We start from the raw sequence: 144,179 nt of genomic DNA on the forward strand, positions 1-144,179 counted from the left end.
CATCTTCAGTGTTACCAGAATGTGGACAAAGGGGAGGCCATCTAGATAGCCATCTTCACTTTTGCTGTTCCTTACACTTTGGGGCTAAAAACACATGTGCTATGGACTGATCCATTGAAGTGAAATGAACCTCCAACCTGGTTGATTTAATGCCAACCAATAGCATTGCAGGACTCACTTACACATTAACTCCTTGTACTCCAGCCGCTGGTGGTCCCACCAGTGCTGCTCCATATCCAGGTGCACCTCCGTCTGAACCACCAGCCGGATCAGCTGGCATGAGGAGTATGTCCAACAAATTCTCCTCCTTTGCATTCTTGCTCTCCTTTTCTGCTTGTTCAGTGATCTGGAGAAATAGATAGAGAGAAGGTGGAGAATGTGGAGCCGTTGGAGCACAATTCCTAACTCTGTCCCTTAGGGTGCTGATTCATTATTCCAATTTGTCCTAATTATCCTTCAGACTCTGAATTTGATATTTGCCATTTTTTCGGATCCCCTAACGGGGGAACACCCCCTTTGCATACATTATGCCTGGCGCAGGCATGATGTAGAGCAAAGGGTTACAGGATGGTGCAATGAATGCATTGTACCACCCTGTAAATACGGCGCGGGGATTTTGGCCTCATTGGGCCACATTAACGTCAGAATAAATGACATTAATGTGGCACAAGGTGGCGCTAGGGGACTATAAATATGCCCCTTAGTTTGTTCCATCCTCATTCTGATTTTCTGACACTCCGCTCATGCTCAGGTACAGGGAAAAAAGTCTGCGCACCTTGTGCTCACGCCTTAACCTGAGGAGGGATGAATGAAAGGAAACAGAAACTGGGCCAGGCCTCCCTTCAATCATCATTTCTTCTAACTGATCTCACAGAGGGGAGAGAGGAAATATATAGTGAACTCAGATGCAAAGATCCCTTTGCATTTCATGAACTTTCAGTCTACGCTGAGAGGAGCTTGCAAAGGGGTTGTGTGGCTAGATCAGAGTGTCTCTTTCTTCACATATTTATTCTTCAAAGTCCTATGCTCAGGTCGTGGCACTCCTGCTTATTTTCCCCATTGTAGGAAAGTCCTCCTTTTTACCCTGCTCACCCCGAACTTTTTGACTGATACTGGTGGTTACTGACTCTGACTGTGCACTGGGTACTGCTAACCAGTCCAGGACCAGTGGTCTGGGTAAAATGGATTATGCAAATTAGGCTAATTATTATTGGCTGTATCAACCTACCTAGTTCCTAGTATCTGGTAGGGCATGTAGGTTTAGGGGCCCCAGCATAGAGAGTACACCCTTAGGCACACTCCTGTGTTGCCCACTGTCATTTTAAAGGCAGGCCTGCCTTGCTGGCTGCTTTTCAATTAAAGTTAACCCCAAATTTGACTTTAGAATTAAAAGTACTTCCAAAGTCTTAAACTACTTTATTTTTATGGATAAGCCACCCCTAAGGTATGCCCTAGGTGCCACTATAGCTGGGTGCAGAGTAACAATAAGCAGGGACTTTATAAAAAGATTTTTTACAAGTCCTGATGAGGAAGAAATACTTACATTTGTTTTTCCCCATTGTAGTGAATGAGCTCCATAGGCTAACAGAGAGAGACTTTATTTTTAAATAATAAAGTCTTACTTTCCATAGAAAGGAGCTAAATCTGGCAAATTTAGTATCAAATTAAAAGTTATAATACATCCAACAACTTGGCACTGTTGAATTTAATATAACCTGTACCTTGAAAGAATATAACATTTTAGAGTTCTTGCTAAAAGTTACCAACTTCAGCCCTCTAGTGCCCTTCTCTGATTGGTCAGTCTTTGCTAGTCTGAGCCAGGCTGCCTTGATAAGGTGTGAAGTGGCTTGGGCTGAAACAAAGTGAGCATCTGGTAGGAGGAGATCTTCCTCAGCAGATGATAGAACAGGATAGGGGAGAGCAGCCAAACTGGACTTCAAAGGAAGGAAGGCCATTTGTGAAAACCAACTGTACCACCCCCATTTCCTGCAAACCCAGACCGCCAGGTGCCCCCCGATTAGATCAAGAGCGACCTGGCCTGATTTGCAGGTTCATCCCGCTGAAAAGCTCCCCAGACTTCCAGGATATCACTGGGGGCTCGTGGAAAGGTAACCCAACAACGTTCATCGAAATCGGCTTGCTGTGGAGGTTCGTCGGATGTTGGGGAAGAAAAGCCCCAAAAAAGTTTCTAAGTCCGTAGGTTAAAAGTTGACCGAGGTGTAGTGTATCTGCGGAGGGCTCCAGCGAGGTCGGCTTTAACTTCAACTTGGTCCTGGATGAAGATTTCTATCCTGACAAATAGTCTAAGTCCAAACATAGCACTCTTCACCGAGGCCTCCTTTTGACTTAGTCAGAGGTGACCCCGGCGTTTACATGTCTGACAGAGAAGAGTTTGCCATAATTAGAGAGTACATTCTGTCTAGGAAGAATCTTTGCACCTTCAGCACAATTAATAGTGGCGTGGAAGCACTGAAGACACATATAAATCATAAGTGAGCTCTGTCTTTTTTTACCTCTTTGCATTCATTTATACTTTACACAAACAAGCTCCCAAAGCCAGTGTTTGCTTATATAAAGTTTAAAAAAAACAATAGCCCTGGCAGGTAGAATTTGTTTCCCTGCACCTGAAGGTCAATGAGATTCCCTTGCCTGAGTCCACCATTTCTCACATTCCAAACACCTGCAGGGATGATGAGAGACAATTACTCCAGCCTTTATACAGTGCGATGACCATTGCTGTGACCTTGCTCCACAGTGGCGGATAGGTCACCAGGTCAAGGGCTGCTGATAGTGGAGCCAGCAGATTCTCAGATATAAGAAACCCTGAGGTTACCACACATCTCAAAGAGAACTAGCAAAGCTGTGGATGGCATTCTCTAATTTCTTGGCAGTTGTCCACATCCGTCAACCTCTAAATGTGTCCTTTATTATCTCATACTTATTATCTTATTTATCTAAGGATACCTGTCACATACGTTGTTGCAAAATCAAAATATTGGCATGTAGATTTGGCTCAGAAAAAACATTTACAGTCTTTATTTATTACAATGATTGCAAAACAAAGCTTCACAACTTCACACATACCTTTTATTTACTAGGTGCAAGAAAAAAGCTGGAACAGCATGTTACTGTGTTGCAGTCAGATTAGGTTTGGGACCCTTCCCAGGTACTAAGGGTAGAGTGGTTCTTTCATCAAGAGTATTAGAGCTTCAGCTATAAATCCAAATAAACAGATGGCCATTAACAGTTGATAAGTGCTTATTGTTAAGGCATTCATAGATTTCATGTCTGCCTTCATGCAGATAAAGTTGAGGTATCTTCTGGGTTAATATGGAATTGGGGGTGTGCTGCTCAATTACATAGGTTCCAAAGTGCATAAAAAGGAGACATGTGTCCGTAGGAGTATCCATAAAGTACCTCTTAACTGTAAACATTTATTGGTGCATTGTAATGTCATTATTGGTGTTAGTCAGGACAGATTATTACTTCCCAGTCTCACTAAAATGGCATATTCAGTTCATTAGCAGGGGAGAATAAAGGCTGCAAGCTGATCTCCTTCTACGGAAATGAGGTGATCAGAATGTATATTAATGTAATGTCATACCTGCTGCAAGGGCTAAGAAACTTTGGGCCTGCAGTATTTTCTTCAGGAAAGGGAGACCATATTATCTTTTTAATTGTTGAAGAACTGAGGCATATCAAAGAAATACAAACAGCAGTTCTGTGACATCAGAGATGTTAGACCTGTCAGCCTTAGGGTGGTCTTCCCACAAACATTATGCCTGCCTCATTTATTTTCTCATTTTTGCTGGCCTTAGGACTCGGTGCACTTTACCACTGCTAACCAGTGTTAAAGTGCATGTGCTCATGCCTCCAAAGATGGCAACATTGGCTTATCCCCAATTGGCATATTTAATTTACTCATAAATCCCTAGTAATATGTGTGGGCTTGCAGCACTTATTGTGTCACACACTTATGTAGCCCTTTAAGCATGTCTCAGGCCTCCCATTGCAGCCTGTGTATAATGGTTTAAAACTTTATTTTGACCTGGCAAAATAAACCTTTTGCCAGGCCCAACCCTTCCTTATTAATACATATAATTCACCCCTAGGATAGGCCTTAAACAGGACAGGGTGCAATGTGTTTAGAAGGTAGGACATGTGGTTTTATGTTTTACATGCCCTGGTAGTGAAAAACTGTTATAATTGCTTTTTACTACCTAGGGACTTCAAAGGGAAACCTCTACAAGATCCCCCCATGTCAAAGGCAAAACTGGGAATAAGTATTGGACCTCAGACACCAAAGCTTCAGTACAATTCGAGACTTGTGGGTACTCTACCCGGATGAAGGACTGCTGTGCTGCTTAAAAGACTACCACTCTGCTGGACTGCTGCTTTGAAGGAAATGCTGCCCTGCTGTCCTCATGCAAGGGTGAGATGGACTGAACAAGCATCTGTTGAACCCAGGACTCCAAAGTGACTCCAAGGACTAGTTGCCTGGTCTCCTGACTGGAGCATCAGGGACAGAAGGCTTCACTAAGCTTGAACCCAGCATCTGGCCTCTGCCATCTGTGAGTCCTACCATGCCAAGTGGTGCCACCTCAATCCTGGACCCTTGGAAGTAGGCCTAAAGGTGTTCTGCCATCTGTGGATCCAGCAGAACCAAGGCATCTCCTCTGCTGAGCAGTGCTATCCCAGGCAGAACCGAGGCATCACTTTTGCTGCATGGGTTCTCTGGGCTCAAAGGACTCTGCATCAACCCTGCAGCCTGCATCAGAACTGCCATCTCTCAGAAGTCTTTCCATGGAGGCCCTCACATCACAAATCTTTTGTGGACAGCAGCCTTGACGAAGACACAGGTTCTCGCATCACAGCCTCACAACTCCTTGGAACCAATGCATCACCTTGATTGGGCGACGCATCCTTCATGCCGGACTATGGATCGCAAGCCCTCATTGATGAGATCATCGCAATGCACAGGGCCTAACACTGTAGCTTCTCAGCACCTCAAAACTGATGCACCTTCTTCGTTTGAAAATCTATTACTCAGTGCAAAACCTCACAACTCTTTGCCACCAGTACGTAAGGTATGTTCAGTGGGCCTATCTGGGTCCCTGTAGACAGCTCGCGCTCCATCACAGCCTGCCTGAACTTGTGACTTTGGCCCTTATTACAACCCTGGCAGTTGGTGTTAAAGTGCCAGTAATACCGCCAACAGGCTGGCGATAACTACCACCAAATGATGACCATTGTAGAAAGCTCTCTGATAGACAGCCAATGTACCACACCGACCACCAGGGTGGAAACAACAGCCACCACAGAGTTAGCCACCTCCAGCCAGGTGGAAGTCAATGTTCCACCCACCATATTAAGACACTGCAATCTACCACCTTTTCCGGGGCAGTACCAACAACATCAAAAGCCTAGCGGAAACTAAGCTAAGATGGGAAAGGACTCACCATTGGAGACACAGGGAGCAACCACACCGCCATGGAGCCCGAACTGCATATCTTCCCCATGCTCTTCTACGTGCTGCTCCACCACGAACACCAACGCCGGCGAAGACGACGATGGTGAATACAGATGCCTAGCGCACAAGGAAAGAAGAGAAGAAAAAGAGAATGATACACACAAGCACCCTCCACCCCAACACCATACACACAATCAGCTGCATCACTAAAACATTTTTACCCCGTAGCTCGGATGAATAATGCAAGGACAAAACAATTTTGAAAAAGTGAATGTAATGAGAGCAACACATCATGATAAATAAGTTAGGCACGATAACAGCCCAGTCACCAATGTTCATAGGCCACATGGCCACAGGCCAAGGTCCAAGGCCACCCATGTCACCTGCATCAACACGGAGAGAACACTGCAGGGGCATCAGTTGATAAATAGGCAGGCACCTTAGGGTGATGAGGGACGGGGAGCACCTCAGCCGGGAGATGGAACAAGACCACTGGTTCTGGTGGGGCAACATGCCCTGTGCCTGGTCCCGGGGAGTGCAAGGCCACAGTCTCTCAAGTGGGTGACTTGCCTACTTGTTCTGGAGGGGGCATCATGCCCTGTGCTTGGTCCCGGGGAGTGCAAGGCCACAGTCTCTAGAGTGGGTGACTTGCCCACTTCCTCTGGAGGGGGCAACATGCCTTGTGCTTGGTCCTGGGGAGTGCAAGGCCACAGTCTCTCAAGTGAGTGACTTGCTCTGGAGAGGGCAACATGCCCTGTGCTTGTTCCTGGGGAGTGCAAGCCCACAGCCTCTTGAGTGGGTGACTTACCCACTGGTTCTGGAGGGGCCTTGTGCCTGTGCTCTTGATCCTGGGGAGTCTTGACTATGTGGGTGTATTACCCACTGGTTCTGGAGGGGGCCACATGCCCTGTGCTCTTGATCCTGGGTAGTGCAAGGTCACAGTCTCTCAGGTGGGAGTCATATTCACTGGATTTGCAGGGGGCAGGCCGCACAGCAGCCCATGGAAACAGGATTACATACTGTCTGCCGGCGGTGACGGCTGCTCACCGGAGGTGCTGGTGCTGCTGGGTGGGGGAGGCTCCTGCCCATCCACCTACAAACGCGAACGGCTGCTCACTGGAGCTGGTTGTGCTGCTGGTGGGGGAGGCTCCTGCCCATCCCCAGAAACCTCGGATGGCTGCTCACTGGAGGTGGTGGTGCTGCTGTTGGGGGAGGCTCCGGCCCATCCCCTGCAACCTCGTATGGCTGCTCATTGGAGGGGCTAGTTCTGTAGGTGGTGGAGGATCCTGCCCATCCCCTGCAACCTTGGATGGCTGTACAAACATGGTAAGTGGTGGGGGCTCCGTCACAGTTCCTGCCCCAGGCCCCTTGCTTTTCCTGCCTGCAGGTGCAGTCTTCCTGGCAGCTGGGACAGGCTCTTTTCCCTTCTTAGCAGCTGCTGCAGGCTCATTTGTCTTCCTGGCAGCTGTGGCAGGCTCCTTTCCCTTCTTAGTAGATGGCGCAGGCTGCTTGCTCTTATTGGCAGCTGGGGCAGGCTCCTTGGTCTTTCTGGCAGCTGGGGCAGGCTCCTTTCCCTTGAGGGTGCCTGGTGCAGGCTCCTCCACCTTCAGGACATATGGCCTGGATCCTTTTCCACCACGAGTGGGTGTGGTGGCGACTGGGCCCGTGGACTGGGTGGCTGAGGTGCTTGGCTGGGTTCTTTCTACCCTGGCCTTATGTGCAGGTTGTGGGGGGAGGGGTAGGGAAGAGGTCAGTGGATAGGAACAGGTTTTTAGGGACATTGGGGCAGGAAGAGGGAGAAGGAATGGAAGTGGAGGAAGAGGGAGTGATTGTTGGAGGTGTCTGTCTGCTGACTTTGGGTGCAGGTGCATGGGCTGGAGGTGGATGGCAGTTGGGTGTCTTAGTGCTTGTGTTTGTGTACCTTGGGAAGGGGGGGACAGACACAGTGGGAGAGGACACAGGGGACGTGTGCATGGCTATTGTGGAGGGGTCTGCCAGTGAGGTGTGTGTTCTGCTTGGTGTGGTGATGATGCTGGTAGTGGATGATGATGTAGTGCATGCAGGTGTGAATGTAGACGGAACTGGGAGGGAGGTGGAGGAGGAGGAGGAGGGGGGACAGTGGAAATAGTGGATGTTGGTGTGTCTGCATCTGGATGGTGTTTTTGTGAGTGCCTGTGGGATGAAGTGTAGTGCTTGTGTTTGCCTGTACCACTCTTGTGTGCTGTACCACTCTTGTGTGCATGCTTGTCTGCCTGTGTGCTTGGGATGGGTTCTGGTTGAGGAGAATGGGACTGGGAAGAAGAAGTTGGAGGGGTGAGGGTGGAAACAGGGACAATGGCCATCAAAGAGGAGGCCAGAGCCTGGATCGATCTCTGTTGGGTCGCCAAGCCAGTGTGAATGCCATCCAGGAATGCATTAGTCTGTTGCATCTGGGCTGCCAGCCCCTGGATGGCATTCACAATGGTTGACTACCCTACAGAGATGGATCTCAGGAGGTCAATAGCCTCCTCACACAGGGCAGCAGGGCTCACTGGGGCAGGGCCTGAGGTGCCTGCGGCAAAGGAGATGCCCACCCTCCTGGGTGAGCAGGCACGGGCTACTCGATGAGGGGCTGCTGGGATGGCAGTGCAGGTACGGGGGTGGGAGATGCACCTGTAGCTGGAGTGGTCAAAGAGGTGTCAACACCACCAGGGAGCTTCCATCGGAGGAGGTGTCTGTGTCAGAACTGTCCCCTCCAGTCTCCTCTGTGGTGCTCCCCTCACCCTCCGTCCCACTGGTGGCCTCACCGTTGGTGGAATCTACCTCCTGGGTCCTGTGGGATGCAGCTCCCTCCGTCGCCGGTGCCTCTGCTCCTCTGCAAGATGATGCTAATGCTCATAAGGACAGGGTGACAAAACAGTAAGGGGGGAGAGACAAAGGATACACTTGGTCAGTGGATGTACCAACACCACAGTTGACGTACACACCACCCTCACACAAAGGGAACAGACCTATGCAATATGCCATAGCAGTACCAGAGAAACAGTTAGCAGCCAAGGGATGGGGAGGGGCACATACTGCCAAATGTAGCACACTTGGTACCCACACAGCCCTGACCAGTATTGGATGCCTACAAGCTAGGTTGCAAGATTTTCCCTTCTGAACCCTAGCCACCAGGGGACCTCTGCTGCAATGTCAAGCCTGGCCCGGGGGCACCCACTGACACACATCCCCTACCCGGATACCACCCTACCATATGGAAGTTGTAATGAAGGGCACTGTACTCACCCCCTTGTGGCTGCTGCAATGCCTCAAGCGCCCATCCAGATCAGGATAGGCCACTGCCAGTAAGCGGGCCATTAAGGGGGGTCAAGGTTCAACAGGCACCCCTTTATCATAGGGAGGCCATCCCCAGCTGGGCCTCCGCCTTCTTCCGTGCCCAGCTTCTCAGGTCCTCCCATCGTTTCCAACAGTGGGTGCCCCGCCTGCCGTAGACCCCCAGGGTCCGCACAACCTTGCCGATGGCACACCATGTACCCTTCTTTTGATGGGCGCTGACCTGCAGAGGCAAGACAAGCAGGAAAATGGAATTAGTCAAACAGTCATGCCTGTTACACTTATGGCCCACTATACCCCTTCACATCACCATTTACACACACACACATGGCCCAGCACACAATCAATACGCCGCCCGGAAGGACATCCACCCACCCCCCTTACACGAGGCCTTCACACACACCACTCCATGCATTCATGCCACATGCATCGTGCCCACAGTGTACTCACCTGTTGGTCTGGAGGCCCATAAAGCAGTCCATACTAGGGTAGGACCCCATCCACCAGTCTCTCCAACTCTGCCGAAGTGAAGGCTGGGGCCCTTTCCATAGTCACACGGGCCATGGTAGGTTCCAGACACAGGTCACAACAGCACATGCAGTGAAGGTCCTCTCCTGTTGAAGATCAGGTAGCAAGTGAGGGAAGATATAGAAAATGGCTGTCATGTCCACGGCCGTTCATACCATCACTGCCGGCATAGATCACCATTGGCAACTGTAACCCATAGGGCCCAATGTTAACCAATGAGGAGTTGCACGGCGGATCCCGACCACCTCCCGCAATGGCGCACAACGTCAGCGGCATTGCCTCACTTCCACCTGTCCCTCCACACAGGACAGGGGGACGCCATTTCGTGGGGGGGCAGGCCCTGGAAAATATCTGCATCACTGGTGAAATTAGGATATACTGGACAAATCACACTTACCCATTACAAGTTAACAACACTGAAAGTTCTGTTGTATCTCCATTGTTCAGTTTGTGACCGGCTCCTCACTCTTTTGCCCCATAGATTGCTACCACTGTGGATGAATAGGGGATGGAGATATACCCTCATGTACACACCCCTGGTGGACTTGGCAACACTGGAGGACAGGCACATTACCCTAACCTATAGATTTGACAGGGCCACAATCACAGAGCTGTGTGCCCAATTGGAGCCTGACCTGATATCTGCTATCCACCACCCCACTGGGATCCCCCTCTTGTGAAAGTTCTATCAGTGCTCCATTTTCTGGCAACTGGTTCTTTTCAAGTGACAGTGGGCTTGGCAGCAGGAATGTCACAGCCAATGTTTTCAATAGTGCTAAGAAGAGTGTTGTCTGCCCCGATTAAACACATGTGCAGCTACATTGTATTTCCCCAGGTTGAAGATTTGGCCACAGTGAAGGCCATGTTCTATGCAATGGGACATATCCCCTACATAATTGGGGCGATTGATGGAACACATATTGCATTTGTTCCCCCGTCATAATTAACAGGTGTTCAGAAATCGTAAGAGTTTCCACTCTATGAATGTACAGATGGTGTGCTTGGCGGACCAGTGCATCTCCCACGTCAATGCTAAGTATCCTGGGTCGGTGCATGATCCCTTTGTCCTGAGGAATAGCAGCATCCCAAATGTGATGTGCCTACTACAGAGGCACAGGGTGTGGCTAATAGGTGAGCCCTGGTTCCCACCCAGTATATGTTGGTGTATGGGTATGGTGTGGGCTATATGGGATAGTGTGAGGCTAAATGTTATCCCTCAAAATTTGCAGGTGACTCTGCTTACCCCAACCTATCATGGCTGCTGACCCCTGTGGGAATGCCAGGACAAGGGCAGAAGAACGTTACAATGAGGCACATGGGCCAACCAGAAGCATAACAGAAAGGACCTTCGGCCTCCGGAAGGCCAGGTTCCGCTGCCTCCAACTAACAGGTGGATCCCTGTGCTACTCACCCAAGAAGGTCTGCCAGATAGTCGTGGCATGCTGCATGTTGCATAACCTTGCCCTGAGGTGCCATGTGCCTTTTCTGCAGGAGGAAGACGCTGGAGTTGCCCTTTGGGCGGTGGTGTACCTTGTGGACAGTGAGAATGAGGAGGCACAGGATGAGGACAACAGAACATCAGTGATCAGACAATACTTCCAATGACACACATGTAAGACAGTGTTACTTCACATTTCAATGATATTTGTTTGAAGTTCTGTGGCACTGGAATGCTGCTATTTCCCACTTCTGTGCCCACTTATTGTACCCTCTGGCAGTTCATTTTGCAGATGTTGGTGACCTCACATATGCTCCTGGTGTGACCACTGCAGCCAGCTACAGGTTATTAATCTATGCTCATTATCTGTACAGTTGAATTGCAATGTTTGTACCTGTTTAAGTGAATACATACTTGAAAAACATACCATACTCCAAACTTCTTTTTTTACCAAGGGTGTTTATTGAAGTGCTAACATATTGATGGGCAAGTGCAATGGGATGGAGTGATGATGGCGGAAAGTCCAGGGTATTGGCCCAGTCTGTAACACAGGTGCATTGTCCAAGGGGATATAGGAAGGGGAGCAATGGCAGTTCAGGGTGGACAGGGTGAGAGAGTGGGGCACAAGGATTACAATCAGGAGAATCTCATTTCCTGGCGGGGTCTTGGCAAGTGTCTCTGGCTTCTGTCTGGATTGCTGGGAATGTTTGAGGGGTGGTTTTCCTTCTGCAGGGGGAGGGGTGCTGGTGGCCTGTGAGTCCTGTGGCAGGGCCTTCTGTCCACTAGCAGCAGCAGAGGTGGAAGGCTGTTCAGATGTCTTGCTAGTGGCTTGCTGTTGTGTGACTGCCTCCCTCATAATATTGGCCATGTCTGGCAGCACCCCTGCTATGGAGATCAGGATGTTGTTGATGGCCTGCAAGTCCTCCCTGATCCCCTGGTACTGTCCCTCCTGCAGTTGCCTGTTCTCCTGCACATTGTCCAGGATCTGGACCATCGTGTCCGGGGAATGTTGATATCCTCCCAGGATCTCTGCAAGTGCCTCATGGAGAGTCAGTTCCCTCGGCCTGTCCTCCCCCTGGCACACAGCAGTCCTCCCAGTGTCCCTGTTGGCCTGTGCCTCTGTCCCCTGAACTGTGTGCCCACTGCCACTGACCCCAGGTCCCTGATTGTCTTGGGGGCAAGGTGTGCCCTTGTGTCCCTGTAGAGGTGGATACACTGCTAATCGATGTGTCCTGGGGACAGAGGTACGGGTACTCTGGGTGGGTGCTGTGGTGGTGTTTCCTGATGGGGGAGGCTCTGTGGTGGTGTGTGACTGGCCCTGGATAACCGGCTGTCCAGTGGTCCCTGATGGGCCAGGTTGGTCATCCAGATCCTGAATACCAGAGTTGCTGTCATCATCACTGCGGCCTCTTCAGTTGGGGGACTGGATATTGTTGGCACCTCCTCTCCACTGACATTGGCTGGGGTACCTGTGGGGATGTAAATGTTGTGTAATGGTTTCTGTGTCTGACATATTGTGCATCCCTGGCTTGCCCTCTTTGGTTGTATTTGCCCTGGCAGCTTTCACTTGTGTATGTTGGTGTATGGTGTGATTGTTAGTGATGGGTGTCCATGCAGGGCTGTGAGTGTTGTCCATGCATTGCTAAAGTATTCAGGGCTTGGCATTGGGATGAGCAAGATGTGATGGTAGACTGTGTGGGATGAAAGGAAGTGATGAGAGTGAGGCCGGGAATATGTGATGGCATGCAGGTAGGGGGGTAGTAGTAGTAGAGAGTTGACTAACCAGAGTCCAGTCCTCCTCCGACTCTGGCCAGGCCCTCAGGATGCAGGATTGCCAAGACTTGATCCTTTAGTGGGGGAGGAGGTGGGGGTCCACCGCCAGTCCTCTGTACAGTGATCTGGTGCCTTGTTGCAATGGAACATACCTTCCCCCGTAGGTCGTTCCACCTCATCCTGATGTCATCCCTAGTTCTTGGGTGCTGTCCCGCAGCGATGACCCTATCCACGATTCTCAGCCATAGCTCCATCTCCCTAGCTATCGATATCTGCTGCACCTGTGCTCTAAATAGCTGTGGCTCTACCCTGATGATTTCCTCCACCATGACCCGTGGCTCGTCCTCTGTGAAGCGGGGGGTCTTTGTGGTGCCATGGGTGTTGTGTGAGGTGTGTAGGTGAGGGTGTGTTGGGTACTGTGTTGGAGTGTGTGATGTTGAGTGCATGAGTGGTGTATAGGTGTGAGTAGTGTGTGGCTCTGGTGGTGTCTGTAGTCTTGATGAACGGAACTGGGAGGGAGGTGGAGGAGGAGGAGGAGGGGGGACAGTGGAAATAGTGGATGTTGGTGTGTCTGCATCTGGATGGTGTTTTTGTGAGTGCCTGTGGGATGAAGTGTAGTGCTTGTGTTTGCCTGTACCACTCTTGTGTGCTGTACCACTCTTGTGTGCATGCTTGTCTGCCTGTGTGCTTGGGATGGGTTCTGGTTGAGGAGAATGGGACTGGGAAGAAGAAGTTGGAGGGGTGAGGGTGGAAACAGGGACAATGGCCATCAGAGAGGAGGCCAGAGCCTGGATCGATCTCTGTTGGGTCGCCAAGCCAGTGTGAATGCCATCCAGGAATGCATTAGTCTGTTGCATCTGGGCTGCCAGCCCCTGGATGGCATTCACAATGGTTGACTACCCTACAGAGATGGATCTCAGGAGGTCAATAGCCTCCTCACACAGGGCAGCAGGGCTCACTGGGGCAGGGCCTGAGGTGCCTGCGGCAAAGGAGATGCCCACCCTCCTAGGTGAGCAGGCACGGGCTACTCGATGAGGGGCTGCTGGGATGGCAGTGCAGGTACGGGGGTGGGAGATGCACCTGTAGCTGGAGTGGTCAAAGAGGTGTCAACACCACCAGGGAGCTTCCATCGGAGGAGGTGTCTGTGTCAGAACTGTCCCCTCCAGTCTCCTCTGTGGTGCTCCGCTCACCCTCCGTCCCACTGGTGGCCTCACCGTTGGTGGAATCTACCTCCTGGGTCCTGTGGGATGCAGCTCCCTCCGTCGCCGGTGCCTCTGCTCCTCTGCAAGATGATGCTAATGCTCATAAGGACAGGGTGACAAAACAGTAAGGGGGGAGAGACAAAGGATACACTTGGTCAGTGGATGTACCAACACCACAGTTGACGTACACACCACCCTCACACAAAGGGAACAGACCTATGCAATATGCCATAGCAGTACCAGAGAAACAGTTAGCAGCCAAGGGATGGGGAGGGGCACATACTGCCAAATGTAGCACACTTGGTACCCACACAGCCCTGACCAGTATTGGATGCCTACAAGCTAGGTTGCAAGATTTTCCCTTCTGAACCCTAGCCACCAGGGGACCTATGCTGCAATGTCAGGCCTGGCCCGGGGGCACCCACAGACACACATCCCCTACCCGGATACCACCCTACCATATGGAAGTTGTAATGAAGGGCACTGTACTCACCCCCTTGTGGCTGCTGCAATGCCTCAAGTGCCCATCCAGATCAGGATAGGCCACTGCCAGTAAGCGGGCCATTAAGGGGGGTCAAGGTTCAACAGGCACCCCTTTATCATAGGGAGGCCATCCCCAGCTGGGCCTCCGCCTTCTTCCGTGCCCAGCTTCTCAGGTCCTCCCATCGTTTCCAACAGTGGGTGCCCCGCCTGCCGTAGACCCCCAGGGTCCGCACAACCTTGCCGATGGCACACCATGTACCCTTCTTTTGATGGGCGCTGACCTGCAGAGGCAAGACAAGCAGGAAAATGGAATTAGTCAAACAGTCATGCCTGTTACACTTATGGCCCACTATACCCCTTCACATCACCATTTACACACACACATGGCCCAGCACACAATCAATACGCCGCCCGGAAGGACATCCACCCACCCCCCTTACACGAGGCCTTCACACACACCACTCCATGCATTCATGCCACATGCATCGTGCCCACAGTGTACTCACCTGTTGGTCTGGAGGCCCATAAAGCAGTCCATACTAGGGTAGGACCCCATCCACCAGTCTCTCCAACTCTGCCGAAGTGAAGGCTGGGGCCCTTTCCATAGTCACACGGGCCATGGTAGGTTCCAGACACAGGTCACAACAGCACATGCAGTGAAGGTCCTCTCCTGTTGAAGATCAGGTAGCAAGTGAGGGAAGATATAGAAAATGGCTGTCATGTCCACGGCCGTTCATACCATCACTGCCGGCATAGATCACCATTGGCAACTGTAACCCATAGGGCCCAATGTTAACCAATGAGGAGTTGCACGGCGGTTCCCGACCACCTCCCGCAATGGCGCCCAACGTCAGCGGCATTGCCTCACTTCCACCTGTCCCTCCACACAGGACAGGGGGACGCCATTTCGTGGGGGGGGCAGGCCCTGGAAAATATCTGCATCACTGGTGAAATTAGGATATACTGGACAAATCACACTTACCCATTACAAGTTAACAACACTGAAAGTTCTGTTGTATCTCCATTGTTCAGTTTGTGACCGGCTCCTCACTCTTTTGCCCCATAGATTGCTACCACTGTGGATGAATAGGGGATGGAGATATACCCTCATGTACATACCCCTGGTGGACTTGGCAACACTGGAGGACAGGCACATTACCCTAACCTATAGATTTGACAGGGCCACAATCACAGAGCTGTGTGCCCAATTGGAGCCTGACCTGATATCTGCTATCCACCACCCCACTGGGATCCCCCTCTTGTGAAAGTTCTATCAGTGCTCCATTTTCTGGCAACTGGTTCTTTTCAAGTGACAGTGGGCTTGGCAGCAGGAATGTCACAGCCAATGTTTTCAATAGTGCTAAGAAGAGTGTTGTCTGCCCCGATTAAACACATGTGCAGCTACATTGTATTTCCCCAGGTTGAAGATTTGGCCACAGTGAAGGCCATGTTCTATGCAATGGGACATATCCCCTACATAATTGGGGCGATTGATGGAACACATATTGCATTTGTTCCCCCGTCATAATTAACAGGTGTTCAGAAATCGTAAGAGTTTCCACTCTATGAATGTACAGATGGTGTGCTTGGCGGACCAGTGCATCTCCCACGTCAATGCTAAGTATCCTGGGTCGGTGCATGATCCCTTTGTCCTGAGGAATAGCAGCATCCCAAATGTGATGTGCCTACTACAGAGGCACAGGGTGTGGCTAATAGGTGAGCCCTGGTTCCCACCCAGTATATGTTGGTGTATGGGTATGGTGTGGGCTATATGGGATAGTGTGAGGCTAAATGTTATCCCTCAAAATTTGCAGGTGACTCTGCTTACCCCAACCTATCATGGCTGCTGACCCCTGTGGGAATGCCAGGACAAGGGCAGAAGAACGTTACAATGAGGCACATGGGCCAACCAGAAGCATAACAGAAAGGACCTTCGGCCTCCGGAAGGCCAGGTTCCGCTGCCTCCATCTAACAGGTGGATCCCTGTGCTACTCACCCAAGAAGGTCTGCCAGATAGTCGTGGCATGCTGCATGTTGCATAACCTTGCCCTGAGGTGCCATGTGCCTTTTCTGCAGGAGGAAGACGCTGGAGTTGCCCTTTGGGCGGTGGTGTACCTTGTGGACAGTGAGAATGAGGAGGCACAGGATGAGGACAACAGAACATCAGTGATCAGACAATACTTCCAATGACACACATGTAAGACAGTGTTACTTCACATTTCAATGATATTTGTTTGAAGTTCTGTGGCACTGGAATGCTGCTATTTCCCACTTCTGTGCCCACTTATTGTACCCTCTGGCAGTTCATTTTGCAGATGTTGGTGACCTCACATATGCTCCTGGTGTGACCACTGCAGCCAGCTACAGGTTATTAATCTATGCTCATTATCTGTACAGTTGAATTGCAATGTTTGTACCTGTTTAAGTGAATACATACTTGAAAAACATGCCATACTCCAAACTTCTTTTTTTACCAAGGGTGTTTATTGAAGTGCTAACATATTGATGGGCAAGTGCAATGGGATGGAGTGATGATGGCGGAAAGTCCAGGGTATTGGCCCAGTCTGTAACACAGGTGCATTGTCCAAGGGGATATAGGAAGGGGAGCAATGGCAGTTCAGGGTGGACAGGGTGAGAGAGTGGGGCACAAGGATTACAATCAGGAGAATCTCATTTCCTGGCGGGGTCTTGGCAAGTGTCTCTGGCTTCTGTCTGGATTGCTGGGAATGTTTGAGGGGTGGTTTTCCTTCTGCAGGGGGAGGGGTGCTGGTGGCCTGTGAGTCCTGTGGCAGGGCCTTCTGTCCACTAGCAGCAGCAGAGGTGGAAGGCTGTTCAGATGTCTTGCTAGTGGCTTGCTGTTGTGTGACTGCCTCCCTCATAATATTGGCCATGTCTGGCAGCACCCCTGCTACGGAGATCAGGATGTTGTTGATGGCCTGCAAGTCCTCCCTGATCCCCTGGTACTGTCCCTCCTGCAGTTGCCTGTTCTCCTGCACATTGTCCAGGATCTGGACCATCGTGTCCGGGGAATGTTGATATCCTCCCAGGATCTCTGCAAGTGCCTCATGGAGAGTCAGTTCCCTCGGCCTGTCCTCCCCCTGGCACACAGCAGTCCTCCCAGTGTCCCTGTTGGCCTGTGCCTCTGTCCCCTGAACTGTGTGCCCACTGCCACTGACCCCAGGTCCCTGATTGTCTTGGGGGCAAGGTGTGCCCTTGTGTCCCTGTAGAGGTGGATACACTGCTAATCGATGTGTCCTGGGGACAGAGGTACGGGTACTCTGGGTGGGTGCTGTGGTGGTGTTTCCTGATGGGGGAGGCTCTGTGGTGGTGTGTGACTGGCCCTGGATAACCGGCTGTCCAGTGGTCCCTGATGGGCCAGGTTGGTCATCCAGATCCTGAATACCAGAGTTGCTGTCATCATCACTGCGGCCTCTTCAGTTGGGGGACTGGATATTGTTGGCACCTCCTCTCCACTGACATTGGCTGGGGTACCTGTGGGGATGTAAATGTTGTGTAATGGTTTCTGTGTCTGACATATTGTGCATCCCTGGCTTGCCCTCTTTGGTTGTATTTGCCCTGGCAGCTTTCACTTGTGTATGTTGGTGTATGGTGTGATTGTTAGTGGTGGGTGTCCATGCAGGGCTGTGAGTGTTGTCCATGCATTGCTAAAGCATTCAGGGCTTGGCATTGGGATGAGCAAGATGTGATGGTAGACTGTGTGGGATGAAAGGAAGTGATGAGAGTGAGGCCGGGAATATGTGATGGCATGCAGGTAGGGGGGTAGTAGTAGTAGAGAGTTGACTAACCAGAGTCCAGTCCTCCTCCGACTCTGGCCAGGCCCTCAGGATGCAGGATTGCCAAGACTTGATCCTTTAGTGGGGGAGGAGGTGGGGGTCCACCGCCAGTCCTCTGTACAGTGATCTGGTGCCTTGTTGCAATGGAACATACCTTCCCCCGTAGGTCGTTCCACCTCATCCTGATGTCATCCCTAGTTCTTGGGTGCTGTCCCGCAGCGATGACCCTATCCACGATTCTCAGCCATAGCTCCATCTCCCTAGCTATCGATATCTGCTGCACCTGTGCTCTAAATAGCTGTGGCTCTACCCTGATGATTTCCTCCACCATGACCCGTGGCTCCTCCTCTGTGAAGCGGGGGGGTCTTTGTGGTGCCATGGGTGTTGTGTGAGGTGTGTAGGTGAGGGTGTGTTGGGTACTGTGTTGGAGTGTGTGATGTTGAGTGCATGAGTGGTGTATAGGTGTGAGTAGTGTGTGGCTCTGGTGGTGTCTGTAGTCTTGATGTCTCTTTGCTGGCAATGGTTTGGAATGGTAAAGGGTTGTGGGTAATGTGGGTGTGTGTTTTATAGTGGTGTTGGTGTGTGGGTGTCGTGTGTGTATGGGTGTCAGGTGTGTTGAATTGTCCAATGTGGTGTTGTTTTGTTTGTGTGTGTCCATTTTGAGCACGGTGGTGTGTACCACCAATGGTTTACCGCCGTTGAATGTCCGCTGTGGTGATTCGTTGCTCATAATGTGATGGGCGTGGTTCTGTTAGCGTAACGGTGTGGGTTTTGATACTGCCACTTTATCACTGACCTTTGGGTTGGCGGATTTGTGCATGTGGCTGAATACTGACGGATTGGTGTATGTGTGTCATAATATGGTGAACGGATATCCGCTGTCGCAAGTTGGTGGCAGCCAATATGGCAGTAAGCGGGATTTACCGCCAATGTCATAATGAGGACCCTTGTTTTGATCCAGCGTGACCAGATATCCTATTGACAGTTGGTGCTTTTTGGTAGTTTTATTTTACTTTTTCTAAACTGATGTTTGATCCTTTTATGATGTGTTTTCACTATGTGTCTGTTTGTAGTGCTTCACAAAAAATGTACACGTTGCCTTTGAATTAAGCCTGACTGCAAGCTACCCATGAGGATGACTAGAGGCTAATTTAGGATTGTGGTTCCTGCTCGAGTAGGGTTTCACCCCCTCAACCAGTAGCCTGATTACTTACTAGAGGGGTGATTCTTTTTTTAGGCATGTTGCATAGCTCTAAAAGCTGGTTAATATTTTGGATCTTATTTGTGGCCTTTGGGTCTTCGTCTTAGCTTAGAAGCTGAAGATATGGAGGCATGTAGTGTATTGAGGGAGGATTGTACACTATTTGGGAAAAGGTATGAGGATATTACTTATGGTACCACAATTTGTTTTACATTTGCTTGTGTGGTGGCACCAAAAAGAATGTGAAATTTTATTATGAGTGCTAAGGAAATATTTGACTTTTTTGTAAAGAAGAATCTTCAACAATTCACATGACAACGAGAAATACCTATTATTCTGTAGACATATGTAGACTAGGTTGTTCAGGAAAAGGCAGCGCAAACAATAAGCTACTGGGAACAGACACTTGTGGAACTTTATTATGAGTGCTATTTCGAAAGGCTGAAGTTTTTTATTAAAAATATTTTTTAAAAGTCACATGAGAGTATGAATCACCAATTAGTTTGTAGACATATGTATGCTGAGATGTTCAGGAAAAGGCAGCACGAAATAATGCTATTGGCAAAAGACACCTTTTAACTGTTAAGCTTAAAGGTCACAACAAGGTCAAGAAAGCTTGGCTATTTATCACCCACCATTAGTATCTAATTGAACTGCATCTGCTATGGAGCTCCGCAAACAATTGTCATATAAAGAACATACAACAAAAAACTGTTCTGTTTGTGGAATACACTAAGATAAACTATGGCATCATTATGAACCATAGTACAGTGCTTCCACGAACAAAGAAAGTTGCAAGAAATCTTTACAATTACCTAAATAAAGGCTTAAAATCAACACTGTTTAGATGCAATTGTTGAAAAAACACGAAAATAGCAACTAGATTGTTCGATCCGTTCTTACAAATGTGTTTTTCAGTACTGTGATATTTTAATCACAATACCCCTTAATGAATCCAATCATTATTGCTTAGAATTTTACAGGCGGAAAATGCAATATAGCATTTCATTTCATAATTGACGCCAGTGGGTCACTCAGCAACATTGGGTCCTGATGATCTCAGCTTAATTTTGCGGTGACCTTCACCTGCTATTCTGTTTTTAGACCCCAGGTTCGAAAGTGAGCATCTTGTTTGAGTTACCATGGCAGTAACCTTATGCTACCAATTTAAGTGGAGCATTTAAAGTCACTTGGTGAAAAGTAAAGGGCCAAGACAGAAGCAAAGTCTCAGACCTCAAGCCTTTCTGGTAGCTCAACGACCTTTTCGAAAAATGCCCTACGCAGCAGGATGCCTGTCAGATTAGAGGGCTGAAAGTGCTGATGCTCTCGTTTTTTAACTATCTCAATGAACGCACTCATTAGCCTGGGCTGGAGCAGGATGCAGATCGACTGTGATATGTGAAAAACCGCAGATTAACTGGTCATCGTTTTGAGATAAACACGGCCAGATGTGCAAAATTTGCAGTACTGAAGGAATCATCTTCATATCTTTTATTTTTGTTTCTCTTTTGCTTAAAGATCCTGACAAGAACAATTGCAACTGAAAGATGTATTAGTGAAATCCTCATCTGCTGAACCCCACTAACGATGCCTTTCTGTGTTCTTTATTAAACATTTGGCCATTGTATTTGCGAGCAAAGTTCATAAGGCAGTTCAAACAAGTCCAGAGTAAGGGCCACATTTATTAAAGTTTGGCTGTAAAATACTGATTGCATTTTGCATCCAGTATTTTAGCGACCAGTGAAGATATTCATTAACAGGTTGAGACTTAAAATTCGGAATCTTAATGGGTCGGAATCCGACCTCTCTCATGCATAGTAATGAGGTAGGTAGCAAATTGCTACTCACTATGATTGAAGACCATCACAGGGATGGTAACCTGCTGTCGTCAGCAGAGTACTAATGGCCTCCTTTTTGACTTTGGCAGTCTTTTGGGAAGATCGTTGCAGTGGCTGCCGCCAAAAGACTGCCCTATTGGCGGTCACCCGACCGCCGTATTAAGAGTCACACTGTGAAGACCGTCATAAAACAGCTGAAAATCCGACACTGCCAGGCCACAGGAGGGTGGGAAAGAGGCGGTTCCAACACCAACACCACCAGGCCGACACAAATCCACCCACCAGATTACGGGCCACAGATCAGCACAGTGGTTCTTCCATGGTGGTAAGCCATTGGCAGTGCGAACCGCCGCCGTTAAAATCCACAACTGTCAGAACACAACACCACATTGGACAATATGAAAACTCCACACCTGACACGCATCCACACACTTGTAACTAAAATGACATACACATACACAGTGAGCAGGCAATCAGAGAGAGAGAGCACCCTAACATCAGAGGCACACACACCACATGCATCATACACCACACACCAGCATAACTAACACACAACACACAATAAGAGCACACACAAATCACCACAAGCGCCCATCACTCACAACGCACCACCCACACTCCACCAATCACCCAACACTGCACCCTTACACACACAACACTTCTCCCTGTCAACACAACTACAATCATTTCCCCACAAAGGCACCCACGGTTCACATATGATGAGCTCAGGGTCATGGTGGATGAAATTGTCAGGGTAGAGTCATAACTGTTTGGAGCACAAGTCCAGCAAACGACGATTGCCAGGAAAATGGAGTTGTGGCAAAGAATAGTCTGCAGGGTCAACTCAGTAGGCAACCATCCACGCACAAGGGAGGCCATCAGGAAGAGGTGGAATGACCTACAGGGGAAGGTACGTTCCATGGCATCATGACACCAGATCGCCCTGCACAAGACTGGTGGTGGGCCCCCCCACAGTTCACATCTTGGGAGGAGAAGGTCTTGGACATTCTACATCACAAGGGCCTGACTGGAACACCTGTGGGACTGGACTCTGGTAAGTACCCACAACTTCCATGTCACACAATTGTTGTGTCCTGCATGCTTCCTCACCTCCCAAACACTCCCCAATTCACTGTAGGTCTCACTACACCTCCCACCTATTCACCTAATGCCCCTCACCTACATGCCACACCTCAACCCAGCCCAACTGCCCACACAAAACTTGGCAAAGGCACAGATAGCTTTGGCTAATACTATCACTACGACTCCCACAATGCCCATCTACGTTAAAACCTGGAATGTGCACATCACATCACATCTGTTGCATGTATGACTATTGCACAACATGCACAGACAGATCATTTAACCTTGCATACTCACATATTGTTCTCCCACTGGGACACCATGGTACAATGACCAGCCATTTTGTCTCACATCTAGCAAGCCTGGCTATTCACCAGGTAACAGTGCTGAACAGTCATGTGAAGTATCAGACAGTACCTGAACCCATCCACAGTGCTATATGTACCAAACCTAAATGACAGCCACCGACATGGAGTATGGAACACATGTTATAGACTACTATGCACCACCATTGGTATGCTGTGCAGCATCTGTCATTGTCATAGCTGGGATTTATGTTAAGCCACTGCATGCATCTGATAAAGAGATATTTAAACACACTTTCAAAATGTAACTCCGTGTCTCACTCCATCCACAGGTACCCCTGCCAGTGCCACCAGGGAGAGGATACCAGAGACTGCCAGCCTTCCTCAGGATGAAGGCCCCAGTGAGGACAACACACCTGGATGACTGGACACTGACAACTTACCAGGCCCATCTGGGACGCCAACCCTTTGTCCCCAAACATGTGTCCCAAGGACTGTTCAAACTATTGGGTGCCCCACAGTACAGGGACCTGAGTCAACCCCTCACACCCCAGAGAATGAGGGTCCTGCTAACACTGGGAGAGGGCACAGGCACCTGGGGGCAGGGGGCATGTGAGGGAAGCTGTGGACCAGAAGATGGGGCACCCAAGGGACTCCACTGACCAGGAAATCATCTCCCAAGTAGTTCTGGGAGCATACTAACAATTCCATGACAAAATGGGCCAGATTGTCACCATGTTGGGAGAAAATCAAAGGCTGCAGAGGGAATACCACCATGAGGACATGCAGCAGTGGCAGGCCCACAATGTCACCAAGACCTCCATTGCAGAGGTGCATCAACACCAACCTGCGTGCTTCCTCGACCCACCATCAGGCCCCTTCTGCTAGCAGCCTAACATCTGAGCCATCTAGATCAGCGGCAGCTAGTGGAATGGCAGCACTGCCAGGGGTACCACAGGCCTCAGACACCCCTTCCTCTGTAGCTGAACAATCCCCCACAAATGTGGACATCCGCCCAGACATCCGGCTGGAGCAGATGCCAAGACCAAACCCACTGCCAGGTAGTGAACCTCACCTGATTTGTCTCCCTTGTGTGCCACTGGGACACCCTGTTGACTGTTCAAAGACTTTACTCCATTTTCCAATAGCACATGGCCACTGGACCTGTGCAACCAACTGCAGTAGCAGCTACTCTGATGATTCCATCTACCATGACCTCACTCATCACCTTTTGGACAATTTGAGCAGCTTCATTTTGCCTTTAAAAATCCCTTGTTACATACCAAAACTACGTGAATAGCCCTGACGAAGTCATTGGGGTATCCCCCACATGAAACACGTGTTGGCTGTGGAATCAGGTTGGATCAACATTTCTGGTTATCTCTTCGAAAAAAAGAACCCATTGGAATGGATTTGGACATTGACAATTGATTGTGGGTTTGAACTGGAGTATTACCCATGGCACTAAAACTTTCATTTGATTGAACTGACTTTCTTGGATGGAGATATTGCCATTAAATCATAATTATTCATGGAATATAATAGTGACTGCCTCGCCTCTTAACTTTGCATATTGATACTTCACACACTGTGACTTGGCATCAAGATACACCACAGATTTGGCCTGTGAAGGACTGTACGTATTGCTTAGTAGTTGTATCCCCATTGTCTGTTCATCCATCTTCAATCAATGGGGGATGTGAAGGTAGCAACAGTAGTACAGTATGATTTGGGTGCCTGATTTGGTTAAATTGGACTCATAATGCATTTCCATGTGCTTGACTTGTGGGTATATTACCTACAACCCAATGGGACTGTTTTAAAGGTGGTAAATGCCTGGGAAGATCTTACCTTTGACAATATGCAATGTAAATGCCATGTGTGCCAATGCCCTACCAATTACATTGCAACTTAGCTTAGTTGCTGCCTACATCATGTCTCAATTGTTACTTGAGGGCACATTTGACAAAGTGGGACAATGACTGCTACCCTTAGCCTAGCTGATATGTGTAATTTGGACAGCATAAGGTTTTGTATGACTTATGAGATGGTGATGTAAACTTTTAGTTGTATCAACATTCCTGAAGCAGCCCTGTGTAGTAGTAGGTTATGCTGTCAGTCCAATGGCATTCATATAGGTCCATGTGTGCAGTATGCATACATGTCATTTCCGTCTGACGTGTGTTGTCAGGACTTAGGTACAAGTAATTAAATGTCAGGAGTGGTATGAGTGATGGTGGGTTGATCATGATGTGAAGTCGAACTACTGTAACTGCATGTTAGGTGGATTGATATGTGGCCTATGATGTTATATGTGGCTTCCTGACGTTCATTAGTTGTGACACTGCACTCAGTGATTGACTATGGATGTGTCATGTGTGCTATGTAGGTCATTGTAGATGCCCTTAGATATATGAATAGTTGTGGTGCATATGTTTTTGGTGTGTGCAGATCTTCCTCTGTGATGGGGTCAGACTAAACTCAAGTCTGTACCCCAGACTTGTATTCTATACCTCAAATGCCACCTGTATGGCAGTCCAACTTGAAGTGTATACATCAGTTATTTGATCAATATTGGCATTTCTGTACAGAGTGTTAGGTCAGCCATGTTATGTGACAGGCAGGTGTTGTGTGTTCTGTGAGTGGAGTAGTCTTCACTATCAAGGGACATTACAAATGGACATGGACTGATCAGGTGTAGTTACAGAACAGGCCTGATGTTTTTTGTTCAGTCACCTGCTCTTCCAATAGGTGACAGGAGTATTGAGAGGTATGGTCAGGATTCAGGTAGTCATTGGTACTTCAGACAGGGCATGATGTGCATGTAGACATGGCTTTGCTGGTGATCCTGTGGATTAGTCTAGTCATGCTAGCTTGTTTTGATTTTGATGTGGATGTGAGGGTTGGCATACAGGGGTGACTAGTAGTAACATTTTTGACATGATCTAGGATATGTGTAATGCCACCAGAGACAGCCTAGTCAGGAGATGTTTACCTACAGATGTACTCACTCTCTCTCCCTCCCTCTCTCTATTTGTTTGCATCGGCATCGGCAGGTGAAAGAGATGGGACACAGGCAAGTGGGGATGCTTCAGGCCACTGGAACCAGAGTGCTGCTACCAGAGAAAGTGAGAGACCCAGTGGCACAGAGGGCAAGGGTAGTGCCACAGGGGAGATCGGATCTTCAACATCATCTTTGGAATTCTCCTCCAGTGGACACACCCTGGCGGAACCTTCTGGGACCACCCCAGCACCATCTAAGTCCGGCATCCCTCTTACTACCACCGCCCTCCTTGTAGCTCCTCATGCAGTTGTCCGTGCCCACTCACCAAGAGGATAGGCGTTTCCTTTGTGACAGGCACCCCTGCCCCAGTCAGCCCTGCTGCCCTCAGTGAGTAGGCTATTGACCTCCTGAGGTCGATCCCTGTGGGTCAGTCGACCATTGTGAATGCCATGCAGGGACTGGCAACTCAAGTCCAACAGAGTAATGCCTTCCTGGAGGGCCTTCACGGTTTACTGGCTGGCATACAGAGATCCTTTCAGGCTCTGATCTCTACACTGACAGCAGCCAGTCACCCTTTGTTTTCCGTCCCCCCTCGACCTACCTCTTACCTATCCCATAACCCTCTTCCCCGTCCCAGCCAAAGCACAGAGACAGACAAGCATGCACCCACCGCAACATCCAAGGATATAGAAGACATACACAAGCACCACAAGACCCACGACCGGCATGCACACAAAAAACTCCCACCTGCAGACACACCAACATCCACTACCTGCACAGACTACCCCACCAGCCCCAACTTCACAGACACCATACTGGACACACCTGCAGTCACCACACAAACATTCACTGATACAGCTACCACTCCAATCCTACCAACAGTCAGCACAATAGCAGATCTGCAGACATCTACCCCAGTCTCCACATCTGCAGACACCACCGACACGCCCACATGCAGCACATCGTCCATATCTGCAGACTCAACCACAACAGGCAGTCACCCATCCACCATTGCATCTTCCAGCACCTCCTTCCCCCTCCCAAGACACATAAACAGCCACAGTCACCCAACCAACAGACACCCAGCACCCACAAGCATACCTTGCACAAACATGCACCCAAGACATCCACCAAGACACCTCCTACAACCATCCCCTCTACCTCCACTCCCAAACCCTTTTGCCATGACCATCCCCATGTGTCTAAAATAAAAAGCTGTTCCTGTCTGAGTTGTACCTCCAAATGGCCTCTGTCCCTCCCTAAGTCCAGCCCTTCCTCCTCCAAGTCCTCCCCTGCCCCTCATAGTACCCCTGCCCCTGCCAAGACGTTGACCCCTCCCAAGTGATCCCAGCCCTCCTCTAAACCTAACCGCAAGCCCCTCGCCCAAGCCCAAGCCCAAAGACCCCCCTCCAAAACCGAAGCCCAAAGACCCCCCTCCAAAACCGAAGCCCAAACCCCCCATTCCAAACTCTGAGGTACCTGCCTGCCCCCATGACGCCTCCACCCTTTGGAGGTCATATGGTAGTCAGGAGTCATGTAGGGGCACACAGATGTGTCATATGTGCATTGTGCACATTGTTGTTTGGAATGACCTATGATCTTTTATATTGTACGTAGTTATTTATTGATTTGCATATTTATTTTTCCAATATACTTGGGCCAACCAGTTGTTGGTTCCATCATCACATATTTGTCCTGCCTTTCTTTCCACCTGGCTATTTTGGTCTTGCCTGCTTTGGTTTGTGTGCGAGTGACTTTTGTGTGTGTGTTGGTTGTGCAGGCAGCTCTCTCCGGGCAGCATGTGTGGGTGTGACCCTGGCATTTGTCCAGTTGTTATGGCTGTGTATTGTGTGTTGGATTTGTTTGTGTATGGTAAATGGATGTATGTTGCTATTGTGTGCATTGTTTATGTTCACATGTGTTATTGGTAGTGTTGTGTGCCCTTTTGTGCTTGTACCGTGTGTGTGTGTGGTATATCGGAACCGTTGTGTGGTGTGTTTACGTGGTATGACGTATGCTCTCTTCTATGGCTTTGAGAATGTGTGTATTGGTTGTCAGGTGTTGTTACGTGTTGTTGTATGTATGTAGTGTCAGGTGAAGGTGTTTATTGTGGCTGCATGCCGATGCGTTTGAGATGTTGCGGTTGTGATGTAGTTGTGTGATTTTGTGGTGTTGTGTATTGTTGTGTTCGACTGTGCTGGTGCTGTGTGTCGACAGGTTGGCATGTGTTTTGTAAGTGTGTGTTGGCCGTTTTGTGTGTAGTATGTGTCTGCATGTGTGTATGTGACAGTTTGTGAATGTGCGTATCAGTGTGAGGTAACGTGTGTGTTGCCCTCGCCATCCGTCCCGGATGTGTATGTTGTGTGTGCGCGGGTACTTTTCCTTTTATCTACAGTGTCAGGTAGGTGTGTGTACTCACAGTTGTTGTCGTCGTTGCTGGTTCCGGAGTCGTTGGGTGAGCAGGAGCAGTGGGATGACATGCAGTTCAGGTTCTATGGTGGCTCCAGACAGGTATGTGTTCGAGAAGGTGAGTGTCTCCTTTGATAGAGTTAGATTCCACTAGGGATCTGTTGTGGTGCGACCGCAGCGGAAACCTTGGCGGTGTGCAGCCTTGTAACATATCAAGTGAGAACATGGTGTCTGCCTACCTTGAGGTGGCTACCTCCGTCTGTGGCGAGCTGACCGCACTGGCGGTGCAGGCAGTTGTTTGGCTGTATTCTGTAGTGAATCCTGCCATGTTCATAATTTGCCGATCTTCACCGTCGGCCTGCTGGTGGTATGACTGCCGCCACCAACATGGTGGTCCTGAGACCGCCAGACTCGTAATGACCCCCTACGTCTGTGATTGCTTATTAATAAAGTAAACATTTTTAAAATGCACTCCAGATGTGAATAACTGTGTTTAGAAAGAGAAGTTTGCCTTTTTGTTTGTTTCAGCAGAAGTAGTGGTCCCGTGGTCTTTTAAGTTTACAAAGGGTAAGAAGACCTTCGGGACCCCTTCCTGTTTGTGAATGGGTTACCACTATCTTTGTGTAGTAGGTCATCTATTAATGTTTTGTGACTTGCTATCAGCTGCAAAACAATAATATTTCCCATTCCAAACAGGTATTTGGAAGGGGCTCCCTAAAACACGCCACCTCCAAATACCGATTCAGTAAGTATTCGCAAAAACACATTGGGATTTGGTAACCTGTTACGATTTGCTATTTGTGATTGGTGCATATTAAAAGACATTTCTGTGGTCGTAAATGACTTGATTTTGCAAACAAGACTCTGTGACTTCCAAAACCATTAATACATCTCGCCATAATTTCTTAAAACAGGTTAGATCTTCACAGGTGAGTAGGACAAGTTCTTGTAATGTTGTTTAAGGCTGTTTATTTTCTTAAACCTTCTTTAAGGTAGCATGGGGCACAAGAGAAAAAGGATTTCCCGCTCATCAATTTAAATTTTAACAAGTAAAAGTTAACAATCTTAATTTAATGTACTTAACAGCTGCCACTTGTCTTATTTATATGAATGATTCCCTCACTATCTGGTTTCTGTAGTGTTTAGAATGAGATGTGATATGTTTTTGATTTAATGGTTTAATTGTGTTTAATAGGTCTTTTTCTGTGAATTTATATCTGCTAATTAGGTGAATGGCCAGCAGGTATATGTGAACTGTACATCATTACGTTACAATTTTCATGTGTTGATTAGAAAGACAAGCATGTGCTAATTGGCCTTTGATCCAAACCTAGAAGCTGTGGAAAGGCCAATGAAACACGAGTGTACCGTGAGCGACTCTGGATTTATTGGTGAAATTTGGGGTACGGTTTTTGTTTGAGCTTAACTATGAGTCTGCATAACAATAATTATCATTTCAAATACCAATAATTCAGAACTATTGAATTTTAGATGTTCAGTACACAAAATATAATTTTCTTTAAGTGAAATGTACAATTTTTGCTTTCTTCATAATCTGCAACACTAATACCTGCATTATTTAGGATCGAAGGAGAACCCAGCCAGTTGAAAGCTAGATGTCATTGCCTTATTGCTAGCTAATTAGGACCGAGCAAGTGAAGAAGGCATATTTTTGATCACTCGTACAGTGAAATATTAATATATATGGAACATTCCCTGGGGACTGAGCTCTTTAAATTCTCTTCAAATTGATCTCTTCAAATTTCCTCCACAGAAAAAATATTACCCCATCAGTAGACAGTTGATCAAAACCGTGCACCATAGTTGTAAAATATGTTGAAGGAATTTTCAGAAAATCAAGCCTAACGCTCATTGCATACAAACAACTGTAATTACATTTAGGAATGCTGGTTAAGATCGGGGTCCATATCTGATGGCTATCATTCCTACTTAATTATTTTTAATTTAGCAAATTATGGGCCAGATTTACAAGGCCCTATCGCCACCGGAGCGTCATTTTTTGCATTGCTCCGGTGGCGCTAACCACTGCAACATATTTATAAGGAGGTGTAATGCCACTTTTGGTGATGTTACGCCTCCTTGTAAATATGGGCCCATCCAATACACTTTTGTATGTCAGAGGGACATGCAATGGGTGCTGCAGTCGGTACACCTTCCTGCACATAAACAATCATTCAAAAATGACGCTTTGGTAGTTCTATGTGTCCTGCATTCAGCAGCACACATAGAAGTGCCAAATCATCTCTGAGATTGTTTATGTGCAGGAAGGGATACTTTCCTACATATAATCACTCCCCTCAATGCAGACACCCTTGCAATACCATGCAAGGATGTCTGCGTTGGTATTTGCATAGGCAGCTTAATTTAGTGCTGACGCAGGGGGATTGCAGGGCAGCCCTGCATTTACAAACTGGTGTAGTGCCGCACTGCTGATTTTGGCGCAGCACCACGCTGCACCAGTTTCTTGTAAATGTTACTCTACCTACCATACTCTATAGGTAATACACATTTCCACTCTTCTTTGTGCATTGAATTTTCATTGGTCAAAATTATGATTTTCGGTTGTCCTGAGCTTGAAATAATGATAAGGCTGCTGCCCCTAATTCTAACTGTCTACCAAGGATATAATATATGATTAGGTTGAGCAGGTACACCAATGCACAACGAACAACGAGGGTAGAAAATGGAAAAAGACGTCCTTTAGCTCCAACTCAGCTATCAGAATTCTGAACTCCTACCCACTTTCTTCAAACATACCACATGTCCAACATAGCAGGACCCGAATGAAGGCCAGATGCTAGTTTCATGTAAACAACAGTGGACATATTGAGGTAAAAGTGGTGGAATATACCAATGTTCTGGTCCACATTCTCATATTTCAGATTTCAACAATAGTAACTTGACCTATGGTGGAAAAAAGGCATTATTTAGTTACCACTAGCACCCTGAGGTCTTGCTGAGGAAAATGTCTGAAAAAGATCTTCAAATTCTTTCTTCCTTACCAGCCGACCAGACATTTGAAGTCTGCCTCCTATCACAGTTTATTGCTGCCACCCACTAAATAAATAAGGTTTCGTTAAATGTTATTACAGTTTCACTGCTATATCCTTTGCACACAATGCCATTGTCTCCTCTGCAATTGGCTGATTTCAGGAAATTTTGCAAAGCACCCAGGCTTGAGACAGCCTAAATATTTTCACATTTATTTCGCCTTCCTCCCCTTCTCTTCCTGAACACCCTTACGTTCCACTACCACATTATCAAACATGTAATAAATTAAAATTAAAATGATGGGCCTGGTCCACAAAGGTAAACTAACACTTTTGTGTAAGTTTACAACTTTTAGGTATTCACAAACTAAGGCCCAAATTTAAGAGGGCTTAGCGCCAACTATCGCAACATTAGCATCATTATTTTTTATGTTAATGAGGCGATAATGTGGCAAAAACGCCACACTATATTTACAAAATGGCGCAATGCGTGCAGTGCACCACTTTGTAAACCCTGGCGCCACATTATGCCTGCAGCAGGCATAATGTATGCAAGGGGGGTGTTCCCCCATTAGTGGGGTGGCAATAATGGCGCAGTGGAATCTATGAGATTCCTCTGCCCCATTTTTCTGCAGCATTTTTAACGCCTGCACAGAGCAGGCTTCAACGGATGCACACTATTAGTTATAATGGGCCATGTAATTTACAGGGTTAGCACCAACATTTTTGGAGCAAAGTACAACAATAGCATCAAACACTATGATGCTATTGCCCCTAACCTGCGCCATGGTGCGCCATATGTTAAATACGGCGCACACATGGTGGCGTTAGGGGGCGCAATGAGCCGCAAGAAAAGTGCCACTTTATTACATGAAGCACCACTTTTCTTATATCTGGGCCTGAGAACGTAGTTTCACGAGCTCCTGCTCCCTATACTTCTCCTATGAGTTCTCCTCACCAGGAAACTACGCTATCGGAGTGGTGAACTATGCACACATAGGGATAAGGAATACAGAGTTGTAAACCTTTGCATGTAATTTGTGAATACCGGAAAGTAGTAAACTTACGCAAAAGTGTAAGTTTACTTTTGTGAATCCAGCCAATGTGTATTCTTGTCACATACTAGCTTCCTGATTTGAAAAATTAAATTAGGGCACTGGAGACTAGTTCAGGATAATAATATTTATGGTTTCATAACTCAACCAGTGGTAATTGATAATCTCTCAATCTGCCACAATAAACCATTTAGGTGAGTGTGTAATCAAAAAAACGTTGCATATAATTTTTCATTTAAATGACTGGCAGCAAACACCAAAAATGTGTTATTCGGAATCACAACTTTTTTAGTGTTTAAAAAGTGCCCGTGACCATCCTGAGAACAAAACATTTTGTGCATGACTGTGACTCTTGATTTCGTTCATTTGACTGTTAAACCTTTGAGGTTCATCATGGTGGCCAGCACTCACTTCTGCACTAATGGGAGTTTTAGCTGTTGAAGAGAGCGTTCATTGTGAAAACTGGCATTCCTGCACCACTATTATCTACAAATATTTTCATGTATATTGCATCATGCCATGCTGTTCCTTTTTCACACCATCCACAATATGTTTCATGCACGCAAAACCATTAATCTAATACTCATTCCACAACTGGTTTCTGAGTTTTTCCTAATACTTTATTAAACATATCAGCTTCTTTCTTCATTAATTTCAACAATAGAATTTTGTATTACATATGCCTGAAAGATACCTTTTGCTTCTTAGGAAGCCACAGCTATCCCGTCCAAATAGGGTGCAAGCTCTCTTCTTTGGTAGCACCAACACATCAAAGGGAGGCTGAAAATAAGTAGACTAGTGTCAAAGCACTGACTATCAAGAGGCCACGTGTTGGCACCTGACAGCTTTATACATGTGTGCATTATGATAGCACAAAGGCATGATTAGGAGTTGCACAGTACTGGCTGCATGTAAACTCTGCATGCTGAATTAACATTATCATGCGTTAACACTACATTAGTACAGTGCAATTATGAGTAAAACCCTGTGGTCAAGATTTATTCATACATGCTCTCTGCAGGTGGTAAATGTATGCTGTGCCTCCTGTGTGGGTGAGTTCAGGGTTGGAGGTGTGGGTGGTAGGCAAAAGAATTGCAAGCTAAGTTCTGGCAGGGGCGAGCCTTGTAGTAATAGTCATACTGAAGGTCATAAAGACGGTCCAATTGTAGCGGTATGGTGGCTATGTCAGGCAGTATCATTCAGTTAATAGATTAATTGTGGTCCCTTTCCTTTCATATTTGTGATTCCTTGTCAAGTTGTTAGAGATGTAACCAATGTACATGTTCTTATAGGTAGCCACTCCATAATTCATTGAAGAAATGTATTTCGCAGTGCCCTGGAAATAAGGATTCATGGAACCAAATGATGCAAGAGAACAAAGGACCTCAATACGATTTGGCCATCTGTCGACCACCATGGCAGCGTTGGTGGACCAACTGATGTTGGGTTGGCGGTCGGACCGCCGTATTATGAGTCATGCAGGCCTATAGAGCAAAGGCCACAGTGGTCCCACCAGCACACCCAGGCTGCACAGACCGCCACAGTCATGAAACTGCACAAGCTGGCCAGCAGAGCCTGTTTTGTCACCAGTCACATTATGAGGTTGCACACCCCCAAAGTGATGGCAGTACAATCACCATGTCTCCTCAGGTGGAAACGGGGTCTATAAAGTAAGACAGACACTTGCAGGCAGCCTTATATATCCAATGCCGCCATAGAGCCCATCACACACGTCCTGCTGCTGCTGTTGATCATCGATGGACCACAAAATCTACGTCACTGTGGGCTCAACCAACCATAAGTACACACACCTATCTGTCTCATTACACCCTACAATTTTTTGTCGCCCCGTCAGCCACATCATATGGGGGTCACGCTACGAGCACCAAATACACCTGTCCTTGTGTCCTGCGTCGGAATCAGACACAAATGCGGACAAATGCAGTTACAAAATGCCCTCTTTGGGCAGGTCACTCACTTCACTACTCATAAACACACATCTGCACACCTCAGGGACAGTGAAGTGTACACAACATTGTTTCACACAACACCAACAACACACAGACATCACATCTACAAATACAACTCACACAATCATATTCTTCACATGCCATGGACTGTCATCACATTCAACACACATATGCATGGATGTGACATGAAACACAAACATCACTACCAGTAAACAGCCCTGCAATGGACACATGCTTCACCCACATTGCAACACAATAGAAGGACAATGGGATGCACAACAGCCAGAGAGACAAATAGCGATGGGGGCATCAGGAGCACTCGGGGAAGGAGCTGCACTGGAACACATATCACTTTACACATGCCCCAAAAACAACATTTGCACAGGAACTGGCCCTACATGTATCTCAGGGACAAACAATATTAGGCCCAAATGACATGCCTATCTGCACAATGTGGAATTGCAAGTCAACAAAGCAACCTGGAACTCCAAATGCATGGGACATACCTCTACATGAAGTAGCTGCAAGGTACACACTGCTAAATGGACATATGCATAATCAAATGCAAACAAAGGTAACAATTGAAAACACTTCATGTCTGGCCATACAAAACTCAAGCGGCCACACATTAGATGTATCCATAGACGATATCAGGAGGACATTTCTAACACCATACAGGCTCACATTGGACAACACAAGATGGAATACTTACCATACCAAACAGTACACAATGATGCCATGACACTACCATTGCATTTACACCCACTTTATATACAGTCAACATATATCCTTATTTTGGGGGGGCACCAGCATTGCCCACAGAGTCAGATACTGCAAACAACAGCAAATGGATCAGCATGCAGGCTGAAACACACACAACCATATGCACACAACATAAGCCACTCAGGATCAACATAAAGGTAGAAAAGGAATTGCAAGACAAAGGTATACCCCCAAAAAAACAACTGCTTGAATTTATTGACAGGAAACTGGGAAAAGTCCAAGGCCCTTGGCCAGTCGATATGTTGCTGTACAGGCACATCATGGTGCATCACTTGACTCCTAACTGGCAGGGAATCTCCACAGGCAGGGGCATCAAGTGGGCAGGGAGGCACCACAGGGATTATCTTTGGTGGGGTTGACTTTGGGAGGGGTGGGTTTGGGTTTGGGAGAGGTTGACTACTTCTTGGGAGGGGTGGGCTTCCTCTCAGGGGAGGGGTCTGGTGTTTGCATGGGGAGCAGATATGACATGTTAGGACTTGGAGGTGTAAGGGAGAGATTGGCAGGTGGGTCGGGCCTCTTGGGTTTGGGATGGGATGGAGAGAACAAGGGAAAGGACAAGGTCAAACAAAAAAGCTTTCTAAGACACATGACAACAGTCATCAGAAAGGGGTTGGAATTTGGAGGTGGGGGTGATTGTCTGCTGTGTTGGTGTTGCTATTGTGGGTGTGCGCATGTGGGATATATGATTGTGTTTGGGTAGTGTCTGTTGCATGGGTCAGTGTGTGTGTTTTTGTATCTTGGGGGCTGAGAGGTAGATGTGCTAAGGGATGGAGTGGTAGATGTGTGTGTGTGTCTGCTGGGGTGGTGTCTGCAGGTATGCTGGATGTGGTAGATGTCTGTGTGTCTGTTTGGGTTGTGTCTGTGGGTAAGCTGGGTGTGGTGGGAGTGTCACTGACTGTTGTGGTGGTGCAAGTGGGTATGCTTGATGTTGTGTATGTTACGGTGGGGGGTGTGGGTGTCTGGGGAAGTGGAGAGTGATGTTGTGTCTGTGGGTGCCCATTGTTTGCTTGTGTGCTGGTTTGTTTTGTAGTGCTTGTATCTGTGCTTGTGGCTGTGTGTGCTGCTCTTGTGTGTTGAGGTGGGTGTGTGCAGACCGGTCTGTGTGCATTGGGTAGGTAGGGGAATGGGAGATTTGGATTGGGAGAGGGAAGTGGAGGGAGGACTGAAGGTGGAAGGTGACTGGCTGCCATCAGTATGGAGTCCAGAGCCTGAAAAGATCTCTGCAGGCCCGACATTGCACCATGAATTCCTTCCAGGAATGCTGGAATTGGGTTGCCAACCCCTGGTTGGCATTTACAATGGCTGTCTGACCCACAGAGATACTTCTCAGGAGGTCAATAGCCTCCTTACTGAGGGCAGCATGGGTAACATGGGCTGGGGCGGAGGTGCCTGCGGCAAAGGAGACATCCACCCTCTTGGGTGAGCGACCACGGCCAACTAGGTGGGGAGAACAGGGAGGGAGGTGACAGAACAGAGGGTGGAGGTTGAAGATGGTACAGGGGATGTTTCGAAAGGTCCGCCACCACTAGGGAGTGTCCACTGGAGGAAGATTCCAATGATGTTGATAATGTTCCAAACACCCCCGTGGCACTCCCCTCGACCTCCAGGCCACTGGGTCCCTCTGTGTCTATGGTGTCTTGACTCGAGATCCCGTGGCCAGATGCATCACCACTCGGCAGTGCCCTGTCTCCTTCGCTTGCTGGTGCTGATGCTGCAAATACAAAGAACAATAGGGTCATCACATGTCCATGATCATACTTGTACAAAAGCTCTGATTAGCAAACATTTCTATGATGTCGAGTAGACCCCAGCAGCAAACTCCACCTAAGTGGCCCATATATGTGTCATACCATATTAATGCATGCCATCTGAACTGTCGATAGTTGCCCACAAGAAAGTCAGGATCTCAGACAACTACAATTGCACTGCTGAAGTTGTGTGATCACAGTAACCATTGATCTAGTAGGAGACCTCATCAACCTTAAAGCTTTGCCCCAGGGAGCATACCACAGTTACCTGTTGTCATACAATAGTAGACCAATGCCAACTGCATTTGCCACAGATCCCACACAAGGTCATGCACACATCTATTTATCACATAAATAATGACCCAACAATAAGAAATGATGCTCCAAAATCCTGCATATTGCTGACAAAAGTACAGTAGCCTGGAGAAAGAGACATGAAAATACTCATGTCACACTGGAAGCAGTTCCACAATGCACACTTCACCAAGTGACATTTGTCCCAATAGAGCCATGAAGGTAGTACTAATGTTGCTCAGATAGGCCACACATGTGGCATGGAAATTGACACTGTAGACATCATGTACAATAGTATGTCACGAAGAGATGTCCCCAAAATGCACAACACAATGAATATGCAAGCTCCAGTGCAATTACCACTAATGTCTGGCAGCCCTTACAATGACATACTTTGAGTGCATCACTGAACGCCATTAGTCCCTTGGATGTTGAATAGACCTTGAGATTTACAAGTACTTGTTGAAGCTCCTCAACATGTTGCCCAATTGGAAGCTACATCATTGTCTCCACTATGGTTACACAGACCCAGTTGTCTGTCTGTTGATGAATGCTTGTAACCAAACACATGTGATTTCAACATAACGGCAAGTCACTCTATGATGCATGCCAACCGTCAGGTTACAAATCTTAGCCATTACACATGTACAGTGCACTTTGCTACATGCTGCCACATCAATGGCAAAGAAATGCACATTGTTGCTCAAGACACTAGGCCTACTTGTCATGCCCCTCATTTCTACTGCAGTGGTAAAACCCAAACAACATGCTATGACGCATGAGGGGATGTGTCAGCCGATAAACAATGGTGACACACTCCTGTATGTGGCACAACATGAAATGCACCCTCATTGTAAATGACTTAGGCCCTCATTACAACCCTGGCGGTGTGTGATAAAGTGGTGGTAATACTGCCAACAGGCTGGCCTTAAATACCGCCAAATTATGACCATGGCAGAAAGAGCTCAGACAGACAGCCACTTTAACACACCAACCGCCAGGGCAGAATCAACAGGCACCACAGCCGTAGACGCCTATAGCCAGGCGGAAGTCAATGTTCCACCCACTGTATTAAGACCCTGCAATCTGCCACCTTTTCCAGGGCGGTACCAATGACATCAAAAGCTTGGCAGAAACACTGCACAGAAGGGAAACAACTCACCTGTGGAGACTCAGGGAAGAACCACGTCTCCATGGAGCCTGAACTGCATATATTCCCAATGCTGTTCTACGTCCTGCTCGGCCACGAACATCAACGATGGCGAAGACGACCACAGTGAGTACAGCCACCTAGCACACAGGGGAAGGGGGGAGGAAAAAGAGAGTGACACACACACGCAACACGCAACACCCCCATCCCCACTCCCAACAGCAGACACACAAGCAGATGCAGTAACATAACATATACACCCCGTACCCCTCTGGAAAATGCAAAGACAACACAAATAGATAAAAGTGTGTGTAATAAGATAAATAAAGTAGTAATATGTGCATCCAATCTAATCGTATATTTACAAATCAAGGGACACTGCCAGTCCTCAATGTTCGTGGGCCACAGGGCCACCTCACAAAGTCCACGGAGAGAACACTGCAGGGGCATCAGTTCGAAAATAGGCAGGCACCTCAGGGGGAAGGGGAATGGGGGGGCACCTCAGCCAGCAGATGGACAACACCACTGGTCCTGGAGGGGGCAACATGCCCTGTACTTGGTCCTGGGGAGTGCAAGGCCACAGTCCCTCAAGTGGTTGACTTGCCCACATGCTCTGGAGGGGGCAACACACCCTGTGCTTGGTCCTGGGGAGTGCAAGGCCACAGTCTCTCAAGTGGGTGACTTGCCCTCAAGCTCTGGAGGGAGCAACATGCCCTGTGCTCTTCATCCTGGGGAGGATGGGGTGAGTGGGTGGCTTCTCCACTGGTTCTGGAGGGGGAATCGTGCCCTGTGATCTTCATCCTGGGGAGGATGGGGTGAGCAGATGGCTTCTCCACTGGTTCTGGAGGGGGCATCGTGCCCTGTGATGCAGTTCTTGGGGAGTGCAAGGTCACAGTTTCTCAGGTGGGTGTCAATCCCATAGGATTTGCAGGGGCAGCCCGCACAACAGCCCATAGTTGCAGGACTACACACTGTCCACCGGCGGTGACGGCTGGTCAGTGGTGGTGATGTTGCCGCCGGTGGTGGGGGGAAGCTCCTGCCCATCGGACGGCTGCCCACTGCTGGTGGTCGTGCTGGTGCTGCTGCTGCTGGTGGTTGTGGGGGAAGTTCCTGTCCATCCCCTGCAGCCTCTGATGGCTCCACCACCATGGTTGGTGATGGGGGCTCCGACTGAGTCCCAGCACCAGGCCTCTTGTCCTTCCTGCCTGCGGGTGCAGGCCCCTTGCCCTTCCTGGCAGCAGCTGGGGATGGCTCCTTGCTCCTCTTGGCAGCAGCTAGAGATGGCCCCTTGCTCCTCTTGGCAGCAGCTGGAGATGGCTCCCTGCTCGACTTGACAGCAGCTGGGGGTGGCACCTTTACCTTCATGGTAGCAGCTGGGGGTGGCACCTTGACCTTCCTGGCAGCACTTGGGGCAGGTAGGCACTCTTTCTGTGTGGCTGCCTGGTGCCGGGATCCCTTCCCACCAAGAGTTGCTGTGGACACTACTGGGCCTGTGGACTGGGTGGCTGAGCTGCTTGCCTGGGTTTTAGCCACCCTGGCCAGACGTGAAGGACGGGGGAAGGGTAGGGAAGAGGTCAATGGTGTAGAGGAAAAGCTTTTTAGGGACATTGGGGTGGGAAGAGGGAGAAGGTCTGGGAGTGGAGGAAGAGGGAGTGGTTGTAGGAGGTGTCTGCTGTGTTTGGGTGCAGGTGCATGGGCTAGATGCAGTTGTGAGGTGACGGCTGTTGGGTGTCTGAGTGCTTGCGTTTGTGAATTTTGGGAGGAGGGGCACAGACACAGTGGGAGAGGACACAGAGGACGTGCACATGCCTGTTGGGGTGGTGACTGCCGGTGACTGCCTCCTGGAGAGTCGGTTCCCTGGTCCTGTCCTCCCAGTGTCCCTGTTGTCCTGTGCCTCTGTCCCCTGAACGGTGTGCCCACTGCCATTGACCCCAAGTCCCTGATTGTCTGGGTATGGGGGTGCCCTGGGGTCCCTGTAGTGGTGGACACACTGCTGATTGACGTGTCATGTGGACAGAGGTATGGGCACGCTGGGTGGGTACTGTGTTGGTGTTTCCTGAGGGGGGAGGCTCTGTGGTGGTGTGGGACTGGGCCTGGGTAATCGACTGTCTGGAGGTCCCTGATGGGCCAGGTTGGTCTTCCAGATCCAGGCGAGCAGAGTCGCTGTCATCTCCGTGGGTCTCTTCTGTGGGGGAGTGGATGTTGCTGGCACCTCTTCTCTGGTGACATTGGCTGGTATACATGTATATGCAGTGTTATTATTTCTTTGTGTTACATACTGTGCATGAGTGGGTTGCCCTGTACGGTTGTTATTGCCCTGGCAGCTTTTCCTTGTGTGAGTTCTTATGTGGTGGGCTAGGTGATTCTCTATTGTGCATGCTTTAGTGATTGGTGTCCATGAAGGGCTGTGAGTGGTGTCCATGCATTGGTGGTGCATGCTGGGCTTGGCATTGGGATGAGTGGGTTGTGATGGTGGGGTGTATGGGAGGTGGTGGAGTGATGGGAGTGAGGGTGGGGGTATGTGATGGCATTCAGGTAGGGGGTTGATAGTAATAGAGATTTGACTTACCAGAGTCCAGTCCAATTGCTACTCTTGCCAGGCCCTCAGGATACATGATTGCCAAGACTTGCTCCTCCCATGTTGTTAGTTGTGGGGGAGGAGGCGGGGGTCCACCGCCAGTCCTCTGTACTGCGAGCTGGTGTCTTGCTGCAATGTAATGCACCTTCCCCTCTAGGTCGTTCCACCTTTTCCTGATGTCATCCCTTGTTCCTGGGTCCTGTCGCACGGTGTTGACCCTATCCACGATCCTCCGCCATAGTTCCATCTTCCTAGCAATAGATATCTGCTGCACCTGTGATCCACATAGCTGTGGCTCAACCCGGGTGATTTCCTCCCCCATGACCCTTAGCTCCTCCTCAAAGAATCTGGGGTGTCATTGTGGTGCCATGGGTGTAGTGTGAGTGGTGGGGGTGAGGATGTGTAGGGTGATGTGTTGGGTTGTGTGATGTAAGGTGCGTGGGTGGTGTATAGGTGATGGTGGTATGTGGCTCTGTTGTGTGAGTGGTCTTGCTGTCTCTCTCTGGGGCAATGGTTTGTATTCGTAAAGGGTTGTGGGTAGTGTGAGTTTGTGTTTTATAGTGGTGTGGGTGTGTGGGTGTGGTGTGTGTGTGGGTGTCAGGTGTGTGTTATTTAAATTGACCAATGTGGTGATGTTTTGTTTGAGTGTGTGTATTTTGAGTACGGCGGTATGTACCGCCAATGGTCTACCTCCATTGAATGTCCGCTGTGGTGATTCATGGGTCATAATGTTGTGGGCGTTATTCTGTTGGCGTAACAGTGTGGGTTTTGATACTGCCAGTTTATCACTGACCTTTGGTGTGGTGGACTTGTGTGTGAGGCTGTATAGTGATGGATTGGTGTGTGTGTGTCATAATATGGTGAACAGATATCCACTGCGGCAGCGGTATGGTGGCGGAAGTCAGCATGGTAGTAATTGGGATTTACCGTCAATGTCAATATGAGGGCCTTAGGACACACATTGGCTGCCATGCACATATACCTGAGGGAAAATAGACATGATCCCATCAACAGAGGTAGACTATGCATGAAACAGCAGCTTACAAATGTTTTGCTAATGAGAAAGAGACACATGCTGACATGTAGGCACAAGGAATGTTGACAACAGTGATGAAACATAAATCATGTCAGTAGACATTCCCCACTTACCAAGGGAAAGTATGGATTGGTAGCTGCATCCAAAGTACATGTATGCTCTGTCACATGTATCATGGCCATCTTCGCATTACAGACTGTAGTGAGGCACCACCACTCAGCATACACTGAAGTAAAGTGGACTAATTTGACCAGACACTTGGCTGAGGACAGTGATCCATCACTTCCTTACCTTTGACCTGTAACACTGAGGAGTAGTGGTCTGTTGCATAGAATTTACATTCACTACAACAACAATGAGTACCTTCTTGATCACTGTACATGGCCATAAGTTGTCCCAGGAGAGCAAGTTGTTTGTAGATTGTACAAAGTTGTGTGCTAGGTCCTTGGCAAACAGGCAGGGCACATAGTATACAACACATCACATGTCTACACAAACTATCACTCATCTACTGTGTTACACATGCCTCACCTTTAATCATCAGGGGGAGCTGTCAGAATCTAACACATTCACTTGGCAATGTAACAGGCAGGAATATGCCCTGTACTCACCCCCTTGTGGCTGCTGTGCTGTTCTCAAGTGCCCTTCAAAGTCTGGGTAGGCCACTGCCAGAATGTGGGCCACTGGGGGGTGGTCATGGGGTCATGGTCTGATAGGTGCCCTGCCCACATTGGGAGAACATACCAAGCTGGACCTCTACGACCTTCCAGGCCTAGTATCTCAGATCCTCCCATCTATTCCTGCAATGGGAGCTCCACTGGCTGTGGGCCCCCAGGAGCTGCACCTTCTTGGCGCTCCATAGTTCTTTCTTTTGATGGGTGTTGACCTGCATGGATGCAAAAGGCAAATCTGGAAATTGTTATCACAAGTTTCTTCACGAATTGTTGAGTCACATCTATAACACCAAGCAAGGACTTCTCTATTTGTTAATAGCCCCCAAGTGTGAAACACACAAGCCAATAAGTACAGGGACTTGACTACAGGTATATGTAGTTGCTTCTGAACACTAAACCACTACCCTGCTCATGGCCTTCAATGACTAAGCAAGCTTACTGACATCTGGTAGCCCATAAACTAGCAATCTGTACTGTGATGTGAGCCTCTAATCAACACCTGTGTGGCTTCTAAAGGGTAAACTCCTCAGGCATGAAGAAACCAACATACTCACACTTTGTGAGGATGACTCACTGCAGGTAGTCCCTACAGGCAGTGCCAGAGTACAAAATTAAACATTACTCATGAGTAGCAATTAAGGGGTTGGCATGATGGGTAAAGAAAGCTCTTTGTCCATTTGCGGACCTATGACCTAACAAATGCATACTCATGCCACTTTGGGGGTGGGTTCTGTGGTATGTACCTGTACCACTGAACACTCCTTTGGACATATATGTCTATCCTACAGAGATGGCATCCAACAAACAAAGGCATGCATTCTACAGTTTCTGCTATGTGACCAAGCTAGTGAGTCACATATCATGGTCTTTCAGGAACCAACACACTGTCTGCAATGTGGGACTGTCAGTAATGCAATACGCCTGTACAGGACAAATATGACATGTGTGAAGGTGATAACAGAGCTGTGGGACTAAAGGAAGTGTCATGAGTCTGAGACAAACACTGACAATGATGCTAAAGGCACATATGGACTAGATTAATTATTTACTTCTGTAGCCATTCCTAATCTAGTCAAAGGAATAAGGCATTCAGGGCAGGTTTTTTCCCCACAGCATCATAATGGCCCCATGACAGGTTCTTCTGGGGTACAGGGAGTGGACACAGTGTCACAGTTGCATAGCCAGAGTGATTCTCCCACAGCCTAGACTAGGTACCATAGTGGGAGATACATTTGACAGGCCCTGGTATCTGCATGCCAAGCAGACAGATCCTACATGACACTCCAATCCCATCACTTCCATGCATGTCATCACATCATGTACCCAACAGCAATTTGGGATGTTGTGTGTGTGCAACCTGAAGGGCAGACTGAATCATGGCATATCTTCTGCACAGCAGTTTAGCAAGGCCAGATGTGGTTTGAAAGATCTGTGGCACTATACACATTGCTCACACTACTATCAAATTACTCATACAACATTCATACATAGCTCATGCTGTCATGCATGTTTGACATTTGAAACAGTCACAAGGAAATAGAGGTCAGTGGATGGCAGTAATGTATCTTTACTTAGTTATGTGCATCCAACACAAGGATTAGCTAGGATCCCAAAACCTCACACGACACAATGTGAGTGAACTTACCATATGGTACTGCCCATCATTTCCTGCACATTCTACATCCCATTGATGCCACACAGACTGCAACTAAAGGCACACAGGAAGTCTAACTGACCGACAGGGATACATTCTGGCCTGTGACGGAGACAGGTTGGTGAAGTACTGAAGAAATTGTGCACATGAGTGACTTGCCTGCTCCTCTGGTGAACAACAGCGCAGTTCATACAGGGGTGGAGCCTCAGACACCAGCCCTCCAGCTCCTCTGGTGAGAGTGTAGAGGCCCTATCACCTGCAGGATGTGGTATGGCCACTCCCAGAGGTGGCATACAGCATCTCAGGTTGTGCAGATGTTGCTGGCAGCAGTGTCAGAAGTCAAGTGAGTGAATCTGCAGAACGTTCCAGTCACGTCCACAACGTGCGCAGTCATCACCGCTGGTGGACACAGCCATTGGGCCATGACCGTCACTGGCCACAACGATAGCCTATGGCTGTTTCTGCCGTGGTTGCAACCGCATACCACCATGACGACTTCCACCAGTGGTTATGGGCAGTTACAAATGTCCAGTGGACTAGGTCAGTTATCCACCATTTTGGCGGCCTGAAATGCTGTATTGTGCTCTTGAAACAGTGTCACACCTTCAAAAAAGGTTTTCAACCTCACAAACATCCTTACCGTGTCTTGTCATGTAGACCCTACTACTCCAACACCATTTTAGTATGTTGCAGGGCACAGATAGCATTTAACAGTGGGACACAGTCCACCACTGCTGACGGATATTTTGGCGGTCGAGATTAGCAGACACATTTCAAGGGGAAAATGTGTTCCACATTTCTAAGTTTGGTCCATACCCATGTTGTTGACACATGTGTGGTAAACCATAGGGGTCACATGTGACCCTTGTGTAATTTTCAGCTGTGATGTGTACTTGGGGCCATGTCTGTCCAGTCAGTAATGCTTTGTTATATGACATCCTTGACATGCATCATGTATGTTGCTGTGGACACACTGACTAATGGTAGATTTAATTTCTTGCCATACATAGGTACCTATGCAGAGGGAGAATGTGACATGCTCCTGCCTACCCTCCACTGCCAGATCTTCAGACCATGGAGCAAAGGCACACCATCATGTACTAACACCTGAATAGGGAAACAATAGCGGACTTATGTTGTCAGTGGGAGCCAGATCTGATGGCAGCTATTAGTTATCCACCCAACATACCATCCATTGTACAGGTCATGTCAGTATTGCACCTTCTAGCCACAGGGTCCTTCGAATATACAGTGGCCCTATCTGCTAGGGTGTTCCAGCCTATGTTCAGTGTAGTGTTGAAGGATGTCCTCTCAGTAATGTTGAAACACCTTGACAGCTATATCCGGTTTCCCCAACGTGAGGTTTTAGCCCTTGTGAAGGCTGACTTTTATGTTTTTGCATACATCCCACATGTGGTGGGGGCCACTGATGGCACACATGTTGGCTTGGTCCCACCCAGGGCAATGAACAAGTGCATCACAACAGAAAGAACTTCCATTCCATCAATTTGCAAGTTGTCTGTTTGGTGGATCTCTACATTTCACACGTCTGTGCCAATTATCCGAGTTCAGTCTATGATTCCTTCATAATTCAAAACAGTACCATACCCCAGCTGATGTCCCATCTTTACCCGGAGAGGGCCTGGCTGGTTGATAAATCGCATCTGTCCTGATTGTACATGTGCAATTTCAGGTGCTACAATCATGAAGTCAGTGACTCATTGTTGCACATATGTCCCTTTCCTTTACAAGAGACTCCACATACCAAACCATCCTTGGTTATTGATACCAGTAAGGAACCTAACTACGCCAGGGGAAGTCTGCTTCAACGAGGCTCATGTAAGAACACAGCGGGTAGTTGAGTGGGCTTTGGGGGTCCTGAAGGCCAGATTTATGTGCCAGGGCCAGACTGGTGGAGCCCTCCTCTACTCACCGGAAAAGTATGTCAGATCACTGTGGAATGCTGCATGCTTCACAACATTGCCCTGCGGAGGAATATTCCACATATCCCAGAGGAGGGGGAACCTGCAATGCGACTAGGTAAGGATCCTGAAATGCCAAGTGAGGATGTCAGTGGTTAAGAGGAAGCAACGTAGTTGCGGAAAGATCTCATCAGCAGCTACTTCTCATTAGTATAAGTATGTCATGTGATGTAATGACTGTGACTGTACAATGAACTGTGGTTGTGAGAATGTGAGTAGTTTGGTGTATTAGCAACAACTAGGTAGCTGATACTCTGCAATATTCAGCCAAAAGCTCCTTGGAGAGCTGCCTTTGAAATATCTCCATCTTGATGATGCTGCTTGGTTTGTGTCAGTTTCCTTGAAATGTAATGACATTTCCAGATGCTTGCTATGTGATTTGTGTGATAGGTATATTTTCAAACCTATACTTCTTATTTTTTCTTAGTACAGGTACCTTCACCGTGACTTCCTCATGTGGCCATTTCAGAGTTGTGACATTGGCAGGTATCTGATGCTGTTCTGACATAGGAAGTGATCAAGGATTGTTCCAAGTAGTGTACGTCACAGATTCAGGGTGTGTGAGACCTGTGACAAAGCAGCTTGCACAGTGTTTTGGTGGAAGGTCAGAGGTGCAGATTGCATTTGTTTTGTGTGATGTGGTGGGCCGATAGCATCATGTGGGTATTTAATACGTAATCATAGATTGCAAACAAGTCATTCACCCTTCTCATTGGCTAAACACTCCTCTTGTATGACCTATGTGCAGCTGTAGATGTGTTTCATCATTGCAGGCCACAGTGCCTGTGCCACCACACTGACGTGTTTGTGTCATACCACTAGATGCATGGCTATTGGATTAGGATAGGCTTGGATCAGGGACAGTAGCACTGCCATCTGTCTGTATTTTGGATTATGTGATGTAGGATTACTTAGGTCTGGTGTGTGATAAGGCTCCAGCTACTGACATCAACCACTTTAATGTTTGCCTATTCTACAGCACAATGTCTGACAAATCCCTTTCATCTATGGTCTGTGGGTGGCTGCACCTTGGAATATGTACTTTGACTCGGTATGAGTCACACAATCTTATTTTAAAAAGTCCAGACATATGTACAGCCTATGTGCTGTACACTGGAACAAAATGTTTGGTGTGACAAGACGCTTGTACATATGTGTTTGTGTGTAATGGTTGTAATCCTGAACAGGATACTGTGTTTCTGTAACAAATCCATCTTTGCACAAATAAGTTCTGTCTTCATCATTTGGTTCACATGGTCTTACATCTCAACATAGGAAAATATGGAAATTAAGCAAGCAAGCAATGAGTTTGCGGTGGGTGACTTTATTACAATTCTGATGCCGAAAAAAAGATTTGGACAGAAAGGAAGAAAAAATTAAGTGAAGGTGTCTCTCATGGTGAATGAAATTATTGGAGACGATGGCACATCATTAGTAGTCCAACAGAGTGAATAGGTGGCACACAAAGGAGTTGCTTAAGGAAGAGGTCAGTTGCTGGCAGTGGTGGGTGTTCTGCCATCCACACCTCTTGGATTCTTTGCTGGATGTCCCCACTTGTGTGGGGGGAGGGTCTGCTGCTAGAGGCAGGGGTGTCTGAGCCGGGTCCTTCCACTGGCAGGGCCTCCCTTCCAGTGGCTGGCACTGTAACAGATGTGACTGGTGTTGATGAGCCAAAGAAAGGGGTAAAATAGTGTTGTACAGCCCTGCTCAAGGTGGTGTCAATGTCTCTCATCCCCTCTGTTAGGGAGGCCATGTTGTTATTGTGGGCCTCCCACTGCTCTTGCATGACCCTATGGATGTCCCTCTGTAGCTGCTTGATTTCCCAGAGTTTGGTCAAGACCTGACCCATCAGGGTCTGACTCCTAATAGACCCCCAAGATATGGCTGATTTATGTCCTGGCCTCACAAAGTTGGCCTACATCATCTCCCTGATGCACCCTACCCACACAGCCCTGTGGCCTTGCCACAGGGTTCCCTCTCCCACAGGGTCCTAGACCCTCACTGTCAGAAGTGTTGTGCTGCAGCTCAGGAGCTGGGACAGTGGGTCACAAGATGGCAGACACTGTGTTAGGTACACAGGTTGGGGGCGAATGATTGCCTATGATATAGAAGCAACTAGGCTGGAAGGTGTTGATGTGGGCACAGTGAGACACACTGTAGTGGTCTGACCAGGTTGCCCAGATGGGCCAGGACCGTCCCCCAAGTCCAGGAGTGTGTTCTTCACTGAGGGCTTCATCCGAGCAGGTAGGTGCAGGCTCTTCTTTGGCCTCTGTGTACATGGTGGGAGTTTAACCTGTTGATGTGAAAGGTACAATGTTACTGGTTATATTGTGACATCTACCTCCAAACTTTAGTGTTGCATTAAGCATAGATATTGACAAAGTTAATTTGCAGTTAGTCCTATTGTGGCAGGTACCTATGGTATTGGTTATATTGACCAGACATTTGTGAAGCATGCCAATTCCATTTAAATCAAGCAGGAGCTGAAATGTGCAGATCATTTTCTGTACATGTGACTGGAGTCATCATGTAGTTAGTGCATTGAGAATGTGTCTCCTGCCAATACCATTCTCATGATGCATCTTGAGGCCTCTGGGATCATAGTTTTACACACTGGGTAAGCTGTCCCTTTTATCAATAGTTTTATCTTTGGTTAGCAGGTCAGGATAGAGCTAGGTAGCCAGATACATCTCTGAGTTGAGCATGATCTGTATCTTTGTCACTCCCAGATGAGTGAACTTCAATCGAGAGTTAGCAAGCAAGGGTATTTGGACAAGAGACCACTGGTGTGATGTTTGGAGTTACTCAAACAGTGCCTCCTGGGAGTTTCAGTCATGTCACTCTCCATACCACACACACTTGACAAATTTTATCCTCCCAGGTGGGTATACTTCAATTGAGAGTTCACAAATAGATGGATTTGTTCAAGTGACCTCTGGTTTTGTGTTTGGAGTGGAAGACACAGGGCCTAATGGGCTTTGCATTCCAGTTACTCACTCTACTACCCACCACCAAACAAATGTTATCCTCCTAGGTGAGTGAAATTCAATTGAGAGTTAAGACATAGGGGTCTTTAGGTAATAGAACACTGGTCTGATGTTTGAAGTAATAGAAACAGTGCCACCTGTGAGTTGCACTCAGTTTATTTCATCTAGTTCACACACTTTTCCAATGTTCTCCCCCAAGTGAGTATATTTCATTTGTGAGTCGACCCACAGGGGCATATGCTGGTGTTTGGAGATACAGATACGTGGCTTGCTGGGAGTTGTAGTCAGGTCACGCTCTCTACTACACACCCTTTTCCAATGTTCTGCCCCCAGGTGAGTAGAGTGTGTTTGAGAGTTCACCTACTGATGTATTGTATCATGTGGATAATGTGCTTTATTTGCAGTTTCAGGACTATTGCCTGCTGGGAGTTGTAGTCATGTCAGTGCCTGTAGTACACATACTTGACAAATGTTATCTCCTCAGCTGTGTACCCCTAAATTGTTATTTGACAAACTGGTATATTTGGACAAGTGACCACTGGTCTGGTGTTTGGAATTATGAAAACAGTGCCTGCTGGGAGTTGGAGTCATGTCAGTCCCTGTACTACACACAAATGTCATCTCCCCAGGTGAGTACTTTTCGATTGAGAGTTCACAAGTAGATGGATTCGTGCAAGTGTACACTGGTTTTGTGTTTGGAGCGGGAGACATAGGGCTTATCGGGCTTTGCAGTCCAGTCACTCCCTGTGCTTCCCACCACCACAAAAATGTTAGCCTCCCAGGTGAGTAAACTTAAATTGAGAGCTAACAGACATAGGTATTTGGGCCTGGGAACACTGGGCTTGTGTTTGAAGTTAGAGAAACAGAGGGCCAAATTTAAGAAAAGTGGCACTGCATCCAATGCAGCACCACTTTTCTTCTGCCCCTGTGCGCCAAAATAGAGTAAATAATGTTGATGCTATTGTTCCTAATACCGCCATGGTGACCCATATCGAAAATGTGGCGCACACATGGTGGTGTTAGAGGGACGACTTATCAGACTCCAGTCCCCCATGTATTGCTGTCAAGCCCTCAGTTTGCTGAATGGCCAAGACCTTCTCCTCCCAGGGAAAGATATGTAATGGGGCGCTGGGAGGGCCACCCTCAATCTTCTTGGCCTGCAGCCTGTGCCTGGAGACCAGGGAATGGACCTTGCCCCTTAGATCATTCCACCTCTTCCTGATATCCTCCCTTGTGCGCAAGGTGGTGCCTACAGCATTGACTTTGTTGAGAATCCTGTCCCACATTTCCATTTTCCTACTGAAAGGAGTGTGCTGGACTTGTGCTTAAAATTATTGTGGCTCTATTCTTATGATTTCATCCACCATGACTCTTAACTCATCTTCAGAAAAACATGGATTTGTAGAACGTGACATGATGGAACAAAAAAAAACGGGTGACAGTGACTTACTATACAGGAGAAGTGCAATAGGGAGTGAATAGACAAAAGTGTGTGCAGGGTGTTGTATGGGATGGTGAAATAAGTGATGCCTAGTATCTGTGCTGTGTGGAAAAAAGTCACTCTGGCTTATGTGGGTTGCAGTGGAAATGCAAAGGATTGTGGTCTGTGAAGGAGTGTGTTTTATAGTGCCCTTTGCAGGTGTCTTCAGTGTGGCAATGTGTGTCAGCTGTGTTGTTTTCAAATTCATCCAAACTTCTGTTGTGTATTGGTTAGCTGACCGCGGACCACCGTGGTTCGAACTACCATTGACTGGCTGCCATGGGTGTCCGCCACAGCAATTGGGTGCTTGTAATACGGTCAGTGGTTGGTCATGGTGCTGTTGGCGCTGGTGGTCGGATCACCTTTTTCCAGGCTGCCGCACAGCTGGCAGCCTGCCCTGTTTGGTTGGCAGTCCTGCTTGTGTAACCCATAATAGGGAAGTCTGAAAGACTGCCAACATGGTGCTCTTTTTGGGAACGCCAACATGGCAGACTGGCAGGCTGACCTCCAAACTCCTAAAGAGGCCCAAAGAATCTGATTTAACTTTTAGTAGTAAGGATACTCTGTTACAACAGCAGTGGAGTATCCTTACCACTAAGCATGTGATCCGCCTTTTTATTTACTATATACAGGTGGCCCTTAGGATTAATCATGACAGACTACTCCTTCTCCTCCATGACTAATCCCCTCCAAAGCCTGTGTGGAGAATGGGCTATCGGAGGCTGACCTGTCATTCTGCCCACATAATTTAGATGGTCAGAAATACAGGTCAGTATTCAATGTCCGTCACAGCCAGGAAAAACCTGCCAGGAAGTTGCAGCGAAAACTGCAACATGCTCCCCTTGCCAACAGGATTTTCTTTATGAAAATAAAAAAAAAGAAAACTGGTGCACCAACCTGGAAAATGCATTGAAAGGAACCGCCATGATGGCAGTTCCTACCAAAGCTTTATAAATGATAATCATCTTGATGGTCATTTATAAAAATGGTGGGTGGAGTAGCCTCTGCCAGGTAGGCATAAAGTCCTCCAGCAGGCCAATGGAGATCACTCCGTCCGTCATCAAAATAGGGTCCAACATCATTTATCACATAGAATGCCACCCTTTTCTTCCTCTGTAAATGGTATCTCTTTCCCTAGGCGGTACTGTCATCATATTTAAGTGATCTTTGCTCTTACTGCATTTGGAACCTAATTATGGATCAGGGCCCCCACCACTAATACATGCTGGTGCTCTAACGAACTTGAAGTGAAACGTCTGTTAGTGTTCGCTGCCAGAACGATTTCTTTTCATATGTCACACAGGAGATTGGAGATTGTCTTACTCGGAAAATTCTGTCGTAAGCTTTGTGACCTGTTTAAATGTACAAGGGTAACAAAATGGAGGGTTTGTAAAATACATACCTTACAGAGTGAACAAAATAACGTTTCTCAGCAGGACTGTGGTAGCAGCTGGCAAAATTAGATCTGCATGGATGTCCCTGAAAAGATGCATGCCTGTCGCTTCTCATGTTAGGATAACTGCACAGCCTGAACTGCTTTATAGTTCGATGATGCTTACTAGACTGATCGTCATTTCATTTTAACTTTTCCTTTTCTTTACTCTGTGACAATCGCCTATTCTTTTGCTGTAATTTCTATGCACACTGCCGCAACGTTTTCTCTTACTTCTAACATTTGTGTCCTTTGGTCTTTCTTTGATGTCGTTGTTTCTTATCATTTCTATTTGTATATGTGACAATCTAAGAATCTTTCGTGGTTGAGCTGTGCCTTTCAAAGTTTTGAAACTTACAATATGCCACAAGAGGCCTGATTCGCAAACCTTTTTCTGTGACCAAGGTGACTTACTTCCATCTTTCTTGTGTATAACTTCATAAGAAATACTTACTTGCTTTATGAATTGTGGCCAATATGTTACTTGTGGCTTTCTGAAACATGTGGGCCCTGCTCAGAAATGGAATGCATTTACAATAGTATGAACTGTTCATGTGTTCTATCTTCACAACCTGAACCTGATACTAAAGTCTAAAAAGGGCTTCATGCCTATCTCCTTGAGAAACCCTTAAAAATTAAAATAGATGGTATGCAGTTGTGCTTAAACAATACTATGTATTTGTCTATTGGTATAGCTCTGGATTCAACATTGTGTGGTACTTGGAAGGTGTGACAAAACATGTAACCTTAAATTAAGCATCTGAACTTATTGGATCATTTAGAAACTGTCTGATGACATGCAGATCCACCATGGCTTCCGCCACACTTGCAGAGGACTGTGCCCCCTGCTGGGAGACCACGCTTGCTTGTTCTGAAGGAGCTGCCACTGCATTTGTTCCCTTCACAGCCCAGAAGAAGGTTTCTGGAGAGGATGCAGCGTTTAAAGTGCGCGTACAGCAAACATTTTCGTTTTAATAAAAAAAAAACACCAACAATGGAAATTTGTTTTCTCAGTGCAACAAATAAATAGTACTGATGTGAAGAAAGTGTGAAGGGAGATTTTCAAGCTATAGCTAGCTCACAAGGCCTAACAAAGACCAAACCGTTCGGGGGCTTCACGTGTTCCCCTCTGGAGGCAGTCTCACCTGGCAGTTTGGGATGAACTGTTGCCATGAGGACCAGGGTCAGTACTAATGTGCATAAGGTGGATCTTTGTCTAGAGTACCACATTGGGCAAAACAAGATGGGCTGCTATCCCGGTAGTTACATTTCCCCATCACCTTTTGTGTGATTGACATAACTCAGCTTCAACAAATGCACCATATAATGCAGCATTGACATTTTTTTTATAATGCCTCTATAGGCTTAATTCTGAAAAAGGCCTAAAGTGCAATGGGGCTTTCCCTGACATTTATTCAATTCTGCCCATTAGGATTGTGAGAAAACAAGGCTGATTGCAGAGGCCCCCTAACTTTTTGCCCCATTTTTCACTTTTTGCTGGTGTTTTCCTGACTCTGATGGTGCCCTGGGTACTGCTAACCAGTCCCAGGGCCTGTGCTGTGTAACATCAATAGGCAAATTAGGCTAATTATAATTGGCTAAGTCAACCTACCTATAAGTCCCTAGTATATGGTAGGGCATGTAGGTTTAGGGACCACAGCATAGGGTGCACTGCTGAAGTGCCCAGTGTCATTTTAAAGGCAGGCCTGCCTTGCTGGCTGCTTTTAAATTAAAGTTATATGCAAATTCGACTTTGGAAGTAAAAGTAGTTCCAAAGTCTTAAACTACCTTATTTTTACATATACGTCACCTCTAATGTGTGCCCTACGTGCCCCTAGGGCTGGGTGCCATGTGACTATAAGTAGGGGCTATACAAAAGTAGTTTTATAAGCCCTGGTGAGGTAATAACAGCTAAATTCGTTTTTCCCTCATTGTAGTGAATGGCCTTCATAGCCTAGAATGGGGAGACTTTATTTTAATTTTTCAAGTCCCCTTAAGTAATGGATACCAAGAGTTTGGTATCAAATTAATTGTTATAATAAATCTCACAGTTTCAGCCCTTATTGTTTTTGCTGCTATGCTCTGATTGGCCAGCCTCTGGTTGCCTGGCCAGGCTGCCTTGATGAGGTGTGACGTGGCCTGGCTTCACACAAAGAGACATGCCTGTGGGAGGGAATTTCCCCTCAGCAGATGGTGAGGCAGGAAGGGGGAGGGCTGCCAAACTGGTGTTCAAAGGCAGAGAAAGACATTTGGAGCATCCCAGCAACACCCCCACATCCTGCAACCCCAGACAACTAGGTGCCCCCTTGATTAGATTAGGAGAGGGCAGGAGAGGGGTGTGTTTATGATTTTTAGCCACACCAGTGGGTGTGCTCAGCCAGATGTAACCTCTAAAAATCAGATTCAGCCATGATGGATTTTTGAAGAATGTTGCCTCCTGGGATTGATTTTTGCCACACTTTCTCAGGAAGTGGTCATCACAGGGGGAAGGACCCTGCACCTGATTGGAGAATCAGGACCCCCCTGTTTTTCACCCGGGAAAACTGGCAGACCTGCACCCACACCTCAGTTCCCTACCACATCCCTACCAGGAAGAAATACAGAAGAACAAGGACTGCCCTGCTGGACCCCTGGCCTGCACCTGGGACCTGCACTCAGAAGGACTGCACCAGCTGCACACTTGGGCTTCACCACAAGAAGGACTTTGCCTGGCTTCAACTGGTTCAAGGAGGGACTCCCTGTTTGGTACAGGTGAAAAGTTGCTAACTGGAGTCCCCTGCACCAACTCCTGAAGAAATCAACCAGCTGACTACTGCCCAGTGGCCAAAAAGGAGTTGCGCCAGGTGCATTCTGGGAGTTGTAGTCCGCACTGTCAAGGATCATCTCAGAGCTTCTGGACCCTTGGGGTGAGCTGTGGACCCCCAAAAGAACCTTAAAAGAACATCTGGGAGAAGACCCAGAAGTTTGGAGTACTTTTGAAAAAAAGCTCCATAGAGGGACCGACCCGCCGCAGCAACTTTAGCCGGCTTGCCTCAACCGCGACCCGGCCTGATTTGCAGGATCGTCCCGCTGAAGAAAATCTCCAAAAAAGAGACTAAGTACGAAGGTAAAAAGTTGACCGGGACCTCTCAGCCAGCGTACCCAAGGAGGGCGCCAGGGACGTCGGATCAAGATCCAGGTTTACCCCGGTCAGAGGATTTTCACCTCGAAAAAACAACTAAGTCCGAAGGTAAAAATCTCCACCGAGGTCTCCCGCGACGCGTATCTGGAGAAGAGTTCCAGGAGGTCGGACTGGACTGGCAGGTTCGTCCCGCTGAAGAATATCTTCAGAAAAGAGACTAAGGGCCTCATTATGACCCTGGCGGTAGAGAACCGCCAGGGCCAACGGGGGCGGGAACACCGCCTACAGGCCGGTGGTGCTCCCTTGGGCATTCTGACCGCGGCGCTTTGGCCGCGGTCAGAAAGGGAAAACCGGCGGTCTCCCGCCGGTTTTCCACTGCCCCTAAGAATCCTCCAAGGCGGTGCAGCTCGCTGCGCCGCCGAGGGGATTCTGACAATCCTTACCGCCATCCTGTTCCTGGCGGCTCGCCCGCCAGGAACAGGATGGCGGTAAGGATTGTCGTGGGGCCCCTGGGGGCCCCTGCAGTGCCCATGCCAATGGCATGGGCACTGCAGGGGCCCCCGTAAGAGGGCCCCGCTAGTATTTCACTGTCTGCGTAGCAGACAGTGAAATACGCGACGGGTGCAGTAGCACCCGTCGCACCTTCCCACTCCGCCGGCTCGATTACGAGCCGGCATCCTCGTGGGAAGGGAGTTTTTCCCTGGGCTGGCGGGCGGTCTTTTGGAGACCGCCCGCCAGCCCAGGGAAAAACTCATAATACCCTCCGCGGTCTTCTGACCGCGGAGCGGTATTATGGAGGGCGGCATCCTGGCGGGCGGCCTCCGCCGCCCGCCAGGATCGTAATGAGGCCCTAAGTCCGAAGGTAAACTTTTGACCGAGGCCTCCCACGAGCTGTAGCCGAGCAGGGCTCCATCGCAGTCCGCCTTAAACGCTGACTTTTCCCCGGTCGAGGTGCGACCAGATGTCCAGATTGGCGCTTTTTGTTTCTAGGTGCTAGAAAACAATAATTCTTTAAAAATTCATACCTCCGGTTCCCCTTATCCGATTTTATTCGTTTTTGTGTCATTTTAAAGATAAAAATATAGGGGCATATTTATACTCCGTTTGCGCCGAATGTGCGTCGTTTTTTTCGACGCAAATTCGGCGCAAAACTAACGCCATATTTATACTTTGGCGTTAGACGCGTCTAGCGCCAAAGTATGGGCAAATAGCGTCATTTTTTTGCGTGAACGCCTTCCTTGCGTTAATGAGATGCAAGGAAGGCGTTCCCGTCTAAAAAAATGACGGCGACGCAAATGCGTCGTATTTATACTCCCGGGCAAAAATCACGCCCGGGAGTGGTCGGGTCAAAAAACCCCGCATTTGCGCCACTTTTTAACGCCTGGGTCAGGGTAGGCGATAAGCTGTCCCTTTTATCAATAGTTTTATCTTTGGTTAGCAGGTCAGGATAGAGCTAGGTAGCCAGATACATCTCTGAGTTGAGCATGATCTGTATCTTTGTCACTCCCAGATGAGTGAACTTCAATCGAGAGTTAGCAAGCAAGGGTATTTGGACAAGAGACCACTGGTGTGATGTTTGGAGTTACTCAAACAGTGCCTCCTGGGAGTTTCAGTCATGTCACTCTCCATACCACACACACTTGACAAATGTTATCCTCCCAGGTGGGTATACTTCAATTGAGAGTTCACAAATAGATGGATTTGTTCAAGTGACCTCTGGTTTTGTGTTTGGAGTGGAAGACACAGGGCCTAATGGGCTTTGCATTCCAGTTACTCACTCTACTACCCACCACCAAACAAATGTTATCCTCCTAGGTGAGTGAAATTCAATTGAGAGTTAAGACATAGGGGTCTTTAGGTAATAGAACACTGGTCTGATGTTTGAAGTAATAGAAACAGTGCCACCTGTGAGTTGCACTCAGTTTATTTCATCTAGTTCACACACTTTTCCAATGTTCTCCCCCAAGTGAGTATATTTCATTTGTGAGTCGACCCACAGGGGCATATGCTGGTGTTTGGAGATACAGATACGTGGCTTGCTGGGAGTTGTAGTCAGGTCACGCTCTCTACTACACACCCTTTTCCAATGTTCTGCCCCCAGGTGAGTAGAGTGTGTTTGAGAGTTCACCTACTGATGTATTGTATCATGTGGATAATGTGCTTTATTTGCAGTTTCAGGACTATTGCCTGCTGGGAGTTGTAGTCATGTCAGTGCCTGTAGTACACATACTTGACAAATGTTATCTCCTCAGCTGTGTACCCCTAAATTGTTATTTGACAAACTGGTATATTTGGACAAGTGACCACTGGTCTGGTGTTTGGAATTATGAAAACAGTGCCTGCTGGGAGTTGGAGTCATGTCAGTCCCTGTACTACACACAAATGTCATCTCCCCAGGTGAGTACTTTTCGATTGAGAGTTCACAAGTAGATGGATTCGTGCAAGTGTACACTGGTTTTGTGTTTGGAGCGGGAGACATAGGGCTTATCGGGCTTTGCAGTCCAGTCACTCCCTGTGCTTCCCACCACCACAAAAATGTTAGCCTCCCAGGTGAGTAAACTTAAATTGAGAGCTAACAGACATAGGTATTTGGGCCTGGGAACACTGGGCTTGTGTTTGAAGTTAGAGAAACAGAGGGCCAAATTTAAGAAAAGTGGCACTGCATCCAATGCAGCACCACTTTTCTTCTGCCCCTGTGCGCCAAAATAGAGTAAATAATGTTGATGCTATTGTTCCTAATACCGCCATGGTGACCCATATCGAAAATGTGGCGCACACATGGTGGTGTTAGAGGGACGACTTACCAGACTCCAGTCCCCCATGTATTGCTGTCAAGCCCTCAGTTTGCTGAATGGCCAAGACCTTCTCCTCCCAGGGAAAGATATGTAGTGGGGCGCTGGGAGGGCCACCCTCAATCTTCTTGGCCTGCAGCCTGTGCCTGGAGACCAGGGAATGGACCTTGCCCCTTAGATCATTCCACCTCTTCCTGATATCCTCCCTTGTGCGCAAGGTGGTGCCTACAGCATTGACTTTGTTGAGAATCCTGTCCCACATTTCCATTTTCCTACTGAAAGGAGTGTGCTGGACTTGTGCTTAAAATGATTGTGGCTCTATTCTTATGATCTCATCCACCATGACTCTTAACTCATCTTCAGAAAAACATGGATTTTTAGAACGTGACATGATGGAACAAAAAAAAACGGGTGACAATGACTTACTATACAGGAGAAGTGCAATAGGGAGTGAATAGACAAAAGTGTGTGCAGGGTGTTGTATGGGATGGTGAAATAAGTGATGCTTAGTATCTGTGCTGTGTGGAAAAAAGTCAGTCTGGCTTATGTGGGTTGCAGTGGAAATGCAAAGGATTGTGGTCTGTGAAGGAGTGTGTTTTATAGTGCCCTTTGCAGGTGTCTTCAGTGTGGCAATGTGTGTCAGCTGTGTTGTTTTCAAATTCATCCAAACTTCTGTTGTGTATTGGTTAGCTGACCGCGGACCACCGTGGTTCGAATTACCATTGACTGGCTGCCATGGGTGTCCGCCACAGCAATTGGGTGCTTGTAATACGGTCAGTGGTTGGTCATGGTGCTGTTGGCGCTGGTGGTCGGATCACCTTTTTCCAGGCTGCCGCACAGCTGGCAGCCTGCCCTGTTTGGTTGGCAGTCCTGCTTGTGTAACCCATAATAGGGCAGTCTGAAAGACTGCCAACATGGTGCTCTTTTTGGGAACGCCAACATGGCAGACTGGCAGGCTGACCTCCAAACTCCTAAAGAGGCCCAAAGAATCTGATTTAACTTTTAGTAGTAAGGATACTCTGTTACAACAGCAGTGGAGTATCCTTACCACTAAGCATGTGATCCGCCTTTTTATTTACTATATACAGGTGGCCCTTAGGATTAATCATGACAGACTACTCCTTCTCCTCCATGACTAATCCCCTCCAAAGCCTGTGTGGAGAATGGGCTATCGGAGGCTGACCTGTCATTCTGCCCACATAATTTAGATGGTCAGAAATACAGGTCAGTATTCAATGTCCGTCACAGCCAGGAAAAACCTGCCAGGAAGTTGCAGCGAAAACTGCAACATGCTCCCCTTGCCAACAGGATTTTCTTTATGAAAATAAAAAAAAAGAAAACTGGTGCACCAACCTGGAAAATGCATTGAAAGGAACCGCCATGATGGCAGTTCCTACCAAAGCTTTATAAATGATAATCATCTTGATGGTCATTTATAAAAATGGTGGGTGGAGTAGCCTCTGCCGGTAGGCATAAAGTCCTCCAGCAGGCCAATGGAGATCACTCCGTCCGTCATCAAAATAGGGTCCAACATCATTTATCACATAGAATGCCACCCTTTTCTTCCTCTGTAAATGGTATCTCTTTCCCTAGGCGGTACTGTCATCATATTTAAGTGATCTTTGCTCTTACTGCATTTGGAACCTAATTATGGATCAGGGCCCCCACCACTAATACATGCTGGTGCTCTAACGAACTTGAATTGAAACGTCTGTTAGTGTTCCCTGCCAGAACGATTTCTTTTCATATGTCACACAGGAGATTGGAGATTGTCTTACTCGGAAAATTCTGTCATAAGCTTTGTGACCTGTTTAAATGTACAAGGGTAACAATATGGAGGGTTTGTAAAATACATACCTTACAGAGTGAACAAAATAACGTTTCTCAGCAGGACTGTGGTAGCAGCTGGCAAAATTAGATCTGCATGGATGTCCCTGAAAAGATGCATGCCTGTCGCTTCTCATGTTAGGATAACTGCACAGCCTGAACTGCTTTATAGTTCGATGATGCTTACTAGACTGATCGTCATTTCATTTGAACTTTTCCTTTTCTTTACTCTGTGACAATCGCCTATTCTTTTGCTGTAATTTCTATGCACACTGCCGCAACGTTTTCTCTTACTTCTAACATTTGTGTCCTTTGGTCTTTCTTTGATGTCGTTGTTTCTTATCATTTCTATTTGTATATGTGACAATCTAAGAATCTTTTGTGGTTGAGCTGTGCCTTTCAAAGTTTTGAAACTTACAATATGCCACAAGAGGCCTGATTCGCAAACCTTTTTCTGTGACCAAGGTGACTTACTTCCATCTTTCTTGTGTATAACTTCATAAGAAATACTTACTTGCTTTATGAATTGTGGCCAATATGTTACTTGTGGCTTTCTGAAACATGTGGGCCCTGCTCAGAAATGGAATGCATTTACAATAGTATGAACTGTTCATGTGTTCTATCTTCACAACCTGAACCTGATACTAAAGTCTAAAAAGGGCTTCATGCCTATCTCCTTGAGAAACCCTTAAAAATTAAAATAGATGGTATGCAGTTGTGCTTAAACAATACTATGTATTTTTTTGTCTATTGGTATAGCTCTGGATTCAACATTGTGTGGTACTTGGAAGGTGTGACAAAACATGTAACCTTAAATTAAGCATCTGAACTTATTGGATCATTTAGAAACTGTCTGATGACATGCAGATCCACCATGGCTTCTGCCACACTTGCAGAGGACTGTGCCCCCTGCTGGGAGACCACGCTTGCTTGTTCTGAAGGAGCTGCCACTGCATTTGTTCCCTTCACAGCCCAGAAGAAGGTTTCTGGAGAGGATGCAGCGTTTAAAGTGCCCGTGCAGCAAACATTTTCGTTTTAATAAAAAAAAAACACCAACAATGGAAATTTGTTTTCTCAGTGCAACAAATAAATAGTACTGATGTGAAGAAAGTGTGAAGGGAGATTTTCAAGCTATAGCTAGCTCACAAGGCCTAACAAAGACCAAACCGTTCGGGGGCTTCACGTGTTCCCCTCTGGAGGCAGTCTCACCTGGCAGTTTGGGATGAACTGTTGCCATGAGGACCAGGGTCAGTACTAATGTGCATAAGGTGGATCTTTGTCTAGAGTACCACATTGGGCAAAACAAGATGGGCTGCTATCCCGGTAGTTACATTTCCCCATCACCTTTTGTGTGATTGACATAACTCAGCTTCAACAAATGCACCATATAATGCAGCATTGACATTTTTTTTATAATGCCTCTATAGGCTTAATTCTGAAAAAGGCCTAAAGTGCAATGGGGCTTTCCCTGACATTTATTCAATTCTGCCCATTAGGATTGTGAGAAAACAAGGCTGATTGCAGAGGCCCCCTAACTTTTTGCCCCATTTTTCACTTTTTGCTGGTGTTTTCCTGACTCTGATGGTGCCCTGGGTACTGCTAACCAGTCCCAGGGCCTGTGCTGTGTAACATCAATAGGCAAATTAGGCTAATTATAATTGGCTAAGTCAACCTACCTATAAGTCCCTAGTATATGGTAGGGCATGTAGGTTTAGGGACCACAGCATAGGGTGCACTGCTGAAGTGTCCAGTGTCATTTTAAAGGCAGGCCTGCCTTGCTGGCTGCTTTTAAATTAAAGTTATATGCAAATTCGACTTTGGAAGTAAAAGTAGTTCCAAAGTCTTAAACTACCTTATTTTTACATATACGTCACCTCTAACGTGTGCCCTACGTGCCCCTAGGGCTGGGTGCCATGTGACTATAAGTAGGGGCTATACAAAAGTAGTTTTATAAGCCCTGGTGAGGTAATAACAGCTAAATTCGTTTTTCCCTCATTGTAGTGAATGGCCTTCATAGCCTAGAATGGGGAGACTTTATTTTAATTTTTAAAGTCCCCTTAAGTAATGGATACCAAGAGTTTGGTATCAAATTAATTGTTATAATAAATCCCACAGTTTCAGCCCTTATTGTTTTTGCTGCTGTGCTCTGATTGGCCAGCCTCTGGTTGCCTGGCCAGGCTGCCTTGATGAGGTGTGACGTGGCCTGGCTTCACACAAAGAGACATGCCTGTGGGAGGGAATTTCCCCTCAGCAGATGGTGAGGCAGGAAGGGGGAGGGCTGCCAAACTGGTGTTCAAAGGCAGAGAAAGACATTTGGAGCATCCCAGCAACACCCCCACATCCTGCAACCCCAGACAACTAGGTGCCCCCTTGATTAGATTAGGAGAGGGCAGGAGAGGGGTGTGTTTATGATTTTTAGCCACACCAGTGGGTGTGCTCAGCCAGATGTAACCTCTAAAAATCAGATTCAGCCATGATGGACTTTTGAAGAATGTTGCCTCCTGGGATTGATTTTTGCCACACTTTCTCAGGAAGTGGTCATCACAGGGGGAAGGACCCTGCACCTGATTGGAGAATCAGGACCCCCCTGTTTTTCACCCGGGAAAACTGGCAGACCTGCACCCACACCTCAGTTCCCTACCACATCCCTACGAGGAAGAAATACAGAAGAACAAGGACTGCCCTGCTGGACCCCTGGCCTGCACCTGGGACCTGCACTCAGAAGGACTGCACCAGCTGCACACTTGGGCTTCACCACAAGAAGGACTTTGCCTGGCTTCAACTGGTTCAAGGAGGGACTCCCTGTTTGCTACAGGTGAAAAGTTGCTAACTGGAGTCCCCTGCACCAACTCCTGAAGAAATCAACCAGCTGACTACTGCCCAGTGGCCAAAAAGGAGTTGCGCCAGGTGCATTCTGGGAGTTGTAGTCCGCACTGTCAAGGATCATCTCAGAGCTTCTGGACCCTTGGGGTGAGCTGTGGACCCCCAAAAGAACCTTAAAAGAACATCTGGGAGAAGACCCAGAAGTTTGGAGTACTTTTGAAAAAAAGCTCCATAGAGGGACCGACCCGCCGCAGCAACTTTAGCCGGCTTGCCTCAACCGCGACCCGGCCTGATTTGCAGGATCGTCCCGCTGAAGAAAATCTCCAAAAAAGAGACTAAGTACGAATGTAAAAAGTTGACCGGGACCTCTCAGCCAGCGTACCCAAGGAGGGCGCCAGGGACGTCGGATCAAGATCCAGGTTTACCCCGGTCAGAGGATTTTCACCTCGAAAAAACAACTAAGTCCGAAGGTAAAAATCTCCACTGAGGGCTCCCGCGACGCGTATCTGGAGAAGGGTTCCAGGAGGTCGGACTGGACTGGCAGGTTCGTCCCGCTGAAGAATATCTTCAGAAAAGAGACTAAGGGCCTCATTATGACCCTGGCGGTAGAGAACCGCCAGGGCCAACGGGGGCGGGAGCACCGCCGACAGGCCGGCGGTGCTCCCTTGGGCATTCTGACCGCGGCGCTTTGGCCGCGGTCAGAAAGGGAAAACCGGCGGTCTCCTGCCGGTTTTCCACTGCCCCTAAGAATCCTCCAAGGCGGCGCAGCTCGCTGCGCCGCCGAGGGGATTCTGACAATCCTTACCGCCATCCTGTTCCTGGCGGCTCGCGGTAAGGATTGGCATGGGCACTGCAGGGGCCCCCGTAAGAGGGCCCCGCTAGTATTTCACTGTCTGCGTAGCAGACAGTGAAATACGCGACGGGTGCAGTAGCACCCGTCGCACCTTCCCACTCCGCCGGCTCGATTACGAGCCGGCATCCTCGTGGGAAGGGAGTCTTTTGGAGACCGCCCGCCAGCCCAGGGAAAAACTCATAATACCCTCCGCAGTCTTCTGACCGCGGAGTGGTATTATGGAGGGCGGCATCCTGGCGGGCGGCCTCCGCCGCCCGCCAGGGTCGTAATGAGGCCCTAAGTCCGAAGGTAAACTCTTGACCGAGGCCTCCCACGAGCTGTAGCCGAGCAGGGCTCCATCGCAGTCCGCCTTAAACGCTGACTTTTCCCCGGTCGAGGTGCGACCAGATGACCAGATTGGCGCTTTTTGTTTCTAGGTGCTAGAAAACAATAATTCTTTAAAAATTCATACCTCCGGTTCCCCTTATCCAATTTTATTCGTTTTTGTGTCATTTTAAAGATAAAAATATAGGGGCATATTTATACTCCGTTTGCGCCAAATGTGCGTCGTTTTTTTCGACGCAAATGCGGCGCAAAACTAACGCCATATTTATACTTTGGCGTTAGACGCGTCTAGCGCCAAAGTATGGGCAAATAGCGTAATTTTTTTGCGTGAACGCCTTCCTTGCGTTAATGAGATGCAAGGAAGGCGTTCCCGTCTAAAAAATGACGGCGACGCAAATGCGTCGTATTTATACTCCCGGGCAAAAATCACGCCCGGGAGTGGTCGGGTCAAAAAACCCCGCATTTGCGCCACTTTTTAACGCCTGGGTCAGGGTAGGCGATAAGCTGTCCCTTTTATCAATAGTTTTATCTTTGGTTAGCAGGTCAGGATAGAGCTAGGTAGCCAGATACATCTCTGAGTTGAGCATGATCTGTATCTTTGTCACTCCCAGATGAGTGAACTTCAATCGAGAGTTAGCAAGCAAGGGTATTTGGACAAGAGACCACTGGTGTGATGTTTGGAGTTACTCAAACAGTGCCTCCTGGGAGTTTCAGTCATGTCACTCTCCATACCACACACACTTGACAAATGTTATCCTCCCAGGTGGGTATACTTCAATTGAGAGTTCACAAATAGATGGATTTGTTCAAGTGACCTCTGGTTTTGTGTTTGGAGTGGAAGACACAGGGCCTAATGGGCTTTGCATTCCAGTTACTCACTCTACTACCCACCACCAAACAAATGTTATCCTCCTAGGTGAGTGAAATTCAATTGAGAGTTAAGACATAGGGGTCTTTAGGTAATAGAACACTGGTCTGATGTTTGAAGTAATAGAAACAGTGCCACCTGTGAGTTGCACTCAGTTTATTTCATCTAGTTCACACACTTTTCCAATGTTCTCCCCCAAGTGAGTATATTTCATTTGTGAGTCGACCCACAGGGGCATATGCTGGTGTTTGGAGATACAGATACGTGGCTTGCTGGGAGTTGCAGTCAGGTCACGCTCTCTACTACACACCCTTTTCCAATGTTCTGCCCCCAGGTGAGTAGAGTGTGTTTGAGAGTTCACCTACTGATGTATTGTATCATGTGGATAATGTGCTTTATTTGCAGTTTCAGGACTATTGCCTGCTGGGAGTTGTAGTCATGTCAGTGCCTGTAGTACACATACTTGACTAATGTTATCTCCTCAGCTGTGTACCCCTAAATTGTTATTTGACAAACTGGTATATTTGGACAAGTGACCACTGGTCTGGTGTTTGGAATTATGAAAACAGTGCCTGCTGGGAGTTGGAGTCATGTCAGTCCCTGTACTACACACAAATGTCATCTCCCCAGGTGAGTACTTTTCGATTGAGAGTTCACAAGTAGATGGATTCGTGCAAGTGTACACTGGTTTTGTGTTTGGAGCGGGAGACATAGGGCTTATCGGGCTTTGCAGTCCAGTCACTCCCTGTGCTTCCCACCACCACAAAAATGTTAGCCTCCCAGGTGAGTAAACTTAAATTGAGAGCTAACAGACATAGGTATTTGGGCCTGGGAACACTGGGCTTGTGTTTGAAGTTAGAGAAACAGAGGGCCAAATTTAAGAAAAGTGGCACTGCATCCAATGCAGCACCACTTTTCTTCTGCCCCTGTGCGCCAAAATAGAGTAAATAATGTTGATGCTATTGTTCCTAATACCGCCATGGTGACCCATATCGAAAATGTGGCGCACACATGGTGGTGTTAGAGGGACGACTTACCAGACTCCAGTCCCCCATGTATTGCTGTCAAGCCCTCAGTTTGCTGAATGGCCAAGACCTTCTCCTCCCAGGGAAAGATATGTAATGGGGCGCTGGGAGGGCCACCCTCAATCTTCTTGGCCTGCAGCCTGTGCCTGGAGACCAGGGAATGGACCTTGCCCCTTAGATCATTCCACCTCTTCCTGATATCCTCCCTTGTGCGCAAGGTGGTGCCTACAGCATTGACTTTGTTGAGAATCCTGTCCCACATTTCCATTTTCCTACTGAAAGGAGTGTGCTGGACTTTTGCTTAAAATTATTGTGGCTCTATTCTTATGATTTCATCCACCATGACTCTTAACTCATCTTCAGAAAAACATGGATTTTTAGAACGTGACATGATGGAACAAAAAAAAACGGGTGACAGTGACTTACTATACAGGAGAAGTGCAATAGGGAGTGAATAGACAAAAGTGTGTGCAGGGTGTTGTATGGGATGGTGAAATAAGTGATGCCTAGTATCTGTGCTGTGTGGAAAAAAGTCACTCTGGCTTATGTGGGTTGCAGTGGAAATGCAAAGGATTGTGGTCTGTGAAGGAGTGTGTTTTATAGTGCCCTTTGCAGGTGTCTTCAGTGTGGCAATGTGTGTCAGCTGTGTTGTTTTCAAATTCATCCAAACTTCTGTTGTGTATTGGTTAGCTGACCGCGGACCACCGTGGTTCGAACTACCATTGACTGGCTGCCATGGGTGTCCGCCACAGCAATTGGGTGCTTGTAATACGGTCAGTGGTTGGTCATGGTGCTGTTGGCGCTGGTGGTCGGATCACCTTTTTCCAGGCTGCCGCACAGCTGGCAGCCTGCCCTGTTTGGTTGGCAGTCCTGCTTGTGTAACCCATAATAGGGCAGTCTGAAAGACTGCCAACATGGTGCTCTTTTTGGGAACGCCAACATGGCAGACTGGCAGGCTGACCTCCAAACTCCTAAAGAGGCCCAAAGAATCTGATTTAACTTTTAGTAGTAAGGATACTCTGTTACAACAGCAGTGGAGTATCCTTACCACTAAGCATGTGATCCGCCTTTTTATTTACTATATACAGGTGGCCCTTAGGATTAATCATGACAGACTACTCCTTCTCCTCCATGACTAATCCCCTCCAAAGCCTGTGTGGAGAATGGGCTATCGGAGGCTGACCTGTCATTCTGCCCACATAATTTAGATGGTCAGAAATACAGGTCAGTATTCAATGTCCGTCACAGCCAGGAAAAACCTGCCAGGAAGTTGCAGCGAAAACTGCAACATGCTCCCCTTGCCAACAGGATTTTCTTTATGAAAATAAAAAAAAAGAAAACTGGTGCACCAACCTGGAAAATGCATTGAAAGGAACCGCCATGATGGCAGTTCCTACCAAAGCTTTATAAATGATAATCATCTTGATGGTCATTTATAAAAATGGTGGGTGGAGTAGCCTCTGCCAGGTAGGCATAAAGTCCTCCAGCAGGCCAATGGAGATCACTCCGTCCGTCATCAAAATAGGGTCCAACATCATTTATCACATAGAATGCCACCCTTTTCTTCCTCTGTAAATGGTATCTCTTTCCCTAGGCGGTACTGTCATCATATTTAAGTGATCTTTGCTCTTACTGCCTTTGGAACCTAATTATGGATCAGGGCCCCCACCACTAATACATGCTGGTGCTCTAACGAACTTGAAGTGAAACGTCTGTTAGTGTTCGCTGCCAGAACGATTTCTTTTCATATGTCACACAGGAGATTGGAGATTGTCTTACTCGGAAAATTCTGTCATAAGCTTTGTGACCTGTTTAAATGTACAAGGGTAACAAAATGGAGGGTTTGTAAAATACATACCTTACAGAGTGAACAAAATAACGTTTCTCAGCAGGACTGTGGTAGCAGCTGGCAAAATTAGATCTGCATGGATGTCCCTGAAAAGATGCATGCCTGTCGCTTCTCATGTTAGGATAACTGCACAGCCTGAACTGCTTTATAGTTCGATGATGCTTACTAGACTGATCGTCATTTCATTTTAACTTTTCCTTTTCTTTACTCTGTGACAATCGCCTATTCTTTTGCTGTAATTTCTATGCACACTGCCGCAACGTTTTCTCTTACTTCTAACATTTGTGTCCTTTGGTCTTTCTTTGATGTCGTTGTTTCTTATCATTTCTATTTGTATATGTGACAATCTAAGAATCTTTCGTGGTTGAGCTGTGCCTTTCAAAGTTTTGAAACTTACAATATGCCACAAGAGGCCTGATTCGCAAACCTTTTTCTGTGACCAAGGTGACTTACTTCCATCTTTCTTGTGTATAACTTCATAAGAAATACTTACTTGCTTTATGAATTGTGGCCAATATGTTACTTGTGGCTTTCTGAAACATGTGGGCCCTGCTCAGAAATGGAATGCATTTACAATAGTATGAACTGTTCATGTGTTCTATCTTCACAACCTGAACCTGATACTAAAGTCTAAAAAGGGCTTCATGCCTATCTCCTTGAGAAACCCTTAAAAATTAAAATAGATGGTATGCAGTTGTGCTTAAACAATACTATGTATTTTTTTGTCTATTGGTATAGCTCTGGATTCAACATTGTGTGGTACTTGGAAGGTGTGACAAAACATGTAACCTTAAATTAAGCATCTGAACTTATTGGATCATTTAGAAACTGTCTGATGACATGCAGATCCACCATGGCTTCCGCCACACTTGCAGAGGACTGTGCCCCCTGCTGGGAGACCACGCTTGCTTGTTCTGAAGGAGCTGCCACTGCATTTGTTCCCTTCACAGCCCAGAAGAAGGTTTCTGGAGAGGATGCAGCGTTTAAAGTGCCCGTGCAGCAAACATTTTCGTTTTAATAAAAAAAAAAACACCAACAATGGAAATTTGTTTTCTCAGTGCAACAAATAAATAGTACTGATGTGAAGAAAGTGTGAAGGGAGATTTTCAAGCTATAGCTAGCTCACAAGGCCTAACAAAGACCAAACCGTTCGGGGGCTTCACGTGTTCCCCTCTGGAGGCAGTCTCACCTGGCAGTTTGGGATGAACTGTTGCCATGAGGACCAGGGTCAGTACTAATGTGCATAAGGTGGATCTTTGTCTAGAGTACCACATTGGGCAAAACAAGATGGGCTGCTATCCCGGTAGTTACATTTCCCCATCACCTTTTGTGTGATTGACATAACTCAGCTTCAACAAATGCACCATATAATGCAGCATTGACATTTTTTTTATAATGCCTCTATAGGCTTAATTCTGAAAAAGGCCTAAAGTGCAATGGGGCTTTCCCTGACATTTATTCAATTCTGCCCATTAGGATTGTGAGAAAACAAGGCTGATTGCAGAGGCCCCCTAACTTTTTGCCCCATTTTTCACTTTTTGCTGGTGTTTTCCTGACTCTGATGGTGCCCTGGGTACTGCTAACCAGTCCCAGGGCCTGTGCTGTGTAACATCAATAGGCAAATTAGGCTAATTATAATTGGCTAAGTCAACCTACCTATAAGTCCCTAGTATATGGTAGGGCATGTAGGTTTAGGGACCACAGCATAGGGTGCACTGCTGAAGTGTCCAGTGTCATTTTAAAGGCAGGCCTGCCTTGCTGGCTGCTTTTAAATTAAAGTTATATGCAAATTCGACTTTGGAAGTAAAAGTAGTTCCAAAGTCTTAAACTACCTTATTTTTACATATACGTCACCTCTAACGTGTGCCCTACGTGCCCCTAGGGCTGGGTGCCATGTGACTATAAGTAGGGGCTATACAAAAGTAGTTTTATAAGCCCTGGTGAGGTAATAACAGCTAAATTCGTTTTTCCCTCATTGTAGTGAATGGCCTTCATAGCCTAGAATGGGGAGACTTTATTTTAATTTTTAAAGTCCCCTTAAGTAATGGATACCAAGAGTTTGGTATCAAATTAATTGTTATAATAAATCCCACAGTTTCAGCCCTTATTGTTTTTGCTGCTGTGCTCTGATTGGCCAGCCTCTGGTTGCCTGGCCAGGCTGCCTTGATGAGGTGTGACGTGGCCTGGCTTCACACAAAGAGACATGCCTGTGGGAGGGAATTTCCCCTCAGCAGATGGTGAGGCAGGAAGGGGGAGGGCTGCCAAACTGGTGTTCAAAGGCAGAGAAAGACATTTGGAGCATCCCAGCAACACCCCCACATCCTGCAACCCCAGACAACTAGGTGCCCCCTTGATTAGATTAGGAGAGGGCAGGAGAGGGGTGTGTTTATGATTTTTAGCCACACCAGTGGGTGTGCTCAGCCAGATGTAACCTCTAAAAATCAGATTCAGCCATGATGGATTTTTGAAGAATGTTGCCTCCTGGGATTGATTTTTGCCACACTTTCTCAGGAAGTGGTCATCACAGGGGGAAGGACCCTGCACCTGATTGGAGAATCAGGACCCCCCTGTTTTTCACCCGGAAAAACTGGCAGACCTGCACCCACACCTCAGTTCCCTACCACATCCCTACCAGGAAGAAATACAGAAGAACAAGGACTGCCCTGCTGGACCCCTGGCCTGCACCTGGGACCTGCACTCAGAAGGACTGCACCAGCTGCACACTTGGGCTTCACCACAAGAAGGACTTTGCCTGGCTTCAACTGGTTCAAGGAGGGACTCCCTGTTTGCTACAGGTGAAAAGTTGCTAACTGGAGTCCCCTGCACCAACTCCTGAAGAAATCAACCAGCTGACTACTGCCCAGTGGCCAAAAAGGAGTTGCGCCAGGTGCATTCTGGGAGTTGTAGTCCGCACTGTCAAGGATCATCTCAGAGCTTCTGGACCCTTGGGGTGAGCTGTGGACCCCCAAAAGAACCTTAAAAGAACATCTGGGAGAAGACCCAGAAGTTTGGAGTACTTTTGAAAAAAAGCTCCATAGAGGGACCGACCCGCCGCAGCAACTTTAGCCGGCTTGCCTCAACCGCGACCCGGCCTGATTTGCAGGCTGAAGAAAATCTCCAAAAAAGAGACTAAGTACGAAGGTAAAAAGTTGACCGGGACCTCTCAGCCAGCGTACCCAAGGAGGGCGCCAGGGACGTCGGATCAAGATCCAGGTTTACCCCGGTCAGAGGATTTTCACCTCGAAAAAACAACTAAGTCCGAAGGTAAAAATCTCCACCGAGGGCTCCCGCGACGCGTATCTGGAGAAGAGTTCCAGGAGGTCGGACTGGACTGGCAGGTTCGTCCCGCTGAAGAATATCTTCAGAAAAGAGACTAAGGGCCTCATTATGACCCTGGCGGTAGAGAACCGCCAGGGCCAACGGGGGCGGGAGCACCGCCGACAGGCCGGCGGTGCTCCCTTGGGCATTCTGACCGCGGCGCTTTGGCCGCGGTCAGAAAGGGAAAACCGGCGGTCTCCCGCCGGTTTTCCACTGCCCCTAAGAATCCTCCAAGGCGGCGCAGCTCGCTGCGCCGCCGAGGGGATTCTGACAATCCTTACCGCCATCCTGTTCCTGGCGGCTCGCCCGCCAGGAACAGGATGGTGGTAAGGATTGTCGCGGGGCCCCTGGGGGCCCCTGCAGTGCCCATGCCAATGGCATGGGCACTGCAGGGGCCCCCGTAAGAGGGCCCGGCTAGTATTTCACTGTCTGCATAGCAGACAGTGAAATACGCGACGGGTGCAGTAGCACCCGTCGCACCTTCCCACTCCGCCGGCTCGATTACGAGCCGGCATCCTCGTGGGAAGGGAGTTTTTCCCTGGGCTGGCGGGCGGTCTTTTGGAGACCGCCCGCCAGCCCAGGGAAAAACTCATAATACCCTCCGCGGTCTTCTGACCGCGGAGCGGTATTATGGAGGGCGGCATCCTGGCGGGCGGCCTCCGCCGCCCGCCAGGGTCGTAATGAGGCCCTAAGTCCGAAGGTAAACTTTTGACCGAGGCCTCCCACGAGCTGTAGCCGAGCAGGGCTCCATCGCAGTCCGCCTTAAACGCTGACTTTTCCCCGGTCGAGGTGCGACCAGATGACCAGATTGGCGCTTTTTGTTTCTAGGTGCTAGAAAACAATAATTCTTTAAAAATTCATACCTCCGGTTCCCCTTATCCGATTTTATTCGTTTTTGTGTCATTTTAAAGATAAAAATATAGGGGCATATTTATACTCCGTTTGCGCCGAATGTGCGTCGTTTTTTTCGACGCAAATTCGGCGCAAAACTAACGCCATATTTATACTTTGTCGTTAGACGCGTCTAGCGCCAAAGTATGGGCAAATAGCGTCATTTTTTTGCGTGAACGCCTTCCTTGCGTTAATGAGATGCAAGGAAGGCGTTCCCGTCTAAAAAAATGACGGCGACGCAAATGCGTCGTATTTATACTCCCGGGCAAAAATCACGCCCGGGAGTGGTCGGGTCAAAAAACCCCGCATTTGCGCCACTTTTTAACGCCTGGGTCAGGGTAGGCGATAAGGGGCCTGTGGGCTCAAAATGAGCCCACAGGTGCCCTCCCCTGCCCCCAGGGACCCCCCCTGCCACCCTTGCCCACCCCAGGAGGACACCCAAGGATGGAGGGACCCATCCCAGGGACATTCAGGTAAGTTCAGGTAAGTATACATATTTTTTTTTTTTTTTTGGGTGGCATAGGGGGGCCTTATTTGTGCCCCCCTACATGCCACTATGCCGAATGACCATGCCCAGGGGACATAAGTCCCCTGGGCATGGCCATTGGGCAAGGGGGCATGACTCCTGTCTTTACTAAGACAGGAGTCATGTAAATGGCGTCTGGGCGTCGTTAAAAATGGCGCAAATCGGGCGGAGGCGATTTTTTGCGTCAACCTGACTTGCACCATTTTTAAGACGCCCTAGCGCCACTTTTCCCAATGCCGGCGCTGCCTGGTGTACGTGGTTTTTTTCCACGCACACCAGGCAGCGCCGGTCTGCTTGCGCCGGCTAACGCCATTCAATAAATACGGCGCCCGCATGGCGCTTCAGAATGACGTTAGCCGGCGCAAAATTTTGGGACGCTAAACTGCGTTAGCGCAGTTTAGCGTCAAAAAGTATAAATACGGGCCATAATCTATTGTTATAAATTGGTTTTGGATTTTTAAACTGTTTCCTGTGTTTTATTTAATTACTGTTTTGTGATATTTGAATGCTTTACACTCTGTCTCCTAAATTAAGCCTTGTCGCTCGTTGCCAAGCTACCAAGGGTTGAGCTGGGTTTAATTTACTGGGACCTAACTGAACCTAAGTGGAGGTTAGTAGCCTATTGCTAAGTGTAGGTACATACCTGCCCTTACCAGTAACCCATTTTCCAACAAGGATGAATAAACAAAGCCACATTTATACAATCACTTATTACTGCGTCCCACAAAGAAAATTATCTATATGAAAGTCTGCTCTGTAGAAGTAAGGAATTTGCAAAATCAGATGCAAACATAATTACCGATGGTTATTCCCCATTTCTTACCACAAAATAATAGTCATGTTCTCACATGCAAAAACACATGAAATCCCTCGTGTAAACATTTTAAGCAGGGTGCTTTGTGCATATTTGTAATGTCTTCTTCAGAATATGGGCTTCATGATTCATTCACATTTTGGCCATGTGTTGGGTATAACTCATTTTACTGCTTTAAAGTTTGAGGTACCAATTTTTTTTTAGAAAAAGTCCTTTCTCTGCGCAAGTTTGCAGATTTTGTAAAGCTACGGCGAAGACTGTTTAGGCTGAAAGCATGTGGTGGTCCAGATCTTAATGCTGTAATTCTTGTTTTTTTTTTTTATTTGAAAGCAGGGCCATCAGTGTGTGTTGGACCTCAGTGCTATGATGTGCATTCTTCAGAAAATAAGATGCTATAAAAGAGGGAGCTGCATCTCTGTTCATCAACATCCTGTGTCTTTTATGTCACTTCACCTTGATTTGACTCATGTACACCTCTGAGTCCGATCAAATGGAAGTGACTAATTATGAAACCATTTCAATGGTTCCACTCCCTCTAAGATTACTGCTTGGCTATCTCTGCGGGCACATGCAAAAACAAGCCTAGCACCACACCTCTGTTACTTGCAGGAACACAAAATGTGTCAGCAACTGCCTGGTGAGGCAAACGGCTTGCTGGAGTTTTGGCTTCACCTGTAGCGGTAGCGTTTGGACATTGTTATTTTGATGGTTGCTGAAGTGCCTCCTCCAGTCAGTGACTGCTGGCAGAAGAATGTTGCCAGTGAGAATAATAGGTCACTATATCCTCCGTGAACGGTAAAGTTGTTCCGAATAAAACAATAAAAGAAACCGTTGGTATTACTCAGCTATGTAAAATGATTTAATCATGTGATTCGTTTTGCAAACTCTAGGTATCCTAGGTGAAGCACTACCATAAGGGAACGGTGTGTATGGCACACTGGCCGCCTTTTATGTAAAAAAATAACTTGTCTCAAGTGAATTGGGAACAGTAACAAAACATGGATTTTCATTCACTAAAATTCCAGGGGTAGAGGATTTGCGATCCCAGATTCCTTCACCCTAACTAATGACACTGCAGGAAGTGACATGATAAGACCATTGATCCTGAATCTTCCCAAGAAGTCATGTCAGATTACCTTAACCCTGGTGACATCATAAAATACATCACTGAAGTTCCACAATAAGTGCAAGACTACTATAACAACACAACACAGACAAATGTATATTTTAGAGACCACCTATATTAAGGGGCGAATTCTGACATGACCTTCGAAAGTGCTGGGGCATAATGCAGCTATGAATTGTAGCTCGTGGATGCAGTGAGTGAGCCAGACCTCTTCAGGGGGTCTCCTCTGAGAAAACTTCAAAAACTAGGGTCAGATAGTGCACTTTGAAGCACAATCTTAACATAAATTTGCTAAAATACCATAGGTTCTGAAAGTACTGTTATTAAATATTAAAGTTCTTTCATGACATGACAAGCCAACGAAACCTGGTACATGACCCTCTCTAGAAGTTGACCCCATTTTTTTCAAAATGTGCTATGGGTGCCCCATATGCCACAACTACCTCCATTGAGCCTGCGTCAGCATTTTGTGATGGACGCTCCCACATGCTAGATGTGCTCCTATTTGTCAAAAATATCAACCAACTAGCTAGAGCCAAACTGTTAATGTTAGTGCTGTCCAAATACCACGGGTGGTATACTATCTCCGAAATAAACATATTCAAGTCCGCAAGTTTGTGCACAAAATACATTTTAAATAATGTTTACTAACTTCAGTTGACAACAAAGGTCCTTTTACAGCTAAATGTGCTCCAGGTTTTTGTTATCCACCTCTAGTATAACAAACACATGGATAAAAGTGAGAGCAGTGCTGCGATGCCCGTGGGTTCTTGGCACGGACTTTGTAACCTATGAGGTCAGGGGTCCCAATCGCCTGCCTTCGTAAGGGATAAGCCGTGGGACACCACTGCTACCGCAGGCACTTAAATGACGTCCATGGAAGAAACCCCTGACAGTGCAAAAACATTGCACACTGGCTTTGTGCTACATCTGACATGCGAACAAAAGTCTGTACCACAAAGAGACTGAAAAGACAGCTAATCGCAGGTATTGCCATAATGTAGAACCAATCATACCATCAAGACTGCAGCCAACAAATCAAGATTCGATTAGTGCAATCCACTATTCTGAGGTTGCAAGGCTAATTCATGCCACACTTGTTGTTTAACATTAATAGAGCCCATTCAGGAAAACAGGAGCAATACTCACTACAATTCCAGATGTATGCTGATGACACACGTGTTCCAGAACAACAAGAAAAAGAGAACCAGGCCAGCACCAAGAAATGTTTAGATTTCCTGTGTAATCTGGTGAAGGAGAACAATATATGTATTTATTGGGTCACAAAAAGGTTCTAACGCTGTGTGTGGCATAGGGACTATTTTATTCTTACATCGCACAACCAAACTTGGGCCAATCCCCAGCCTGTACGAAAAACGTAATGAATATGGGAGTAATCTGTGACTCAGCTATCAACTGAAAAATAAAATACCCAATCAAGCGTTTGCAAATTTCCATATTTCTAAATTGCAACATGAAAATAATCTAATCCCTGTTTGCATCTAAAACCATCCCTAAGAAGGCAGCTAAACAGTATGTTCTTCCTGAAACTCTGCAAATTATGGAGAGTACCTGTTTCATCCAGCCAGTGGCGGTTGATTGTTACCTTGTGATACAGTAATCGAGAAATACTAGAATGGAGGTCTTCATAAATTCTTGCCAAACTACAATTACCTTTGACTTATTGTTAATTCCATAGAAATGACTCTAAAGAAAGTGCTAGAAATGCGTGACTATTTCACCTGTGATCTTTAAATCGTGACACAGTTCCTGTTTGTGTAAGGTAATGCTGAAATGTTTTTGTCTGAATATTTAATGTGAAAATTCACATGTTGCTTAGCAAAGCTCTTGAAAGCAAAATATACTCCCATTAATTCAAGACAGCAGATGTGAAGATCTCTCTCTCTTGACGGACCCCTCTGTCCCGTTTGACTCTTAGAGGTATTCTCACTTCAAGTGCTAAATCCTGATGCATTTAGTTAAAAAAGTGTTTAGATCCTTACAACAATGGTCTTCAAATACAATGCTTGTCTCTATTCTTAGTGCATATAGCTCCTGTCACACTTCCTACTCTGAGCGGGAGGACTGTTAGACTTCATGAGACTTGTGGTGAAAGGGACACGTGATTTACACTGATTACAGTCCTCTGGTTGAATCCTCAATTTTCAAAGAGTTCATCTGTGGAAGGTAGTCCACATTTGCTTACAAATTGATTGATTTAACTTTTTATGATGGGAACTGGAAACTCAAAAAACCCACAGACTGAGAAGGGGGCAATTATGACATTAGTCAAATAATGCTGAACCTTACATTTGGTAAAGTTGAAATTGTGATATATGTTTAAAAAATTGTCTACTTTTCTTATATTCATTTGATAATGCCGAACCTTACATTTGGTAAAGTTGAAATTGTGACATATGTTTAAAAAATAGTCTACTTTTCTTATATTCATTTGGTGAAAGACCAGTCAGCTCATTGCAGGACTAATGGAAGACTGTCACATTGTTTTGCTGTCGGAAATTAAGTGAAGCTAATCCTGATGTGGTAGTGTGGAATTTTTCAAGAAACAAATATTTAAATCAAACTGTGGTCATACGTGATAAAGCTGTGTGTTGGGTTAAGCACAACCACCCAACTTCCGAGACTATGACAGATATATCAGTTGGTGCCTGGAGGCCAACAAAAATGATATATCAAAGAAGAGGATGTCAGAAAAAGCACAGAAATATACGGAGGAGACTGTGTTAATTTCATGGCCTATCATGAACCCACAAACTGAACAGAGAACTCATGGGGTAGTAAGAGGGGTTTCTTTAAAGATATCATAGTGAGACTGCCATGAACAGTTGATGGTTCCATGGTAAAAATTAAATTAAAATATGATTACAAATATTATTTAGATCCCATGTGGTCGTTGAGTAGTCCCCTGGTAAACAATTGTCAGTGTCTCTCAACAGGTGACTGTGTTCTCTGTTGAAGCACTGGTAAATCATCTATGCAGTACATTGCCTCCAGTTTATAAAGGAGTGTTGGACTTGGCCCTTACTGCAGGGCTAGCCCCACCCTTTTACTTTCACCCTGGAGTTTTCTGAACCCTGTTTTTGTTGGCTTTTGGAACTAGGTGTACTCTCCCACTTCTAACTACTGCTAAATTGCTTGTGCCCTCTCCTTTAGACATGGTGGAATTGGCTTACACCGACTGGCATATTTAATTTACTTGTAAATCCATAGTAAAGTGGTACTACATGTATGAAGGGCCTGTAAATTAAATGCTCCTTGTGGGCCTGCAGCACTCATTGTGCCACCCACTTATGTAGCATTTAAAACTGCTGTTGCAGCCTGTGTGTGCAGTTTAAACTGCCATTTCGACCTTGGAAAATAAAGCTGTTACCAGGCCTAGACCTTCCTTTTTAATACGTTTGTCACCCCTAAGATGTCACCTAAACAGCGCTTAAGTCAGAGTGCAGTGTATTTAAAACATTGGGCATGTATTTTAAACTTTCACATGTCTTAGTAGCGAAAAACGATTCATTTTTTATTTTTTATTACTGCATGGCCTACATTCCCATAGGATAACATTGGATTATCTTATTCCATTTTTTCAACTGGGAGTAGATAGGAATATCGACTTTGGTGTCTAAAGAATTGTAATTTAGAACCTGCTTTAATGGTAAAGTTGGATTTTAAGTCATAGTTCTTAAAATGCCTTTTAGAGAAAGTACCTATTCAGAACATATGTAGATAATGCAAAGGAGAAAACAAGTATGTCTATACATGTTCTCCAATAGACAGATTCAAATCTTATTTATTATATAGTTTCATTAAATAGGCGGGCAAAAGCAGTTAAATTAGCAAAAAGACTCAGGCACTCATATGTGATAGAAATCAAGAAAGTAGCTTAGTCACAATTCAGAAAAGCACTTCTGCCCTTGTGTTCATTACTATATACATCACCGTACGGTCAATGTGCGAGACTCAACAACGTTTCAATCTTTACAAAATCATAGGATCATCATTAAGACATTAACAATTTATGCCTGAGAGTTTACTACACAATGGTTAGAGGAATTAACTAGTGAGGATGCTGTAACAGCTACTAGCCAAGAATTAGAAGTATAATCAAAGGGCCATCATGAGAGAGCGCTCTACTGAGGCACTGGAAATCAGTACATAAACCCAGGGCCATGGGCTGTCACAGCACGTGGGACATTTGCGCAGATAATCATAGAAGCTAATCAAGCTGGCATGCGATTACTCTTGGTTTGACTTTTAAATGGTGCTGCTCATGGCTGGTTAGATTTCCACTATGCCAGTAGAGCACACCAGATTACAGCCTATACCAGTGACTTTTGGGACATGCATCTCTCGATACTGACTCCATCATCACTGCTTCCTCCCCGGGGCACGACTGTGCACTTTATAAGGAGAGGGGCTGCATGACCCCTCTTCTGGAGCTGTTAATGGCCCCATGGACCTCTACCCACCAGGGCCAGGTTCCTATGTCCCGAGGTGGCCACCCTCATGACAAAGCTGATTGCTCTTGCTTGGTGGGAGCTATTTGACAGCTTCTGCCAAGCAAGAGCAACAGTAAGTCCACTCCCAGTGGACGAGAGCCTTAGAAATGCTCCCGCCCGCTGAGAGTGGACTTTTCATCTGTTTCCCAGCCCACTGTGGGACACCCACAATTAATTGCCTTGGCCCCGGAAGATTGGGCCCCAGGCCTGAAATTGACCAGGGGAGGTGGGCTGTGTGGCCCCCACCCCGTCACTATTTTCAGATGGGCCAGGGGAGATGGGGATGCGAAGGCTGAAATTGGCAAAGGGCGTGGGCTGCACAACCCCTCTCCCTCCTTAATTTTGGCCAGGCCCCAAGCATGGGGTCCCCAGGTACAAATTGGCCTGTAGAGTGGGGCCACCTGGCCCCTCACCCAACTTATAATTGTAAAGACCCTAAGGGATGGTGACACTGGGGTGAATATTGGCCAAAGGAGTAGGGCTGGATGTCACCCTCCCCTTTTGTGGTATAGCCGGGGCCCAGGAGATGAGGTTCCCAGGGCCAGAAATCAGCCCAGGGAGGGGGTTGTGTGCCCTCTCCCCACATTAATTATGGTCAGGCCACAAGAGCTGGGGCCCAAATCTGAAATTGCCAAAGGGAGGGGGGCTTTGTGCCCCTCCCCCATAAATTAGGCATTGGGCCCCAGATGATGTCATCCCCTGGTTCAATTATGGACCACAGAAGGAGGCGAAGTACCCCCTCCCCTAAAAAATGTGGAAGGCTCCACAGAATGGGGTCCCCAGGGCTGAAATGGGCATGGGTAAGAGGGCTGTGTACCCCCCTCCTCTGCTGGATGTGGAGGGTTGGCCACAGGGCATTCCCTGTGCCCAAACCCCCTGCCAAACATGGCCAAAGGCCATGCCTGGCATGGTTTTAGGTGCCTGCCGAAGCTGCATGGGGTTGGATGGCTGTGGGTTGTTGGCTGCATGGCCTGGCCACAGGCTGGGCCCTGCAGCTGAACCCACACCCTGCACAGCCAAAGGCCATGTGTAGCACATGGTGCCTGCAGGTTGTTGCAGGCCAGGCCTTGTGGCCAACCCCTCATAAGCAAGGCCAAAGGCCATGCATGGAACGGAGTTGGGTGCCTGCGAGGGTTTGCTTCAGGACTTGGCCACAGGCCAGGCCCTGTGGCCAACTCTCTGCTGTGCAAAAGGCCACCAGTGGCATGTTGTTGGGTGCCTGCGGGGATGGACCACAGGACCTGGCCTGTAGGTCAATCCTCCCGCGAAGCACAGCAAAAGGTCATGTGCAGCATAGGGTTGGGTGCCTGCAGGTCGTTGGCTGAAGGGCCTGGCCACAGGCCATGCCCATGGGCTAACCCTCCGTAAGCATGGCAGAAGGCCATGCACGGGGTTAGGTGCATGCAGGGGTTGGCTGCAGGGCCTGGCCTGCTGGATGGCCCCCACGAGCACAGCATTGTGGTTGGGTGCCTGCAGATCCTTGGCTGTAGCTAGGCCATGAGACCAGCCCCCCTTCATGCTAGGCCAAAGGCTGCGCTCATGGGGGTTGTATTAATGTAAGGTAATTAAATATTACTTAACGTTAAAAAAAACCTGGATATTTACTGAAAAAAAAACTAAAGGTTACAGGGACGTTATAATTATTATAAAAACCTTAGAAATTCACTGAAAAATGGAAAGGTTACAGGAAGGTTAGTGTTAGTTTAAGATTTTACATGAACAAAATCATAGAAATTCAGCAGCTATAGTTATATGTATCTCAAGAAGCTATAACTCATGCCCTAGGGTAACTAACTCATGCCTTGGGGGCCTTGGGAGATGAAGTCCCCAGGGTTTAACAAGGATCGGTAAGGGGCGGCCTCCTCCCCTTTAATTAAAAACAAATTGTCCTTGGGGATTGGGTCCCTGGAGCCAAGCCCTATTGCCAAACTCCAAGCAGGTTCCCCCTGGGTCAATCAGAATGTTCCATTTTTTTATTGGTGCCCCTGCAAGAGTACCTTGAGCCTCCAACTGTCTGGATATACAATTATTATTATGAACCTTAATATTTTAAAAAACTACTGACATTAGGAAAGTCTTGAAGAAGAATTGGCATATTTTGAAACATGAACAACATTTGAGAGCACACCTTGTTTTGAATTGAAAAATTACCTTCTGACAACTGAGTGACACTCTATCACAAAGCTTCTTTAATCCAGAGGAGAGAAGTGATCGAAAAATAGAAAACAAAAACGACTTCACCAAATGTAACACTTGTAAAGCCTTCCAATATGGACAAAAATTGAAAAGCTACAAGACCTTTGAGGGATAAAATCACCATTCAGGATAAGATAAAATTGCATACAAAATTTGTAATATGTGCCCTTGAGTGCAAATGTGGAAAGTTATATGTTGAAAGTACAGTTAAGAACTGAAAATATGAATTCTCCATTCCATCAGAGCAATCAACAATGGTGACAAAGGGCACCTTACGGCTAACCATTTTCTCCAGTACCGTGAAGGGTCATTAACTGGTTTCACATTCTATGGGATTACACATATAAGAGCACATCCACGTGGAGGAGTTAGGGAGAAGGAGTTAAGAAGACAAGAGTCCAAATTGATCCTCACTCTGGGAACTGCAATACCTTGGGGCCATAATATGGATGCAGAACTGTATATGCACTTAGAGGTTATGGATTGATGTTAATACAAAGCGAGTCCTGATGTTTTGAAAGGGATAATGCACTATTAGACTCTGAAGTACAATTGACCACTCTCTTGTTGTAATCAGATGTAGTGAACTATCAAAGATTATGAACGAAAAAGATGATTGGGAAATTGAGTATGAGAGGGATGTTATGGATATCTTTGGCCCTGGATGGTACTATTATTTGAGCTGAGTGCCTCAAAAGAAAGGTTTTAAAGAAACTGAGGGGCATATTTATACTCCGTTTGCGCCGAATTAGCGTCGTTTTTTTCGATGCAAATTCGGCGCAAAACTAACGCCATATTTATACTTTGGCGCTAGACGCGTCTAGCGCCAAAGTATGAGTAAAGAGCGTCATTTTTTTGCGTGAACGCCTTCCTTGCGTTAATGAGATGCAAGGTAGGCGTTCCCGTCCAAAAAACTGACTGCGACGCAAATGCGTCGTATTTATACTCCCGGGCAAAAATCACGCCCGGGAGTTGGCGGGGCAGAAAACCCCGCATTTGCGCCACTTTTTAACGCCTGGGTCAGGGCAGGCGTTAAGGGACCTGTGGGCTCAAAATGAGCCCACAGCTGCCCTCCCATGCCCCCAGGGACCCCCCCTGCCACCCTTGCCCACCCCAGGAGGACACCCAAGGATGGAGGGACCCACCCCAGGGACATTCAGGTAAGTTCAGGTAAGTATAAATATTTTTTTTTGTAAATATTTTTTTGTGGCATAGGGGGGCCTGATTTGTGCCCCCCTACATGCCTCAATGCCCAATGACCATGCCCAGGGGACATAAGTCCCCTGGGCATGGCCATTGGGCAAGGGGGCATGACTCCTGTCTTTACTAAGACAGGAGTCATGTAAATGGCGTCTTGGCGTCGTTAAAAATGGCGCAAATCGGGTGGAGGCGATTTTTTGCGTCAACCTGACTTGCACCATTTTTAAGACGCCCTAGCGCCATTTTTCCCTACGCCGGCGCTGCCTGGTGTACGTGTTTGTTTTCCACGCACACCAGGCAGCGCCGGTCTGCTTGCGCCGGCTAACGCCATTCAATAAATACGGCACCCACATGGCGCTTCAGAATGGCGTTAGCCGGCGCAAAATTTTTTGACGCTAAACTGCGTTAGCGCAGTTTAGCGTCAAAAAGTATAAATACGGGCCTGAGAACATTGGAGTGAAAGTTTTTTTCTTTTTTATCCTCCTGCCTTTCATTATCTTAGGAGCATGATTATTTTTCTGTAGACATTTTAAATCCCCTGTATCTGTTAGTGTAATATAAATTAATGTCTTCATTTTAAAGGAAGCAATATGCACTTTTTTCTTTGTTAAACAGTGCAACAAGTATAAAATCTACCTTCTTGCCTTACTAAATATAATGTGCTTTGGGATTACTTAAAGGCAGGATTCTGATTCCCTTTTTTCTCTAAAAGGAAGTAAGATGCATTTACTTAATGAAGTGCAATAAAATCATAGGATATTTTTTTCCTATTGAATGTACTACACTTCAAAATTTATAGTGCAAAAAAAAGATGAACCTTCATAAGTTTTATGAAAAGCTCGATTCACTTTTTTATGGACCAGTGCAATAATAGTGTACTAATGCATTGATTACTGTAACAGAGATGAATATCTTCTTGTTAAGAAAAGCACTATGCCCCTTTTTCTTTGTTAAGTGCTATAAGAGTATAAAATCTAATGCCTTTTCTTAGTAAATGTGATGCATATTGGCATTGCTGAAAGACCAGATTACATTTTTGAATCCCCCTTTTCTCTAAAAGGATTTACTCAGTAATTAGATGCAACAAAATTAGTGGGATGATTTTTCCCTATTGAATATAATGCACTGTAAAATCTATAGGGCGAGATGGGCAAATCTTTATAAGTTTTAAGGAAAGCACAATGCACATTCTCAAGGATCTGTGCAATAATAATGTAACATCCAATCCATTCTTCTCAGAAAATATTATGCACTTTATATAAGGAGAATAGCAATTTAGGAATGATTGCATATATATAAATACATACATAAATTCACTGAAAAAAAGAAAGGTTGCAGGGACATTATAGTTAGAAAATAAAATTTAAAAAAACATAGAAATTCACGTAAACACCAAAGGTTATCGGGAGGTTATAGTTAGGCTCACATTTCAAATGTATAAAACCATAGAAATTCACCAGTTATAGTTAGAGTTACCTCAAGTAACTATAACTCATGCCCTATGGTAATTCTAACTCACGCCCCTGCCATGTACAGTTTTTTCTTCAAAAACTTTACTGCAAATATTACATTGATATTACCAATGATGGTATTGAAGATGTCATGAGTGCCATAATTTGTGGGTTAATTAGCAGTGCTTGGCGTTGGGCATGAGTTATAGTTACCTTAAGGCAGGAGTTACAGTTACTTATGGTTTTTTAACGTATAGTAATTTCAATTACTATATGTTAATCCAACCACTGGACATGCATAATGATGGATGACTAAAGGACCTGGCCTCCGGACAAGACCTGAAGCCACCTCCTATAAGCACCCAACCATGCACGTCCTTCACCCATGCACAGGTGAGGTTGCCCGCAAGGCCTGGCCTGTAGCCAGTCCCTGCGGCCAACACCTCCTAACCTCTCAAACCCACCCTGTGCACAGCTCTTTTGCCGTGCACGGCGGGAGTTTGCTGCAGCTTCTCTGAGTATGAGAATAGGTGTGAAAGGGTGTATCTGGGGGTGAGTCTGGCTGCCAGATTGTCTGAGTGTGAGAGTGCGTACATCAGTGTTTTAGTGGGTGCGTCAGTGTGTGTGAGAGTATGTGTGTGGCTGCATAAGGGTGTCAGTCGATCTATGAGTGGGTGCGTCAGTGTCTGAGTGGGTCTGTGAGTGGGTGCGTGAGTGTCTGAGAGGGTCTGTGAGTGGGTGTATAAGATTGAAAATTGATAGAAAGTGAGAGAGAAATAGAGAGTTTTTTAGGCTTTAATATCTCACGTATTTAGAATTAGATATTTTTGTTAGATTTAACAAAAAAATGTATTCAATATTTTTTTTAAAGTATAATTTTTTTAATTAAAAATATAGGAAATGAGTCCAGCTGAACTTGAACCCCCATAGCCCAGTGTGAAGGTCTGTGACTATCACAGTGAGCAAAGGGGGTTTTCTTTTATTTTTTTCCCCTTTGTGGGCTATGTGGGTCCGCTAGGGCTCCCCACGATCACTACTTTTTAAAGTATTTATTTTAAATGTATATTTTTATTTCAAAGCCCTTTATGGGCTATTTGGGACTGCAGGGGAGCCCTCAAGGGCTCCCCCGCAGTCCCTACTTTTTTAACTTTTTTACTTTTTTTAATACAAAACCGTTGCGGGCTACCTGGGACTGCAGGGCTCTGACAACAAATTCCTGCTTGCTGAAGCATTTCATCTCTGTCCTCTGTGTGCCTGCAGGGGACAGTGATGAAACTTCGGATGTTGACAGCGGGACCTGAAGTATTTGCTGTGGCTCAGCTGTAGCTGCAGCCAAGCCACAGCAAACAGCAATGTCCCGGGGGTGGACACCCTTAGGACATAGCAGGAGCCGGCCCTAGTAGTTGGCAGTCCCCAGGGCCATATATGTCTCCAGGAGGGGGGGTTGTGTGGCCCCCCTCCAAAAAGAACCTAGCCCCGGGGGGTGGTGGACCCTGGGGCAGTGGGGCCATATGCCGCCCATCCAAATATGCTGTTGCCCCGGGAGGTGGTGGTCTGAATGCAGAGGGGGGGGGCTGTGTGCCACCATTCCAAATAACATGTTGCCCTTGGGGGGTTGTTAAGGGGCTTTGGGGGGGGGCACAGGGGACCCTCATTAATTACAGGATCTCCCCAGTGAGGTATTGGTGCCCGGGGTAGCGGGAGAGGGGCACAATGCATACTACAAGAGCCCTGGGGAGTTGGCGGTCCCTGGGGCATCGGGAGGGGGCCAGGAGTCCCCCCGTTTTTTTTTTTTAAAGAAGCCCATGGTCCCACCCGGAGGCATCAGGCTAACGAATGGAGTCTCTGATAGTAACATTTTTTTTTTATTATTTTAGCCCGGGGGGGGGGGGTGTGGTGTTGGTCCAGGATTCAGGGTGTCCTTAATCTGGCTCCTTTTGCTTTTTTGTTTTTTACTTTTTTTGGGACTCAGTTGAAGACGTGTCCCAAGATGGCTGACAACAATTCAACATCTTCTGTTGTTGAAGTGCTATCAGCCAATCAGATACCAGCACAAGATCATTGGGGGTCACAACTTTTCTGATGACAGCTCCCTGCATGGAGTAGACCATTTCCAGCCATTCCCTTCCCATACAGTATACTCCTCAGTTTCCTGTTCTCATTCACAATTTGCAAGTTCAAAAATTCAATGGCCTCCACGTTAATTTGGCAGGAGAATTTCAACTGAAAGTAATTACTGTTCAAGATCTTAATGAACTTATCAGCTGACTCGCAATTACCATTCCAAATGCAGAGTTCATCATTGATAAACCGAATCCAGAGGACTCGTGCTTCTCCATGAGATCACTACCATACACTAATTGCTCCTCCCACCAGCCTAGGTATAACCTGGCATAACTTAGGTGAAGCAAGTACCCATCGCAGTCCCCTGATTTTGATGAAAATCTATTTTTTGTTAAATGAAAAAATTGTTGGTCAAACATATATTGAACATGTATAACAACATTTCTGTATATAAACAAAATTACATTGACCTGACTCTGAGAAAATGTTGTACTGCTTTCAACCCTAAATCATGTGGTATACATGTATAAAGATATATCACATCCAGACACCTCAGTAAATAATTTTCTTCCCATGCAATGTCATTGATCAATCTCAAAAAATCACTAGTATCTCTAATGTAGGATGGTAAAGCCTCCACAAAGGGACATATAAAAAAGCCCACATATTTAGAAGTATTCTCTAACAAACTACCTTTAGATGACACAATAGGTCTACCTGGGGGCACTACTGTATTCTTATGCAATTCGGGAAGAAAATAAAGTGCTGATATCTTGGGAAATTCATATTTCAAAAACTGATATTCCTCCAATATAATCAATTCCTGCTCTCTCCAATCCAATAACCTTTTGTAATACATCTTATTTGTTCTTAATACCATTTACCTGCTGGATTTCATATAATTCATACCATCATACAGCTGTCTGTATCCCTCTTGTAAATACATATCTCAAGGCCAGATAACTACATTGCCTTGTTTAGTTTTTTTTTTATTACTATCTCTCTGTTTTGTTTTAGAGAAAAAATAGCCTCTCTGTGTCTGTCCTCAAAATTATCCCATTTGGTCATCCTTGTACGCCACAGTTTTTTCAAACCTTTCATTACTCTCCTTTCAACACACCAATAGCATTATTCACCATTTCTTTGCAAATGTTAGTATTTGTCCTCTCTCATAATCAAACTGGTCCAGAACGAACTTCTGATGTTTTTTTACTCTTAATTCTTCTTCTACCTTCTCCAACCTTATATCCATCTTAGTCATCTCCTTCTCAAATTCACTTTTGCCTCATTTTTCTTTCAGACACGCTATCATTTTTAGCAATCTCCCATAGTAAGAACCCTTATTCCTTTAATGCATATTTAATCAAGATTTTTAACATATTGGTGGAACATTGATGGTTATATACATCACCACGTAACAAGGGGTTCATCCATTAACAGGTGGAGAACAAAAGGGCATGCATGGCATTCTCATTTTAAACTTGTGACTTTATGTTATAAAACAGGAAATCGTAGACTCTCTTTCTTTGTTACCTGAGCATATGCTGACCTGAACTATGTGGTAAGCCACAGTATAACCTACAATAGAGGATATGAATGTGCATTCCAGAGTCTGAGTCTCTTCCAGAGGCCTTAGTGCATTCCATTTTCTTACAGTTTCAATGTGTATTTTAGTTCTAATTTTGGGGATAGTCATTATTGCAACCACATTTGTCATGTCTTACACTTAGGGAATAATGCAGTATCCAAATTTGATTCTTGATAATAAATGTTTAGATATATAATTGTTTGGCAGTTAGGGTAAGATGTCCTTCTATACTTTTTCAACATTTTCATTTTTGTGGTTCAAATATAGTTTTCTGTCACTTTACTTCCCCAAGATCCGTAGTCATGGAATAATAGCAATCTATTCTCCTTTTAACTCATATCCTCTTTCAATTTGACAGCCACAACATTCCAATTATAGAATCAAGGAGACTTTAGTACCAGCTGGCACTGGAACATACTACACAATGCTAGACATTAACACATATGTACAGTTGAACAATTTACTGTGGCACTTGCATTTCCAATTAATAAATAAAACGAATATAGCTTTAAATCATGCTCACGCTTAATGAAACTGTTGACACTGTGAAGTATTTAGCACCACTTTTGTTAAACACGTATACTTATGTAAGGCTGCTGTATGGCAGAATATTTTTCATACATATTTTATCATTGGATTTAGATTTTCTAATATTAACTCCAACCGAGTGAGATTTTTGTAAACAATATTTGGGTCACAGTGATTTGGTCAGCAATTATTTTCATAATGGAAGTCTGGATCTATACCTTGTGCAATCAACAGATACTATAAATAGTGCACTGAAAGAGGTTAAAGCAGAAAAATCATTATGAATAAGTCAGTAGATGGGAGAGCCCAAAACATAACCCTGATAATGCTAATCAGATGCTAACTTGGGCTATCCTGAATCTGAGTTAAAGTCAGAGCAAGAGTAACTAAAGTAAAGTGATGATACCACACAGCGTTTAGACATAGATATCATGGCGAGAGTAATAGATGTCATGAGTATGGTGGCATAAGTGTGGTGGTGGTTAGAAGGATGCAAAGATCAAGTGAGACTCTAGAAAAACAAAATCTCAGTTTTCTCCTACTGTATTTTTAGGCCTAGGTGATCAGTGTGAGAATTGTCTTTTGACAGGAAAATGTCAACGCCTGCTAGTTGGGGCTTCTGGCAGGTACTATTCAGTAGCCTTAGATGAACAAGACTTGGTTTGGACTGTGCAAGAATGATTGCACATCTGAAGCCCATCAATCACTTCACTGGCTTCCCTTTCTGTGCAAAAGCACTTTGCTGCCCTGTGATAGGTTCATCAAGCTTCTCACAGGAGCAAGAACCTGATGCCTTCACAGAAGTTCACAAGGATATGTCAGTTTACAACCTGTGCTCTGTTTTTCTTTTCTTGTTCCTCCTTTCAGAGGCCTTATTTGCCTTTGCACCAGCACTAGATTGTTCTTCCTTTTTGGCAATCACCTAGTCATGGTACTGTCCTAATGGCCATTTATTCTGTAAATGTTTTCTTCCTTTAGTTCCTTTGATTTCTTGCTCATTCTACTGCCCTAGCACAAATAAGCCTTTAGGTGCATCTCACACTTTTACATTCCATTTCTCACTCAAAGATGAAACAAGTAAACCCACTTCTAGACAAGTCAGAGGGCAGGAAATATTGAATGTGTTATAGAAGAGAAACCACAAAAGGATTTTCAGATGGAAACAAATAAAATTCACAAACTAAAATTCCAAAGTGGAAATTACAGCGGAAGAAAATCATGAGATATTCATCTATCTAGTATCCCATCGTATATTCAGTTACCAGACGTTAAAATAATCAAGGTGAAATTGTTGTCCCTTTTGTGGCACTATGGTGAACTCACACATTGTAGAAATATGGACCCAATTCACAAAGTACTACATTGAAGTGCATAGAGTAGTACTCCTGTAGCAGTACTTCACGTATTACAAAATGACTTGCACAAACTTCGGCAGAATATCGCCACCGCTCTTATATTTTCTGTTCATATATATCCACCCCAGTGGAATAGACGTCTCTTTACAAAAGTATACATTTTAGTAGTAAATGTGTGAGGCACTAGGATAGTGGTGGGAAATGGGGGAATTATTACCACAAAATGGGAGAAGTTTGGGAAAACTTGAGGAGGTCTTTATGGTGAGACAAGCTATTACAAAACGTATACCCGCATAAAAGTAAGACAATTGCAATTCACAAAATAGCCTTTAATTCTACCCTAAAGGTAATGAAACAGGCTGAACAGCCTTAAAGTAAGACACATGGCTAACCACTGGTACTGCAACACAGTCCCATAGAAAACATTTGAAGCAGGCTATAACACTAACATCCCATAAATATACATTTTTGTAGGTTGCAAAATGTAAATATGAGTAAAGAAAAAATTTACTACTTGTGAAATGTTAATACACTTAAGTTTAAAATAAAATGTATTACATTTTCACCTTAGTGTATAAAGTCTAAAGCATATCAAAGTTAACTAAAAGCAAAACTTATAGCCAGTTGTATTACCAAAAAAATAAAAATGAAAAGGTGAGGATGATGATTTTAATAGTATTTATTCTTAAAATGAATTAATATATAGACATAATTTTGAAATTAAGACAAAGTTGATTTTAAGAGGTATTTTGGTGTGTCCTCATTAAGTTGTTTGAGTTGAATAGTATTTGTTGAACATTATTGTACAGTTTAAATTTGCATCACATTCATTTTATTTATATATTGTTTAGTAAAAAAATAAACTATGTTTAATTTCTTCATAAAGAGATCTCAGCCCCATGACAGAGACTTTCACAAACAGATATAAACTTACTAATGGTAACTTTCCACTCACACATTATGTTGTAGGAGTCTCCAGATAACTTCTGTTGGAGGAGTCTCTAGCCTTTTATTTGAAGTGGTGGAGATTCAAATGTACACTTAGGTGTAACTCTCCTCTCGAAAATGGTGAACAGCAAAAATATTGGAGAGTTACACCTAGGTATAAGAGTAGATCTACCCATGAGTCAAACTACACATGCAAACTTATCTTTAAGAATCAGGACCATAGTTTGAAACCAATACTGAAGCTATAATTCATGGATCCACAGAGGTCTGGAGATACACAAAACTGGGATGTACATGAAGCAATGTGTTGGCAAATAACTGGACTTATGCTATCATATGCAAAAATGTGTTTATTGAGCACACAGGGAAGGTAAGTCAGTATTGAAAACACAGACATATCTAGGCAATACAATCAAAGGAGTAATTTTGGGTATGACATTAAGGAGGAAAAACACAAACTCAAAAATATTTAAACATAATTTATTAGACAAACCTCCAGGTACAAACAGCCACATTGCACATTACTCTGTAATGCTGGTCCTTTAAAATATGTAAATTTGTACCCAAAGAGAAGAACATTGTTTTTTGGAATGTTTAGTAGAAGTTTAAATTTTGCATTCCTCATTTCAGACTGAGCAAAGAAAAGGGTTAAGAACCCTCCCTCAAACCATATTTTGATCTGTTTTTGATATTTACGTGGTGGGAGATGTAGGTGGATAGAAGCCACAAAGTCTGCTCTTTTTCTATAATCATCTTTGGCTTCCTGTCTATGATAATGTTTGCTGACAAAAAGTAAAATTGCATGTACGCCAGAATGTGGCATTAAAATCTTTTGACATCAACCTTAAAAAATGATTAATGTAGGGAGGTGTGAATTCAACATTTGTGAATCAGATTTCACCAAGACACATCCTCCAATTTCGGGTTTCTCAAATCTTAGGATCATGAGACCAATGGCCAAAGTGTCTCCTTGTATGTCCTGATAAAGCAATCATCAATCCTAAAACAATTAGTCATGTCAAACACTAGGAGAACGATTTTATACTGTTGTTAAAGTATAGTTGCTTCCTGAAAATGGGATTATGTTAATAAAACCTTCCAGAAAACCCAAGTTTTGATATTGAAATATTCAATCAACAAATGAGCATGTTGAATTAGGTGTCTAATATTAAAAGTTATGTGTCTCTTTTCCTACTTATCCTATAAAGGAAGTTTGCCAGGATGCATTTACTGCAAAAACTCACAGTGTAGCTCATGATAGCTTGCATTTACTAAAAATGATAGGCAATTGTTGCCAATGTAAAAACCTGAAACACTGCTGCAGTTGTGCAGCAGTTGCATACATTTTATTTACAGCTGATGTTTAATCTAATAAATATTTAGTATTTACCTTAACTCTATTTTATTAAAATCAACTGTAGAAAATCCTAAACCATTTATTTGGCTCTGATTTTCAAATTGTGGTTTTGTACATCAAAGAATGTGCCTATTTTTATTTTATACAAGTAACTCATAGACAACCTGGTAACTCTGCTCCACAAAACTATTAATACCGGATATACTGTTAAATCCATGAAGGCAGAGTTTCGGGGTGTTATTGTGTTGAACCACATTGCTCAATATGAAATATCATCCTCCAGGTATATCATGACCATAATATGAACTTCTGAAATATTGTCACAGCAAAATTAATAAGGAGCCAATATTATGGGTCATCACTATATCTGTAGGCTGGAGAGTCATATTGTGACATACAAATGGAATAACAATGAGACTTTCATAGTTGGCTTAGAAACAAAGCACTACCAGGTGAGTCAATAATCCTGGGTCCAAGTCCTCTGAAATTTCAGAGATTTTGGCTGTTTTCAGAAGCTTGAATCTCCAGGTGTAACAAAACAGACTTGTGTTTTCACGCATCTCTTAATTCCAATGGGGTCGGTACATGCTGTTACCAGATTCATTAAGAGCAGTAGGAGTAGCCTCATATTAAAGTCCTATGGCCTAACTTAGAGTCTGACAGATGGGCTACTACATCACAAACATGACAGATATCTCATCCGCTTTATTACAAGTACATTATATCCTATGGAACTTGTAGTACGGCAGGCAGGATATCCATTACATTTGTGGCTGAGTGACCCACTAATGTTGACGTGGCAGCACTGCCAATATACCTTAAACCTTATTGGGTTCATTCATGCCAGAACATGCTGAATGATTTGAAAGACACTGCACATCAATCTTGGAATGTCCTTTACTCTTGTTAAAAAAACAAAATCAAAGGAAACACACATCTCATTGCATTGGCGTGAGGAGGGAGGCAAGATGGTGGCCGCTTGACATGGCTTTTTAACATCTCTCTAACCAACTCAGACTGAGGTAGGTGGAGGAACATGGATTATGTTCGCAACAGTTGCAGTGGAGTGCTGGCAGGCTGCTACTTTGTTGCTAAAGCTGGTGGGCAGGAGACGTGGTGATACAGAGTTGCGGAAAAAGTTTCTGTTCACCTGTCATTGGCTCCTAGACGGCAATAGGGAGCCACAATGACTACACCTCCTGTAGCAGATGTGAGCTCAGGATCAAAATGGGTCCCAAAGTGGCTAGAGCAGGATCGGGTACCCAGAAAGTGAAAGCTGTCTTGTTGCCAGCAATAGCTCCTCAGGTGTCCTCAGTGGGGTCCAGGGTCAGATTAACTGTTAGCACTGTTCGACCCCAGAGCGGAAGACTTCTTCCAGAAACTGGGGAGTAGAAGGGTACAGGCTAAGCCTTGTAAATTCAGTGCCCGGCTGGGACTTCGGTCCTGGAACTCCTCCGAGGTTCGCCGGGTATGCATGTGGTTTGCAGCAGGCATCGGGACCTGAGGGAAGTCCTGTGAATGACGAGACGCTCAAGGCCACTGAGGTAATACCTTCTAAAGACTAAATAGAAGTCGCAACCCAGGAAGATACAATTGCCGGGGAGCCTCTACCAGAGGTGCAGACAGCAGCAGGCAAGCTAAAGGGTGTTATCACCTTGCTATCACACAGAGGTCGGGGGAATCTGAGATGCCTGAAGCCCCTGGAATGCTCTTAAAAGAACTAGTGGGCTCCTTGTCTAAATCCGGCATAGGCATGAAGGAGATAGCAAATTTGGGAGAGGGCTAACGGAGGAAGTTGGTGACTGTAGCTTTCATCTCAGGGATGTGGATTAGGGGATTACTATGATAAATAATGCAGCCCCCCAAAATGTGCTTTCCTCTGACAGATCCTCGAGGCCTGGCAAGAGCACACAGAATCAAGCTATCATAGCTAGCTCTAACCCCAATATGAATGGTTACCTTTTTCTCCCTTTTGGATGGGGAAAATGGTCATTTGAGGGGTCAGAATCTGATAGAAACAGAATATCAAAGGATCAGACAGGTGGTACTTCCTCCTCTCCGGCAAGGAACAGGGTTAAACAGACTGGATGGCAAACCAAAAACAGCAAGGGTCTCTAGCGGGACTACTCACCAACCGAATAACTGGTGGGGGTATGACAGACGGCTCTCAAGAGGTTCCTACTCCAAACCCCCCCACCCTGGATTTATTTTTTAATGTATTGTATCTCACAGAGAGGAAACCTGACTGGATGTCTGCAGATTTCAGGCAGTGATTCACAAACTGTAGGGGGTGGTTCACAAAGTTGCCAAATCTTGTGATGCCAACGTGGAGTGCATCACTGACCTTGAGATTAGAACTACTGCCCTCGAAGTAGATGTTGCTGGGGCTTATGGCCGGACAAAAGCCCACGAGTCTCAACTGATTGACATACAGTGGAAGCTGGAGGACAAGAGAACCGGCAAATAAGTAATAATCTGCGGGTGCTTGTGGTTCCAGAAGGCAAACAGGGATCAAATTTTCGCTCCTTCATGGTGGACCTGTTTCGCCAGGCATTCCATGACTTGTTGGGGTGGAACTTGTCTCAAGAGATTCAAAGAGCACACCGAGTGCCTATGGTATAGAAACAACTAGCCAGTGACATTGAGAAGCCTCAAGCCATTCTTGTCTATATAGGAAATTTCCTTCTGAGACAGTCAATATTTGATGAGACTCGACTGGAGGCCAAATCCACAGTCAGGGACTGCACCTTTTTTGTGAGACCTGACTTTTGTCATATAACTGTTGAAAGGCGATGGCATCTGCAGCAGCTTATCAAACCTTTTCAAGAAAGGGGAGCCAAAGCTTTTCTATTGAATCCGGCATGTGTGAAAGTGATCTGGGGTAATTAAACATTGTTCTTTATGTCTGAGATAAAAGCAAAAGAATATCTACAGAAAATGGTGAAATAAATCTTGTTAGACTGGAGAGGGAGGGGAGATTTCAAAAGCAGTTTCAGATGGATGGGGGATCTTAAGATATGGGTCCACCCCCCTCCTAAAGTGATCTCCATATGATCTCTGACTGGCCTTCTTATGGTTCTTGTGTGTTTCTAAGTGGTATTCATGCTGCACTTATTCAGGGTGGGGTCTTTCTTCTTTGAACAGGTTGTGGCGGTATGGGTAGTTGGTTAGAGGGCATGTTTGGTCTGGCTGCTTCTCATGGATGAAGGTGTGGAGGCTAAAGGGGGTGTTTGGGATAGACAGGTGGGTGGAGAGGGGCTGATGGGCTGGGGATGTAAGGGTAGTGGGCAGAGGAGTGGGAAGCAGGGGGGGGACAGCTGAAGAGTGAGCAAGGAAATAAGAGGTCTAGGAGATAGGGTCAAGGACAAGGACTTGGAACGTCTAATTTTCTAGAAATGGGCATAGGAACAAGTCTGTGGCTTTGGATATCAAATGGGTAAACTAGTTAATGTGGGGGCCTAAACGATAAAGCCAAATCCCAGAGGATGACAGAAATACAGAGATCCTTCGGCTCCCAGGTAAAACAATAATCTGTTACTTCTGGAAAGTTCAGGGCTGGCTAGTCTCAACTCTCAGTACAAATGGACCTTTGACAGGGAATTGTTCTTAAATGATCAATTTATAGACCAGATGAGGGAATGGGTTGTGGAGTTTTTTTTATTTCACAGCAGGTATAGTGCTTCAAGGGGAGGGGGTCTGGGACTCTTTCAAAGATGGATTAAGAAGGGAGGTTATTAGCTTTGTTGCCTTCAGAAGGAAGCAGGAGGAAGGAGAGATTGGTGGATTGTATAAAAAGCTAGCGAGGATGGAATAAAGCCACATGGAGAGGATTGTGAGGGGCATGAGGAAGGGCACACTCAATTCAAAACCAAGGCAGCTAAAGCCGAGATTAATAGCTATTACATTAAGAGGGTGGCAGAAAGATTTCAGGTCTATACAAATGAAAGCTATGAATATGGTGATTGAGTTGGGAGAAGGCTAGCATTACTTACCAGACAAAAGTAAGTCAGGAATAGTATTGAGAAAATTAAAAGGAGCGAATGGTCATATGCTACTGATTCTAAAGAGATTATCAATATTTTTGAGGGCTTCTATAGAACATTGTACTATGACGATGCCTCTCATTCTACTTCAGTGGGAACAGCAGAAGGGATAGATGAGGATGGGGATCTGATAGAGCTGGATGTAAATTGGGAACTGGAGGCAGATATTACTCTGGAGGAAGTCATAAATGCTCTGAATTCTCTGTCTGCTGGAAAGGCAGTCGTCCCAAAAGAATCCCCCTCAATCTATGTAAGCATTTGTGTTTGGAATTAGCTATGTTTCTGTTAGGTCTGTCCATAGTAATACAGCAGAACAGGTATCCCCTTTGTCATGGCAGGGTATGGATAGTACTATCTTCCCAAAAAAGGGCAAGCCTCTGGATAACCCAACCTCGTACCGGTCTATTTCCCCTGATAAATGCTGATGCCAGGCTTTCGTCCAAAATGTTGGTGCATCTTCCTTGATGCAGAAAAAGCATTTGACAGAGTGTTGTGGCATTATTTATGGCATATTATGGGACACAAGGGGTTTGGATTGTGCTTTGTAATAGCCATAAAGGCAATTTATACTACCCCTTATGCCAGACTGCAAATTATAGGAAAAGAATCTGAGAAAATCAAGATAACTAGGGAGACAAGTCAGAGATTCCCCTGCTCTCTAAGTTTATTTGCCATCTATATAGACCTGTTCATAGCTCAAATCACTCAAACTTTGGCTATAAAGCCAGTTTGAATAAATGGATATGACACGAAGGTACTTCTGTATGCAGATGACCTTGCAGTGATAACTTCTGACCCCATGAAGGCAATAACTGAGATTGAACAATTGGCCAAGGATTATGGGAGGGCTTGATGTTATTTACTGAATAGAGAAAAACAAGGACTGCTTGTAAGTATTTAGTTTTTTCAGACGTTTGTTGGATGGAAACCACCACATATCTTGGGATCCAGATTAACTTCAAGGTATCCACAATATATCAAATGAATCTTGATCCTCTGATTAGCAAGGTTAACACAGAATTAAGGTGTATTACTGAGTTCTACTTATCAATGAAAGCTAGATGTAGTGTTCTTAATATGCTAGTCTTACCCAAAGTACTCTATATGCTACACTCTATTCGCCTCGTGGTTGAAGGGTCTTTACTTAAGAAACTGGATTCTAAATGTTCACATTTTATATGGCAATATAAGAAGATCAGGAGATCCCTCAAACTTTTAATTCTTCCACAAGAGAGGGGGGCTGGGCTGCACCCAGCTTCTTGTACTATCATTGGGCGGCCCTTTTGCAACAGATGGGGGGCATTGTTTCATACTGGAAACAGAGAGGGGGAGACACAATACATAGGGCCTGATTCTAACTTTGGAGGACGGTGTTAAACCGTCCCAAAAGTGGCGGATATACCACCTACCGTATTACGAGTTCCATAGGATATAATGGACTCGTAATACGGTCGGTGGTATATCCGCCACTTTTGGGACGGTTTAACACCGTCCTCCAAAGTTAGAATCAGGCCCATAGTGTCACTGTTCCAACTTTATAGGAGCTTGCACTTGGAAAGGCCGCTAGGGGTTGTCTTTTTCAACAAATAGAGTCGACCTACTTTAAGAAAGTTCACTTTAAGTGTGTAATCTCTGCCTGGAGAGTTAGGAACAAGGTCAACAAATTGATGAAGATTAAACAGTATAACAGAAATACTCCCTTGTGGCGACCTTCACTCTTCCTGGTTCATTTCTAGGATGTAAAGAGCAGACAATGGGAACAGTCTGGCCTTATCAAGATAGGGCATCTTTTCGCTGAAGGCCAGCCACGCTCATGTATGGAGTTACAATTAGAGTTTGGAGTTGGGTCTGGGTCCCTCTTTAAATATTTGCAGGCTAGGGAATTTCTGAGGTATGTCAGTGCTAGTAATGTCTCCCTGGGAAAAAAAATGTTTTTAGAGGTTATAAGTCAGTCAGATTGTAGAATTGGGCACATTTATAATCTTTTATGGGATACTGCTCCAGATGATCTGGAGAAGACTGAAGTCAAACGGGTCAAGCAAATAGGAGAGGGGGATGTAGATCTGTTTATGTCCATTAAGTTAGGAATAAAGGTTCTTCTCCCATCGAACATGAGGGACCAGCATTACAAAACTATTTTTAACTTTAACACAGAGCTATTTGGATCGTGATCAGCATAGGGGAAGGTGCTGAAGACATTGTGATGCGAAGGGTTAATTAGCTTGAACAGTGTAGATGAGCGTGATGCCTGCTGAAGCCAGAGCAACGTGGAAAAAATTCACGATGTTCGCTTTCAAGCTTGTTTTTTTTGACATTCCGTAGATAAACTTATTCGCAGCTGCATGTGTGAGAAACAGGTTGTGAAGGAGATTCAGTCTCAACCTTGAGAACGAGACCACAGTAAAAGATGGAATGAAAACAATGGCCAGGGAATGGCAAGGCAGCCAAGAGACATGTGCTGATAACATAGTTAGAAAATACTGGAAGGGGATAGAATCCAAGCTTCAGTTTACTTAAACACCAAAAGGCGGGTGAGGGAATTAAAGCTCGCAGATGGAGTTGTGAAAACTGTCATCTTCAGACCCAGAGCTGCCTCCCTGTTGTGCTGTTCAGAGACCGTGACGCTCAAGGGGGAGAGAGGTCCAAGCGGGCGGTAGAGGGCTTCCCAGCATTTCGTGGACTAAGTTAAATTCCACCCAGGGATGAAAGGCCTTTGTTTCTCTGCTCTATTATTATGGTAGATTATGATGCTTGCACTGTGTTTATAATCTTAAGTATTCAGCTCGTTTATATTTTGCTTTCTAAACATCATAGTGTGAGCCTGCTACAGTAATTGAAACATACATTTTGGTGTGCAGTAAATCAAAGCTTATCTGAAGTATTCAACTTGTTTATATTTTACTTCCTGAACATCGTAGTGTAACACATTTTGGTATACAGTTATTCCAAGCTTATATCTGTCAATTAACTCTTTGCTCATATGTATACATAGATGCTCTTTGTAGTGTACTTATATATAAATAGATGCTTTTCATTGCTATTCTTATTCTGTCAATGAACTCTTTGCTCATACGTATACATAGATGCTCTTTGTGGTGTACTTATATATAAATAGATGCTTTTCATTGCTATTCTTATTCCACTATTGTTAATGTGCTAAATGCCTACATTTACCTGAAATTGTATTCATAATTGGCGTGTGGTCCTTCATTGAGCGTCCTTATTGACTTATACCGAACAGGTGTCAACCAGTCACCTGGATAAGACAGATGGGGTAAAAGGGAAGACATTAAGGCCCATATTTATACTTTTTTAGTGCTGCATTTGCATCGCTTTTGATGCAAAAAGCGACGCAAACTTACAAAATACAGTTGTATTTTGTAGGTTTGTGCCGCTTTTGCATCAAAATATGACGCAAATGTGGCGCTACAAAAATGTATAATTATGGGCCTAAGTACTGCAGGCATGGAGAGGGTCCAGCAGACCCTATACATATGTTTTATGGTTGTGAGAAACTGTCCCCATTGAAGCAGGTCATCTAGACCTATTGGGAAAAGGTGTTTGGGAGAGTGATTCATATTAGCCCATTGAAGATGCTTCTCGGTTATGATAATTGCAGTAACAGAGATCTGACTCAGACCTATTTTATATTCATAATTATGTCTATGGCTCTATTGCTCATTGCAATGGCATGGAAAAACCATGAACCGCCTACATTTTGGGCATGGTGAGGGCAATTAATGGGCATATATGATGTGGAAAGATCCTTATACAACTACAAGGGCAGGGGAGCCCAGAAGCAGGGCAAAAAGATCTGGGGGGTCATTCCGACCCCGGCGGGCGGCGGGCGCTGCCCGCCGGGCGGAGACCACCAAAAGACCATACCGCGGTCAAATGACCGCGGCGGTCATTTTGACTTTCCCGCTGGGCAGGCGGGCGACCACCAAAAGGCCGCCCGCCCAGCGGGATAGCCCCAGCAACGATGAAGCCGGCTCCGAATGGAGCCGGCGGAGTTGCTGGTGTGCGACGGGTGCAGTGGCACCCATCGCGATTTTCAGTGTCTGCTTTGCAGACACTGAAAATCTTAATGGGGCCCTGTTAGGGGGCCCCACGACACCCGTTCCCGCCAGCCTCTTCCTGGCGGTGAAAACCGCCAGGAACAGGCTGGCGGGAAGGGGGTCGGAATCCCCATGGCGGTGCTGCTTGCAGCGCCGCCATGGAGGATTCCCTGGGGCAGGGGAAAACCGGCAGGAAACCGCCGGTTTCCCTTTTCTGACCGCGGCTTTACCGCCGCGGTCAGAATTGCCCCTGAAGCACCGCCAGCCTGTTGGCGGTGCTTCCTCCATCCCCGGCCCTGGCGGTCATGACCCCCCTGGTCTCCCATGAATGACCAAGTGGATAACCGACTCCCTCGGATGCGAGGACTGGCTAGCTCCTGGCCACTAACTCAGGAGATGAGTACTCACCAATTACCGATGCATTGGGAAACAGAATGAGCGGTCAATCTGTAGGGCCTGATCTGTCACATTTAGGGGTTATCTGGTCCAGTGGTGACTCTCTTACTGTTCTGCCTCTGGGGCATGCAACGACTTAGGAACTTCCCAATTTATTGCCTGAATATTATTTGTGTTGTTTGTAAAGACATAAGACTTTTTGTTTGAAGCAGTTTGAATTGAAATGTAATGTAACTTTATGTTCATACAACACATGGGGTATGGCTTTCACATAGTGGCGTTTAATTCCACATCAACAGGTGGGGGATGGTGCATGGTCAAGCCCGGTGTTGGTAAGACTGCCAGTGCAGTGTACCCACTGCACTTGGCAGTATGAGTCACACGTTGGGTTGGCAGCTGGTAATATGTCTGCACATGGTAGCTCTGTGGGGCACACACTAGACAATATAGATGGATCAAATAGAGTCAGTGCCAGTTGTGGACTGCATTGGGTATAACAGGACACACTGCACCCAGCCCTGAAAATCAGGCAGTGGAAATGTCAAAGGGCCCAGGTATTGGATACACTGCACTGCCCATGCCAAGTACATGGGTGGCGCAGGGCCACCCAGGGGCACACCACATCACTTCACCAACAACCATTTCATGGAGGTTACACCGACGTGCAAAGACTGGAGGAAATTTAGAAATAAACTTGAAGGGTAGTGTTGAACATATCACTGTTCTGTTGTCACAGAACTGATGCCATATCTAGTCTCTCAGCTGCTGGTAACCTGCCATGTCCAGGTCATTAGCCCATGGGGCATTACACATTGACAACAGTTCCCACCACCACCTGTGATGTAGGGGGTGAACAATTACACAGTGGCAGTCAGGCGCCCCTTGGACTGTTGCACATCCCTGGGGTGCTGCAAGGTCTTAGCACAGCATGGGTGTATGTGAAACATGTAAGACTGGGACAGGTGAAATATTTGCCATGTGTGGTGCTGTGCCATGAGCACAGCAACACACATTGCAAGGCAACAACATGCAAATGGACACAAAGGGAGGGTAGAACAAGATAAGAGGCCGCCAAGACACAATAAGGAAAGACAACACACTTAGAAGATATGACGCAGACAATTGTGGTAACTGGGCTTCCATTCACATGACATGCAGGTTGGGCATAGGGCTGTAGACTGTAGCTATGATGTACTGGAACAATCCAATGGAACTAATGGGCGTATCCTAGGCATCATGGTTTCAGTGATGAACCAGTGGCGCTAAGCACTGTGCTGTATTGACAAGGTAGCGTTAAGACACTTTTTATGGCATTATGTGGGTCATTCCGACCCTGGCGGTCAGTGTTAAAGTGGCGGCCAACCCGCCAACAGGCAGGCGGTAAAAAAAATGGAATTCTGACCCTGGCGGGAACCGCCAACACAGCCCGCCACTTCAACACTCCGACCGCCATGGCGGGGCAAACAAACAGCGCGGCGGTCACCGCCAACAGACAGGCGGCAGACAATGTACCGCCCACCCTATCACGACCCACCAATCCGCCACCTTTTCCGGGGCGGGAGCCCCGCTGATAAAAACACGGCGGAAACATACCACGAACGGGAAAACGCTCACCTTTATACACTCCACGAGCAATCTGGACAGCATGGAACCCGAATTAAACATCCTACCAGTGATTGTCTACCTGCTCCTCTACCAGGAGCACGAACACCGCCGCAGGAGACAACGGTGAGTACTGCACCTACGACACAGGGGAGGGGGGAGGAGAAAAGATAACAGGCACACACATACACGACACACCCACCCCCCCCAAATCCCCACACACCAAAGCAGAGCAACAACTCAAATTTACACCCCCCACACCTCCTGGAATAATTCAAAGACACAATAAAATGATCATTAAAATAGAAGTATATTAAAGCATATTTGAACTGAAGTGAAATATGAGATATTTAAAATAAATAAATCACAACATGAACAATGTATACATAGTCCAAAAGTCCGGCACATATTGGGTACATGCCATTGTTCGTGGGCCAATGTGCATTAACACATGGGCAAAGCCCACACACGAGACCCAATTCCATTGGAGAGAACACTGCTGGGGCATCAGATAATAAAACCACAGGCACCTCAGGGGGAAGGGAAGGGGGGGCACCTCAGCCACATGAGTCCACGACGCCAGATCCACGAGGGGCCTCCATGCCCACTGTACCATCCTGGGGAGTGCAAAGCCACAGTCTCTCAAGTCTCTACAGTGGGTGGCTTGCCCACTGCACCATCCTGGGGAGTGCAAAGCCACAGTCTCTCAAGTCTCTACAGTGGGTGGCTTGCCCACTGTACCATCCTGGGGTGTGCAAAGCCACAGTCCATCTGGTGGATTACAGACTCCACTGGTTATGGAGGAGGCATGGTGCCCAGAGTGCTTCGTGAAGCCCTGCCCGACACAGATCCGTCCCTGCCAATGGGCGAGCGGTGCTTGAGATGAAGGGCCCAGCGGAGCGGTACTTGACAGGAAGGGCCCAGCGGAGCGGTGCAGAGACGGCGGGGCCCAGCGGAGCGGTGCTTGAGATGAAGGGCCCAGCGGAGCGGTGCTTGAGATGAAGGGCACAGCGGAGCGGTGCTTGACAGGAAGGGCCCAGCGGAGCGGTGCAGAGATGAAGGGCCCAGCGGAGCGGTGCTTGAGATGAAGGGCCCAGCGGAGCGGTGCAGAGACGGCGGGGCCCAGCAGAGCGGTGCTTGAGATGAAGGGCCCAGCGAAGCGGTGCTTGACAGGAAGGGCCCAGTGGAGCGGTGCTTGAGATGAAGGGCCCAGCGGAGCGGTGCAGAGACGGCGGGGCCCAGCGGAGCGGTGCTTGAGATGAAGGGCCCAGCGGAGCGGTGCTTGACAGGAAGGGCCCAGCGGAGTGGTGCAGAGACGGCGGGCCCAGCGGAGCGGTGCTTGAGATGAAGGGCCCAGCGGAGCGGTGATTGAGATGAAGGGCCCAGCGGAGCGGTGCTTGAGATGAAGGGCCCAGCGGAGCGGTGCTTGAGATGAAGGGCCCAGTGGAGCGGTGCTTGAGATGAAGGGCCCAGCGGAGCGATGCAGAGACGGCGGGGCCCAGCGGAGCGGTGCTTGAGATGAAGGCCCCAGCGGAGCAGTGCTTGACAGGAAGGGCCCAGCGGAGCGGTGCAGAGACGGCGGGGCCCAGCGGAGCGGTGCTTGAGATGAAGGGCCCAGCGGAGCGGTGCTTGACAGGAAGGGCCCAGCGGAGCGGTGCTTGAGATGAAGGGCCCAGCGGAGCGGTGCAGAGACGGCGGGGCCCAGCGGAGCGGTGCTTGAGATGAAGGGCCCAGCGGAACGGTGCTTGAGATGAAGGGCCCAGCGGAGCGGTGCTTGACAGGAAGGGCCCAGCGGAGCGGTGCAGAGACGGCGGGGCCCAGCGGAGCGGTGCTTGAGATGAAGGGCCCAGCGGAGCGGTGCAGAGACGGCGGGGCCCTGTTCAGCGGTGCTTCTCTTGGCAGGGCCCTGTTCAGCGGTGCTTCTCACGGCGGGGCCCTGTTCAGCGGTGCTTCTCACGGCGGGGCCCTGTTCAGCGTTGCTTCTCACGGTGGGGCCCTGTTCAGCGGTGCTTGTCTTGTGTTCCTAGGGAACCAGATCTGGGCAATCATTCCCGCTCAGTCGCCATCCGACCTATCGCTTGCGGGGTCCTCCTGTGCAGGACTCCTGGGCCCGTGGGTTTCCTCCGTCACACCCCAAATGGGGCTGGTGGGGCCCTCCTGGGCAGCTCGCCTGCTGCCGGACTTGTCCGCCCTGCTGCCCTTGCCCCCCTTGGCGGAATCTCTGGGGCCCTTGCCTCCCTTTGTGGATGGGCCAGGTGATGGCGCAAGGGTGGTGTCCTTGGGGGCAGCCATCTCAGGCCTGTCACGCCGGCCCTTCCCTTTTTTGTTTTTTTTCCCAGGGGGTGGGCTGGCTGTCCCTTTGCTGCTGGCCGATGTTCCTGCCCTAGGAGCTGGTGGACTCCAATAGCCCTGAACGATGGTCCTAGTAGGTGCAGGGCTTGTGGTGTCTGAGGTGCTGTTTGGACTCTTACGAGATGGAGGGGGTGGGTCAAGTGATGCAAAGAGGTTAATTTTGTAGAGGAACAACTTTTTAGGAGCAATGGGAAGGGTAGGTGCAGTGGGTATGGGAGTGGAGGGAGAGGATGTGGTTGTAGGAGAGTCAAGTGTGCTGTCTTTGGGTGCAGGTGCTTGTGCTGAAGGCTGTCGTGAGGTGGATGGCTGTTGGGTGGGTGACTGCCTGCGTTTGTGTGGTTTTGAAGAGGGAGTGACAGACACAGTGGGAGAGGACACAGGGGACGTGTAAATGGCAGTGGGGGTGGTGACTGCACGTAGGCGGACTGTTCTTGTGGGTGTGGTGGTGATGGACGTACTGGCTGATGGTGGTGTGCATGCAGGTGTGAGTGGAGACGTCACAGGGAGGGAGGAGGGAGACGAGGAGGAGGGGGACACAGAGGAGGCAGTGGCTGTTGGCATGTCTGAATGTGGATGTTGCTTGGGTGAATGCTTGTGTGATCTGTGGTGCTTATGTCTGGATGAGCTGCCCTTGGGTGTTGAGGTGTGTGCAGGCTGGTCTGTAGGTGTGTCTGGGATAGGCAGAGGAACAGGGGAGTGGGACTGGGTTGAGGAAGTTGGAGGGGGGACGCTAGACACAGGGACAATTGCTGCCGTCAGTGCTGAGGCCAGAGCGTTGAACGATCGCTGATGGGCAGCCTGCCCCGAATGAATGCCCTCCAGGTATGCATTGCTCCGATGCACCTCCCTTTCTACCCCCTGGATGGCATTCAAAAGGGTAGACTGCCCAACAATGAGCCTCTGGAGGAGGTCAATGATCTCCGCACTGAGGGCAGCAGGGGTAACTGGGGAAGGACCTGAGGTGCCAGGGGCGAAGGAGATGCCCGGCTTCCTGGCCGAGCGGGCACGGGCTGAGGGGCTGCTGGGAGGGCGGGGCTGGTGCGCTGGGTGGCGGCTGTACCTGTTGTTGCGGTGGGCACGGGTGGTGCCGCCACCACAAGGGAGCTCCCTTCCGAGGACGTGTCGGTGTCGCTGACGTCTCCACGGGTCCCCGTTGTGGAGCCCCCCTCGCCCTCCGTCTCACTGGTGTACTCTGAGTCGGTTGCATGGCCCTCCGGGGCCATGTGAGATGCAGCTCCCTCGTGCGCCGATGCCACTTCTCCTCCGCCTGATGATGCTAATGCACACATGAACAGGAAAACCAAAAAAGGGGGGGAGAAGAAAGAAAGACATGTTGAGTGCATGCATTGGCGGCACCGTTGGCGGAGAGGACAGACACAGAAGCCCCCTGCACTACGCCGCGCACTCGGGGTACACTACTCAATTATTGTGACTTGGACTACAAGTCAATGGACGACAAATGCACACATAGGTGAGACCCAACCATGGATATCTGTACTTGGCACCCTACAGAGGTGGGGGGCGGGGGCACAGGGCCATGCCTAACGGAGGGGCCTAGCCTACAGAAACCGCCCTGGCCTAGAGATAGCCACAGCCCTCCTCCCCCACCCAGACACCTCCACTGTGCGCTAATATAGCAGAATGTGCTGATACTTACCCCCTTGTGTCTGCTGTGATGTCCTCACGCGCCCATCCAAATCGGGGTAGGCCACCGCCAGGATCCGGGACATCAGGGGGGTCAATTGCCGTGTGGCACCCCTCCTAGGTTGGGAGGCCATCCCCAGCAGAGCCTTGGCGGTCTTTCTGCTCCCGCGGCGGATGTCCTCCCACCTCTTGTGGCAGTGGGTGCCCCGTCTGTTGTGGACCCCCAGCGCCTGGACGTCCTTGGCGATGGCACGCCAAATGTCGATCTTCTGATGGGCGCTGACCTATGTGACATGGACAGGATGGGACAAGAAATATCATCACTTTCCTGCATGGCCGATGTGAGTGGCCCCCCCTCCCCAACCTTGCCATGTGGCACATGCTCTCATCTGTCGTGCGTTGCACTCCCCATTCGCACCCCTCCCCACCATCTTACACCCACCCCACTCAACACAGGCATAGCCCATACTACGTGCTCCCTGTGTACTTACCTGTTGGTCTGGAGGACCGAAGAGTAGCGCATACTGGGGGAGGACCCCTTCCACAAGTTTCTCCAATATCTCAGATGTGAAGGCAGGGGCCCTTTCCCCAGTCGCAGCAGCCATTGTATCTCCCAGACCGAGGTCACAGCAGCACTTGCAGTATAGGTCCTCTCCTGTGGATGATCAGGTCTCGAGTGATTAAGCAGTTAGAAAATGGCGGTCACGCCCGCGGCGGTGCGTACCGCGGCGGTGCGTACCGCGCCCGCCGGCGCCCATCGTCATTGGCTCCTGAGACCCATAGGGTTCAATGTTAACCAATGCTGCTTTGCGCCGCGGTCTTCGACCGCCTACCGCCACGGTGTGCCACGCCAGCGCATTGACCTCACATCCCATTGTCACACTTCATAGGTCAGGCAGCCGCCATTTCAAGGGCCCACATGGCTTAATTTGTACTGCGTCACACAGGCCTAGGCCTTGCATTGCCACTCATACAAGCCATTCAATGCATAGCAAATCGTGTTTTGTGCAAGCTGTGGTTACGTACCTGTGGGTTGCTTGACTCTGTGCTCCATGTTGTCCTTCCTAGGCACCGTCCGCTGAGACTTGAGAGGAGATGGAGGAATCCTCCTGTGTACAGACCGCTGGTGGACCTGTCGACAATGGAAGAACGATATGTCATACTTACATACAGACTTGACCGAGCCACTATACAGGAACTGTGTGCCCAGCTGGAGCCAGACCTGATGTCCCCCATTCGCCAACCCACAGGGATTCCCCCTCTGGTGCAGGTTCTGTCAGTACTCCATTTTTTGGCAAGTGGATCATTCCAAACAACAGTGGCCATATCATCAGGGATGTCTCAGCCTATGTTTTCTAAGGTTTTGTCCAGAGTGTTGTCTGCCCTGATGAAATACATGCGGAGCTACATTGTTTTCCCTGAGGTGGGCGATTTGGCTACAGTGAAGGGTGATTTCTATGCCCTTGGACATATCCCCAACATCATTGGTGTCATTGATGGGACCCATGTGGCTTTGGTTCCCCCCAGTGGAAGTGAGCAGGTGTACAGGAACAGAAAAAGTTATCATTCGATGAATGTCCAGGTGGTCTGTTTGGCTGACCAGTACATCTCCCATGTAAATGCCAAGTTCCCTGGGTCAGTGCATGACGCGTACATCATGCGAAATAGCAGCATCCCTTATGTGATGGAACAGCTACAGAGACACCATGTGTGGCTAATAGGTGACTTTGGTTACCCTAACCTGTCGTGGCTACTTACCCCAGTGAGGAATCCCAGGACAAGGGCAGAGGAACGCTACAATGAGGCCCATGGGCGAACTAGGAGGGTTATAGAAAGAACCTTCGGCCTCCTGAAGGCCAGGTTTAGGTGTCTGCATATGACAGGTGGATCCCTAATGTACTCACCAAAGAAGGTGTGCCATATCATCGTGGCCTGCTGTATGCTTCACAACCTGGCTTTGTGATGCCCGGTGCCTTTCCTGCAGGAGGATGGTCCAGATGGTGGTGTTGTAGCAGCTGTGGAGCCTGTGGGGAGTGAAGAGGAGGAAGACGACGGGGACGACACAGACAACAGGGACACAGTGATTCAACAGTATTTTCAGTAGCACACAGGTACGAATCAACCACGCCATTTTAAATTTACTTAAAGTCTCCTGCCTCTCTACTGTCTGAGTTCCCCCCCAGTTCCTGTTAACTGAGTTGTGACTTTCCCTTCCGTTTTCAGAGCTGTGGGCCCCACTGCGTGACCTCTGCTTTGTTTGCCCATGGACTACAGCTGTGTGACAGTGGTATGTTGTCATCACAATGTAACTGAACATTTTGGCACTGTTATGTCTAATACATTTGTTCAAAATACAAGCAGACTCCAGATTTTTTTAGTGCAAGAAGTGATTTAATTCAAGTGCTAAATTTGAGGGAACATGATTGTCAAACGGGGATGGGTGATGGTGGAGTAATGTCCATGGCAGAGTCCAGTTCTCAGTCGCACAGGTGCATTGTCCATATGCCTGTGGAAGGATGGAGCAGGGGCAGTTCAAGGTTGGACAGGGTGACAATGTGGGACAGTGGGATGACATCAGGGGGTATCGTTTGCTGGCGGGGGTCTTGCAATCCTACTCTGTCTTCTTGTGAGATCTCAGGTTGCGCTTGCGGGGTGGTTCTTCTTCTGCAGGAGGTGGGGTTCTGGTGGCCCGTCGTTGTGTGGGGGCCTCCTGTCCACTAGTGCCGGCGGAGGTGGTAGACTGTTCCTGGTCCAGGCTAGTGACAGGGGCCCTTTGTGGTGCCACATGGTCCCGCAATGTGGTGACTATCTGGGTTAGGGCCACGACGATGGTCCCCATTGCGGAACTAATGTTCCTCAGTTCCTCTCTGAACCCCATGTACTGTTGCTCCTGCATGACCTGGATCTCCTGGAACCTGGCCAGTACCGTAGCCATCGTCTCCTTGGAGTGGTGGTATGGTCCCATGATGGAGGAGAGGGCCTCTTGGAGAGTCGGTTCCCTGGGCCTGTCCCCCCCTGTCGCACAGCAGCCCTCCCAGTTCCCCTGGTTCCCTGGGCCTCTGTCACCTGGACGGTGTGCCCACTACCACTGCCCCCAGGTCCCTGTTGTTGTTGGGGTGGTGGGTCAACCTGGGTGCCCTGTAGTGGTGGACACACCGCTGATTGACGTGTCCTGGAGACAGAGGCATGGGCCCGCTGGGTGGGAGCTGTGCTGGTGTTCCCAGAGGGGGTTAGGTCTGGTGTAGCCTGTGGCTGTCTGTGGGGAACCGACTATCCCGAGGTCCCTGATGGGCCGGGCTGGTCATCAGGGTCCAGGGAGACAGAGCTGCTGTCATCACTGGGGGCCTCTTCTGGGGGTGGGATGGACATCTCTGGACCCTCCTGGGCGGTGTGGTGGCGTTCGGGTCCTGCAGGGGTATAAGAGTATGGTTATTGCTTCTGTGTGTGGCATTTCGTGTAATGGGTGGGTGGCCGTGTCCCCCAGTGCTGGCATTCCCTTGTGGGGGCTTTTGTGAGGGTGGCTTGTGGGGGTGATGGGTGTGTGCAGTGGGCATGCTTTGGGGATGGGTGTCCATGCTTTGGGGACGCACGCAGGGCTAGGTTTTGGGATGGGTGGGATGTGATGGTGAGCCATTTGCAAGGAGTTGGTGTGATGGGGGTGGGGGTGAGGGTGGGGGTATGATTTGGCATGCAGGTGGGGTGGGGGGAATGAAGTAGTGGAGATTTGACTTACCAGAGTCCATTCCTCTGCCTACTCCTGCGAGGCCCTCAGGATGCAGGATATGCAAGACTTCCTCCTCCCACGCTGTGAATTCTGGGGGAGTGGGGGGGGTCCGCCGCCAGTCTGCTGTACCGCGATGTTGTGCCTTGATACCATGGAACGCACCTTCCCCCGTAGGTCGTTCCACCGCTTCCTGATGTCGTCCCGATTGCGTGGATGCTGTCCCACAGCGTTGACCTGTCCACTATTCTGCTCCATAGCTCCATCTTCCTGGCAATGGTGGTGTGCTGCACCTGTGCACCGAAGAGCTGGGGCTCTACACAAACTATTTCCTCCACCATGACCCTGAGTTCTGCGTCAGAGAACCTGGGGTGTCTTTGGGGTGCCATGGGGTGGTGTGGATGAGGTGAGGGGTGGTGTATGTGTTGAAGAGTGTGGTGAGTGTGGTGCTGTATGGTGTTTTGTGCGTGGAAATTGTGTGGGTGATGTTGTGATTTGCCTCTGTGTGATGGTGTACTCTATGCTGTGCTCTCTCTCTCTCTGTCCTTCACTCGCAATTGTGGTCGTAGGGGTTTGTGGGTGATGTGGGTGTGTGTTTTATAGTTAATTGGGTGTGTGGGAGTGGTGTGTGTATGTGTCTCAGGTGTGTGTATTTTGAATTATCCAATGTGGTAGTGTTTTGTAAAGGTGTGTGTATTTTGAGCGCAGCGGTGTGTACCGCCAATGGAATACCGCGGTTGAAAGACAGCTGCGGGGATTTGCGGGTCGGAATGGCATGGGCGTATTTCTGTTGGCGTGACGGTGGAGGTTTGGTCATCGCCAGTTTCCCGCCAGTTTTTTGGCGGTTTGCCAGTTGCGGGTCAGAATGACCGTGGCGGTTTCCCGCGGGCACGGCGGTGTTATGGCGGCCTTCTGGCCGTCGGTAAGCGACTTTTACCGCCGAGGTCGGAATGACCCCTATGTCACCTTGTAAATATGTAGGCATCTGATCATGACAGTGCTTGGAAGGTGGTGCAATCAGGTTGTTGTGGGCGTGCCACAGCAACACACAATATATATTTCAATGCTGCATCAGATAAATGGAATGTTGTAAACTTGAGGTAGGGCCAAACCTATTACGCCAGCCCCCGGGGTGGCATTAGCAGGGTGCAACGAGGAGGAATACATTTGTACCTCCTTCATTTCTGAATTCCTATGTCTGCTGCAATCTGCATCATGCATAGTAAGAGCAAAATGCCAGAAATTATCATTTAAGACCGTGAAGGTGTAACTCCAGGCACATAAACAATCATATATAAATGACGATTTGGCCCTCCTGAGTGTGCTGCATTCTACAGTGCCAAAGTGCCATTGGTGATTGTTAATATGCATAAAGGGACACTTTCACACACATTAACAGTCACTCCCCTCAACACAAATATCCTTGCACGATGGTGCAAGGATGCCTACAATTACACTGGCAGCTGAATCTTGCACTAGTATGGGGGACAACACAGGGGTGCTCCATAATCACTTGCATACAGTGCAATCTTGTGTCACCAAAGTGAAGCAGTGCAGGACAGATTATTATTGCATAGCACCGTGCTGCACCACTTCTACATCAACATGGGCCTATTATGACAATGAGCCTCAAATATCAAGTCAGTGAAGTGACTTGTCAACTGCAATAACACAGATAGACTGATTTCACACCATCTCATTGCAGAGGGTGATGGCTCTCCTGCAGATCTGCCTGTCCTGGAGTACCTTGATGACCTGGATGACCAGCTGGCAACTATCAGCCAAGAGACCCTCCAAGAAGTCCTTGTGAACATCCAGACACCACCTCCAGTCACAAGGAGGAGTACTGAATTAACAGACATCCCACAGGCCTCACCTAGCACCCCAAGAGTGCGACCTGCCAGGACCAACAGAGCAGAGGACTCTGAGGACACAGGCATCAGCTTCGAGAGGACAGTGGTGGGAGTCCAGCAGGAGCTGGTCAAGGAGGTGTGGGTGGGGATGCAAACAATGGCAGCCAGCCTTGAGGGGATGCAGACATGCATGGTCACAGCAACAGAACAGACTGCAGCCAACCCACACACACACTCCCCAATGCGTGGAGTTCAGGAGTGTCTGAGGGACATAGCTGCTGCCATGAGGGAGAGACTACAACAACTGCCCTCCCAAACTGGCAGTAGTGTGCCTGAGGACAATAAGAGCTCCATGCACTGGGAGTTGGTCTCCCTCAGGGCAGACACGGCTGCCTACCACACGGATGTTACAGCTATACTTAAAAAACAGCAGCTCATCCTTGCTGCAGCAATGCCATATGTAGTGCCACAGATGGCAGCTGCTGGGAATTGGGAGTCCACATCTGCAACCACTGAGGTGTGTGTGTGTCCCTCTATCTACCCCCTACCACCATCAAGGGTAGAGAAGGCACCACACACATCGGAGGATGAAGATGTGGAACAGATCATCTTCACCGGTAGGAGTTCCCGGTAGCACCAGCCCATGCCACATAGGCAGTGTTTTCCTTAGTCCAGTGCTTGACATCATGCCAGTGTTGGCACTCTGACAGATATGCACTCCAACTCAACATACTGTTGACCTCTCTGCTATGGACTGCTATTGTCCCTAACTTTCCATTTGGCAATTGATGTACTCCTGCACTGAAATACGCTTTACCCAAACATGTCCTGTGACATGACCCTCAACCCTGGACTTGTGTTGTGTCCCAATTGGATGGATTCCACAAATGGGGTCACAGACCTTGACATTGTACTTTGCACTGCTTCACTTGTAAATAAACATCACTTACACAACAAGCATGTTTATGTGTGCTGTGACACTTCTACTATGCCTAGTGTTTGTGATGTGTGTGATATGTCTCAAGTCACAGAGTGTCAGTACAAGAGTGCATGTATATGGGGGCACATGGTACCCATATGTTGTACGTTGATGTTGGCCTCATCCCCTACAATCAAATCACTGAATATGTGATATATTTTGAAAACATGTATGCTACACACACTACATACTGCAAGAATGGGTGTGAAAAAGTAATCGAGCAATTTTGTCAACTGGGAGTACCACTAGAACACATTGGTGTCAAACAGAGGGACTCAAACTCATTCATTATTGCCACTGGTCAGTTTAGCAGGATAGAAATGATATGTAGGCAGTGGTAATATGTCCCACAGTGCCCATCATCACAAAACAAAACACATACAATGTTAGCTAAATTCCCACACCTATCTTGTCCTATACATGGCCAACATAGTCAGTTCAAGTGGTGGAAACACTGGATAGCAGGTGCACAGGTACGTATATGTGTTGTAGTTGCTAATGTGACAGCTCAGTCATAAGGCTTGTCATCACCTTGTTTACACAATGCTGGCCATTGAGCGCCAGAAGCCTCACAAGATATGACTCTCTGCTCGTGCATGGGGAACCACTTAAATGTGACTCATTGTCACCACCCATCCTACTCTGCTTTCTGATCATTTTACAGCTCATCACTCCTAGCATTGAGTGCTGAACTCCTGACTCACTCACACTAAACACTTCAACACTACACAGAACAGACAAAATCACACTTACTGGATACATCTGGGTCCTCAAATCTTGCCACTTCACCTATTGTGTAGGGGGAAGGTCCACCTAAAATATATGGATGGAAAACCAAGGTAAGTATCACATCACTGTCACTACTAGTGGACAACATATGGCAGTAAGTACTATTTCAGAAGAGTGAGGTATTCATCCAGGTTGTGGACAGTGGAACAGACATTGCACTGCATACTCATAATGATACTGTCACTCTGGTGTAAGGGAGCCATACATATACACTCTTATACTGGGCCTGAGACTCATTTATTGCTACACCCTGCAACAACCATGTGCGGAACTCCATGGTATGAGGAGGAGTTGGGTACAGATAAATGACATGACCCTTGTGCTCTGCAAGACAACTAATTCAGGTATTCTGGCTTGCCCTGCGAGGCACATAGAGGCACTTTGTGGAGAACAAGCGGCTAAATAGTTAGTCTGAAATTCACATGCATTGAGTAATCCATGACTAATGTGTCACAATTGACTGATTGCATCAAATGGCCCATTGTGAGTGCCCCCTAAGCCGGGTATTCCCCCTTTGTAAACATAATGGCAGGGCTGACATTATTGCACCATGCATGGATTGTCGTACATAGTTATCACAATTCACTCACAAATGGTATGCTGGCAGTGTTTAACCTTATCATACATGACACAATGCTAGGGAACAGATATTGCCATGGCCCATGAAATGTGTGACTTAGTGATGGATGTGCATGACTATCCGAACTTCTGACTTGCATTGGTTAAATGTTAGGATATGTGAAGCCCGTGTCTATACTGGCATAGTGACACTTCATTCGGGTTGCATGTAACCTGTCCACAAGCATTGCATGCGACACACCAACACATCTGCTACTGGCATTCAAGTGTAGTGAACAGTAATTAGTTAGCCAATGGGGTACTCACCAACAGGCCCACCAAATCACCACACCAAGATGGTCCAGAAGATCCTGCTCCCTGCCCGCAAGGTCAGCCCAGCGATGCTTCAGCTGATGGTCATTGCGACTGGTGTGGTACACCCTTTTCAGGTGGTGGTGCACCTTTCCTCAGCACAGCCGCCTTTCCTCCGTATGGTAGCCCTGGATCACACAGCTACCCATCTCTAGCCTCAATGGGAGGTAGTGGGCTACTAGCCAAAGAAAGCCTCACAGTTCCTCCTCCCCCATTCTGGTCAGCCTCTGCCTGCCAGACATTGCACTGGGGTACAGGTAGAAACAAATGTTATACTGTACAATGGAGAAACAGAAATAATGAAAGGAAACTTAACACCCAAAAATTCAATGCCCAACTAACCCACCTATAGAACTAACCCAGACAGACACCCGACAGCACAAGTACAAGGTAAAATACACTAACCACAACAAATTCACAGACACTGGGACAAATGACAATACAATACAACAGTAAACAGAACAGGAGGGCCAGCACAAGATTGACTAAATCGCAAGAAGACACCACCAACTCCAAAACACAACCACACAGTCAAAAGAGGCACAGACTGTAAAGAGAAGTTGAAAGTACACCCACTGTACCATGCCTGTAAACAGGATATCCTACTACTTTACTTCCTGTGCCCTTGCGACACGATTTCTGTTATGCGTGTATTTTTTTGACACATCTGATATTTGCATGAGTATTTCTGACGCATTACTGATGTGCGTCAATTTACATAGATGCCTTACCCTTATGCGTCGATTTCACAATAAATCAGCATTGCGAGGAGTGCGAAAGTGGAAAATAGGCTAAGGGCCCATGGGTCATGTAGTTTGTGTTTGTAGATATTTTTGACACATTTGCATAATTTTGTTTACTCTAATCATGATTACATGATTTTGAGATTTGTTAATGTATGCACCCTGTAGCAACATAATAATTGTATGTTCTGGGCTGCAGTATTGCATTTTGTGTATGGCCACATGTGGGAGTCCATAGTACAATGTGATTTGTGTGTGATTGTTGTGTTACACCAATGTGTGTGTTACAGAATCAACAGCATGCAAATGTATACACGTCATGCATATGTCTGTATGTGTGACAACAGTGTATCCACATATGTATGGCAGACAGTACTATGCAAGCGTCATGGTATGTGATTGTGATTTGTGTTCACTTATGTGCTGTGTATAGTTGTCTCACAGAGCATCACATTTCATGCGACATTCACAGCTCAGGGATTGTTGATGATGGCTGATGCTTGCAAATCGGCAAATTTTATGTGACAAATGTCTCCATATGTTGATCTTGAGTATTTGGATGACTTGTGTGTGAACTACACATATGTCTGACATGTGTACATCTTTGCTACATACTGTGATTGACATACTCTGCCTACATTCCAACTATTTCATGAATTGAACACAATAACCAGTCGAAAATCATAACATTTGCTTTATAATTACAATTACTTTGTGATGGACCTGCAGCCATAGCTGCATATGTTCTCATCCATTCTGATGTGCATTCCGTAGACATGTCCATGCAAACTGTGAGGTCATATGTACCCTGTGACAGGATTGGGCACCATGGCAGTGACAGGTGTGATTTCCATGGATGTACTGCGTATGCTCCATTTCTCCCATTGCTTGTCATAACTGGGCTAATCATGTTGGGCATTGTCACCAATGATGGCCCCACCTTGTCACACATGCTCCATGTAGCCATTGCAAATTTCACACTGAGTTGTGATAGTGGTCTGTTCAAACATTACAGTCTCTTTATATTTTGACATCCACTGCCTCATGTGTGGACCCCTTATTTAGGTCATTTTTAGACATATGGTTGTGTGTGATGTGCTATTGTTGTATAAGTTGGCAACCTGAATGTAAATGATATACCGTGGTCCATAAACTGTGTTGTTCAGTTGTCACATTCAAGTGATGGAGGAAATTGTGATGTGTGTGACGGTAGCAGTTCACTCTTAACGATTCACATTTGATGTTCCTACAGTACTCTTCAGATTTGTATTCGTGACATGCTCCCTGAGGTTAGACTAATAAATCTAAGGTATATGTTGGAGAGTGAGATGTTTATTGACAATATTTACAAGGTGAGGTACGTGATGATTCTGTGAAGAAGTTCTGTACAATTTACAGTCTGCGGCGTATACCAGCAGCTGTGTTGCGGGCTTCCCCCTCATTTACTTCTCCACTATCGTCTTCCTCCTCCTCAGGCAGGTCATCAACCTGCTCATATAATGATACGTTGATCTGTACACATATGTTGTGCAGGATGGCATAAGTCAATATGATCTTGCAGAACATTTCTGGGGCACTTAGGAGGCTATCACCTGTGACGTCCAGGCACTTGAATGTGGACTTCAGGATGCCAAATGTCCTCTCCAAATTGTCTGTGTCCTCCAATGTCCCTCATTATATGCATGCTCTGCTGCTGTGCTTGGGTTGTGAAATGGGGTAATTATCCATGGCTGTATGCCATAACCCATATCCACTGCAAAAGATTACAGGAGTAAGTGATTGTGAAGGCTTGACAGATGTAAGTCATGTAGCATGGTAGTTAATATTAGGATCTGGTTGTGGCTCATATGTATTTGTGTTTTGGTATGAGTTTCTAACCTTGTGTGATCTTTCCTCAGCACTAGGTTGTTGTACATGACAATCTTGTGTATGGGTCAAGGACCTAGAACACTTGATTTGGATTCCACACTGATAGTCATTATGTATGTACCATGCATTTTGTAGTGCACTTTTGTATCAGTGTGGTATCTGTCGAGGGGACATGACACATCCTGACAACACAATCGGGTCAGATGTGGTGGCAACATGGTAGCACTACAGTGCCTGTTCATCCCATCCCTTTTGAAGTTTGTCATTGCAGATGAGGTGTGACACGTAGGGCCTATGAAATTGGTTACTGTGAAAGAACAACATGTCTCTTAAATTGGCTGCTGTGTCCTACAACATTTCAAAAATGCAAGGATGCCTCAAGTGTGACATGTTACTTGGCAACCCTTTGTTGTCCCCTGCACCAGTTGCTCATGTGTAGTCATGCACCAAAGCTACCTATCCTACACCAGGGTACTTGGCTATCTGCCATATGGAGGTGGATGTATCTGTGCTGTACGGTACACCGCCCTGGATATATGCTTTTTTGATGGCCAATTGGCTCTTTCTGTGTGTGCAGCTGTGTGCAGCATGCATTTGTCCCACATTCATCTGAGTTCATAGCACCGTCTTCCTCCTATTTGCAAACTGCATACTGAACCTGTGGGGTGGCATTTGTTTGTTGGCACTTCCTCAGGTCTTGGGGGACAGCAACATGTGAGTCTGCACCTTCATGCTATGTATCTTGTAGTGACAGACCTGCAGCGAGAAACATTGCACACCCCTTCCACGATACATGCAGCATGGGAGGGTGGCCAATTTAGAAAGTTGCTTAAAGTTATGTAGAAATGGTCATCAGCCAATATGTACATGCAGTGCAGGCCAAGACTATGGAACTGTGGGCTATTACAGTGTTCCTAAGTGGCAGCTAATGGATGTGTCACCCATGAGGTGTCCAACGATGTGTATCCGATTGTCACTGGATGGTCAACATAACTAGAGGTGTCTCTCCTATCTTCCAAAACCATACTGTGCATTTCTACTGTCAACACATGCACAGTGCAGGCTATGGGATGTAGCTCAGCTACTTAACAAATGTGTCCCTTGGCACAGTTCATGTGTGGTCAGTGATATCCTGTTGTCTCCTACCGGGTCCCACTATGACATACGTGATCTGCACTGTCTGACTGTGTCTCTGCCTCCTGTTAGGTCATTTCTTGTATCTGGTACAGACATAATGGTGTTGTGAGTCATTGAGTGTTGCATGTGGGGTTGCACTACAGTGACTGTAGTTCCTTTTTTAACACATCTGGCTCATGGTATATGCTGGTGATTGATCTTGTTTTCCTATGTATGTGAGCCAATGCATCAGGCAGATGTCTCTGCACACTACAGGTAAGTTAGGTACGTGTTGATGAGATGCAGTAGTTATTGGTGCAAGTTGTGTGGTATTTGGTATTTGTTCTAGCACGACATGACTTGAGACATCTGTGCCTATTTGGAAGTTACATGACATGGTGTATGCCCTTGATGTGTCGGTTCTATTGTTTGTTTGGTGTAGTGTGTGTGATGTGTACATAGTGAACAACCTGAGGCCACTTGCAGTGGTCGGTGTAGTTCTGCTTTTTTCAAAGGGTACATGTCTGCACCTGTCCCTCCTGTGGTGTGCCTGTCAAGTTGTAGGTGTGTTACGTACATGTGAGTGTGTGTATTGGTGTTGTGCACTGATTGTGCTGTACTGCAGCATTCTGCATATGTGTTATAAACTTCACATGGGTATAATCCTGGCCATATGTTACTGTAGTGGTGTCTGTCTTGTGTATCCGACAGAGTTAGGTTGTTATGTGACAATTACTAGATTTGTAGACTTACCCACAAGTAGGTCCATCCTGGACACTGTTCATTGATCGCACAGTGCTGGAATAAGTAGGCATCATGGACACTCCCAGGATACTTGGCCAAAATGTCTATGAATAATCCTTGGTGGTCCACTATGCCCTGCATATTAATGGAATGCGTGTGCTTGCGATTCCTATATAAGGGCTCGGTTGATGCAGGTGGTACAAGCCGGACATGGGTGCAGTCCATTGCACAGAGCACATGCGGAAAGCTATGGATCTGATAGAACCCCTGTGTGTTCTCCTGCTGCTTTGTCTGGGTGTTTGGGAAATCTGATGTGGCGGGGTGTCAGGGAAATGATGGTATCTAAGACCTTTGGTAGGAATGCAGAGAACAATGGCTGTGAGACACCAACAACCAGTGCACCCGTTGTTCGGAATGAGCCACTTGCCAGCATGTGCAGGACAGCGAGCAGGTTTGTTATAGGTGGTATGTTGTGTGGAATCTGCAGGTTGGCTGCAATTTAAGGCTAAATGTTGTGCAGCAGGTGTAGCATGGCTTGCCGGTTAAGTCTATAAGTCCTAATTATGTCCAGGCCCGTGAGGCCAAGGAGGGCTGTCCTGATTCTGAAGAGCCTCTCCTGCCTTCTGCGTTGCTTTTATGGGCAATTTTGTAGTGGTGGCGATTGCTGGAGTTACTGCTGTCCTCTGCACTGTCTAGCAAGCTGTATCAGTGTCACCTCATCTTGTCCTGTGGGTTGTAATTTTGCTTCTATGTGTTTTCCTTAATTAGTGGTGTGTTTTCCTAATTTTAACATCTGCCCTGACCTAGGCATTACATTTTCACACAAAACGGTGTTAGCGTAATTTTTTGGGTCCGCCTCCCACCTGTGTGTCTTTTTTGTGCGGGTGGATAAATATGGCGCTAGGGTGTTTGAGTAATTTTTTGGATGGGAATGCCCACCCTACATCTCATTGACGCAAGGAGGTTTCACACTTCCGAAAAATGACGTTAACACCATTATTTTGACGCTAGACAGGTTTGGCATCGAAATATAAATATGGTGTTAAGTTTGCACTGGATTTTCATTAAAAAAAAAATTATGCTAATCTTGCACAATCTTGAGTATAAATATGCCCCTTCTTGTGCAATACAAAGTGTTAGCATTAGAATTTCTCATTCCAAGGAGCATAAACTTGGTAGGTCCTTGGGTAAAACCCTATTAGAGTGTTTTGAACAGAAGCAAGAACAATAGCCCAAACCACTAAAAAGGGCCCTAAGCCCAATTGAGCTTAAAGTGCATGGTGCATTGGGGTTTTGATGCTTCTTTTTCAGAAGCTACATATAGAAGTTAATTAACTGGCAACCGAACAAACAAAACAAATCCTGGTATCTGCCTAACATAATGTCAACGCATAATGCCTGCAATCAAGCCCAAGAAACTGGCACAGAGGGCTATTCAAACAAGCATGCTGTTTGGCATATGCACCACAAAAAAAAAAAAAAAAAAAAAAAAACAGGTGCTCATAATTCTCCACTGCCTGGCAGCCCATGGGGTGGAAATTGGAGGTGTTAAAATTAATCGTCCAAGAAGAAGTAAACGAAGCAGTTAATCCCCAGTCTGAATTTAATGTAAAGAGACCTTCACATATGCATATTTACATAGCCAATAAAATCTTTGAAATAAGAGCCACATTTTAAAAACAGATATTGGTCAATTAGGCTATCTGCGGAAACAGAAGACATTTTGGAGCCAATGAAAATTTTTCAGTAATGGTCTTTAAAATGATCTCTAGAGGTACTTGTCTTTGATGTTGGTTGGAGGCAGAATTCAGATAGACCTAACTTAACCAGCCATGATTTAACATGTGCTATCCACAGAAGCCTAGGGGTCACTTTATGAGCTAAAATGTCAACAGGACCCTATCTATAAGGCTCAAGTTGCTTAGTAGTCCATATTCTGCCCAATATAAAATAGGCTTAAGGTGAGCTGTCAGAAGATTGCCTTAGATTTAAATAGAACCTTAAGGGTAGTATAGGTGTGCCTTTGGGTAACTTCAGTAGAGATCTTAAGAAGGAGTTTTCACCTTTATCTAGCACTTCAAGATTACAATGTCCCAACAAATCTGAGCCATAGAGAGCGGGACTATATGCTTTGGGTCTATATATTTCTAGTGCCAGGGAGATAGGTTAGGATGAGGCTTTGTTTGCAAATCTAACAATGGACCCAGTTTTCTGTTTGAGTGACAGAGCATTGTTTCCTAGCTGCGCTAACCAACTGGCGGAGTCTGACAATCTCATCCCAAGGTAATCGAATTCTGCTGGCCTGTCTAGTTGTCTCCATCTAGGGCCACTTTCTTACCATATGAGAAACTGATATATTTGATTTTGGACTTATTTATTTCTAGGCTGTGGTCTTTACAAAACTGATTAAACTTACCCAAAAGGGCATTAAGAACCACAGCAGTTTTAGCTAGGAGAAGTGTATCGTTTACGAACAGGAGCCATTTGATTTTGGTTTCAGAACTTTTGGGTGCATCTTTCACACAGTTCATTAGCTAGGATATACATTCATCAAAATATAATAAAAATAATGTGGGAGCAAGGACACACCCTTGCTGGACACCGTGCCCTATAGGATAATTCTCTGTGATTCCCCCCTCCCAGACCCTATCTGACTCTGGCAAAGTTATCTGTGTACAAATCCTGAATCAGCAACAATAACCCCGATAGAACCCCTATTTTCCTGAGAACGTCCAAGAATTTGACCCTTAGAACAAGATCAAATGCTGCGTGAAGATTGACAAAGGCGACAATAAGCTCCCCCCTTTCCAAGTCAGCAACTTTCCATTTTAATGTAAAAAAACGAAAAATCTGGTCGATAGTACTAGTTTTGGAAATCAGTGGTAACAAGGCATGCCAATATATACAAAGGTTTCAAACGCAACGTGGCCTTAACTTTTTCAACTATCTCTGCCACCAATTGGGTCACCTGGTCAGGGCAAGTGTTGAGACCACCAACAGCAGTTACACACGATGGCTGGATGAGGATTGGAGACGAAGGAACGGCAGGGACAGAGGTGACAAGAGACCCTGAGTTACTCTATTTACACCGGGCAGATCTCTGCATTTTTTCCACTGGTTGTTGGAGTTCCGTAGAAAGTGCCTCTGGGTGGAAAGGCAGGATTTAAGGCATCTACTAATGGATCCAACAATGGATGAGTGATCCCGTCCACCCCGCTGGATCCTCCTTATGGGTGTTGGCAGCAATAGCAGCAGCAGTTGGTTTAAATAAGGTGGACAATGACTGTGGCATACACCCTACACCGAGGAGAGTCTCCTCTCTGCCAGCTCAATTTCAGTGGACACTATCCCAACCAGAATAGGGCTAGGAAAGGGGGGAGAGAAAGAGCTGGAGTGGTAGAACCAGAGGTCAACGTACAAGTGGTGGCTCCCTCGGCTCCCTTGGTGTGTATGTTAGGTGTGTACCAATGCATGTGATGTTTGTTGGCAGGCAAAAGCATGGCACCAGGGGACAGAGGAGATGTAATGTTTTTTTTCCTAAGCAAATATGCCTTTTGCGTACAGATCTGCTTTAGATACGAAGGCCACATAGCTAGTCTAAGGCCCTCATTCCAACCCTGGCGGTCGGTGTTAAAGTGGCGGGAAGACCGCCAACAGGCTGGCGGTAAACAAATTGGAATCACGACCTTGCCGGAAACCGCCAACATAGACAGCCACTTCAACACTCCGACCGCCAAGGCGGTACAAACAAACACCGCAGCGGTAACCGTCAACAGACAGGCAGAGGACAATGTACCGCCCACAGAATTACAACAGTCCAATCTGCCACCTTTTCTGGGGCGGATTCAACGCGAACAAAAGCACGGCGGAAACAGGACTTGGAAGGGAAAACGCTCACCTCTACAGACCCCACGAGGAATCAGGACGCCATGGAACCCGAGCTCCAGATACTGCCAGCCTTTATCTTCCTGCTTCTCTACCAGGAACAACAAAGACGGCGGCGAAGACCACGGTGAGTACTGCACCTACGACACAGGGGAGGGGGAGGGAAAAGAGAGTGACACACACAGGCAACACGCAACACCCCCACCCCCACCCTCACCCACAACAACACACACACTAATACATCATGATACATTACAGTTACACCCCCCAATACCCCCTGGAAGAATGCAAGGACAAGTGGAAATTAGTCGAATTATTGTAATATATTCAAATACATGAATCAAAAATATATACATATATAAAGATATTCACACTATAAACAAATATATACACCAAGAATACAAGTCCAAGGGATTCCACCATCATAGTCCGTGGACCACTGGGCGCAAAATGCATGGGCGAGGCCCACACTCAATACCCGAACAAGACGGAGAGAACACTGCTGGGGCATCAGATAGAAATAAAACAGGCACCTCAGGGGGAAGGGAAGGGGGCACCTCAGCCGGATGAGTGCATGAAGCGAGATTCACGAGGGGGCTCCATGCCCACTGCTTTATCCTGGGGAGTGCAAAGCCACAGTCTCTCAAGTCTCTCCAGTGGGTGGGTTGCCCACTGCTTCATCCTGGGAAGTGCAAAGCCACAGTCTCTCAAGTCTCTACAGTGGGTGGGTTGCCCACTGCTTTATCCTGGGGAGTGCAAAGCCACAGTCTCTCAAGTCTCTTCAGTGGGTGGTTTGCCCACTGCTTTATCCTGGGGAGTGCAAAGCCACAGTCTCTCAAGTCTCTCCAGTGGGTGGGTTGCCCACTGCTTCATCCTGGGGAGTGCAAAGCCACAGTCTCTCAAGTCTCCACAGTGGGTGGGTTGCCCACTGCTTTATCCTGGGGAGTGCAAAGCCACAGTCTCTCAAGTCTCTTCAGTGGGTGGTTTGCCCACTGCTTTATCCTGAGGAGTGCAAAGCCACAGTCTCTCAAGTCTCTCCAGTGGGTGGTTTGCCCACTGCTTTATCCTGGGGAGTGCAAAGCCACAATCTCTCAAGAGGATAACAGTCTCCGCTGGTTCTGGAGGGGGCTTTGTGCCCAGAGTGCTTCATCCTGCCAAGGACTGAGGTAGTGGATGGATCTCTCCACTGGTTCTGGAGGAGGCTTTGTGCCGAGAGTGCTTCATCCGGCCAAGGACTGTGGTAGTGGATGCCTTTCTCCACTGGTTCTGGAGGGGGCTTTGTGGCCAGAGTGCTTCATCCTGCCAAGGACTGAGGTAGTGGATGGATCTCTCCACTGGTACTTGAGGGGGCTTTGTGCCCAGAGTGCTTCATCCTGCCAAGGACTGAGGTAGTGGATGCCTTTCTCCACTGGCTCTGGAGGGGGCTTTATGCCCAGAGTGCTTCATCCTGCTCGTGGCGGCCTCAGTAGCATTGGAATCTTTGGCGCTCACTGGCCTGCGGTGCTTGTTGCGGCGGTGTCCTGTTCAGCGGTGCTGGTGGCGGCGGTGTCCTGTTCAGCGATGCTGGTGGTGGCGGGGTCCTTGGCAGCGGTGCTGGTGGCGGCGGTGTCCTTGGCAGCGGTGCTTGGTGCGGCGGTGTCCTTGGCAGCAGTGCTGGTGGCAGTGGTGTCCTGTTCAGCGGTGCTGGTGGCGGCGGGGTCCTTGGCAGGGGTGCTGGTGGCGGCGGTGTCCTTGGCAGCGGTGCTTGTTGCGGCAGTGTCCTTGGCAGCGGTGCTGGTGGCGGCGGTGTCCTGTTCAGCGGTGATGGTGGCGGTGGTGTCCTTGGCAGCGGTGCTGGTGGCTGCGGTGTCCTTGACAGCGGTGCTGGTGGCGGCAGTGTCCTTTGCAGCGGTGCTTGTTGCGGTGGTGTCCTTCGCAGCGGTGCTGGTGGCGGCGGTGTCCTGTTCAGCGGTGCTGGTGGCAACGGTGTCCTGTTCAGCGGTGCTGGTGGCGACGGGGTCCTTGGCAGCAGTGCTGGTGGTGTCCTTGGCAGAGGTGCTTGTTGCGCCGGTGTCCTTGGCAGCGGTGCTGGTGGCGGCAGTGTCCTGTTCAGCGGTGCTGGTGGTGGCGGTGTCCTGTTCAGTGGAGCTGGTGACGGCGGGGTCCGTGGCAGCGGTGCTGGTGGCAACGGTGTCCTGTTCAGCGGTGCTGGTGGCGACGGGGTCCTTGGCAGCAGTGCTGGTGGTGTCCTTGGCAGAGGTGCTTGTTGCGCCGGTGTCCTTGGCAGCGGTGCTGGTGGCGGCAGTGTCCTGTTCAGCGGTGCTGGTGGTGGCGGTGTCCTGTTCAGTGGAGCTGGTGACGGCGGGGTCCGTGGCAGCGGTGCTGGTGGCGGCGGTGTCCTTGGGAGCGGTGCTTCTTGTGGTCTTGTCCACCGTGCAGGTTTTCCCAGACTTGCCGGTTTTACTGTGCCCCTTCCTCACCTTGGATGGTGGCGCAGCTGTCGCCACACTCCCAACTGTGCCCCTGGGAGCGGCTTTGGTGGCAGAATTATTTCCTCTCTCCCGCCGGGCACTGGCCAACTTTTTCTGCTTTTGAGGTGGGGGACTGTCTGTGCTCTGGCTCCTTGCCACACTGGCTGCCCTGCTGCCTGGCGCATTCCAGAAGCCGGTTACTACTGGCACCACTGTTCCCACAGATGTTGTGGCTGAGGCTCTGGGTTGGAACCTGGAGAGGCAGGCCCTAGGAGACTGAAGGGGTGGGGGAGGTGAGGGACAAAGGTCAAGGTTGGACAGGAAAAGTTTTTTGGGCACATTGGGATGGGTAGATGGATGGTATTTGGGAGTGGAGGAAGAGGTAGTGGTTGTAGGAGGTGTACGTTTGCTGACTTTGGGTAACGGTGCATGGGCTGGAGGCTGTCGTGAGGTGGATGGCTGTTGGGTGGGTGTGTGGCTGTGTTTGTGTACCTTGGGAGGTGGGCTCACAGACACACTGGGAGAGGACACAGGGGATGTGTGAATGGTAGTGGGGGTGGTGAGTGCACATGAGCGGGGTGTGGTGGTGGGTGTGCTGGTGATGGAGGTAGTGGCTGAGGATGTAGTGCATGGAGGTGTGAGTGGAGACGAGACAGGGAGGGAGGAGGGAGACGAGGAGGAGGGGGACACAGTGGAGGCAGTGGATGTTGGTATGTCTGCATGTATATGATGCTTGCTTGAGTGCCTGTGGGATGTGTGGTGCTTATGTTTGCCTGAGCTTCCCTTGTGTGTTGACGTGTGTGCATGCTGGTCTGATGGTGTGCTTGGGATAGGCTGTGGTACAGGGGTTTGGGTCTGGGTGGAGGAAGTTGGAGGGGGGAGGCTAGAGACAGGGACAATGGCTGCCATCAGTGCTGAGGCCAGAGTCTGAAAAGCTTGCTGTTGGGCTGCCTGACCAGAATGAATGCCCTCCAGGTATGCATTGGTTTGTTGCAACTGCCTCTCTACACCCTGGATCGCATTCAAAATGGTAGACTGCCCATCAGTGAGGGACCTGAGGAGGTCAATGGCCTCCTCACTGAGGGCAGCAGGGGTGACTGGGGCAGGGCCTGAGGTGCCTGGGGCGAAGGAGATGCCCACCCTCCTGGGTGAGCGGCCACGGGGTAAACGCTGAGGGGCTGCTGGGAGGGCGGCGCTGGTAGGGGGGTGGCAGCTGTACCTGTAGATGTGGGGGGCACAGATGGGCCCGCCACCGCAAGGGAGCTCCCATCAGAGGAGGAGTCCGTATCGCTGGTCTCAGCTCCTGTCCCCGCTGTGGAGCTCCCCTCACCCTCCGTCCCACTGGTGAATTCAGACTCCGTTGTGCCACCCTCCAAGGCCATGTGGGATGCAGCTCCCTCCTGCTCCGGTGCCACTGCTCCTCCGCCTGATGATGCTAATGCACACAAGAACAGGGAGACCACAAAAAGGGGGGGGGAGACAGAAGAAAGACATGTTGAGTGCATGCAATACCGCTACCGTTGGCGGACACTACAGACACAGAAGCCCCCTGCACTACGCCGTGCACTTGGAGTTCCCTAATCAATCACAGGGACATGGGTTACAAGGCTATGCCCTATTGCTGCACACATGGATGTCACAAGAGCCTGACTAGGTGTGGATGGCTCTGTACACAGGTGGGGTGCCACAGGGCCTGCCTTCAGAAGGGACCTTGCCTACTAAACTCGCCCTGGCCTAGGGGAACCCACGCCCACCTCTCCCACCCAGACACCTACAATGCGTGCTGAATCAGCTGAATGAGAGTGTACTCACCCCCTTGTGACTGCTGTGATGCCCTCAAGTGCCCATCCAACTCTGAGTACGCCACCGCCAGGATCCAGAACATCAGGGGGGTCATGGTGAGAGGGGCATCCCTCCCACATTGGGAGGCCATCCCCAGCTGGGCCTCCACCGTCTTCTTACTCCAGCGGCGAATGTCCTCCCATCTTTTCCGGCAGTGGGTGCTCCGTCTGTGGTGGAGCCCCAGGGTCCGGACTTCCTTGGCGATGGCACGCCAAATATCCTTCTTCTGGTGGGCGCTGACCTACAGGAATAGTACAGGGGAAAAGAAGAAGATATAACCGTCCGCACGTCACAGTCATTGGCCCGCATCCCTACCCTTGCCATGACGCACATGCACTCACCGTCGTATCATGCACGCCTCGTTCTCCCCCCACTATCTTTCATCCACACCACTCCAAACAGCCATTGCCCATACAGCATTCTCACAGTGTACTCACCTGTTTGTCTGGAAGACCGTAGAGTAGCGTGTACTGGGGAGGACCCCATCCACTAGTTTCTCCAACACCTCCGGCTGAAGGCAGGGGCCCTTTCCCCAGACACACGAGCCATTGTCTCTTCCAGACTGAGGTCACAGAAGCACTTGCAGTGTAGGTCCTCTCCCGTCGCAGATCAGGTCTCAAGTGATTGAACAGAGAGAAAATGGCAGTCACGTCCGCGGCGGTGCGTACCGTCACTGCCGGCGTACATCGTCATTGGCTTCTGGGGCCCATAGGGTCCAATGTTAACCAATGCAGGAATGCGCCGTGGTCTTCGACCGCCTACCGCGACTGTGTACAACGCCAGCGCAGTTACCTCAAATCCCCTTGTCCCACTTTACAGTTCAGGCAGCCGCCATTTCAAGGGCCCACATGGCATTATTTTGGACTGCGTCACACATATCTAGTCCTTGCTTAAACACTAATACAGCCATATGTCGATTTGCAAACATTTTCCAATTAAGTTGTGTTTACGTACCTCAGAGTTGGTTGACCTTCTGCTCGCTGTTCTCCTTCATAGGCAACGTCCGCTGGGGCAGGTGAGGAGATGGCGGCATCCTCAGGTGTACAGACCACTGGTGGACCTGTCGACAATGGAGCAGCGACATGTTTTCATCACCCACAGACTTGATCGTACCACAATCCTGGAACTGTGTGCCCAGTTGGAGCCAGACCTGATGTCAGCTATCCGCCATCCCACAGGAAAACCCCCTCTAGTGCAGGTGTTGTCAGTACTTCATTTCCTAGCAAGTGGGTCTTTTCAAACAACAGTGGCCATAGCATCAGGGATGTCCCAGCCTATGTTTTCCAACGTGTTGTCCAGAGTGTTGTCTGCCCTGCTGAAACACATGCGGAGCTACATCGTTTTTCCTCAGGTGGAGGATTAGCCTACAGTGAAAGGTGACTTCTATGCCCTGGGACATATCTCCAACATCATAGGTGCCATTGATGGGACACATGTGGCCTTGGTCCCCCCACGCAGGAGTGAACAGGTGTACAGAAACCGGAAGAGTTACCATTCGATGAATGTGCAGATGGTGTGTTTGGCCGACCAGTACATCTCCCATGTGAATGCCAAATTTCCTGGCTCAGTGCATGACGCTTGTTCTGAGGAATAGCAGCATCCCTTATGTGATGGGGCAACTCCAGAGGCACCGTGTGTGGCTATTAGGTGAGGACATGGACCCTATACAGTGTGACTAGGTGTCTGGGTCTGGGGATGTCCCTATGAGTTAGTGTGTGTCTAACAGTTGTCCCTCGCCATTTGCATGTGACTCTGGTTACCCCAACCTGTCATGGCTACTGACCCCTGTGAGGAATCCCAGGACAAGGGCAGAGGAACGCTACAATGAGGCCCATTGGCGAACTAGGAGGATTATAGAGAGGACCTTCGGCCTCCTGAAGGCCAGGTTCCGGTGCCTCCATATGACAGGTGGTTCCCTATTCTACTCACCAAAGAAGGTATGCCAGATCATCGTGGCCTGCTGTATGCTTCACAGCTTGGCTTTGCGATGACAGGTGCCTTTTCTGCAGGAGGATGGTCCAGATGGAGGTGTTGTGGCAGCTGTGGAGCCTGTGGACAGTGAAGACGAGGAAGCAGAAGAAGAGGACCTAGACAACAGGAACAGGGTGATCCACCAATACATCCAGTGAGACACAGGTAAGAAGACAACACTGCCTGCCACATCTGATTTAATTCTACTACCTCTCATCTGTCTGACATTTTCACCCAGTGTATGGTCACTGAGCTGTCACTTTCCCTTACGATTTCACAGATGTGGGTCCAACTGTGTGACATCTGCTTTGTTTCCGCATGGACTAGAGCTGTGTGACATAGGTATGTTGACAATACAATGGACATTGCTATTTCCCTCAGTTATTGCATATACACAATTGTGAAAGCACAGACTGATTCCAGATTGCTTTGTGATTTAAGGGTGTTTATTTAAGTGCTAAATAGTGGAGGGGGTTGTAAAATGGTCAGGGGTGATGGTGGAGGAATGTCCATGGCAGAGTCCTCTATTAGTCTTACAGATGCATTGTCCAAAGGGGCATAGGAAGTGGAGCTGGGGCAGTTTAAGGATGGACAGGGTGACAAAGTGGGACAGAAGGATGACATTCAGGGTGGTCTCATTTCTTGGCGGGAGTCTTGGCATTGTTCTCTGTCTTTGTCCTGGATCTCAGGGACTGCTTGCGGGGTGGTTCTCCATCTGCAGGGGCTGGGGTGCTGGTGTCGTGGTCCTGTGGCGGTGCCTCCTGCCCACTAGCGCTGGCGGAGGTGGTGGGCAGTTCATCGTCCAGGCTAGTGTCAGGGGCACCTTGTTGTGCCACAGTGTCCCTCCTGGTGTTGACGAGTTCCTTCAGGACCCCTACAATGGTGCCCAGGGTGGAATTGATGGATTTTAGTTCCTCCCTGAATCCCAGATACTGTTCCTCCTGCAGCCACTGGGTGTCCTGAATCTTGACCAGTACCGTTGGCATCGTCTCCTGGGAATGGTGGTAGACTCCCATGATGTTGGAGAGGGCCTCTTGGAGAGTGGGTTCCCTGGGCCTGTCCTCCCCCTGTCACACAGCAGACCTCCCAGTTCCCCTGTGTTCCTGGGCCTCTGTCCCCTGAACCGTGTGCCCACTGCCACTGCCCCCGGTCCCTGGTGTTGTTGGGGTGGTGGGTTAGCCGGGGTTCCCTGTAGCGGTGGACACACTGCTGATTGACATGTCCTGGGTACAGAGGGATGGGCCTGCTGGGTGGGTGCTGTGCTGGTGTTTCCAGAGGAGGGAAGCTCTGTAGTGGCCTCTGCCAGTGTGAGGGGAACCAACTGTCCCGAGGTCCCAGATGGGCCAGGCTGGTCATCTAGATCCAGTTGGACAGAGCTGCTGTCATCCCTGTGGGCCTCTTCTGTGGGTGGAGTGGACATATCTGGACCCTCCTGTCCGGTGATGTTGGGTAGGGGTCCTGCAGGGGTGTAAAGGCATGATTATTGCATCTGTGTGTGCCATGGTGTGAAATGGGTGGGTGACCCTGTAGCCCAGTGCTTGCATTCTTGAGTGGGACCTTGTGTGATAATGGTTTAGGGGGGTGTATGGGTATGTGCAGAGGACATGCTTTGGTGATGGGTGTCCATGCTTTGGTGTTACATGCAGGGCTTGGGTTTGGGATGTGTGCTTTGTGATATTGGGACATACGTGAGGAGTTGGAGTGATGGGGTGAGGGCGAGGGTGGGGGTATGTGATAGCATGCAGGTGGGTGGGGGATGAAGTAGTGAAAGATTTGCCTTACCAGAGCCCATTCCTCCAGCTACTCCTGCGAGGCCCTCAGGATGCAGTATAGCTAAGACCTGCTCCTCCCATGCAGTGAGTTGTGGGGGAGGAGGTGGGGGGCCGCAGCCAGTCCTCTGAACGGCAAGTTGGTGTCTTGAGACCACAAACGCACCTTCCCCCGTAGGTCGTTCCACCTCTTACTGATGTCTTCCCGTGTTCTTGGGTGCTGTCCCACTGCGTTGACCCTGTCCACGATTCTTCGCCATAGCTCCATCTTCCTAGCTATGGTGGTGTGCTGCACCTGTGATCCGAATAGCTGTGGCTCTACCCAGATGATTTCCTTCCACCATGACCCTGAGCTCCTCCTCAGAGAACCTGGGGTGTCTTTGCGGGGCCATGGGGTGGTGTGGGTGATGTGTGGGGTGGTGTGTGTTGTGATGTGTGGGGTGATATTTAGAGGTGTGTTGTTTGAGGTGCTTGGATGTTGTGTGAGTGATGGTGTAGGGTGCCTGTGGATGCTATTGTTCTTTCTGGAGATGTCTCTCTCTGGCCTTGTGTCGCAATTGTTGACGTAAGGGTTTTTGAGTGATGTGTGTGTGTGTTTTATATTGTATTGGATGTGTGGGAGTGGTGTGTGTATGTGTATCAGGTGTGTGTATTTCGAATTGTCCAATGTGGATTTGTTTTGTAAATGTTTTGTGTATTTTGAGCGCGGCTGTGTGTACCGCCAATGGAATACCGCGGTTGAAAGACCGCTGCGTGGATTCATGGGTCGTGATAGTGTGGACGAATTCCTGTTGCCGTGACGGCGGAGGTTTTGTTATCGACAGTTTATCACTGACCTTTGGTGTGGCGGACTTGTGTGGGTGTCTGGATTTTGGCAGATTTCGAGCTGTGGGTCATAATGACAGTGGGAGAATTCCGCGGCGGTGTGTTGGCGGTCTTCTGCATGGCGGTAAGCGGCTTTTACCACCAATGCTGTAATGACCCCCTAAGTGTATAACTGAAATATACGTAAATTATATACTTAGTACAAGGAACCTTAGCTCTTATACAATGCAACATGTTCCTAATAGAAATCTGCTAAAACACTGATCATCAGAAGATCATGATACAAATTAGAAAAAGCAGTAGTGTAAACAAATGCATGTCATGTTATGTTATATGATGTTGCTTTATGTTGTGTTGTGGTATATTATGCTATGTTACGTTATGTTATGTTATGTTATGTTATGTTATGTTATGTCATGTTATTGGTGTAAATCACCCATTGAGGGTATCCAGGTGCTCTGTAGCAGGTATGTGATGCCAGCCCTGGGGGTCTTACTTGAAAAGCCAGGTCTTCAGCTTCTTGCATACTCTTAGCCAACATCTGTCATAAAGTTAGACTGTAACCCCAAGAATAGCATTTTTCCCTCTGTATTTAATATGCTAAAAAGGAATGAGTGCAGGGGTCCAAAGGTTTGATTTGCAGCATGTCATCACTTCAGAATCCTGGGACTGGCAAAAACTGACTATTTTTCTTGCTACATCATTCAATTTCATTCCACCACACTGCAATGCCTTCTCTTAACCTCTCTATTGTAGATTCATTTTCAGCCTATTTTCTCTTCATCATTGATTCCTATCATTCTATTCCTAATTAGTTCACCATTTTCAGCCTTTCTCTCTCTTGCCCTATTTTGATAGTTTAATATTTAAAAATATGTCCAGCCATCTCCACTGACCAAGTAGTTGTTTCTCCTTTTGGAGGTTACTCAATTCATTTATATCTGAAACACCCTCATTCAGGTAATTTTCCATAATGTGTCATAGGCCTGGCTGATGCATCATAAGGTAACATAGACCGGACTGATACTTAATAAGACTGACATCCATAAAGTACCATAGGCCAGGTTGGTGCTTCATAAGACTTGCAGCCTTAAGGCACCATAGACTGGGCTGGTGCTTCATTAGACCTGCAGCCATAGGGTACCATAAGATTGGCAGCCATAAAGTACGATAGATGGGGATTGTGCTTCCAAAGACTGGCAGCCATAAGGTATAATAGGCCGGCTGGTGCTGCATAAGACTGGCAGCTGTCAGGTACCATAGACCGAGAGGTGCTTCAGAAGACTGGCAGCCATAAGTTACCAAAGGCTGGGAAGATGCTTTAGAAGACTAGCAAACATAAGGTACCATAGACCAGTCTGTGCTTTATAAGACTGGCAGCTATAAGGTATCATAGACCTGGCTGATGCTTCATGGGACTCGCAGCCACAAGGTACCATAGACCGGGACAGTACTTCATCAGACTGGCAGCCATAAGGTACCATAGACCAGGATGGTGCTTCATAGGACTGAGAGCTATAAGGTTTCATAGACCTGGCTGATGCTTCGTAAGGCTGACAGCCATAAGGTACCATAGACCAGTTGATAATTCATAAGACTAGCAGCCATAGGGAACCATAGACCAGGCTGGTATTTCAGGAGACTAACAGTCATGAGGTGTGATAACTTCAAACGGTATGAAAAATGTACTTTTTCTCAGACTATCAGGAGCACTCAAAGGATGAAAATGCATTTCATCTAGCACCTTGAAAAATCTCTAAACACTCATTGGCACAGACCTAGCTCCATTCTTTTTTCTCCTATATTCTTCTCCTTCACAGTCAGGTGGCCCCAAAAGGATGTCTGTCTGAAGCTATTTTATGTTACTTGAGCACGTTGAGAACATTGCACAGACCTTTTCATCCACTTGGAAGGCTATAGTGGAGAGAAGCCACAAACGTATCATAGTTCTATGTGCTTCTATTTGATATCAAGCATACAGTGCGAGCACAGAATCAAACTTCAAGATTTTGCAATAACACACACTAAAAACAGAAAAAACTATATGACATAAAAATAAAACACCCAGTACAACATCAAGTAACAGAAAGAAAGAAAGAAAGAAAGAAAGAAAGAAAGAAAGAAAGAAAGAAAGAAAGAAAGAAAGAAAGAAAGAAAGAAGGAAGGAAAGACATTTCAAACATGGTATGAGTGCTGCAAATTAAACATGATAAAGGATGGTTTTCTCTCTGGGTAAAAAATATTAAAGAACCATTGGTGAGACTGAGTCCAGAATAAACATGCTCTGTAAAATTGCTTATAAATTCACATATATTGAAGATTTCAGTTTATGTACTGCATGCATAATAAATAGACAATAGCTTCATACGGAGCAGTTTCAAATGGATGCTATGAAAGGAGTTTACATCTACATTGATAGGAGACAGATACTGATAAAACGTAGACTGTAGCCTGTGCTCACATCAAGTATAAAGTGTCCTGCTTTTTCCTGAGGCTCTCAACACGAAGAAAACACTAAAATAATTATAAAGTAAAAACAAAAACACTGGCACTGAAGGGATTTACCTTGTGTGCCCATGTGCTCATTGTGAGAGAGCAAAAGGTAGTCACTCAAAGTGAAGTTAACCAGTGCCTGAAGGATGCTGACCCATTGCCAATGCTGTATGCCCTAGTGGACAGAATCGACATGTGATCAGTCACAGAAAAAGACTAATAGATCAAGAGAGGTGGCAGAAAGCCCTTGTGAGTAAAAAAAATATATACATATAATTTTAATAAAATTAATTGGTTTTAGCTAATGCCAGACCTGAAAAAAGGAGACAATAACAATGTAATGAGCTATCACCCTGCTAGATAAGGACTCTCTAAACAGTTTGCTGAAGTCTTTCAGAGCAGGATTTGGAAAAGGGTATGAAACTAATGACAATATAGTTTTGCTAAACACTTTAGCTCAGTGGTCAGCCCAAAACACAAAAACCTCAGCCGATGCATGTTTCCTCAACGTCAGCTTGGCTTTTGATACAGTAGATTGTAAAAGTTAAAATAACTGGGGCATTTCACACATTGTATTAAGGCCGTACTATAGCCCACTTTAATGAAAATGCATTAAAGTGGGCTACAATATGGTTGTATGATGCAACAACACATACCTTTACCATGCACCCCAATTCTAACTAGTCTTTACAACACATACCGTTACCCACATGCCTTCACCATGCATTTTTCTTTACCACAAACATACCGTAGCCATGAATAACATTACCATGCACACATCTGCCACACAGACCTTTACCGCACATTTTTTTAAATGAAAACAATACTAATACATGCAAATAAAAAATAAATAATATTTACATAGGAAAGTCAATTGTATTATACCAGATACAATTTTTGACAAAATCAATACAAAACAATTACTGTTGCAGAGCACATCTGTATGAAGTAGAATGCATTTCAGTGCTACACATTGCAACTTAATGCAATGCATCGCATCCCTAGGAAAATGTTTTCAAAATCATAACACTATGCAACACTAAACATTGCAACTCTACGCAAATGCTTTGAACATCATCATATCCCAATGCAACACAATTCAACAAATTACAATATGATGCAAATGTTTTCAACAGTAGTAATATACAATGTAAAATTTGACCATTTCCATTTTTACACAACCAATGGTTCTGTGTCCACCCAAGATGGCAGACAACCCCTGCGAGGAAGGCCAAAAATACAACACATTTCACCAGCAAAATATTAAAAGGTTTACTCTTGTTTTACTTTAGCAAAATACTTGGCTTACAACACTTATTTTATTGAAAATTATGGTTAACCCTTAACAAACATAGATATTCAAGCGCCCACCATTTTGTAATCAATGGCACACTGCCATCTGAAGTGACCGCATGCACCGAAGTGAAGAGTATTAATGGGAAACAATATGAAACACTGCTGTCTATGGCCACTTTCCCGCTGGGCTCACTGACAGAAACCTTAGTTTCCGCCCGTCAGCCCAGCGGGAATGTCATAATGGTAGACACCCTGTTGAGAGTTTGGCGGACGGGTGTTCCAGTCCACCAAACTCATAATCAGAGCCCTACTCTGACTTTAACATTCCTCCAGAACTAAATGTATCTTTTACAAGTGAACTTTTTGTACTCCATGATAATAAGAACCCTTTAAAACAAATGCTAATCTTTTGTACAGTGCATAGCACACTAGCTCCACAGAATAGTGAAATTTGGATAATGGGTGGCACTTTTAAATCTACTTCCCCTTTATTCACCCTAATTTATATTATTCATCCAAACAATAACAATACTACATTCAGTTTATGGTTTACTGCCTGACAAAGAACCCTTACATCACACTGATTTTTTATCAATTGTAAAATCTACGACAGTAAATATAAATCCTAGGAAAATTATAAATGACTTAGGATTACAAAGGATAAGTACAATTATTAAAATGTATCCTAACATCCAAATTTAAGGAAGTTCTTTTACATTTCCCAATTATTTTGGTAAAAAAAAATCAGAAAGCATGCTTTGCTGAGGATTATGGGCCTCATTATGACTTTGGCAGCCCGAGAACCGCAACTGTTGGTGGTGGTAGTCAGACCGGCAACAAGCTGGTGGAGAGGACCGCCAAATAATGACTTTGGTGGTGTTGCAAACAGAATAAAGCCAGAGCACCCCAGGCACCGCCAGTGAGGTCAGACCGCCGCAGACAATAGAATGTACCAGCAGGCCGACAGAGGCCAAGTTTCCATCAGAATCATTACATCAAATATTATGTCAAATAGTAATCTTCAATATAAACTGAAAACACTAACTGCATCATATTTTTTACTGCCTCTGCACTTCAATTATACAGTCAGAATATTTTACACAAAATGAGGAAAAATTGGCCCAACTTCTAAATTACTTGGAAGAGACATGGAGTGCCCATCTAAGCAGGTCAGTTCACAGAAGGAAACCATGGTTTCCTATGGAATGGTGGAACTGTTACTCGACCTGCTTAGAGGGAGGTGCAAAAAGCAATAGTGCCATTAAGGACTGGCATAATTCTTTGAACAACTCTACTGGAAAAAGTCAGTCCAACATGTTTAATTACTGGAAATGTTTTAAAAAGCACAGAGTTTCCAAGAAATTGCAAAAGCACGATCTTTGTTATGTAGTCCTATTCCTCAGAAATCCAAAATGTAAAAAATGTAAAGAAATTTCAGAAAGACTATTGCCAAATGTAATGAAATTCTATTGATGGGCGCTTCAGGCTACCTGGACAATGTTGACTACATTTTATAGCACTAACCACATCGTATGTAAAATCACTTTCCAATTTTGACTGTACGGCCTAATTCAAATTGCATTTTTACATTTAAAATTTTTTGTTCACTTCCTACCTGTAGTTGTCTTCTTTCTTCAACTTTGGTGATATTTTAAGAAACTTTACACAGAGTCAGAGGTAATCCAAGAATCCAGAAAGATTGCATCAAATTCACACCCACACCAAAATAAAAAAAACAGTATTTCGCATTCCATTTCACTACAGAAATGTCACAATCCCATAGACACATTACCTGAAAACTTTAATTTAAAAAACAAAAAGCAAAACTAATTCAATATACAAACTAAAAATCAATCCAGCTATCCTTGTTATTTTCTTCAAAAACATTGCATCTTGTTCCAGAACGAACAGCATTAAAAAACACACAGCACCAAAAATTAAAATGTTTCTTTTTTTCAAATAGGTTTCAAATGAAATATTATTGTGGTTTTCTCTTTATAAACCTGTGTTGAAAAAAAACACCAGTGTTGATGTGGCCATACAAAACTTGTATGAGGATGTAAAACTGGTTCAAACACCAAATACACTTTTGTTTTACTTCTAACGTCTATATAGCTCCCTCCATCTCTCCTTACCTGTACTCACCTGAACTGATTCTGAGCTTGACCGCAATGCTGCACATACACTAGAAACAGATGATGAACCATTTATGTAAAGTTGGAAACATAAAAAGTTAAAAAGTACAATTTCACCCATTAAAAATATTAGAAAAGTGTGGGAAAATATTGTGGACAATGTTAATTAAAGTGTCCTATCTTATGTATAGTGATATAGTATATAGTAATGTTTTATATTCTTGAAAAATAAATTATATTTTGCTACATTTAATACAGTTTTTTAAATTGATTAGTTAGTAAATAAAAACATTTATATTTTTATTATACATTACTTAAATTATCTATTTTATTTGGAATGTATTACTTTAAAAAAATCCTCTATATTTTTCAAAAATAACTATGTAAATAAAATATTTATCTTAATAATACTAATTAAAATTCAAGCATCACAAAAAATCCATGAGTATTAATGCATTTCCCCTCCAAATGTCTTACACCCCTAACATCCCCCTCCTAAAACTTTATCTACATATTTTTAAAATAGTTTTCATCAATTATTTTGATAATGTTTATTCACACTGGCATAATTGAAACTTGAGTAGTAATACACTTCCCAATCCATTGCCCCTATATCCTTTATATTCTACTCTCAAAACGTTATCTACATATTTTTAAAATAATACGTATTACATTGTTTGAATATTATTTATTCATTTAAAATTATAATACATATTTAATACTCAGGTATCATAATTGATTCCTGTATATTAATACACTTCCCCACCAATTATCTCTAGTTCATTAATATCCAACTCCTAAAAATGTATGTGCATATTTCTTTTTTTTAAATGGCATAAATTATTTTAATACTATTTTTTCGTTTAAAATTGAAAATAACACTTATCAATAATTACATATACTTACCATTATGCATGGGAAAGGCATCTGTGGTAAAGTTATGTGTGATTCAGTCAAATACATGCGAAAGACATGCGTAGTAAAGGCATATGCATGGTAAAGGCTGCATGGTAAAGGCACTGAGTGGTAAAGAAAGCAAGGTAAAAAAAACATCCCTGACATTACCTGGGTGACAAACAAAACTAGCTGTTTGTTTTTAATTTATGCACTAAGTACTAAAGACATTTTGCACCCAGGATAGGTGCCTAACATGTCCCCTTGCATCAGTATGAAGATGACATGGTTATACTAGATGTCACCCTAGTTGGCCTTCAACACTTCATCGATTTCTCAACCTTGTACAGTGTAGGAAATATGTTTTAGGTTAACATAAATAACAACAATAACCACATTAATAGTAATATCAATAAAAATAATAATAATAATAATAATAGTAATAATAGTAATAATAATACTTTATGGCAATGTGAATTTATCTGGAACATGAGACATAAAAAGATCAACCCTGTAGATTTTAACTAATGTCTAGGGTTGTGGCAAGACAGGGCAGCAGGTTTTAAAACTCAGCAATGAAAATAAAATCCTCTTCTTTGGAGAATGTCTTAAAAGGACATCATGCAGATTTAGGGACTTCTATTGTTTCTCCTAACATCACAGTCTTCACAGACAAATACATTACCATATTCAAAGATAGTGTTCAGGTCTTTAGGAAAAATTAAGCATAGAGATAGAAAAGGCAAAAAGAAAAGCCCTTATATACATTATTCCCCTGAACTGAGGCTGGAATTCGGCCTGTCAGCTTGTCTTATATCATTGACATGCAATTCGTGAACTAGCGCCACTGCCTCAGTAGAACTAAAAATGCTCTTATTGAAAAACGTATTCTAAATTGGTGGTCCTTTCAACTTGTTACCTAGCCTAAGTAGAATTTTAACCCAACATAGAATCATGAAAAATGTGAATAACTTCTTACATACTATACCGTTGAAAACAGGGTGAAAGAAAAATGAACACTCAATTCCTTTGGGGACAACCTGGAGACAATTAGCCAATACAGAAGGGCTCCATATATGTTCAAGACATATACAACGGTTAAACCACAACAGTACCTCCAGGTTTCAATGAAAAAGCAGAAGCTCCAAATTTATGAAGTATCTTGTCTGACTTTTCTCTATTGCAAAAGGCAGTCAGGTTGGTAAAAACAATAAAAAGCACAGATGTAGGTGCTGTAGGCTGTGGAGGGTGAAATAAGAATCTGGCAGGCAAGCAGCGCTGACCTGGCAGACTGCGTCCTCCACCCACAGTCAACCCATTGGGATCACCGATCCTGGCGGAGACGGCGGAACCCTGATGGTGTGACTGCCAGGCTCTTCATGTGGCAGTCACAGCAGCAGTGGTTCTGACCACCACCGCGAGGCTGGCAGTCTTAAAATCATAATGAGGCCCTAGATGTGTATTAGCCCTTGACTATTACCAGTCTGAAAAGGTTTTGCAGAGACACTTTTTTCAGAGTTTCAGGTTAATGCAATGAAACAAACCATGAACTACAGCGACAAAGGAGAACAGGTACAACTTATAAGCTGTTTTAGTAAAATGTATTGGTAAAACTGGTCATGATTTAGAAAACACTGCTCCCTCTTCTAATATGACTTCCTATGCATCACTCAGGAGGGGAACTGCATTATGGATTGAGATAACCTTAGAAAGTTTTGTATGGTCTACTGCACAATGAGATGTTCTGTGATTGCCTGAAGTGCTTCTCATCAGCTTTCTGCACAGCTTTCATAAGAAGAGGTATGAAGGACTGTGGGAACTCCATAAAGATTCTTGTAGGAACTATAATTTATTTCACTGGTCAAGGATAGGACTTAGCATATATTGTAGAAAAATAATCAGTGCTGTAGGGCTGAGAAAACAAGGTAACTTTGAAGTTGGGGATATATTATTTGAGCTTGCCCTGAACAGTCGAAGCAGAAAGGGAATTTTCTCTGAGTGGGACAAGCACTTCCCTTGATTGAGGAGATAGCATGTATTTGCTTCAGGATGCCCTTGTTCCTTAGATGAAAGTGCTACAAAAGTTTATATTCTCCCTTCAGGGTCCATTATCTGCAGGTAAGGACCTAGATTAGGAATAGGACTGAAGGCAAGGTGGTACAATTGATCTGTAACTGTGGTTAGCAATTGACAATAGTAAACTGAATGATCCAATATTTAAAAATTAGATTCCCTAAATAGGACTTTTGTATCTAAATGTGTATTAACTACAATCTAGGTAGCGTGAGTAAAATAAAGTGCAAGCACGGAAGGTGTTTCCTCTTTGATCAGTCTGTGTTGAGCTCCTTATTGCTAACCATTGTACTCATTCCTTTCGGGCTTAATCTATTTTTGTACATTTTCACGTATTCATTCAAATGTTGATAATGTTTTTCAATGAAAGAAAGGATGACATATTTCCCATATATTTGGCATAAGAAGATATGTATGAATGTTTTCACAGTTTATATAGTACTCAACTCATTTTCAGACAAACATATACTGTTTATGGAACCATAATTGTTGAATAATCAGATTACCAAAATAGATCAGGCCTTTTTTTAGCATTTGGAGGACATTGTACTCTGCCAAAAATGAGTGTATTATAGTGAATGGCACTCTAAATACATTTGCCAAACTACCCTCTCTGCCAAACTCTAGATAAGGTCCTTATTTAGAAGGGATCAACTAGTGCTAGCTTAACACATTAATTTACAATGTATTCTTCATTTTATTGACAATCCCCAACTACATTGTAAGGGTTGTAGAAAAATTACAGTTTCATAAGACAAAACTACCCCTCAGGATACAAAGGTCTAACCAGCTTCATTTTGTCTTGACAAGCAGAAGTATCCATTAGGATTCACAGTTCTTACAGCCTCAGCCAACCATATCAGGCAATCATATGTAAAAAAATGGTCTATCATTAATTGCACATTCTCTCTGTATGTCACCATACAATTGTCGTAATTTGCTGCAACACTTTTACGTTAATCATTTTAAATGATGGTAAAAGCAATCAAGTGCTTTTAGATCTTCACTTTTTGTGCATATGTATGTTTACAGTAGAACAAAAAAAATGAGCACCAAAAATTCGTTATTCATCAGTCCTTTGTCATTTTTACATGTCAAAAGTTAAAAAGAAAAGGAAACTTACAATCATTACAATCATTAGAAAAATTACAGAAATCAGCAGGCAAGTTCTGTGTTGTGAGAATTTGTCAGCCATGTCCCACTTTGTAGGAAAGGCTGCATGAGTTGTTGGGGCACTACAAATCGCCTCACTGACTTAGTTGTCTCTCAGAAAACAGATAAGAAGAAAGTAAAACTGACGAGCCTCTGTCAAAAATAGATACATTTTATCTTCCACACGCCCATTCAGGTCTCCTGTCACCAGTGAGGCATAGGCCGTACACAAATATTTAGTTTACTGATTACCTCTAGTTTTCCTTATAATTTGCAAACCTTTGAAGCAGATCCCAAGCCCATGAGGAGGCCCATTAGTATTCTATAAGTCGCAAAATATTTCTTAACCTTGGGTGGAATGGGGCCCCTCAGGGAAGCTCAAGTCCCTGAAGGGTTGGGGACACAGATGGGCCATAGGAGCAGCAGGTGCCTGTGTTACACTCCTGGTTATGGAGGTATTGGCAACATGTTGTGAGGATCATCCTTTACTTTGCAACTGCTAATTTCCAACACAATGAAAAGCAGAACACTCGAACCCCATTTCCTGGCTCTGCCTCTGAGACCTCTAAACATCAAGGGGTAGCAAAGGCAGTGCCATAAGGGGATCTAAGGGGAAATCAAAGGTCGCAGTTATATCCTCTAACAAACACTAAATGACATTCTTGACCTTAAGATTCTTTTTAACATGTCAGTTTCAAATTACACCAATCTTACTAGCTTCTAATCTGCAAAAGAACAAAGCTGCATTCTTTGCGCTCTCATTATGGAGCAAGAGAAGCACAATTCTTATTTGGTATTCCACTCTGGACATTTGTGAATGGCCCAGTATCTTTGTACCCAGTTTTCCTTGGTGCAGAACCACTGGAAATGATTTTGACAGTTTGAAAAACTGCCTGCTACAATTGCTGTAGACTTCAGTCACAAAAGCAGCCAGATCTAATTCCTTGCACTACCCAACCTTCTACTCTTGCAAGGCTAGAGCATGTAATGGTCCTCCTTGACGGAATATGTCTTTCCAATCCTCCACCTGTGTCCTCCACCACATCCCCACGCTGAAACCACTGCTCTCATTTTCCTTCTCTTTTGAAGAATGTTCACATGTGCAAGAGCAAGATGTTATCGCTCACATTGCAAGAGAGCTAATAGCTGAGGTGGGATGACCCACTGCCCCATGCTGTATGCTGTGCTGGGTGGAAGCTGCTGTAGCGTTTCTCCGTCGCAGGACTATGCTTTAAACTGAGTCAATGAACCTTTTGACCCAACATATGGGTGTGGAGAAAAATGCATTAGATATAACTGCAAATCATTTCAAATATGACATTATGAAAAATGTGGCCACACAAGGAAAACATCAGTCTAGCATAAAGTCATGTACACAATTCTCAAGACAAAATTATAAAGATACAGAATCACCAAGGATTGACCAAAGCGACGGAAAAGATTCCATTGAACTAATATACCAGAACTAATCATTCAACAGAAACAGTACAAAACATAAGAAAAATCAGCTCATGTACCAAAAACAAGCACTGTTCAGTTCTTACAGGCATTAAAACAATTTACAATCACTTAAATTGAGCTAATTTGGGTGAGGCAGAACCCTACAAATTAGCCAATCAAGGATTTACTTGTGCTGGGCTAAACACATGTAGGCCAAAAAGCAAAAACACAAAAAGGCCAAATAGAATCTGAATAAAGGAAATCTGGGGTAACAGGTTACTTAATAAAGTGGCTGAAAAGTAAATAAAAGGAAAGGCGTCAACATTTCGGAAGCTTGGTCAGCGTATTCTTTTTGGGGTCAAGGGAAAAATCTCTAAATCTCAGCAAGGCAAAGTGTAGAGAGGTATATCCCTCTCAAAGTCCAAAGGGGTCAGAAAACAGGGTAGGCTGGAGATGCCTCTCAAAAGGGAAAAAGCAGGAGTGCTATATCTTGGGAATGGTATATTAAAGTTCATAGAGCAAAATGATTTGTTAATCTACCACCCCACATGACGCAGAAGGTGTAACATCCATTACAAATCAATCATGACACAGACTGCAACATCACCGAAAGTTCTCATTACCAACAGGTAGAATTCATTCCATCTTGGCTCGTCCATTCAGTTTGGAACAAATGTATATGTTACCAGTTCCACAGTTCTGAATGTACTGTCACAAGACCAGGTTCCAAATCTCTGCTAGCGCAGGTGTTTTAATAAAAACTAATCATGAGTGCATATATATTTTGAATAATAAAGTTTATGTAGAAAATAAAATAACTTCGAAAAAGAATGCACGCATTTGAAAATGTGATCACGAAGAATGGCCACCAGTGTTAACGAAGTGTACTAATCAATGATTTAATAATATGAAATGTTGAATATATGTTTGACTAATGTAGTAATATGTCATATTGAGGGTTATGCAATAAGCTTTAGCTTTATTAATTGTAGGCCTTAACTTAGAGAATGTCTTGGCCCACTTGCTAGGCCTCATGTAAAAGCTGTATTTCTTAGGATTTAATGAAAAAGCTGACGAAGAAAGTTAAACTGTGAATTCCTATTGTATTGTTCAAATGTGCTCATAACGGAATCTTTTTGTGTGAAACGACTACTAAAAGATAATGTTCTTGCTAATGCAAAATTTTATGTGTAATGTGTGTGAGACTTACTTTGCGAGGACAAGAACAATGAAGATACTGACTAGAGCAGAAGCTGCAATCATATTGTTACCTGACAAGCCAGGTGACGAGGACATCGTAAGATGAACCAATCAACAATATGAGAATGGAGAAATATTAGAATTCATTGATTTGGAATATTAGTTTTATTGGACAGAGTGTGAACATACGATTAACTGACCAATAGGGATTTAGGGGATAGTTTAGGTAACTTAAATATAACAACACTGCACAGTGAGAGGAAGGACATTGTGGCTTATTCTGCCCTTGCATTTATACAGATCCATTGCCATTTGCTTGCTGACTGAAAAGTCGATATTTCTTATGCCTCTTTACTAGAGACGTGCCTAATTTAAATGCTTAAACTTTGCACTTTTAAATTCTGATGCTGAACCCTAGTGCCTTGCTGATCAACTGATATCCTGAGGACGAAGACTGATTCTGCTTTGTTGATCCACCCTGAGGATAGGTATATCCGACTTGTGATTACTATCCATATTTGCTTTTTCTTTCTAGGTACCAACTGCGCTCTTTTGAGTGAACCATAGTTAGATTTATTTCCAGATTTGTGTTACTAAATTGTTTGCATGAAGCCCAACATGCTGATGCTAATCTGATGTTAGTTAAGGATTCTCACTAATGACTTACGATAACAGGGACTAATGCTTGATGAATTTCTCTGCTGAATTTCATGTATGTTGTAACGTTGACGCCGTTGACTTTGCTATTGATTTGCACCATAACCTTAGAATGTGTTGTAGTTCAAGCTTTGATTAGATTATGGCCCTCATTACAACATTGGCAGTAAATGCTGCTTACCGCAGTGCAGAAGACCACCAACACACCGCTGCGGCAGTGTAA

The sequence above is a fragment of the Pleurodeles waltl genome, chromosome 9, assembly GCF_031143425.1.
Source record: "Pleurodeles waltl isolate 20211129_DDA chromosome 9, aPleWal1.hap1.20221129, whole genome shotgun sequence".
Classification (NCBI taxonomy): domain Eukaryota; kingdom Metazoa; phylum Chordata; class Amphibia; order Caudata; family Salamandridae; genus Pleurodeles; species Pleurodeles waltl.